Source organism: Rhinolophus hipposideros (genome assembly GCF_964194185.1).
Source record: "Rhinolophus hipposideros genome assembly, chromosome: X".
Lineage (NCBI taxonomy): Eukaryota > Metazoa > Chordata > Mammalia > Chiroptera > Rhinolophidae > Rhinolophus > Rhinolophus hipposideros.
Genome location: NC_138046.1, coordinates 82,441,134 through 82,585,312, shown reverse-complemented (window position 1 = coordinate 82,585,312; position 144,179 = coordinate 82,441,134). Strand labels below are relative to the sequence as shown.

At 37.4% G+C, this 144,179-nt stretch overlaps 2 protein-coding genes across 3 annotated transcripts; one reads left to right on the top strand and one right to left on the bottom strand.

The window, feature by feature from the left end:
- Positions 1 to 20,114: 20,114 nt before the first annotated feature.
- LOC308494932 (BTB/POZ domain-containing protein KCTD12-like) lies at positions 20,115 to 28,831 on the bottom strand. The gene is made up of 4 exons (XM_081042914.1): positions 28,693 to 28,831; positions 28,206 to 28,257; positions 26,985 to 27,164; positions 20,115 to 23,256 (listed from the first exon to the last, which is right to left on the bottom strand). Exon 4 carries the CDS (start codon positions 23,248 to 23,250, stop codon positions 22,372 to 22,374), a length of 879 nt encoding a protein of 292 aa, XP_080899040.1. The 5' UTR covers positions 23,251 to 23,256; positions 26,985 to 27,164; positions 28,206 to 28,257; positions 28,693 to 28,831; the 3' UTR covers positions 20,115 to 22,371.
- A 16,334-nt stretch (positions 28,832 to 45,165) lies between these two features.
- On the top strand, positions 45,166 to 104,361 carry NBDY (negative regulator of P-body association). Of its 2 annotated transcripts, none has more exons than XM_081042918.1 (3): positions 45,166 to 45,506; positions 47,902 to 48,038; positions 102,271 to 104,361. In XM_081042918.1, exon 1 carries the CDS (start codon positions 45,271 to 45,273, stop codon positions 45,475 to 45,477), a length of 207 nt encoding a protein of 68 aa, XP_080899044.1. In that variant the 5' UTR covers positions 45,166 to 45,270; the 3' UTR covers positions 45,478 to 45,506; positions 47,902 to 48,038; positions 102,271 to 104,361. The 2 variants fall into 2 exon arrangements, with proteins under 2 accessions (XP_080899044.1, XP_080899045.1); XM_081042919.1 differs by having other exon boundaries at positions 45,166 to 45,686; positions 102,271 to 104,342.
- The last annotated feature ends 39,818 nt before the right edge of the window (positions 104,362 to 144,179 follow it).

The window sequence follows — 144,179 nt, the reverse complement described above, 5'->3', positions numbered from 1 at the left end:
ATCTTTGTCGTTGATTTTAGACAGCTTCAATACAATGTGCCTTGGAGAAGGCCTGTGGGATTGAGGTAATTAGGTGTTCTATTTGCTTCTTGGATTCGAGGATCCAGTTCTGTCCACAAATTTGGGAAGTTCTCATCAACAATTTCTTTGAATATATTCTCTGTTCCCTTCTCTGTTTCTTCTCCTTCTGGTATGCCCATTATTTTTATATTGCTCTTTCTGATGGAGTCAGAAAGTTCTTGTAGAGTTCTTTCATTTCTTTTAAGTCTCAAGTCTCTTTCCTCTTTTATCTGTGTAATTTCCAGGTTTCTATCTTCGATGTCACTGATTCTTTCCTCCATCTGGTCAACTCTACTACCTAAGCTGGTTATTTCATTCTTAATTTTTTCTATTGAGTTCTTAATATCCAGAAATTCCATTTGGTTCTTTTTTAAAATTTCAATCTCTTTGGGAAAATGTTCATGTTTTTCTTTGATTGCATTTCTGAGTTCATTAAATTGCCTTTCTGTGTTTCCTTGCATCTTGTTCAGTTTTTCAGAACTGCAATCTTGAATTCTCTGTCATTTTAGTCACATATTTCGATATCTTTAAGTTCCTTTTCTGGAGACTTTTCACTTTCTTTCTGAGCTATCTTGTTGCCTTGGTTATTCATGGCAATTACTGATTTATTGTTTCTCTTCCTAGACATCTACAGTAGTGGCTTCTGCAACAGGTTGATAGGAAGAGGTCTTTCTTTTGTTTTGCAATACTTTTGGTAGAATGTTTTATTTTCTCTTTGACTGCACCCTTTTTTTCTCTCTCTCACACGATAGTGCTATGTTTTCTCTGCACTATTTCAGCTTCTCACACAATGGGGGGATTCCCTGGGAGACAGGCTTCTCTTCTGTTAACAGTTCGCCTTCGTCATAGGGCGTCTCGTCCCTGTGGGGATGTGGAGAGCTTTTGAAGTTCCAAAGCTCTTTCTGCACCAGATTTGGAGCTCGTACGTTTCAACAGTTCTGTTTACTCCTGCAGGGATCCGCCCAGATAGGTGTGGCCAGCGGCAGGGTGATTTGTGAGAGGTGGCCCAGACCAACGGGGGCGATCACCACGACAGCCTGTCCCGCTTCCACAACTCCCCCCCACTGCGGGAACCAGCTTGGCTGCGAATCCGTGTCTGCGGTCCACAGTTCTCAGAACAGCAAATTTTCTGTTCTTTTGATCAACCCTGTTACTGTTCCACTTCCAGCCGGGGCAGGTGGGGGCGGGGCGAACTCTGGGAGGGTAGGGAGGGGGCGTCTAGTCTCAGTGCCTAATGCTTCCGCGCTCTGCTGGGCAATGAGGGCTTAAACCACCGCTTTCAGCCTTCCTCCCTCAGTTCCCTCTCCGAGGTCTCCGCCATGAGCGCTGGGTTCAGCTGTGTTATATGCTGTCCCCTCATCCCTGTGGGCCGTGAGCGGAGCCCTAGCTGTCTGAGTTCTTCCCTCTCCCGCAGCTGCAGTTGTTCCGGGATGCAGCGAGCTCGGAGCACTGAGCCTGGTCTGCGTCCTGGGGTCGCGTGGTTCTGTCTCTGCACGTCTCCCTTCCCTCCTCCCCCGCTAGCGTGATTCGCCCATCTGGAGGTGAATTCAGTAGTGGGTCTCTTTGTCTTGCCTGTCTGCTGTGCTGGGAGTCCCTTGGGGAGCTATTGTTGTTCGACTAGCTGCAAATCCAGGGAAGCCTTACAGAGGCTCACCTCATGCCGTCGTTTTGATGATGTCCTCCTTTTCTTCTTTCTTGAGATAGGACTATCATGGTATAAATTTACCTCTTAATACTGCTTTTGCTGCATCTGAAAAATTTTGATAGTATGTATTTTCATTCTCATTTTTGCTATGTATATTTTGATCTCTCCTCTTATTTCTTCTTTGTCTCAGTCATTCTTCAAAAGGATGATTTTTAATCTCCACATATCCGTGGTTCTTTCTGTTTTTTGTTTTTTTTTTCAGTTCATATCCAATTTCTTAGCCCTGTGAGCAGAGAATATGCTTGGTTTGATTTCAATCTTCTTAAGTTTTCTTAGCCTGGTTTTATGTCTCAATGTATGGTCTATCCTTGAGAATGTTCCATGTATACTAGAAAAGGATGTATAGTCTGATGTTGTAGTAAGAAGTGTTCTATCAATGTCAATTATGTCCATTTGGTCTGATGTGTCATTTAGGGCTGATATTTCTTTATTTATTTTCTATTTGGATGATCTATTCATAGCTGACAATAATGCATTTAGTTCCCCTACTATAATTGTGTTTTGGTCAATTTCTCCCTTTTGTTCTTTTAGTAGCTGCTTTGCATATTTTGGTGTTCCTTGATTGGGTACATACATATTGATGAGTGTTATGTCTTCTTGTATAGTCCCCTTTATCATTATGAAATATCCATCTTTGTCTCTTGTTACCTTTTTTATCCTGAAGTCTGTTTTATCTGTGATATAAATATTGTACACCTGCTTTTCTCTGGCTGCCATTTGCTTGGAGTTTCAATTTCCACCCTTTCACTTTGAGTCTACATTTGTCCTTGTAGCTGAGATGTGTCTCTTGGAGATAGCATATGGTTGAGTTTAGTTTTTTGATCAAATCTGCTACTCTGTGCCTTTGTATTGGTGAATTCAGTCCATTTACGTTTAGGGTGATTATTGATATATGAGGATTTCCTATCATTCTATCTTTTATTTGCCGGTGGCTCAGTGTCTCCATTGTTTCTTTGTCTTTTTGCTGCTGTCTGTTATTTCAGTATGGTAGTATTCTATGATTTTCCTCTCCGTTTTTTTTTTCTTTTTTTATGTAATATGTCTGGTTTGGATTTTTTTTTTTTTTGATTGGTTACCATTAAGTAAAAGAAAGTTTTATTCATGCAGTATTCCTTTTTCTTCAGCCTGCTTCAAATCTCCATTCCCCTTTGCAGGGGAATTTACTTTACTTCTTTTTCCTTTACTTTCTCCTTTTTTTATGATGAGTTGATTTCTGAATTGCATTAAGAAGTTGTCTTTTTCTTCTTTTTTCTTTTTTAAAATGTTTTTTAAATCTTTATCCTTTATGTTATGTTTAAGTGTATAGTGCCCTATTTTGTGTAGGGTTGTTATTTTCTGCTTTGTTTGTCTGTTTTTAATACTGCTCATGGTTTTGTGTTCTTTTGATTTTTTTGTTTCAGGTCCAGTAGCCTCCTTGAGTATTTCTTGTAATGCAGGTTGTGTGTTAGAGAATTGCCTCAGCTTCTGTATGTTGTAAAGATCTTTATTCCTCCTTCATATCTAAAGGATATCTTTGGTGGATATATTATTCTTGGCTCATAATTTCTCTTTTTCAATCGTTTGAATATTTGACTCCATTCCCTTCTGGCTTATAGAGTTTCTGCTGAAAAATCTGATGATCATCTAATGGGCTTTCCTTTGTAGGTTATCGCCTTCTTTTCCCTGCCTACCTTGATGATGCTTTCTTTTTGTTAATTTTTTACAGCTTTAATACAATGTGCCTTAGAGAAGGCCTGTTGGGATTGAGGCAATTAGGTGTTCTATTTGCTTCTTGCATTCGAGGATCCAGTTCTTTCCACAAGTTTGGGATGTTCTCATCAACTATTTGTTTGAATATACTCTCCATTCCCTTCTCCCTTTTTTCTCCTGATATGTCCATTATTCTTATATTGCTCTTTCTGATGGAGTCAGAAATTTTTTGTAGATTTCTTTATTTTTTTTCAACTCTCAGGTTTCTCTCTTCTTCCATCTGTGTCATTGCCAGATTTTTATATTTGATATCACTAATTCTTTCCTCCGTATCATCAGCTGTATTACCTGAACTGACTATTTCATTTTTCGTTTATTTTATTGTGTTCTTCATAAAATTTCTATTTGGTTCTTTTTTTAAATTTCAATCTCTTTGGTATAATGTTTATTTTTTCATTGTTTTGTTTATAAATTCATTAAACTTCCTATCTGAGTTTTCTTGCATCTCATTGAGTTTTTTTCAGAATTTCAGAATTTTTCAGAATTAAATTCTCTGTCCTTTAAACCACATATTTCCATGTCTTTAAGTTCATTTTCTGTACAGTTTTTATTTTCTTTCTGTGCTTCCTTGTTACTGTGGTTATCATGGCAATTAATGAATTATTATTTATCTATCTTGGCATCTACAGTAGTAGATTCTGAAACCGGTTGATATAAAGAGGTCTTTCTTTTGCTTTCCAGTAGGCGTTGCTGGAATATTTTATTTTCTTTCCCGCTGTTGCCTTTTGTTTACTCTCCTGCTGTCGTGTTTCATTTTCTCTTGCACTGTTCTGGCTTCTCACATGATGAGGGGTTTCCTGGAAGGTGGACTTCTACTCTATTTACAGGTTTCCTGGGTCTTAGAGCACTGCCTCCATTGGGGGATGTGGTGGGCTATAGTGTTCTGAGCTTCTGAGACTCCAATGCTGCCCCTGTAGCCTGATGTATAACCTGTGTGTCTCAGCAATTCTGGTTGTCCCCGCAGGGATCTGATCAGGAAGGTTGGGGCAAGTTGGGCTGGGAGAGGCAGCTGGTTCATTTGTGGTTCTGAGCAATGGCGACTTCCAGCGCACAGCTGTCTCACCCCTGTAGCTCCTTCTCTGTCACTGGAAATAGCCACTGCAGGACTATCCAGTTCTGAGGGCTGTATATATTCTGTTCTTTGATCTGTTACTGCTACCATTTCTTCTGGAGCCCACCTCTAGCGCTAGGGTGGGGGTGGGGGCAAGCTCTGGGATGGTAGGTTAGGGAGTTGGCCAGGCCCTGTGTGTTTGTTTTCTGTTTTCTGCCTGGCAGTGAGGGCTGAAACTACACTTCTCACCCTTCTGTATCCAGCCTTTGCTCTGAGATCTCTCCCCAGATGCTGGGTTCAGCCGTATTATATGCCTATCCCTCAGGCAAAACTGTAAGCCACAGAAAGTTCACCTGCAGCTTGAATCCTTCCTTCTCCTGAGACTGCAGTGAGCTCTAGCCTGCATCTTGTGGCATGCAGCCTGCCTCTCTGCACTTCCTCCTTCCCTTCTCCCTTGCTCACCTGTTTTGCCCACCTTCATATGCGTTGATGCACAGATCTCTCAGATGTTGCTTAGGTCATCCTTTGTTGAATTATAGCTGTTCAATTTGTTGTAACTTCCAGGGGAGATTTCCAGAAGCGTTCGTCACACTGCCATGTTTGTTACATCTTTTCTTTGTTGTTAACTATACAATGGGATCACTCGCTTGTTAAACTTGTATTATTTGTTCCTAAAATCCACAAAGATGATTTTTTCCTGTAATTATGAGTGATTTTCTGGCATAAGGATAGACTGCCACTCTCCCTGTCCCTCTTCTGTTTCAGAAGCCTCTTATTTACCAACTTAGATGTCTTGCCTTCCAGGAGCTCTACAAATAATCCATCTGGAATACAAAATATGTTAGCCTTTAGTTGACATAGTAGATCCTTTCTGTACAGTTTAACAGGAGCATCAGAAAACAAGAGAAAGTGATGCTGCTCAAACAGAAGACTTAGTTCCATGGGAAACTCAGAGGAGAATGAGCAGATAGGAAGTTGTCTGAAGGTACTCACAACTTGGATGTTTTTCTGAGTTGGTCATGAGAAAAGTCAGTAGAAATTGGAGAATATGTGATTGTTGTATCCACAAGCAAAGGGCAGGGAGAAAACAAGGCAAAGACAAAAGACACATAATGCTCTTACCCTCCTGGCTTCTTCCCCCATTATGTCAATTTTGTACCATTTGCTAGTGATTTCCTGGGTGGTGACCTTCAGCATTAGATTTCATCCCATGCGTCTACCTCAGTTTTTGCTGGCATTCCTTTATCCAATATCCTGACTTTTTACAAAAGTGATATATTGGCTTTCTATTAGGAGGTTCCTCCTTATTTGTTGTTGTCCTCAGAAAGAGTGAGTTTCCTTATCTAGGAAGTTAACGTTACAGTCTTAAGTTTATTTTTGTCTTTTTTATGTTTCTCCACATTTTCCCAAAACTAGTTGCTCCTGCCAATACCTGAGAAACTGTTCTTGCCATCCACCTACATTTTTCCTTGCTTGTGCTTGAATTACAAAGGGAAAAAGCTGCTACAAATTGGAGAGGACCAATGGACTATTTTGATCCGCCTCTGGATTCATCATAAATGTAGAATATGCCTCAGTGAACTACTGATGAAAAGCAACAGGGGCCTCACCTAGCATCTAAGTGCAACAATGTGGCTTCTCCCAGATCTCCTTCTGCAGAAAGGCTATAAGGACTGCCATGAGCAGTCCCTCATATTGGGTACCTATTGCAAGAAGTACAGTCAGTGGAGGGAAAGCGTCAACTACCTGGCACCATGGCACTGCCTGATGAATGGGAGATGGTTATCATTTTCTGTTCCATTGGTTAAGCAAAGTCAGCTGGAGACAACACTCCATGTAGGAGTCAATGTATATCTTCATCTATATGGCTGTAGACTGAAAACATGCTAAAGAGTACCCCAGGAATTTTTTGTGGATCTTCCTGGAGCATTGGAAAAGAACTTTCAAGATAGGTAATATCAGCTAAGGGGATGACATATGGACTCTTACTATTCTGGTCCTCCCAGCAATCCTAGATAACTTTTTAAAGGCATTTTAGTCCTCACTCGAGCTCCAAAGAGATAGGGCTGGTTTTCTTCATATTGAGATGGAAAATAAGTTGTATTATATGACACTTTAGTTTGAATTCCTGCTTTGCCATATAGTAGCCTGACTTCCTTTTCCCCCCCTTTGCTTCCAAGTTACCAAGGCAACCATCAGCCAGCCTGACACTTTCATTATAGAACACAGTCTCTTATCCACATTTTCAGTAGTTCTTTGTACTAGTTTCCTAGTGCAGCTGTAATAAATAACCACAAACTAAGTGGCTTTAAACAGCACAGATTTATTATCTCAGAGTTCTAAAGGTGAGAAGTAAAACCATGGATTTTTAATAGGCTAAAATCAAGGTTTGGCAGGGCTGCATTACTTCCGGAGGCTCTAGGGTAAAATCCATTTCTTTGGCATTTCCAGTTTCTATAGGCCCCTTACATCCCTTGGCTTATGGACCCTCTCTCCAATTTCAAAGTCAAGAGCATAGCATTTTCAAATGTCTCTTTGACTCTTCTGCTTCCTTTTCCCACCAATAAGGACTCTGCAATTACACTAGGCCCACCCAGATAATCTAGTATATTAATTTCCCCATCTCAAGGTCCCCATCTGATTAGAAATCTTAACTCTATCCGCAATCTTGTTTCCCTTTTGCCATGTAATATATTTACAGTCCCAGGGATCAAGATGTGGACATCTGGGATAGCCAGTTGGCTCAGTTGGTTAGAGCACAGTGCTCAAAACACCAGTGTCGCAGGTTCAATTCCCACATGGGCCAGTGAGCTGTGCCCTCCACAACTAGAATGAAAACAATGGCTAGACTTGGAGCTGAGCTGCCAGTGGGTGGCTGGTTGGCTCAGTTGGTTAGAGTACAGTGCTCATAACACCCAGCTCGCTGGTTCAATTCCCACATGGGCCAGTGAGCTGCACCCTCCACAATTAGATTGAAAACAACGACTTGAGTTGGAACTGATGGGTCCTAGGAAAGCACACTCTTTCCCAATATTCCTCAATTTAAAAAAAAATTAAAAGATGTGACATCTTTGAGGAGCCATTATTTTGCCTACTATACACCGTGTTCTTACTTCTTAATAATTTCTGATTCCCTAACCATGTTTTACATGGTTGATCTAGGGGAAGGGGGATCATGACTTGGGTGCCGCATATCAGGACTTTCTAAAAAGGCTAGCAATTCTCTCTCCTTCAAAGGGAAGTCATCCCCTAATCCCATATCCATTGATAACTATCCATCTAAAATGGTCATTTATCCCCTCCTCCCAGGTTCCAGATTGAGGAAAAGAGAGTAAAGGAAAGCATAGAAAGCTGCAGCAGAGACAGTTAAGAAAATGGATAAAAAGAAAGAGTTTAGTTTCTTAATCATTTTCTCTAGTATTTTAATTAATTCTTTATGGATTTCCAATTCACTCTTTTATTAATTCCCTTATTAATATTTATCCCAGAAATACTAATAATATTTTTTAGGTGCTCTAAAAATCCCTGAAATTTCAGAATGTTTCCACATTTTAAAAGCTTTCCTATGACAAGTGCAAAGCAGAGCTTTTTTTATTTTCAAGTTTTACTGAGATACAATTGTCATATATTTCTGCAAATTTAAGGTATACAGCACAATGGTTTGGGTTACATACAGTGTTAAATGATTACCACAGTAAGTTTAGCTAGCATCCATCATCTCATATGATACAATAAACAAGAGAAAGCAAAAAAATAAAACCCACAAAATTTCTTTGTGAAGAGAGCTCTTAAGACTAACTCACTTTAAAGGGAGGAGGGGGGTGGTAGATGAGGGTAAAGGGGATCAAATATATGGTGATGGAAGCAGAACTGACTCTGGGTGGTGAACACACAATGAGATTTATAGACGATGTAATACAGAATTGTACACCTGAAATCTATGTAAATTTACTAACAATTGTCACCCCAATAAATTTAATTTTAAAAAAAAGAAGATATTTGCAAAGAACACCTCCAATAAGGGGTTAACATCCAAAATATATAAAGAACTCTTACAACTCAACAACAACAACAATCTAATTAAAAAGTGGGCAGGAAACCTGAATAGACACTTCTCCCAAGAAGACAGAAAAATGGCCAGAAATGCTCAACTTCACTAAGTATTAGGGAAATGCAAATCAAAACCACAATGAAATACCACCTCACACCAGTTAAAATGGCTATTATAAACAAGACTAGTAATAAGAAGTGTTGGACAGCTTGTGGACTAGAAGGAACCCTCATACACTGTTAGTGGGAATCTATGTGTAAATTGGCACAGCCACTACAGAAAACAGTATGGAGGCTCCTCAAAAAATTAAGAATAGAATTACCATACAACCCAGCAATCCCTCTTCTGGGTATCTACACCCAAAATTTGAAAATATTTATCCATAATGATATATGTATCCCTATGTTCATTGCAAAATTATTCACAGTGACCAAGACATGGAAACAACCAAAGTGTCTTTCGATAGATGATTGGATAAATAAGATGTTGTACATATATACAATGGAATATTTCTCAGCCTTAAGAAAAAATGAAATATTGCTATTTGCAACAATATAGATGGATCTTGAGATTATCATGCTAAGTAAAATAAGTCAAATAGAAAAAGTAGAGAACCATATGATTTTACTCATGTGAGATATAAAACTGAAAGCAACAAATGAACAAGACAAACAAAAACTCATAGACACAGACGACAGTTTAGTGGTTACAAGAGGGTAAGGGAGAAGAGATCTGGTAGAAGAGGGTAAAGGAAGTCAAATATATGGTGATGGAAGGAGAACTGACTCTGGGCAGTGAATACACAATGCAACATATAAATGATGTATTATAGAAATGTACACTATATAATTTTACTAACCAATGTGACCTCAGTAAATTTAATAAAAACAAATTTTTAAAAAGTACACAAAACTGATGTAGGTGATAAATAGAATTAGAAAACTGGGGTTGCAGATCAAAATGGCGGCGTGAGGTGAGCCGCTGTAAAGTGTCCCTGGAATTTACAACGAATCGGACAACAATAACTCCACAAAGGTCTCCCTGCACAGCAGACAGGCAAGACGAAGAGGCCCACTACTAAATTCACCTCCAGGTGGGCGAATTGCGCAAGCGGGGGAGGAGGGAAGGGAGAAGTGCGGGGACGGAGACGCGTAGGCACAGGACGCAGACCTAGCTCAGTGCTCCGAGCTCGCTGCATCCAGGAACTACCGCAGCTGTGGGAGAGGGAAGAACTCGGACTGCTAGGGCTCCGCTTACGGCCCACAGTGCTGAGGAGGCAGCATATAATACGGCTGAACCCAATGCTCACGGCAGAGACCTCGGAGCAAAGACTGAGGGAAGAAGGCTGAAAACAGGTTTACGCCCTCACTGTCGAGCGGAGAACGGAAGCCTTAGGCATTGAGACTAGCCGCCCCCTCCCTACCCTCCCAGAGCTCGCCCCACCCCCAACTGCCCGGTGCTAGAAGCGATAAAGTACCAGTGTCGGATCAAAAGGACAGGATATTTGCTGTTCTGAGAACTGTGGACCGCCGACACAGATTCACAGCCTAACTAGTTCCAGCAAAGGGGAGGGAGCTGTGGAAGCAGGACAAGCTGTGGTGATGGTCGCCATTATTACTCTGGGCCACCTCTCACAACTCAGCCTGCCCTAGGCCCCACCAATCTGGGCAGATCCCTGCAGGACTAAACAGAACTGCTGAAACATACGGGCTCTGAATCAGGTGCAGAAAGAGCTTTGGAACTTCAAAAGCTCTCCGCACCCCCACAGGGAGGTGGAGCCCTATGACCCAGGTGAACTGTTAACAGAGGAGACGCCCGTCTCCCAGGGAATCCCCCCATTGTGTGAGAAGCTAAAATAGTGCAGAGAAAACATAGTACTACTGTATCAGAGGGGAAGAAAAACGCTGCAGTCGAGAGAAAATACAACATTCTACCAACAAGTATTGGAAAACGAAAGAAAGACCTCTTCCTATCAAACTGTTGCAGAAGCTACTCCTGCAGACATCTAGGAAGAGAAATAATAAATCAGTAATTGCCATGAATAACCAAGGCAACACTTTCTCAGAAAGAAAGTGAAAAGTCTCCAGAAAAGGAACTTAAAGATATGGAAATATGTGACTCTAATGACAGAGAATTCAAGATTGCAGTTCTGAAAAAACTGAACGAGATGCAAGAAAACACAGAAAGGCAATTTAGTGAACTCAGAAACGAAATCAAAGAAAAACATGAGCATTTTGCGAAAGAGATTGAAACTTTAAAAATGAACCAAATGGAATTTCTGGATATTAAGAACTCAATAGAAGAAATTAAGAATGAAATAACCAGCTTAGGTACTAGAGTTGACCAGATGGAGGAAAGAATCACTGACATCGAAGATAGAAACCTGGAAATTACACAGATTGAAGAAGAAAGACTTGAGACTTAAAAGAAATGAAAGAACTCTACAAGAACTTTGTGACTCTATCAGAAAGAACAATATAAGAATAACGGGCATACCAGAAGGAGAAGAAAGAGGGAAGGGAACAGAGAATATATTCAAACAAATTGTTGATGAGAACTTCGCAAATTTGTGGACAGAACTGGATCCTCAAATCCAAGAAGCAAATAGAACTCCTAATTACCTCAATCGCAACAGGCCTTCTCCAAAGCACATTGTATTGAAGCTGTCTAAAATCAACAACAAAGAAAGAATCCTGAAGGGAGCCACGGAAAAGAAGACAGTAACCTACAAAGGAAAAGCCCATTAGATTATCATCAGATTTTTCAGAAGAAACTCTACAAGCCAGGAGGGAGTGGAACCAAATATTCAAACTACTGAAAGAGAGAAATCATGAGCCAAGAATAATATATCCAGCAAAGATATCCTTTAGATATGAAGGAGGATTAAAGACCGTTCCAGACATACAGACGCTAAGGGAATTTTCTAATACACGACCTGCACTACAAGAAATACTAAAGGAGGCTATTCGACCACCCTCAACAGGGACAATTTGTGGCAACCGAAACATAAAAAGGAGGAGAACAAAGGCCTGATCCGGAATATGGGAATGGAGAAAGTAAGTGTGCTGAAGAAAATGGAATACTCTAAACATCAAATTTATTTTAAATAATCTTAAGGGTAACCACTCAAAAAAATCCAGAACTGAAATATATACTGCAATAAAAGAAGAAACAGAGGGAAACGTCATAGAATACCACCACACAGAAATAATAGACATCAACAAAAAGGCAAAGAAACAATGGAGACATAGCCTTACCAGAAAACTAAAGATAGAATGAGAGGAAATCCTCACGTATAAATCTCACCCTAAATGTAAATGGACTGAACTCGCCAATAAAAAGGCACAGAGTAGCAGATTGGCTCAAAAAACTAAACCCAACCATGTGCTGTCTCCAAAAGACACATCTCAGCTATAAGGACAAGCATAGACTCAAAGTGAAAGGGTGGAAATTGACACTCCAAGCAAATGTTACCCAGAGAAAATCAGGTGTAGCCATAATGATTTCCGATGAAACAGACTTCAGGGTGAAAAAGATAACAAGAGACTAAGATGGACATTTCATAATGATAAAGGGGACTATACAACAAGAAGACATAACAGTCATCAATATTTATGCCCCCAATCAGGGAGCACTGAAATATATCAAGCAACTGCTAACAGAACTAAAGGGAGAATAGACCAAACCAGAATTATAATAGGGGACTTAAATACATCATTGACAGCTATGGATAGATCATCCAAACAGTAAATAAATAACGAAATAGCAGCCCTAAATGACACATTAGATGAAATGGACATCATTGACATATATAGAGGACTTCATCCTAAAACATCAGACTATATATTCTTTTCGAGTGTACATGAAACATTCTCAAGGATAGACCATATATTGGGACACAAAAGCAGCCTCAGCAAATTTAAGAAGATTGAAATCATACCAAGCATATTCTCTGATCACAAGGCTTTGAAATTGGATATCAACTGCAAAAAGAAAGCAGGAAAAAACACAAATACATGGAGATTAAAGAACATAGTTTTAAAACGACTGAGTCAAAGAAGAAATTAGTGGAGAGATCAAAAGATACATAGAAACAAATGGCAATGAAAATATATCCTACCAAAATTTTTGGGATGCAGCAAAAGCAGTTTTAAGAGGGAAATTAATATCAATACAGGCCTATCTCAAGAAAAAAGAAGAATCCCAAATAAATAACCTCATGTTACACCTTAAAGAACTAGAAAAAGAAGAACAAGTGAAACCCAAGGTCAAAAGAAGAAAGGAAATAACAAATGTCAGAGCAGAACTAAATGAAATAGAGAACAAAAAGACAATAGAAAAAATTAATGTGACAAAGAGCTGGTTCTTTGAAAAAATTAATAAAATCGACAAACTCTTGGCTAGACTCACTAAGATAAAAAGAGAGAAGACACTAATTAACCAAATCAGAAATGAACAAGGGGAAGTTATCACAGACACCACAGAAATACAAAGGATCATGCAAGAATACTATGAAGGACTATATGCCACCAAATTCTGTAACCTAGAAGAAATGGACAAGTTCTTAGAAATATATATCCTTCCAAGGCTGAACCATGAAGAACTGGAAAATATAAACAGACGGATCACCAGTAACGAAATTGAATCAGTCATCCAAAACCTTCCCAAAATCAAAAGTCCTGGACCAGATGGCTTCACCAGTGAATTCTACCAAACCTTCAAAGAGGATCTAATACCAATCCTGCTCAAACTCTTCCAAAAAATTGAAGAAGAGTCAGTACTCCCTAACTCAGTTTATGAGGCCAACATTACCCTGATAGCACAGTCTGGTAAGTACAACACACACACAAAAAAACAAACTACAGACCAGTATCTCTGATGAATACTGATGCAAAAATCCTAAACAAAATTTTAGCAAATTGAACACAACAATGCATTAAAAAGATTATTCATCATGACCAAGTGGGGTCCATCCCTGGGGCACAAGAATGGTTCAACATCCGCAAATCCATCAATGTGATACATCACCTAAACAAAATAAAAGACAGAAATCATATGATTATATCAATTGATGCAGAAAAAGCATTTGACAAGATACAACATCCATTTATGATTAAAACACTTAATAAAATAGGTATAGAAGGAAAATACCTTAACATAATAGAGGCCATTTATGACAAGTCCTCAGCTAATCTCATAATTAACGGTGGAAAACTGAAGCTCTTTGCTCTGTGTTCAGGAACACGACAGGGCTGTCCCCTATCACCTCTGATTTTCAACATAGTGTTGGAAGTCTTTGCCAGAGCAATCAGGCAAGGGAAAGAAAAAAAAAGGCATCCAAATTGGGAATGAAGAAGTTAAAATATCACTCTTTGCAGATGACATGATGCTATATATAGAAAACCCTAAAGACTACACCAAAAAGCTGTTAGAAACAATCAACGAATACAGTAAAGTTGCTGGCTACAAAATCAACGTTCAAAACTTTTTTGTATTCCTATATACTAACAATGAAATCTCAGAAAAACGAATACAAAAAACAATTCCCTTTGCAATTGCAGCAAAAAGAATAAAATACCTAGGAATAAACTTAACCAAGGATGTGAAGGATTTATCTGCTGAAAACTATAAGACATTTTTGAAAGAAATTGAAGAAGACACAAACAAATGGAAAGACATTCCATGGTCATGGATTGTAAGAATCAACATAGTTAAAATGGCCAAATTACCCAAAGCAATATACAGATTTAATGCAATCCCCATCAAAATCCCAATGGTATTTTTTAAAGAAATAGAACAAAAAATCATCAGATTTGTTTGGAACCACAAAAGAACCCGAATAGCCAAAGCAATCTTAAGAAAAAAGAACAATGCTGGAGGTATCACACTGCCTGACTTTAACTTGTACTACAGGGCTACAATAATCAAAACAGCATTGTATTGGCAGAAAAACAGAACATAGACCAATGGAATAGAAGTGAGAACCCAGAAATAAAACCACATAAATATGGACAGGTAATTTTTGACAAAGAAGCTAAAAACATACAATGGAGGAAAGGCAGCCTCTTCAATAAATGGTGCTGAGAGAATTGGATAGCCACGTGCAAGAGAATGAAACTGGACTGCTATCTGTCACCATGTACCAAAATTAATTCAAAATGGATCAAAGACTTAAGCCTAAGACCTGACACAATAAACTGCATAGAAGAAAATATAGGTACTAACCTTATGGACCTTGGGTTCAAAGAGCATTTTATGAATTCGACTCCAAAGGCAATGAATGTAAAAGCTGAAATATACAAATGGGACTATATGAAACTTAAAAGTTTCTGCACAGCAAAAGAAACCATCGACAAAATAAAGAGTCAACCGTCTGAATGGCAGAAGAGTTTTGCAAATAGTCCTCCGATAAGGGTCTAATATCCAAAATATACAAGGAACTGATGAACCTCAACAACAAAAAAACAAACAACCCAATTGAAAAATGGGCAGAGGACCTGAAGAGACATTTCTCCAAAGAGGACTTACAAATGGCAAATAGACATATGAAAAAATGCTCAACATCACTAATCATCAGAGAAATGGAAATAAAAACCACAATGAGATATCACCTCACTCCAGTCAGAATGGCTATCATCAACAAGACAAATAGTAACAAGTGTTGGAGAGGCTGTGGAGAAAAAGGAACATTCATACACTGTTGGTGGTAATGCAGACTGGTGCAGCCGCTATGGAAGGCAGTGTGGAGTTTCCTCAAAAAATTACAAATAGAATTATCCTAGGACCCAGGAATCCCTCTCCTGGGTGTTTACCCAAAGAATTTGAAATCATTTCTACATAAAGACACGTGTGCTCCAATGTTCATTGCAGCTTTGTTTACGGTGGCCAAGACATGGAAACAACCAAAATGTTCTTCGATAGATGAATGGATAAAGTTGTGGTATATATACACAATGGAATGCTATTCGGCGATAAGGAAAGATGATATAGGAACACTTGTGACAACATGGATGGATCTTGAGAGTATAATGCTAAGCGAAATAAGTCAGACAGAAAAAGCAGAGAACCCTATGATTTCACTGATATGTGGTATATAAACCAAAAACAACAAAAGAACAAGACAAACAAATGAGAAACAAAGACTCATAGACACAGACAATAGTTTAGTGGTTACCAGAGGGTAAGGGGGTGTGGGGAGGGAGATGAGGGTAAGGGGGATCAAATATATGGTGGTGGAAGGAGAACTGACTCTGGGTGGTGAACACACAATGGGATTTATAGATGATGTAATACAGAATTGTACACCTGAAATTATGTAATTTCATTAACAATTATTACCCCAATAAATAAATTTTAAAAAAATGTGGTAAGCATTAGAAGAACTACATCCTCCAAAAATAAATTTTTTTAATGAAAGAAAGGAGGGAGGGAGGGAGGGAGTGATAGAGAGAGAGAGAGGGAGAGAGAGAGAGATAAAGAGGAAGGAAGGAAGGAAGGAAGGAAGGAAGGAAGGAAGGAAGGAAGGAAGGAAGGAAGGAAGGAAGAAAGAAAGAAAGAAAGAAAGAAAGAAAGAAAGAAAGAAAGAAAGAAAGAAACAAAGAAAGAAACAAAGAAAGAAAGAGAGAGAAAAAGAAGATGCCTGCAAGCTTTATCAAGCCAGAGGGACAGCACAAAAATGGTGCCAAATAGCACCTCCGTCTCTGGAGAGATCCGCAGCCTTCTGTCCCACCTGGATGGCCAGGATCCTCACTACTTTTCAGAGCCAGGTGTTGTGGGGGCTCCTCTTCCCACTGGTACTCGGGGCTGAGGAGCCATATGTGGTCTGGGGTCCCTCGCTCCAATCCTCTGTGTCCGAGATATCCCTCCCCATTCTCAACCACCACACAGAAGTGTGAGGCCTCTCTTTCTGCATCTCCGCCACTACTACAAGTCTTAAGGTGACTTTTATATCCTTGGTTATAAAACTTCTTTTCCACGAGACTTCAGATGGTTCTCCAGGTTGATTTTTCTATAATTTAGTTTTAATTTTAATGTGGTCATGGAAGAAAGCAAGCAGAACATTTATCTGTTATGCTCTCTTGGATCCTCTATCCATTTGAATTGTGTACATTTTAAATTCTCTGATTTCTCTCTTAAAGTAATAAGGATGATATGTATTTAATTTTCATTATTAAATAGTATTGGTTGCTAAATATATCTGTTGTGTTGCTGCCATAAAAGAATTACTACAAATTCAAGTTAAGACACAAATACGCATTTATTATCTCATTGTTCCTTAGATCAGAAGTCTGTGTACTGAATGAGTAAGCTGGAATCCTCTGCTTAACGTCTCATAAGGCTGAAATTAGGCGGAATCATTTCTGGAGTCTCTGGAGATGAATGTGCTTCCAAACTCAGGTTGATGGCTAAATTCAGTTCCTTGCAGTTGTAGGGCTGAGGTCTTCATTTCTTTGCCTGCTATGAGCTAGCTCTCAGATCCTAGAGGCTGACTGCATTCCTTCTCGTGCTTTCCATGTCCCCCCCACCAACAGCAACGATGGGCTAAGTGTCTTTCATGCTTTGAACCTCTCCAATTTCCCCTTTTGCCACATGTCTCTTACTTCTTCAACCATGTCTGTCCTGCCTCCAGACTAGGAAAATTCCCTATTTTTATGGACCCACATGAACATACTGAACTCCCTGGAATAATCCATAGTAATCTCCCTATTTTAAGGCCTGTAACCTTAAATACACCTACAAAAGTCCCATTTGCCATGTAAGGTAAAACATTTACCTGGGGATTAGGGCAGGGACATCTTTGAGAGCCCTGCCACACTAAATAATGGGATTTATTCCATTTTTTAAATTTGAATATACAAATAATGGATATCTCTGGGTTTTGTAGTCTTCCTGATTTTGTTATCCTTGCTTGGTGTGGTATAGATTGACACTTGGAAAAGTGGAGGGGTGTACACTCAGAGGATGCTTAGACCGTAGAATGATCTGTTGGTCTCTACTTCAAGTACTACAAAATTCTGAATTAAATTTTAAATAATTCTCTCTCTCTCTCTCTCTCTCTCTCTCCGTGTGTGTGTGTGTGTGTGTGTGTGTGTGTGTATAGTCAGACAATGAAGTTCACGAACTCGTGCTAGAAAAAGTGCTACATACCTCATTGCTGAATATCGCTATAGTCACCTTCGAAGTATTCCCCTTGGGAAGCTATGCACCAATGTCAATGCCCAGTCCACCCTTCAAAGCAATTTTGGAACTCTTTACTGGAATGGCCATTAGAGCTGTCATCATATTACCCTTGATGTACTGAATGTCATCAAGAAGTCTTCCTTTCAATATTTCCTTTATCTTCGGGTAAAGAAAGAAGTCATTAGTGGCCAGATCACGTGAGTAGGGAGGGTGTTCCAATACCGTTACGGGTTTACTGGCTAAAAACTCCTTCACAGACAGTGCCATGTGAGATGGTTTCATACTTTGAACCTCTCCAATGTTGTGATGCAAGAGCCATGAATTGTCAGGAAAAGTTCAGGTCGTCTAACTTTTTCATGCAGCCTTTTTGGCACTTCCACATGGTAAACTCAGTTAACTGTTTGTCCAGTTGGTATAAATTCATAATGAATAATTCCTCTGATGTCACAAAAGGTTAGCAACATTGTTGCAACAAGTTCGGGAACTTAATTGTCAGACCTCTTACACACACACAGAGGGTATATACAAAAAATGTAAACACATTTTAAGAAAGAAAAAAAACTTAAAATTATGCTGATGGTAACCACTTTGAGCACCGCTTGTAACTGCAGAAGTCAAATGTGACTTGTATTCATCTTTTGTTATTGGTATGTATTGAGTATTACAATTTTAATAGTTTTTTCCTTTCTTGAACTGTGTATACATTTTTTGGTACTATATATACATATATATACATATATATGACCTGGTTGCCAAAAAAAAAAAAAATATATATATATATATATATATATATATATATACATGTATATATATATACACACATATATATAATGCTTTATATTGATAATATGGCAGGACTGTACTTATAACTGCTTGAATGTTATTTACTCTATATGTAAATTTGACCAGGTAACCTAATCTCTTAGTGCTTCAATTTCCTCACTTATCTAATTAAACACATAATGGTAAACCTAACCTAATAGGGTTGTTGCTAGTTAAAAGAATTAGCAATTTATGTAAAGCACTTATAACAGTACCCAGAACATGGCGCATGCTAAATAAACATTTTGTTGTTAGATGTGAATCCAGTTTTATCAGACTTTGAAAATATTTTTATTTTTACTGACATTAAAAGTAATACATATAAAAATTCAAACAACTAGCAAAATGGATAGTAAAGATTATCCAAAATCTAGTGTGACTCACAGATATCTGTTATATATATATATATATATATATATATATATATATATATATATATATACATATATATATATATATAAAATGTTCTTTTAAAAAGAGATTTTACAACTTTAATTGTTCATTTTGGCATAGCTACATGAAAATATTCTAGTTTAAGCCAATCTAAGATTATATGGCATGATTTAAATAAGGTCTGTGACATGCAGTTACTTCGGTTGTATTCCCCTCTAATTATACAGAAGTCCTATTGGTATAATGGTAAGGTGTGGAGGGAGAGAGGAAACATTCTACCGTCCTATGTTTAGGTCTCAATCTTTTAGTGAGCTAGTGCCCCCAAGCTATGACCTTTCCAAGTGCTTTGCAGTTTTGTTATTTTTTCCTCTTAGGTGAGGCAGGAAGGTTGGAGGGGGCTGGAGTTGGGTATGTCTTTTCCAAGTTTGATAGGTTACGGTAAATATTTTTTCCTGAGCACAGGCCTTTTTAAGAACAGAACCCTCTGGGCATATTACAAAATGGCTATACCCCCACCTCTGCTGGAAGCAAGAGAAATTATTCTCAGAACTTCACTGTAAGAATCTGGTAGGGATCCTTGAGATAAAACACAAAATTGTAGGAGCCCTTGTAAGACTGGGATTTACTGGAGTTTTAACTCAAACTTGTTCACATTGAGCATTCAGCAATTCACTAATTACAGTTTAGGTTTTCCTATCTAGGTATTGGTTCCTGTGGAGGTATTTGGTCTGATAAGTTGTGATTCCCTGTATCTGCCTGCCTGTCCCCCCAATTTTAGAGGCAATAGTTTCCCCTATGCCCTCAATTTTCTGATGGATATAAGATTTGTTTATTTTCAGGTCAGCACTTTTTTTGTGCATGTGAGCGTGGGAGTGATGACTTCTAAGTCCTTTACACACCGGACTGGAAACTAGAAGTCTCTGGTGTGATTTTTAACAGAACAAAAATCAAGTAGGCCTTGTGAGTTTCTCCATCAATGCTCAAAGTTCAGGAAACAAGGTCAGAAAAGGACAATGATAGGGAAAGAAGGGTGATAACTAAAGGAACTAGGTTGAAGTGAAAAGATATGTCCCATTGATTCAGATAGACCCATATTTAAAACATATATGCTTCATTTATTCCTTTTGTGACTTTGAATATTTCACTTTCTCATCTACATACATAGTAATATTTACCTTGTGGGCATTTTTGAGAATTAAACAAGATAAAACATATAAACCATCTGGTATATGAGATAGATAACCAATAAATAATAATTAGGAATTTTTAACACATGGAAATGACCAGTAATAAGATGGAAGGACAGGCTAAATGGGTGGGTTAAGGGACTAAAATGAGTGAGAAGCAAAAATGCAAGTACACGTTTGTAGTTAGAGGGAGAAAAAAAGAATTTCCAAGTTAAGATCTCTAAGATTGGGACATTGAGATGAGTTTTTCAATGAAACAAATTAAATCTCCAATTTACCCATGGGTAGTAGCATCTAAAACTTAATTTAAAAACCAACAAGAAGAGGACTTTGTTTCATCAAAATGTCATATGTCTTAAAAATAACATTAGTATCTATTACTAAAAATTTCCTAGAAATTTGATAGAGGTTTTCAAATAATTTTCTAGTCCTCTGGGAAAATAGCCATATGGCCTTTGGTTGACTTACTTAACCCACTGCCCGGTAAAATACTTTAAAAACAGCTAAAACTCAAAGGATGTTTATTGAATTGAAAAGATCTTCTAGGCAATGGTAATTTTATCTATAAATGGACATAATATTTTTTGCCTGCTTGAGGCTAGAGGCTAAGAGAGTGATTTCCTGAGAACCTTCCCAGATCTTGAATCTGAGTTTCTAGCATTCTGTTTTACTTTTCATTGGCTTTCTACTCTATTTTTAGTTCCACTGGTTTTTGACTCCAGGAAGTGCCACTCCAACACATAATAATAGGGCCTGACCTTTATCCTTCCTTAGGTCTCTGAAGCCAACCTAAACCATTTAAAACATATGAGGAAGGAGAAGATAACAATAAACTATATTTTAAAAAAGACTTACTCATGATACCAAAAACAGAAGCAGCTAAATGAAAAAATATAGATAAATTGGAGTTCATAAAAATTAAGAACATTTGTGCATCAAAGGACACTATTAAGAAGGAAAAAAGATAACCTACTGAATGTGAGAAAAACATTTGCAAATTATGTATCTGATAAGGGATTAATATCCAGAATATATAAAAACTACAACTCAACAGCAAAAAATAATGATAAAAACTAACAACCCAATTTAAAAATGAACAAAGGACTTAAATAGACATTTCTCTAAAGAAAATATTCAAATGTCCAATAACCACATGAAATGATGCTGTACATCATTAATCATTAGGGAAAAGCAAATCAAAACTATAATGAAATACCACTTCATGCCCACTAAGATGGTAATAATAATTTCAGGAAAATAACAAAACAGAAAATAACATGTGTGGGGGAAAATTTGGAAATTGGAACCTTTGTACATTGCTGGTGGGGACGTAAAATATTGCAGCCACTGTGGAAAACAACTTGGCCAGTTTCTCAAAAGGTGAAACAAAGAACTAGCATACGAGTATGACCCAGGAATTCTACTACAAGATATATGTCTAAAACAATTGAAAGTAGGGACTCAAAAAGATGTCTGTACGTCAATGTTGATAGCAGCATCATTTACAATAGCCAATAGATAGAAACAACCCAACTGTCCATCAACAGATTAATGGATAAACAAAATGTGGCATATACCTTCAATGGAATATTATTCAGCCATAAAAACTGATCTTTCTATGGACCTCATGGAGGACGCCTATCACCTTCTTCTACTCCATGTGGATAGAAAGAATAGCAGTAAGTTTGCAAAGCATATTCACATTTACAGTAGGGGTCTGTAGTTCAGGGTAAGTACACACAGGGCTTTCCTTAGGTGAGTACAAATAGCAAGTCCAAGTTCTTGTGCTGAGAGCTAGTTTGGAAAACAGGGCTTAGCATTTCTCAACTAACCAAATCTTGTGGCTTTATCTAACTGCATTACTCAATAAATACATCTCTGCTATCTATAGTGATGTGCATGTACATATGCCTACATATTGAATACTGTTCCTGAAGTGACATCGAACTCCAGAATCCAAGGCAGGTTGGAAGCCAGATAGAATGGAATGATGTGTAAGAAGGAAGTTACCACAAAGTTTCGACTGGTTATGGTGACGGGAGTGGTGTTGTCCAGAATTAGATAGATCCCAAATTAATGCTTATTTCTAAAAGAGATAGTTGGCACAGGACCAGAGAAAGGAGGAAGACTTGGCTTTTTGGTTTGTATTTTCTGGGTGATATTTTTAAAAGTATCACTCACGGCAGAAAACATATTCAGTGTAAGAGGTCCAGATCTTGTCATCTGTCTGGTCATGGGTGACAGTGCAGGTGCCAGTGGAGTTGCATGCTACCATGTAAAAGCCAGCATCAGCTAGTTTGTCAAAGGCTTGTTCCAGAAAAGTGAATTTGAGATAATATCGAGAAGTATACCGCTCAGGTGGACGGTCAGGGTCTCTGCTCTCATTTAGAGTATCTCCAAATACTTCTTTGGCCAATGAGATCTTACCACACACCATGATTCGGGCCACACGGCGGAATTTGGCATCTGTGTGGCTATCCCTACTCAGAGTATAGGAGCCTCGATAGCCAATAGTGATGAAACCTGCCTTCTTGAGGTCAGAACTACTACCTGCTGTTAGAGTTGGGGGATTATCAGGGCCACTAACTTGGATGTTATTACTTGAAGAGAAATTACATATGGTGTCAGTGTTGGTGGACAGCTCTTCTAGATCACTTTGGCATGGATCATTGCCAACTGAGTTGAGCTTGTTGATTTTAGGAGCCAACATCTTCACTAGTTCTGGTAACTTGAAGTATTCTGCTTCTCTCTGGAGCCGACCACGCTCTGGAAAGTGGTCAGGAAGCACTAGTCTTCGGTCTCTCATGTAGTCTAGTACATAGCGAAAGAGGAAACCATCTCGGTCTACAAAGAATCTCCCTTTGTTGTCCTGAATTAAGGAACAAGGATTGTTTTTACTGAACATTTCCCAGAGAAGAGAGCCGGGAACACTGACCAAAGTAGGATAGCGAGTGATGTATACCTGACCACCTACATTGAGTTCAATAATCTCAGGAAAATGATGGAAATTCTCACTTGGTTTAGCACAACTTGATTTCTCTGGCATGGCCATATTGATCTGCAGAAGCAAAAAACATTGTTTCTAAGTAAAGGTTTACAGTATGGGGATTCTGTTTATAAACGTTAATTTTCTGTGCTCTTTCATACTACATACCAAGAAAATCAAGCAAATGGTAACCTTTTGCAAATTAACTATTTTTAACGAGACTGGCAGCATAGAAAAATTGTACATGATTTGGCTTTGCAATGATTTTTTAATGTCCTTCTGAACGTTGGGTATATCTCACAATCCTTAATTCATAGCATGTTGTCACAGTCCATTCAGGGCCCCCTTTTTCGTGTTTGTTTTGGTTATTCTATTTTACTCTCACAGTCCATTTCCATTCCTGTCCCCGTTTGCATCATAGCCAACCATTCTGGTAAGTTTACTGTGTATCTTTCTGTGTATACATATTCTTGAAAAAATGGGTTTTGTGGTTTTAAATAGATGTGCATGTTATTGTATTATATATTTCAGTCTTCATTTATATATTTTTTTCACTCTCAGCACTATGTTACTCAAATCGCTTCATGTTGCTATGTGTATCCCCTGCGTCCAATTGTGGCATAATATGTGGTGTGCATCCACCATGTTTTACTATCCACTCTCCCAGTGACTAACACCCAGATTGCCTGTAACTCCCTGCTACAATGTGTACACCTGTACATGTTTCCTATGGACCTGTGAGAGAACGTCTTTATGCTATATATTTAGCAGTGGTATTTCTGAGTCACACTGTATGTATATACTTAATTTGACTAAGTAGTGACATATTGCTCTCCTAAAGGTCCCTTGTCTGCATTTGTGCTTAATCCTCACATCTGCATCCCGACTTGACTTATCCAGATTTCTAAATTTTTGCCACTCTGCTGGCTGTAAAGTGATACCTCATTGAGTATTAGAAAATTAATTATAAAACAAAGACCATAATTTAGTACCTCCTCACTGTCCATTATTTCCTTACCTTTTACAACTCCTGCCCCTACCACTGTTTCCAACAGAAAATATGTTGTGCTCATCACCTTTCTTTATCCCCCATTCTTCTTTATCTCTGCAGCATTCAACATTATTGTCCATATTCTCCTTTATAAAACTCTTCCCTCCCTCAGACATGGTAAACGTAGACTTTCCCTCTCTTTCTACCTCATGGTCCGTTCCAATTTTATCTCTGTCACTGGCTTCTCTTGCTTCTCAAACCATCCTAAACCGTGACCATGGAAGCCTCAGAACTGTGTGTTTTGTTCTCTAATCTCTCCCTCAGAGCTTTTCAAACACTTACCTTTACATATATGATTCCCAAATCCCAACCTTTCTCCTAAACTTCAGTTTCATACTGGCAACTACTTGCTAAATGCCGCAACAGCACCTTGAATTCAGCATGTTCAAAAACACACTCATATGTGAAAATATTTTGTAAAATCTAAGCTATTATAATTATTTTTGTCTTTATTTTTCCAGCCTAAAAAGGTCACATTTTATGACTTTTTTTTGTCCATGGTATCACAATTTTCTCAGTCATTCAACCTGGAGATTTAGAAACTTCAGAATCATCTTATTGACCTATTCATCTTTCTCATGCATATTCCTCACTAACCTAGAAATTATTACTTTATGATATCTCCTGCGTACACAACCACTGCCATGTCCTGTTCTTCACTCTGCACTAACTGATCTGAACATCCAAATTGACCTGTCCATCTCTAGTTGAGATCCATCCACATCTGCCTTTCAGCCCCCACCCTCCAAAAATATATCCTACATGCTATTACTAGATTGGTTGTTATCACATCAAATTCTCTGTTTAAAAACTGTCAGTGACTCCACTTTGCCTAAAGATCAAATTGAAAGCCTTTACCCTGGAATTCAAAGCTTTCTATAAGCTAGTTCTTTTCTCTCTTTAATGATAAGAATACTTAACACTACATAGGACTTACTATGTGTCAGGCATTGTTCTTAGCCAATGAAGTAGGTACAATTATTATCCTCATTTTGCCAATGAGGAAACTGGTAAATAACTTGCCCAACATAAAACTAATAAGTATCTGAGGTGATATTCAAACTCAAGCAGGAGTACTCCAGTGTCCATGTTCTTAACTATTCTTTTGATTGTGTCTGCTAAGATTTCTTTACATATACAAAAAATGGTGTACTCGTTATTGCCTGGTCATTATTTGTTCATTTTTGTTGCCTTTGCCCATACCTTTTCCCCTTCTGAAAAGCATTATCCCACTTCCTTGACTTTAAGGACCAATTCAAGTCCCAACTAAGATTAACCTTCTCCTCATATTTCTATATTAAACTTGAGAATTTCAGTTCATTTTTTACTCATTTGGTTTCCTACTCTTTTACATAATATAATAACAGTAGCAGTAGTAACATAAATAATAACAATAGCTAACGTGAAACTCTTATTATATGCCAGTGTTTTTCTGATCCTTTTTAATGTGATGACTCAATTAATGTTTCTAACAATCCAATAAGGTAAATACTACTGCAATCCCTATTTCTCAGAGGAATAAACAGATGCACAGTTTATTATAATTCTTCATACAAACTACTGTTTTTAGTCTCCACTTCCTAATCTACCCTGCACACTACAAGTAGAATTATCTTTCATAAATGCAAAACTAATTATGGACTTCCTTGCTTAAACATTGTCAAAGTTTCTCAAAATCTAGAGAATGAAGTTCAAACATATTAAATACAGCATGTGAAAAGTTCCGCACCAGTTGTTGCCTTGTTCTTGGGCTTTGATTCCAACTATCTTTCCCTTTCATACCACCAAAACGACTCTAAACTTTAGCCACACTGAATCTAAACCCAGTCCACCAGACTCATCCACTTGTTCATGTCCACATGCCTTAAACTTATGATTCCTTCAGCCTGAAATGGCTTCTTTTCCTCTACCTACCCCAACATCCCTGTCCCTTCTTGAGAAATAATATAGTGGCTTTGGAAAGATCTGATTTTGAATCCCACCTCTGCTATTACTAGCTGGGTAACTTTGGGCATATTACTTATTCTCTCTGAGCCTCAGTTTTCTTACCCAGAAAATTGATATAACAAAAGATTCATAAGATGAGGAAATTACATATATCTTATATAAAGTACTTAATACAATGTCTGTCATATACTAAGTGCTTAATGAATGGTTGGTTACATTGGCTCCTTTAGCTTATCTTGGGACAAGCAGTGAAAGATTGCTATCCACCAGTTGATTATGGCACTAGCCTTACAGTGCTGAAATGGAACATTCTCTCTAACTGCCCACCCCATCCCTTCACATTTTCTATTATTGCTTCAGATTAGAAATATCTCTTAGAGAACTCATTACAGTACACCGTAATTATTTATATGTTTGTCTGTTCCAAATAACCTCTAAAATACATGGTAATCTTGATTTAAAAATCTCTGGGTCCCCAGCACTGTGAGCCTGGCAAGTAGTAAGCTTATAACAAGCAATTATTCAGTGATGAATAAACTACCAACAAACAACTGTGATATCAATCTCATTACTTTCATAATCCCACAGTACACAAGTGGAAATGAATTTCTAGTAATTCATTTTGAATACATGTGTGAGTATATGAACAAGAAATGTACATACACTAGATTTTGCAGATTTCTGTTGTATATTCCCCCCCAAAAAAAACAAGGAAAGTATAAGATAGTTGTTTTCCATTGTACAAAAAGATAATTTTATAATACAATTAAACAGGTGAAAAATAGTAGTGTAAAGTTGATACCTTCTTATTTCAGGTTTTTCTTTCTTGAGGCTTTAGAGTTACTTCTGCTCAAGTCAACTGATGATTTAAAATCCTGAGTCAGAGTCACATTCAGTTTGAGGAGCCAGAGTGGGTAGTCTATTTTGCCTCTCACATTAGAACACAATTTTTAGCTAAGTCCTGAGGGCAGAACTGTGAGTTCTGTAGGAATGAGTCAGAAGGGCAAATGTTAGGACTAGAACTGTAAGGAATGCTCAACCGCCACCCCTCTGCGGCACAACCACAACCATATTTTAAAACAGAAATAGAAATTTTACTTTGAAAGTTATTTGCAAGACAAGTCCTAATAAACAGGAATCTCAATTTATTTTAAAGAAAGAAAAATGGATGCAGTTCCCCCAATAATAAAAAATTTCCAATTTAAAAGATCCCCTGGTATGTTATAACATGAAGTAAAGAAGGACATATTTCCCAAACAGGAAGATTTTTATCTGTTTTGCATGTATTTGTAATATAAAAATCTTTTTTGCCCATATAAAAATCTTTAGCTATGCCCCATTCTCCCCTTCCCCACCCCAGTGTTTCCTGTTCAGCTGGCTTTTGTCCAAGAGGAAGTAAAATAAAATGCTTATTCAATCTAACCATTCTTCAGTTTTTGAAATGCTTATTTGGGATATAGTCCTATAATGTCTCTCTCTTTTTTTCTTTTCTGCACATAAACCTCAGGCTGATAAGGTTTTGTGGTTAGCTGCCCTCAGTAAATCAAAGAAATAAAGGTCTCTGCAAAGAGGATGTTAAAGGAGACCATATGAAATACAAACAGTTTAAATCAGAGGCTGAAATGTTCAACCCAGCTGTATGCTGCAAGCCTGAAGAGCTGAGCTTTATGTTTCAATGTATCAAAGGTACTGAAGAAAGTGGCTAGTGCATCACTTGCTTTCTGTAGTCGAAGAATCCTACAATAAAGATCCAATGTTTTTAATAGAAAAAAGTAAGGTATATCAACACTCCTGATTTCTACCTGAAAATGTGAAGGAAGTATTTTCTCAGGAAATCAGATAGTTTATAAATGGACAATTTCCAATTTTATTTAACCTGAAATATTTGTATTCTAATATCTACTCTCTTCTCTCTCCCTCTTCCTATCTGTCTCACTCTCTCCTCTTTTGACCAGTCTGTCTTAAAAATACACTCACTTATAAGAATGAATACATCAATTTAAATTTGAAATGTGGTTCCCACCTTTTATGTTGTCCCAGTTCAAAGAGATCCAAGACAGCAAAGTAGGTAACAGCTGAACAGGAAGTGTAAGCAAAAGGGGAAAAAACAAACAAACAACATTAAGAATTGAGAAATAGCTTTTTTTTTAACTGAAGGAGAAAATCCTCAGCAGCATTCCCACATCCTTCAAGTAGCTTGGATCTATGGCTTTTTGTCTGTTTATAAAACGAAATGCTAGTACACAAATGCTTTAAAAATTCAAAATAAAATTTAAAAAATTACCAAATGATGAAAGGCAATCCGAATTTTCAGAATTCCCTTTCAGGAAGCTTTGCCTGCTTTTGAATCTCTAGGTTGCTTGCCCATCAGCAGGTTCCACATGCAGTCCTCTCAATACACAAAAAGAACACACAGAGACATGCGCAACCCCAGCTCAAATGCAGAAGCTCCTGAATTCCAGAAGCAGTGGACTGCAAAGGAAAGGCAAGGGGATCAATAGAGTAGTTACCTTGAATCTCCAGCCACTCGAATACTGCCAAGCACAACCTAAGCCTCTCTCTGCCTCGCTGCACGCTACGCTCTCAGCTTGTGAACTGCCTTCCTGCTCTCCTCTCTCTCCCTTGCTGTACTTTGGTGGTTGGTCTGGGTTTTCCCTTTTAATGCAAGGAAGCCTGTAGATCCTCCTCCCCTGCTATGACTTACTTGGCTTCCTCCCCAGCCAGCCTCCCAGATGGAAACGGCAAGCTGCAGTTTGGGGAGGAGCAAACTTGAGAAAGGTGATGGTAATGTTAATAGAAGAGTATCATTTGGGGTAAGAGAAAATTTTTTTCTGATCTTTTGATCTCTGAAACACAACAAATAAACATTGAGCAGCTGCAAATTAATTAAACGTATTTTTAACTAAAGAGTTGATTGAATTCTCAACATGGATGCATCAAATCTGTTTACTTGAATAATTTTATTGCGATAAACACTCATATGACCTCTATAGTTCAAACAAATTATTTACTAAGCATTTCTTATGTTTCAATGTACTGTGCTAAATGCTGAGGATAAAGAAATAATTAGTCACAGGAGTATTACAGTTTATTCCAGGAGAAAGATTTGTGAACAAATAAATTCAGTATGAGTTAGTAAGTATTATGGAAGTGGTATGCACGCAGTGCTGTAAGAACACATAGAACATACCCCCTAGCCTGTATAGGGGTTCCCAAAGACTTCCTGAGATGTCTGAACTAACTTTTATCAGATGAATAAGAAGTAGCTGGAAAAAGATAAGTAAGAAAAGTATTCCAGGCAGAAAGAACAGTGTTAGCAAAATCAAATAGGTGTGAAAGAGTATGTCATTATTAGGTCCATAATTGATATTTATCTGTCTATCTATCTATCTATCTATCTATCTATCTATCTATCTATCTATCTATCTACCTATCATCTATTTATTTAGAGGACTTAAAATGCTTTAATTCCCATTACTCATTTTTGGCTCATATGGTATTATTTTCTTTTTTTTCAATTTTTAATAAATTTATCAGGCTGACATTGACTGGTTAAATTATGTAGGTTTCAAGTTTATATTTCTATAATACATCATCTATATACTGCATTGTGTGTTCACCACCCAGAGTCAGTTCTCCTTCCATCACAATATTTGAAACCCTTTTGCGTCTTCCACCATCCTCCTCCCCCCTTACCCTCTGGTAACCACTAAACTGTTGTCTGTGTCTATGAGTTTTTGTTTGTTTGTTTGTCTTGTTCCTTTGTTGCTTTCAGTTTTATATCCCACATGAGTGAAGTCATATGGTTCTCGACTTTTTCTATCTGACTTATTTCGCTTAGCATGATAATCTCAAGATCCATCCATGTTGTTGCAAATGGCAGTATTTCGTCTTTTCTTAAGGCCGAGTAATATTCCATTGTACACATGTTTCACATCTTCTTTATCCAATCATTTATCAAAGGACACTTTGATTGTTTCCATGTCTTGGCCACTGTGACTAATGCTTCAATGAACATAGGGATACATATATCTTTACAAATAAATGTTTTCAGATTTTTTTTTGGTAGATACCAAGAAGAGGATTGCTGGGTTGTATGGTAATTCTATTCTTAATTTTTTTTGAAATTTAGTTTTTTGTTTTTTTTATAAATTAAAGTTTATTGGGGTGACAATTGTTAGTAAAGTTACACAGATTTCAGATGTACAATTCTGTATTACATCATCTATAAATCTCATTGTGTGTTCACCACCCAGAGTCAGTTCTCCTTCCATCACCATATATTTGATCCTCTTTACCCTCATCTACCACCCTCCTCCCCCTTACTCTCTGATTATTCTTAAGTTTTGGAGGAACCTCCATACGGTTTTCCATAGTGGCTGTACCAATTCAGATTCCCACCAATAGTGTATGAGGGTTTCTTTGTTTCCACAACCTCTCCAACACTTGTTATTACTTGTCTTATGATAATATCCATTCTAACAGGTGTGAGGTGGTATCTTACTGTGGATTTGATTTGCATATCTCTAATAGCTAGTGAAGCTGAACATTTTTTCCATCTCTGTTGGCCCTTTGTATGTCTTCTTGTGAGAAGTGTCTGTTCAGGTCCTCTGCCCATTTTTTAATTGAATATTTTTTTTCTTTTGAGTTGCATGAGTTCTTTATATATTTTGGATATTAGCCCCTTATTGAAGGTGTTTTTTTGCAAATATCTTCTCCTATTTGGTTGGTTGCCTCCTTGTTTTATTGATGGTTACTTTGGTTGTGCAGAAGCTTTATAGTTTGATATAGTCCCATTCATTTATTTTCGCTATTACTTCTCTTGCCTTTGCGGTCAAATTCATAAAATCCTCTTTGAACCCAAGGTCCATAAATTTAGTACCTATGCTTTCTTCTACGCAATTCATTGTTTCAGGTCTTATGTTTAAGTTTTTGATCCATTTTGAGTTAATATTGGTATATTGTGACAGATAGCAGTCTAGTTTCATTCTTTTGCATGTGGTTTTCCAATTTCCCCAGGATCATTTATTGAAGACACTTTCTTTTTTCCATTGTATGTTTTTGGCTCATTTGTCAAAAATTATCTGCCCATATATGTATATGTGGATTTATTTCTGGGTTCTCAATTCTATTCCTTTATTCTCTGTGTTTTTCTGCCAATACCATGCTGTTTGATATTGTCACTTTGTAGTATAAATTCAAGTCAGGGAGTGTGATACCTGCAGCCTTGTTCTTTTTTCTTAGGATTGCTTTGGCTATTTGGAGTTTTTTGTGATTCCATATAAATCAGATGGATTTTTTGTTCTGTTTCTTGAAAAAAATGCCATTGGGATTTTGATAGAGATTGCATTAAATCTGTATATTGCTTTGGGTAATATAAGCATTTTAGTTATGTTGATCCTTCCAACCCATGAACATGGAATATCTTTCCATTTATTTGTGTCTTTTTCCATTTCTCTTAATAATGTCTTATAATTTTCAGTGCATAGGTCCATCACATCCTTTGTTAAGTTTGTTCCTAGGTATTTTATTCTTTCAGTTGCAGTTGCAAAAGGAGTTGTTGTTTTTTTAAAATTTCATTGTTAGTATATAGGAACACACTGGATTTTTGTACATTGATTTTGTATCCTGCAACTTTACTGTATATTTTTATTGTTTCTAATAGTTTTTTTGGCGGAGTCTTTAGGGTTTTCTATGGAAAGAATAATGTCATCTGCAAAAGGTGACAATTTGACTACGTCATTTCCAATTTGGATGCCTTTTATTTTTTTCTCTTGCCTGACTGCTCTGGCTAGGACTTCCAGAACAATGTTTAAGAACAGTGGTGAGAGGGGGCATCCCTGTCTTTTTCCTGATCGTAGAGGAAAAGCTTTCAGTTTTTCACCATTAAATTTGATATTAACTGAGGGTTTTTCATATACAGCCTATATTATGTTGAGGTACTTTTCTTCTATACCCATTTTATTAAGTGTTTTAATCATCAACACATGTTGTATCTTATCAAATGCTTTTTCTGCATCAATTGATATGATGATCATATGATTTTTTTATTAGTTTCAGGTGCACAAGACAAAGTAATACTTAGACGTTTATCATTTATATCCCTCACACTGTGTGAACACCCCTCCCCCCATCCACTATCCCTCTGACATCGTACAGAGCCATTATATTTCCATTGTCTCTATTCCTAATGCTGTACTCCGCTTCTTGTAAGTATATACATACATATATATACATATATATGTAAAATTATAGTTGGCATTCATTATTGTTCAGCTTCAGGTGTACAGTGCAGTTGATCATATGATTTTTATCTTTTATTTTGTTTATATGGTGTATCACATTGATCAATTTGCATATGTTGAACCATCTTGTACCCCTTGAATGAACCCCACTTGATTGTGATATACAGTATTTTCAATGTATTGTTGTATTCAATTTGCTAGTATTTTCTTTAGTATTTTTGCATTTGTATTCATGAGAAATATTGGTCTGTAGTTTTCTTTCAATAGGGCCACTATTTTTTAATGTCGAAGTAAGGAGAGGCAAGCTTTTACAATCCCAAAATCTAAACCAATTTTCTTCAGATTATCTAATACAAGTAGCTCTAACTTAATGATTTCACATCACATGCAATTTCTCTCTTTCACCTCAAGTTGAATCACTGAATTGAAATGTGGATTTTTCAAATAGGAAATGTGAACGTTGCCATGGACTTGTCTCTCTGAACCTGTACCTCTTCTCCTCCAGTCAAACAGCCAAAAAGGTTCACGAGAAATAATGTTAGATATGGTGCAGTTTGGGGTGATGTTATCTTTGCCTATAAGGAACAGAAAGCCAGACTCAACAATAAGGGGTATGTATTTCCTCACACACTGAATTTTTAGCTAGGCCAATTACACTATTAGTTATTTCAGTAACTGAATGACTTCATTAAGGACATCTTCCGTTATTATGTTCAACTGTCTTTGGAATGTAAGCAACATCCTTTTTAGTCACCAAATGGCTTTAGCAGCTCCAAATATTGTAATGCTATACAATACTCTCTAAAAATCCAGAAGTGAAGAAAAGGGCTGTTCCTTCCAAAACAGCTTCTTCCACTCTCCATTTTAGAAGTACTAAACAATCCCCCCAAAAAGAGGATGTGTGCAGTGTTATCAAATAGTACTTATAAACTAAATCATTTGGACTCTAATTACAAGATCTCATTACCTATACACCTTCAAATTATTTCTTTTTAAGGTAGGAAAATCCTTCCCAAAAGCACTACCTGTGTCCCCAGTAGATGTTCCCACAGATCACAATGGCCCTGATTGGGTCATATGCCCTCCCCTGAACCAGTCATTGGCAAGGGGATTTAGATCACCATCATAGGCTTAAATCAATCTTAATTCACACCCTAGCCTGGGAAGAAAGTCAACTTTTTCTAAAGCACATTACTGCCAAAATCTGAAACAAACAAAACAAAACTTGGATTCCGTTAGCAAGTCAGAAACTGGACAGTGGCTGCTGGATAGACAAATAGTAGTATTCACCATAAGTTGTTCTTTGTTGATATTAGGCCAAGGGACCCAAATCCTGACTTGGCACAAATACATTGCTTCCCATTATTGGAATCTGAACAGTTATATTTAGGAACATAAAATCAAAATTCCCAACTCTATGATTTCTCCAAGGCTACCCTTAGTTTAAAATATTTTCATTGTGATGAACTATATACTGGGTGCCAAAACAATGTATACAAATGGACACTTTGGTCAATGTTGGTAATCAGAAATGTCTGGATACTGATAGTAACCACTTTGAGCACTTCTTGCAATTGCAGAAGTTAAACGTGACTTGTATTCATCTTCTGTTATTGGTATATAGTGAGTATTACAATTTCAATAGATTTTTCCTTTCTTAAAATGTGCATACATTTTTTGGAACCCTCTGTGTATATAGATAGATAGATAGATAGATAGATAGATAGATATAGATATAGATATAGATATATGTACACACACATACACACACATATATATATACATATATATATATCTCCATAAAAAATGAAATACTGCCATTTGTAATAACATGGATGGATTTGCATGCATTATGGTAAGTGAAGTAAGTCAGAGAAAAACAAATACCATCTGATCTGTTATATGTGGAATTTAAAACAAAACAAGCTTATAGATACAGAGAATAGATTGGTAGTTACCAGAGTCAGGGGGTGTAGGGGTGGACAAAATGGGTGAAGGAATTCAAAAGGTACAAATTTATAAAATAAATAAGTCATGGGGATGTAATATACAACATGGTAACTACAGTTAATAATACTGTATTGCATATCTGAAAGTTGCTAAGAGAGTAAATCTTAAAAGTTCTCATCACAAGAAAAACATTCTGTAGCTATGTATGGTGATGGATGGTAAGTAGACTTATTGTGATGGTCATTTCATAATATATACAAACATCAAGTAATATCGTATACATGATAATAACATAATATTGTATGTCAGTTATACCGAATTTTTTAAAAAAGACTGTGAATAAACAGCAAATAAATGATGACTACTATAAAAAAACACCCCAAAACAAAAATATAGCAATTATTGGTGAGGATGTGGAGATATTGGAACACTTATGATCTGTTGGTGGCAATATAAAATGATGCAGCCACTATGGAAAAACTTTGTGACATTTCCTCAAAAATTAAACACGAAATTTCCCCATGACCCAGCAATTCCACTTCAATTAAAAATGGGCAGAGGACCTGAATAGACACTTCCTCCAAGAAGATATACAAATGGCCAAGTTATATGAAAAGATGCTCAACTTCAGTAGGTATTAAGGAAATGTAAGTCAAAACCACAATGAGGTACCACCGCACACCGGTTACAAATGGCTATTACCAACAAGATAAGGAATAACAAATGTTGGAGAGGTTGTGAAGAAAAAGGAACCCTCATAGAAGGTTGGACAATTAAGTTTGTGACCTTGTTGTAACGATGTTGCTAACCTTTTTTGATATCAGAGGGATTATTCATTATGAATTTGTACCAACTGGACAAACAGTTAACCAAGTTTACTATTTGGAAGTGCTGAAAAGGCTTCATGAAAAAGTTAGATGACCTAAACTTTTTGCCAACAATTAATGGCTCTTGCATCACGAGAATGCACCAGTTCACAAGGCACTGTATGTGAGGGAGTTTTTAGCCAGGAAAAAAATAACTGTATTGAATACCCGCCCTACTCACCTGATCTGGCCCCAAATGACTTCTTTCATTACCTGAAGATAAAGGAAACATTGAAAGGAAGACATTTTGATGACATGCATGACATCAAGGGTAATACAATGACAGCTCTGATGGACATTCCAGGAAGAGTTCCAAAATTGCTTTGAAGCGTCGACTAGGTGCTGGCTTCAGTGCATAGCTTCCCAAGTGGAGTACTTCAAAGGTGACTACAGTGATATTTAGCAATGAGGTATGTAGCACTTTTTCTAGGATGAGTTCACAAACTTAATTGTCAGGCCTCGTATGCTGCTCTTGGGAATGTAAATTGGTACAGCCACTGTGGAAAACCACCTGGAGTTTCCTCAAAAAATTAAGAATAGAGATACCATATGACCCAGCAATCCCTCTTCTGGGTATCTACCCTAAAATTTTGAAATTATCTATTCATAAAGATATATGTACCCCTATGTTCACTGCAGCATTATTCATGGTAGCCAAGACATGGTATATGGTTTCTTTTTGGAGTGATGAAAATGTTCTGTAATTAGATAGTGTTGATGGATGCACAATTTTGTGAATATACTTAAAAATACTGAGTTTTATACAATAAAAAGATGAATATTATGGTATTTGGATTCATTTTCTTTTTTTTTTAATTTATTGGGGTGACAACTGTTAGTGAAATTACATAGATTTCAGGTGTACAATTCTGTATTACATCATCTATAAATCCCATTGTGTGTTCACCACCCAGAGTCAGTTCTCCTTCAATCACCATATATTTGATCCCCCTTACCCTCATCTCCCAAACCCCACCCCCTTACCCTCTGGTCACCACTAAACTATTGTCTGTGTCTATGAGTTTGGACTCATTTTCATTAGAAAACAACAACAGCAGCAACAAAACCTGGAAACAACCAAAGTGTCCCCAGACATCTATCCATAGAGAATTAGTTAAAGAAAATATTATGGTAAGTCCATACAATGGAATTGTGTACAGCCATTAAAAAGACATTTTAGAATGAGAAGAAAGAACGTATTATGTGAAAACTCACCAAGGTATATGGTTATGGTGAAAACAAAACAAAACAAAAAACTACATACAAAAACTGAATACTTAATAGAATTCTAAAAAATTTCTAGTTAAATAGTACATTAAAACCTAAAAATAAAACAAAAAAATGTGTATTCTCCCTCCAAATCATTCTCATTTTTCATTTTATGAGAATGTTACAGAAACTCCAGTGTTCTTGTCCCTAGATACGTACTTGAAAAACAACAGAGGAGTCTGTTATATTTGTACGTGGAAGAGAAAAATTCTTGGCCTTGAGATGAAAGCTCACTTCCAAAATAAATCACAATGAATCAATCAACTTCTCAATAACAAACAAACAAACAAACAAATCTAAATGAAAACAGATTACTATCACCCAGAGGGGGGGTTCAGTTTTGTTCTTTGTTTTTGTTCTCTCTTTAAGCACTTTAAATTATTAAAGAAACTTGGATCTATAGCACTTCTCAAATCTGTTCTTCAACCTAACAGTGCTTTCTTCTGGTTCCATGACTCACATTAAGCTAGTTTATCAATGTTGAGGGGGAAAAAACCCTGAAAAAAACACAAAATTTAACTTGGAAAAGATAATGAGGAAAAATCATTTTGAAACCTAGAAGTAAAGGGATTTAGTTTCTATTCTAGTATAACAAAAATAAACAAACAAAGTCCAGTTGCAAGTATGATGGTGGTTACCAAAGGCTGGGGAGAGGGGCAAATGGGAAGTTGTTTAATGTGTATGAAAATTTTCTGGAGATTGTTTGTACAACATTGTGAATATACATAACACTGCTGAACTGTGCACTTAAAAATGGTTAAGATCGTACGTTTTATGGTACATGCATTTTTCTACAACAAAAAATAAAAGTTAATAAATCCAGTTGAAGTATAAATAGTCCAGGTTGATAGCAGCGATTCTGAGTTGGGACTGTTTTCACCTCCATCAGATGTTTACCATAAATCAAACCCACCTGGATTAGATATAACTTTTAATTCCTGTCATTTCACTAAAATAGGCACATATTTCTTTTTAATTTACTCAAACTATCGATATAAAACAACGTCATTTCAACTTTTACTCTTAAAGTCTTGAGTCGCACAAACTTAGGGACCCATGTAAAAAGATTGTAAAGACCTGTTCAGAGGAGGCGAGCTGGGCGTGCTTCAGGCACATGGAGCGCTGCCAGTCGGGCCAGGGAACCAGGCGCACCCTAGTGTGGGATGAATCGACAGTCGGGGTTCTGTTGAGTTGCATCTGTCTTCTGGTGGCCTGTAGTGCGATGGGAAGCTTCGCTGCGGAAACTGATGGGAAAGGCCCAGCTTAAGAGGAACAAGATTCAATATATCCAGAAGCCAACTCCAGACCAAATCAGAGTACTACCGGGTTTGACCTGCAAGTCACACCCCCAGAGGGAATTCTCTGCAGACACAAGAGCCCATAGAGGCCAAACCTCATTCAAGTGGTCAACCCTCACCCAGCAGAACACACTGCGGTGGGCAGAGCCAAGTCTCACAGCTAGTCAGCCTAGGAGTTAAACCCACCTACTCACAAGCAAAAAGCAATTAAAGTTCTTCTTGAACAGGACAATATACACAACACAAGAGTCACCTTTGGAGCACATGCAGAGGAGAAGAACGAAGTAGTCCAAGTTGAATATAAAGGACACATACTTCATAAGATAACCCAGCAAGAACTAAGAACTCTAGGGGATCTACCTAATACATCAAAGCAAACACAGAGAGTCAGTCAGAATGGGGAGACAAAGAAACATGTCCCAAATAAAAGAACAGAAGAAACCTGCACAACTGGAACCAAATGAAGCAGAGGTAACCAACCTATCAGAGACAGACTTCAGAACACTGGTGATACGAATGTTTAAGGAGCTTAGAGAAGACATAAAGAAGGATGTAGAAATCATAACGAACAACCAGTTAGAATTAAAGAACACAATTACCGAAATTAAGAACTCACTTGAAGGAATGACCAGCAGGTTAGATGAAGGAGAGAATCGAATCAGCGACTTAGAAGACAAGTTAGCAGACATCACCCAAACAGAACAGCAGAAAGAAAAAACAATAAAAAAATGAAGATGGTTTAAGATACTTCTAGGATAAAATCAAGCGCAACAACATGCACATCAGAGGAATACCAGAAGGTGAAGAGAGTCAGCAAGGGATTGAGAATATATTTGAAGTAATAATGTCCAAAAACATTCCCTAACGTGATGAAAGAAACCAACATACAACCCAGGAAGTGCAGAGAGTTCGAACCAGGATAAACCCAAACAGGTTCACACGAAGACACATTATATTTAAAATGGCAAAGCATAAAGACAAAGAGAGAATCCTAAAAGCAGCAAGAGAAAGACAGAGGGTTACATACAAGGGAACTCCCATAAGACTATCAAATGACTTCTCTACAGAAACATTGAGGCCAGGAGGGAGTGGCAGGAGATACACAAAGTGATGGATCACAAAGGCCTACAACCTAGATTGCTTTATCCAGCAAGGCTATCATTTAAAGTTGATGGAGAGATAAAGAGCTTCCCAGAAAATAATAAACTGAAGGAATTTATTAGCACCAATCCAGCATTGCAAGAAGTACTAAAAGGACTTCTGTAAATAGAAGAAAGATTAAAACAATCTAACTGCAAATTTGAAAAATGGCAATAACTATGTACCTATCAATAATCACTTTAAATGTAAACAGATTAAGTGCTCCAATCAAGAGACATAGGGTGGCTGAGTGGATAAGGAAGCAAGACCCTTGTATATGCTGTATACAAGAGACTCACCTCAGATCAATAGACACACACAGGCTGAAAGTGAAGGGTTGGAATAAGATATTTCATGCAAATGGAAGCGAGAAAAAAGCTGGAGTTGCAATACTTATATCTGACAAAATAGACTTTAAAATGAAGAACATATTAAAAGACAAAGATGGGCACTATATAATAATAAAGGGATCAATCCAACAAGAGGACATAACCCTAGTAAACATCTATGCACCTAACATAGGAGCACCTAAATTTATAAAACAGGTACTGATGCACATAAAGACAGAGATCAACAGTAACACTATCATAGTACGGGACTTCAACACACCTCCGACAACAAAGGACAGGTCCTCCAGACAGAAAATCAACATGGAAACAACAGCCTGAAATGATACATTGGACCACTTGGATTTAATAGATATTTTCAGAGCATTTCACCCCAATGCTGCAGAATACACGTTCTTCTCATGCGCACATGGAACATTTTCCAAGATAGATCATATGTTAGGCCACAAAACAAGTGTTGATAAATTTAAGAAAATTGAAATCATACCAATTGTCTTCTCTGACCACAGTGCTATGAAATTAGAAATGAACTACAGGGAAAAAAAGCCAGGAAGACACACCGATTCATGGAAGCTGAATAACATGTTACTAAATAATGAATGGGTCAAGCAGCAGATCAAAGAAGAAATCAAAAGATATCTCGAGACAAATGAGAATGAGAACACGGCGACCCAAAATCTATGGGATGCTGCGAAAGCAGTCCTATGAGGGAAGTTCATAGCACTGCAGGCCTACTTAAAGAAACAAGAAACATCACTAATTGACAGTTTATCTTCACACTTAAGGGATCTGGAAAAAGAACAGCAAAATAAGCCCGAAGGGAGCACAAGGAAGGAGATAATAAAGATCAGAGCAGAAATAAATGAAATAGAAACCAGAAAAACAATACAGAAGATCAATGAATCCAAGAGTTGGTTCTTAGAGAAGATAAACAAAATTGAGAAACCTTTAGCCAGACTCATTAAAAAAAGGAGAGGACCCAATTTAATAAAATCAGAAATGAAAGAGGAGAAGTGACAACAGATACCGCAGAAATACAAAAAAAATTAATAAACTACTATGAGCAACTATATGCCAACAAATTTGACAATCTGGAAGAAATGGACAATTTTCTAGAGGCATAGAACCTTCCAAGGCTAACTCAAGAAGAAACAGAAAACCTGAATGGACTGATTACCATCAGGGAAATTGAATCAGTAATCAACAATCTCCCAACAAAGAAAAGCCCTGGACCAGATGGCTTTACAGGTGAATTTTACAAAACGTTCAAAAAAGAATTATCACCTATTCTCCTCAAGCTCTTCCAAAAAATCCAGAAGGAGGGAAGACTCCCAAACACTTTTTACGAAGCCACTATCACCCTGATCCCCAAATCAGAAAAAGACACCACAAAAAAAGAAAACTACAGGCTTATATCTCTAATGAACATAGATGCAAAAATCCTCAAGAAAATATTAACGAACAGAATTCAGCAGTACATTAAAAAGATCATTCACCATGATCAAGTGGGAGTCATCCCTGGAATGCAAGTGTGGTTCAACATCCGCAAATCAATTACTGTGATACACCACATTAACAAAATGAAAAATAAAAATCACATGATCATATCGATAGATGCAGAAAGAGCATTTGATAAAATCCAGCAACCATTTATGATAAAAACCCTTAAGAAAGTGGGAATAGAGGGATCATATCTCAACATAATAAAGGCCATATATAACAAACACACAGCTAACATCATACTCAATGGGGAAAAGCTAAAACCATTCCTCCTAAGATCAGGAACAAGGCAAGGTTGCCCTCTATCCCGACTTCTATTCAACATAGTGCTGGAAGTTCTAGTCACAGCAATCAGACAAGAAAAAGAAATAAAAGGCATCCAAATTGGTAAGGAGGAAGTAAAATTATCATTATATGCAGATGATATGATACTATATAGAGAGAACCCTAAAGACTCCACCAAGGAACTATTAGAGGTGATAGATGAATTTAGTAAAGTAGCAGGATACAAACTTAATATTCAGAAATCAGTTGCATTTGTATATACCAATGATAAAACATCAGAAGGAGAAATTTAAAAAAAATTCCATTTACAATTGCTTCAAAGACTATAAAATACCTGGAAATAAATTTAACCAAAGAAGTAAAAGATCTGTACTCAGAAAATTATAAGACACTGAAGAAAGAAATGAAAGAAGCCATAAATAGATGGAAACACATTCCATGTTCATGGATAAGAAGAATTACTATAGTTAAAATGTCCATACTGCCTAAGGCAATATACATATTCAATGCAATTCCTATCAAACTACCTACGGCGTTTTTCACAGAAGTAGAACATATAATCCTAAAATTTATATGGGACCATAAAAGACCCCGGATATCCTCAGCAGTCTTGAGAAATAAGAAGAAAGTGGGAAATATGATACCTGATTTCAAATTATACTACAAGGCTACAGTATTCAAAACAGCATGGTACTGGCATAAAAATAGACACATAGATCAATGGAACAGAATAGAGAGTCGAGAAATAAATCCATGCCTATATGCCCATGTAATCTACGACAATGGAAGCAAGAATGTACGATGGAGTAAAGGCAGTCTGTTCAATAAATGGTGCTGGGAAAGCTGGACAGACACATGCAAGGAAATGAAGCCGGACCACTCCCTTACACCATATACAAAAATAAATTCAAAATGGCTTAAAGATTTAAATGTAAGATCTGAAACCATAAAATGTCTAGAAGAAAATATAGGAAGAAACTTCACAGACATTACCCGGAGTAAGATTTTTCCTGATATATCCCCTCGCGCAAGGGAAGTAAGAGAAAAAATAAACACGTGGGATTACATCAAACTAAAGAGTTTTTTAATAGCAAAGGAAACCATGAATAAAACAAAAAGGGATCCTTCTGAATGGGAAAAGATATTTGCCAATGATATATCTGATAAAGGATTAATATCACAAATTTATAAAAAAACTCACTGAACTCAACTCCAAAGAAACAAACAACCCAATTAAAAAATGGGCAGAACATGAAGAGACATTTTTCTAAAAAGGACATACAGATGGCAAACATACATATGAAGAAATGCTCAACCTCAGTAACCGTCAGAGAAATGCAAGTAAAAAGCACAATGAGATACCACCTCACCCCAGTCAAAAAGGCTATCATCAATAAATCAACAAACAACAAGTGCTGGCGTGGATGTGGAGAAAAGTGAACACTTGTGCACTGTTGGTGGGATTGCAGATTGGTGCAGCTTCCATGGAAAACAGTATGGAGGTATCTCAGAAATCTGAAAATGGAACTACCCTATGATCCAGTAATTCCACTCCTAGGCATCTATCCGGAGAAATCCAAAACTCCAATTCAAAAATCTGTATGCACTCCTATGTTTATTGCAGCACTATACACAATAGCCAAGACATGGAAAAAACTGAAATGCCCTTCGATAGATGACTGGATTAAGAAGCTGTGGTACATTTATACAATGGAGTATTACGCAGCCATAAGAAAAAGAAATCTTAGCATTTGCAACAAAATGGATGGATCTAGAGAACATTATGTTAAGCGAAATAAGTCAGAAAGAGAAAGACAAGTACCATATGATCTCACTTATATGTGGAATCTAAAGAAAAGAATAAGTGAATGAACTAATCCGAAACCGTTTTGGGGACAAAGAGGAAAAACTGAGGGTTGTTAGATGGGCGGGGGCGTGAGGATAAGGGGAAAGGTGAGGGGTTAGAAAACAGTCGGTAACCACACAATGGCCTCAAGGTTTTTGAAAAATAATTTGGGGAATGTAATCAATAATGTTGTAAAGATTTTGTAGGGTATCTGATGGACACGTGTCCCATTTAGGAGAGCACCTCAGGGAAGATGTAGATGCTTTGTCAATATACCGTACACCTGAAGCTGAATAATAATGAATGCCAACTATAATTTTATATATATAATGTGATCGCTCGGTGCGATGTCGGAGGGATAGTGGATAGGGGGATGGGGGAGGGGGGTCCACAGTGTGAGGAATATATATGATGAACGTCCAAGTATTACCTTGTCTTGTGCACGTGAAACTAATAAAAATTTTAAAAAAAGATTGTAAAAATGTTTCTGCATTTACTTTGGGAAATAATAAAATACTTTGGAATATCAAAAAATAAAGACTCCAAGATTTGAGTTCTACTGGGTCAAAGGCATGAAGTTCACTGATGAAGAACACTAGGAACAAGTTTGGAGAATTAGGGATAGAGAGACCAGTGGTTCTCAGCAAGGATGATTTTGCCCCCAGGGGACTTTTGGCAGTGTCTGGAGATATTTTTGGTTATCACAACTGGGGGTGTTGGGGGGTGCTACTGGCATGGGTTGGGATACTGGTAAACATTTTGCAATGCACAGGATAGCCTTCTCCCAACCCCCACACCACTGCAAAGAATGATCTGTCTTCAAATGTCAACAGTGCCAAGAGAGATCTCTCCTTTGACTTTGGCAATCTTTCTTAGCCATTGTAGCAGGCTTCTCTTCCTCTGTCTCTAATTACTCACTGTTCTGTCTTTACCCCACTTCTCTTTTCTCTACATTTTCTCTTGGGGGATATCATCAATTCCCATGACGTCAACTACCACATCTATGTTATTGACTTACACATACTTATATCTAGTCACAACTATTCTAGCTCTAGAGCCTTAGTTCTCTTGATTTCCCATCACGTATTTTCATTACCCTACTGCTACATTTCTTGTCTTTATTAGTAGTTCTGATAGAAAACCACAGGGTCATTTATATTCCAAACATTTTCCGAGTGTCTAGTTTGCATAAAGGGCTGCTCTGGTACTTGAAGGAAGGTAGAGATGATGGAGATGAGAGGCAATCCTGGTTAATAAGTGTTTTAATTGCATTACCCCTGATTATGGCAAGGAAGAAATTATCTCCTGGCAACAAAAGCTCAAAGTGTTTAATCAACTACTTAAATATCACACGTTTGCAAATAGCTTTTATAAGTCAGATCTATTTTGATATTAAAGATTGAACTATCTCCATTATTTAAAAAAAATAAAATAAAATGAGGACAGTGCTGGAAAAGTGTGGTCTAGTTTGTCCATAGCCAACGGGTGATGGATGTGAATGGTGAGGGCCTAAGTAGTTCCAGTAGCCTTTTCTTCTAAGCCACATTGCACCCCCTTCTGGTTAATTACCGTATATCATAGAATAAATACACGTGATGGTAAGATAAATCATTTTTTATAACTCTAGGAAAAAAAAAAAACATCGCTAATTAGAGTATGACATACTATCAATTGTCAGACATTTCCCTAGATGTTTAAGCATTAAAAAAGGCAAGCTTTTAGAGATTTCTAATTTGTTAAAATACGAAGAAAAAAGTGATCTTAGATTCTGACATACGGTGAATTTATTTTCCACATTCAACTTTCAAGGTCAGTGCTAGTGTGCTATTCTGCACTTTCCTCGACTAATACCTTTGTATACTGTTTGTCAAATGATCGTAGGTAGTTTCGTGGCTTTGTGTTGTACATCTGCAACTCGATCTTAGCGCTTCAATCATTTCTTTGTTTCCCCCGCCCCGCCTCTCACACTCCGCGCGGTTCCACAATCTGCGGAGTTTACTACTTAGGTATAGATGTGAATTTCTTCTAATCATAAAATTGCATAGGTTTTATAAGTCTGTTCATAGATTTAATTACACTAGGGGGAGGGATGATGGAAAAGCATTATATTATATATACAGGCACCATTTTTTTAAAGACCAATTCTCGTAGAAACGTTAAAATGGGGTGGGGTAGGGAGCTGGGGCGGAGGCAGAGAGGGGATATACGTATCAGGATACCGGAAATGCAGTGAGAGAAACCCGGAGGAAGCTCTGTGCTTGGAGGGGACCCGCCGCCATCTCAGGTCTCTTGGCCTCGCCGGGGTCCACCAGAGAGAGCTGACGCCAGGTCCTATAATCCTTATGGAGGACCAACCTTGTACCTCCGGGAGATCCACGCTCCCACCTGAAAACACGCGGGAAACCAAGCCTCCAAAAAAGCGCTGTCTCCTAGCTCCGCGGTGGGATTATCCGGAAGGAACCCCGAACGGAGGTAGTACTTCGCTCCCCTCGGCACCTCCTCCTGCAACACCCGGCCTAACGTCGCACCCTTCTCCTCCGGAGAAGTAGTAAAATATACTTCTCCCACCCTAAACCAGGTTAGATTCTTTCTCATCTGGGACATCCTCGCTCCCTGAAACTTAATTATGCATTTCCCAGATCGCCTTCCGTTTTCCCTGTTCTCGCCACGATTTTAAAATGGAAGAAAATATACATGCGTTAAATAACTCTTTCACAAAATATGCTTGGATAAAATTATGCATATTTAATGACATTAAGTAAGTATTTTTAATATATTAGTTGTGATAATTGTGGGTGTTAGTTTTTAAGAAATAGACTTAAGTCTTTGATATGCATGAAAGTAATTTCGTGGATTTGAGGTGGGGGCTACAAACAAGATTCATGAGTTGATAATTATTATAACTAGGTGATGTATATGTGGCAATTCATTATACTGTTCTCGTTACTTTTGTGTCGATATGGAATTTTTCAATTTAAAAAATGCCTTGTTGTGTGTATGACTTGGATAGAAAAATATTTTCTCTTTTAGCAACTCTTCTTCCAAATAACCCCAGCCTGTTCTATATCTCCTTCACTGTGTCCCCTCGATATTTATGGACTCATTTCCCTTGGAATTGTTTAGCACATGCTGCTCTGTGATAATTCTTGTCTCGTAAGCCAGAAGCTCCCCAGCACTGGGACCTTCTGCCTTGTTAGCGAGGCTTTCCCCAGGAAAGGAACTGATTCTCTCCCATCCAGCCTTGGACACTGATGGGGCAGAAGCACGCTCTGCACCTCAGACTTCTTTGAGAGGGGGCTGTTGTTAGCTTACTGACCTCAGGTTGCCAACCTTCATCCACATGGTTGCAACAAGGCCACAGGCAAATAAGCCTTTTCTTCACAGTGAAAATTCAGACATGGCCAAAGCTAATTCACAGACCATGGAGTCCACCGAGAATTTTCAGGTGGCTCACCCACTGAATATGCTCCTTCTCTCTGTTCTGTCAGGTGCTCTGTCCCTATCCTTTTCTCTAATGCTTATTTTCTGCAAACTAGTTGGAAATCCTTCAGTGTGGGAGAAAATCTTCTACATTTGCCTTGTACATGTTGCACAAGCTAAAATAAAACAAAAACAAAAAGTAAAATATACTGCAAAAAATGCTTTGTTCAAGATCAATAACAGTGTATTGAATGCCTAATTCCTATGCCTAGCAGTGTCCTAACAGAAGGTATTACAAGGTGAGCTGCAGAAGTGTATGATTGTTTTTCTGTACATGGTGGGAGAATTTAATAAGTAAAAAAAAAAAAGTTACAATATGGTAAATCAAACTCACATGACATAATGTTTGCTTGTTTGAGGTATTCAGGAAGCAACCTAGGATGGACCAAGTCATTCTGCCTGGTAGTAGTAATCATGAGCTATCAGAGGAAGGGGGAAATTTGGGTGACCCTTAAAGGGTTAGTGACATCAGCCATGTGGAGGGGAAGAGAATGTTTTTCAGGCCTAGTGCTTCCAGAACAAAAGATCCAAGACAGGCTTGTTCTGGGAAAAGCTTGGCTATAACTGAATCTATGAGAAGGACTTGGAAGTGAGATAGAGTGTTGCAGCACCTTGAATGTTATACTAAGGACTATGCAGTTTAATCCATAAGCAGTGGCAAGCATTGAAGATTTTCAAGCAAGTGATATATTTTAGTAGTCCAGTTTTTACCATCAGAAACAATCTTGTATTTATATGACCTTATATAATTAAAAAATAAAACCAAATCTGATCTAAGCCTCACAGATCCTTGTAATCCAAAGGACACAGGGCATCCTTTCTTCATTCATGCAGTAAACCTCTATGGATCCATTGCAATGGACTCGCCATTGTGCTGGAAGCTGGAAGGGATGGATGACCAAGGCGTAGTGCCTGGTACATAGTAGGAGTGAAACATATATTTGAATAATGAAGTCATTGAATGATAGGGTAACAGTGACAGCTAACGGAGTTCTGGATTTAGGGCTGGGTGGTAGTGCAAGAAAACGAATGAGCTCTATTTTACTTGAAAGCATCACCAGGTCATTCCTTACAGCCTCACTTTCCCCAACTTTACCTCTGTCCAAGAGTGTAGTGGTGGTGGGCAGGAGGGATAGTAATGCTCAGATAGAAAACAAAGGAGGTTGTATAGGGCAAGAAGTGCAAGAGCTGCATAATGTCCTCCAGTGATTCAAATCAATGAAAATTTTAATAATAGTAAATATTTACTGAACACTTTTTACGTGCCAGATACTGTTCTAATTGGCTTCTGTAGTCTCTGGCTGTTATTGTTTATTATTAATATTTGTTATTGCTATGCAATAGTCCCTTTCAACCTATCTATATGACTGTTTTATAAGAATAACATATAATTGAAATGGGGGCATGGTGGAGCATAAGGAACTGAGGAGGCCAGGGGAAAGAGATAAACAGTAACAGCAAAAATGGTTTTACTTTATTTTACTATTTTTCAGTCTTTGAAGGATTCCAGTATGACTCCTTTTCCTTCGTGCATTTGTAAAATAGTTTATCCAGTGAAGACAATGAAGATTATTGACAATTCTACCCTGCTTTTTCTGTTGTCCTGCGCTGGGAAGTTGTGATTTTTAAGGTAATATTACCAAAAACTTATTAATGGGAGAAGAAAAATAAGAGTTGACTGTGACACTAAATTAATTGATTATGACATTAAAAATAACTAGCCAAACAAAAACCAAAAAGCTATCTACAAATGATAAAATTGAAACCATTTCTACAGTATATGAAACCATGTATACCATATAGTAATAATGTAATCTCTAAGCTGTTTTGTTCGATTCCCTCCTAATTACTTTATAGTTTCTGTTACTGTGAAGTCTGTTTTTTAAACCACAGTTTTCAGATTATGGATGATAAATAAGAACATGATTGATATTTTCACATACTGATTTTAAATGCTTCAGCTTTTCTGAATTGTACTTGTTTTGATAATTTATGGATTCTCTGTTAATTATATTGGGAATAATGGCAGTTTCTTCTTTTCCAATATTTTTTAGCATTTTTTCAGCTTGTTTTACTATGCTGGCTGGGATCTTCAGTACAAGGAGAAATAGTAGCAGTGATAGAGAATTTCCTTGTCTTGCTACTGAATTTACAAGGGAATTCTACAAATGTTTGACCATTTTTAGTAGATTTTCTTTTCAGGTGAAGAAAGTTCCTTTCATTCTTAGTTTGCGGAGAGTTATTATTATGAATGAGTATGGAGTTTCTTCTCCAGATACTTTGTCTGTATTTACTACTATGATTATATGGGTTCCCCCCCCATTAATATGACAGTGTGACAAGTTACAGTAATCAGTTTTCTAATATATATCTTGCTTTTGGTTTCATCAGACCCTCACCATTGAATATTTTTTGCTATTTTAATAATTTTTTATTAAATTTATTGGGGTGACAATGGTTAGTAAAATTACATAGGTTTCAAGTGAACGTTTCTATAATGCATCATTTATGTAACATATTGTAGACTCACCACCCAGAGAGTTCTCCGTCCATCACCCCTTACCCTCTTCTACCATCTTCCCTCCTCCGTTACTCTCTGGTAACTACTAAATTGTTGCCTATATCTATGAGGTTTTGATTCTTTCTCTTGTACCTTTGTTGCTTTCACTTTTATATCTTACATATAAGTGAAGTCATATGGTCCTTTTCCTGTTTGACTTATTTCGCTTAGCATAATAATCTCAAGATCTATCCATGTCCCAAGTGACAGTATTTCATCTTTTCTTATGGCAGAGTAGTCTTCCATTGTGTATATATACCACATCTGCTTTGTCCAGTCATCTATCAAAGGACACTGGTAGTTTCCATGTCTTGGCCACTGTAAATAATACTGCAGTGAACATCAGGGTACATATATCTTTACGGATAAATGTTTTCAGATTTTTTGGGTAGATACCCAGGGGAAGTACTACTGGGTCATATGGTAATTCTATTCTTAATTTTCTGAGGAACCTCCATACTGTTTTCCATAGTGGCTGTACCAATTTACATTCCCACCAGGAGTATATGAGGGTTTCTTTTTCTCCACAGCCTCTCCAACACGTGTTATTACTTAATGTTATTAATAATAGCCATTGTAAGAGGTGTGAGGTGATATCTCATTGTGGTTTTGATTTGCCTTTCCCTAATAGCTAGTGAAGTTGAGCATTTTTTCATATAGGAGGTCCGACAATTAAGTCTGGAATGGGTTATTTTGCTGCAGAAGTGTTTTACTTTGATATAGTCCCATTCATTTAATTTTGCTTTTACTTCTCTTGCCTTTGAGGTCAAATTCATAAACTCCTCTCTAAGACCAACATCGTTAAGTTTAGTACCTATGTTTTCTTCTTTGTATTTTATTGTTTTAGGTTTTATAGTTAGGCCTTCGATCCATTTTGAGTTAATTTTTGTGTATGGTGACAAAAACCAGTCTAGTTTCATTCTTTTGCATGTGGCTTTCCAATTTTCCCAGCAGGAATTATTGAAGAGGCTTTCTTTTCTCCATTGTATGTTTTTGGCTCCTTTGTTGAAAATTATTTGCCCATATATATATATATATGGCTTTATTTCTGGGCTCCCAATTCTGTTCGATTGGTGTATGTGTCTGTTTTTCTGCCCATCCCAGGCTGTTTTGGTGATTGTAGCTTTGTAGTATAATTTGAAGTCAGATAGTGTAATACCTCTGGCTTTGCTCTTTTTTTTTTTCAGGATTGCTGTGGTTATCTGGGGTCTTTTGGGATTCTGTACAAGTCTGATGATTTTTTGTTCTATTTATTTAAAAAATGCCAATGGGATTTTGATGGGGATTGCATTAAATCTATATTACTTTGGGCAACATGGCCATTTTAACTGTATTGATTCTTCCAATCCATGAACACAGAATATCTTTTCATTTCTTTGTGTTTTCTTCAGTTTCCGCTAATACCATGCTGTTTTCTTGAATTTCTTTTAATATTGCTTTGTAATTTTCAGTACGTAGGTCCTCCATATCCTTTGTTAAGTTTATTTCTAGGTATTTTATCTACTCATATGTCAATAGACACATACCGTTTCTATATCTTGTCTATTGTAAAAATGCTGCAGTGACCATAGGGATACATATATATTTTTGTATTAGTGTTTCCATATTCTTTGGATAAATACCCAGAAGTGAGATAGCTCGATCATATGACAGTTATTGTGTTAATTTTTTGAGGATTATCCCTACAGTTTTTCTAGTTTATAGTGGTTGTACTAGTGTACAATCCCACCAACAGTATATGACGATTTGTTTTTTCTGCATCCTCTCCAACACTTGTTGTTTCTTGTCTTTTAGATGATATCCATTCTAACAGGTGAGGTGATAATCTCATTGAGGTTTGGATATGCATTTCCTTAATGGTGATGTTGAACATCTTTTCATGAGCCCATTGGCCATCTATACGTGTTTATGTCTTCTTTAGAAAAATCTCTATACAGATCATCTGCCCATTTTCTAATAGAGTTCTGTTTTTTTGTTGTTGAAATTTATGAGTTCTTTACATATTTTAGATATAAACCCTTTATTGGATGATTAATTTGCAAATACCTTTTTCTGTTTGGTAGGTTGCCTTTTCTTTTCGTTGATGGTTTCCTTTTCTGGACAGGAGATTTTTTGTTTGATATAGTCCTATTACTTTATTTTTGCTTTTTCCCCCATGCCTTTGGAGTTGAATCCACAGGAACACCAACATCAAGGGGCTTACTGCCTGTGTTTTCATCTATGTATTTTATGGCTTCAGGTCTTGTGTTCAAGACTTGAATCCCTTTTGAGTTAATTTTTGTGTATGGTGACAAAAAACAGTCCAGTGTCATTCTTTTGCCTGTGGCTGTCCAGTTCCCAATACCATTTATTGAAGAGACTTCCTGTTGTCTATTGTATGTTCTGTGCTACTTTGTCAAAAATTAGTTGTCCACATATGTGTAAGTTTATTTTTGAGCGCTGGATTTTGATGCATTGTTCTGTGTGTCTGTCTTGCTGCTATACCATGCTGTTCTGATTGCTCTATCTTTGTAATGTGGTTTGAAATCAGGGAATGTGATACCTCAGACTTTGTTTTTTTTCTCAGTATTGATTTGGCTATTCGGGTTTTTGTTTTTTGTAGTTCTGTTAAAATATAAATATATTTTGTTTTATTTCTGTGAAAAATTCCATTGGGATTTTCATAGGGATTACTTTGAATCTGTAGATTGCTTTAGGTAATAGGGACATTTTAACAATATTAATTATTCTTTTTTTAATTTATTGGGGTGACATTTGTTAGTAAAATTATATAGATTTCAGGTGTACAATTCTGTATTACATCATCTATAAATCCCATTGTGTGTTCACCACCCAGAATCAGTTCTGCTTCCATCACCATATATTTGATCCCCCTTACTCTCATTTCCAACCCCCCACCCCCCCTTACCCTCTGGTGACCACTAAACTATGGTTGACATACAACACTATATTAGTTTCAGGTATACAACATAGTAGCCAGACATCTATATCACTCACAAAGTGATCACCTTAACAAATCCAGTACCTATCTGACACCACACATTATCATTACACCATTAACTATATTCTCCACATTATACCCCACATCCCCATGACCATTATGTAACTACCAATTTGTACCTCTCAGTCCCTTCCCTCCTTTTAGCCATCCTCCCATGTTCTCAGTTTGTTTCTGTTTTGTTTATTTTGTTTTTCAGATTCCACATATAAATGAAATCATATGGTGTTTGTCTTTCTCTGTCTGACTTATTTCATTAGCATAATACCCTCTAGGTCCATACGTGTTATTGCAGATGGCAGGATTTCATTCTTTTTTATGGTTGAGTAATGTTCCATTGTATATGTTTACTTCTTTTTTTATCCATTCATCTATTGATGGACACTTAGGTTGCTTCCATATCTTGGCTATTGTAAATAATGCTGCAAAGATATATGGAATGGATGGATATATATTTTCAAATTAGGGTTTTGGGTTTTCTCCAGATGAATAACCCAGCAGTGGGATTGCTGTGTCCCTTCTTTGTCTCTTGCTATATATAGCCTTTCTTTAAAGTCTATTTTCTCTGGGATAATTATTGCTACTTTGGCTTTTTTAGTTTGTTTGTTTCCCTTTTCATAATATATCTTTTTCTATCCCTTTACTTTCAGTATGTGTGTTTCTTTGAATCTGAACTGACTCTCTTCTATGCACCATATGTAAGGGTATTGTATTCTTAATCATTCAGCCACCCTATCATTTTATTGGAGCATTTAAACCAGTTACATTTAAAGTAATTGTTAATATGTAGTTATTGCCATATTATTTGTATTTTTTATGTTTTTTTTTTTTTTAAAGAAGTTCCTTTAACATTTGCTATAATACTGGTTTGGTGATGATGAACTCCTTTAGCTTTTTCTTGTCTGGGAAGCTCATTATCTCTTTTTTTATTCTAAATGACAGTTTTGCTGGGTAGAGTAATCTTGGTTGTAGGTCCTTGCTTTTCATGATTTCGACCATTATGTGCCAATCCCTTCTGGCCTGCATTTTCTTTTCTTCTTTGTTAGTTTCAGGTGCACAAGACAAAGTAATACTTAGACGTTTATCATTTATATCCCTCACACTGTTTGAACCCCCTACCCCCATCCACTATCCCTCTGACATCGCACAGAGCCATTACATTTCCACTGTCTCTATTTCTAATGCTGTACTCTGCTTCTTTTAAATATATACATATATTTATACATATATATATGTAAAACTATAGTTGGCATTCATTATTGTTTAGCTTCAGGTGTACAGTGCAGTGATTAGGCATCTACATCATCCCTGAGGGGGTCTCCCAAATGGGACACATGTCCATCGGATACCTTACAAAATCTTTACAACATTATTGATTACATTCCCCAAATTGTCAAAACCCCATGGCCACCTTGTGGTTACCGACTGTTTTCTAATCCCCTCACCTTCCCCCTCATCCCCATCCCCCACCCATCTAGCAACCCTCAGTTTTTCCTCTTTGTCTCCAAAACTTTCTGATTAGTTCATTCACTTATTCTTTTCTTTAGATTCCATACATATGTGAAATCATATGGTATTTGTCTTTCTCTATCTGACTTATTTCACTTACCATAATGTTCTCTAGGTCCATCCATGTTGTTGCAAATGGTAAGATTTCTTTCTTCGTTATGGCGGCGTAATACTCCATTGTATAAATGTACCACAGTTTCTTAATCCAGTCATCTACCGATGGGCATTTCAGTTGTTTCCATGTCTTGGCTATTGTGTATAGTGCTGCAATAAACATGGGAGTGCATAAGAATCTTTGAATTGGAGTTTTGGATTTCTCTGGATAGATACCTAGGAGTGGAATTGCTGGATCATAAGGTAGTTCCATTTAGAGATTTTTGAGATACCTCCATACTGTTTTCCATAGTACCTGCACCAGTCTGCAATACTACCAACAGTGCACAAGTGTTCCCTTTTCTCCACATGCTCGCCAGCACTTGTTGTTTGTTGATTTATTGATGATAGCTATTTTGAATAGGGTGAGGTGGTATCTCATTGTGGTTTTTATTTGCATTTCTCTGATGGTTATTGAGGTTGAGCATTTCTTCATAGGTCTGTTTGCCATCTGTATGTCCTTCTTAGAAAAATGTCTCTTCATCTCCTCTGCCCATTATTTAATTGGGTTGTTTGTTTTTCTGCAGTTGAGTTCAGTGAGTTTTTTATAAATTTGTGATATTAACCCTTTATCAGATATATCATTGGCAAGTATCTTTTCCCATTCAGTAGGATCCCTTTTTTTAAAAAAAAAAATTATTGGGGTGACATTTGTTAGTAAAATTACATAGATTTCAGGTGTAAAATTCTGTATTACATTCTGTATAAATCCAATTTTGTGTTCAACACCCAGAATCAGTTCTCCTTCCATCACCATATATTTGATACCCCTCAACCTCATCTCCCTCCCCCCACAACCCCTTACCCTGCTGTAACCACTAAACTATTGTCTGTGTCTCAGAGTTTTGGTTTCTCATTTGTTTGTCTTGTTCTTTTGTTGTTTTTGGTTTATATACCACATATCAGTGAAATCATATGGTTCTCTGCTTTTACTGTCTGACTTATTTCACTTAGCATTATACTCTCAAGATCCATCCTTGTTGTCACAAATGTTCCTATGTCATCTTTTCTTACTGCCGAATAGTATTCCATTGTGTATATATACCAAAACTTCTTTATCCATCCATCAGTCGAAGGACATTTTGGTTGTTTCCATGTCTTGGCCACCGTAAACAAAACTACAATGAACATTGGAGTACACGTGTCTATGGATAAATGTTTTCAGATTTTTTTGGGTAGACAACCAAGAGAGGGATTGCTGGGTCATATGGTAATTCTATTCGTAATTTTTTGAGGAAACTCCACACTGCCTTCCATAACAGCTGCACCAGTCTGCATTCGCACCAACAGTGTATGAGGGTTCCTTTTTCTCCACAGCCTCTCCAACACATGTTATTATTTCTCTTGTGATGATAGCAATTCTGACTGGGGTGAGGTGATATCTCATTGTGGTTTTTATTTGCATTTCTGTGATGATTAGTGATGTTGAGCATTTTTTCATATGTCTATGTGCCATTTGTATTTCCTCTTTGGAGAAATGTCTCTTCAGGTCCTCTGCCCATTTTTCAATTGTGTTTATTGATTTTTGTTGTTCAGTTTCATGAGTTCCTTGTATATTTTGAATATTAGACCCTTATCGGAAGAACTGTTTGCAAAAATCTTCTCCCATTCAGTCGGTTGCCTCTTTATTTTGTTGATGGTTTCTTTTACTGTGCAGAAGCTTTTAAGTTTGATATAGTTCCATTTGTTTATTTTAGCTTTTACTTCCATTGCCTTTGGAGTCAAATTCATAAAATGCTCTTTGAAACCAAGGTCCATAATTTTAGTACCTATGTTTTCTTCTATGAAGTTTATTATGTCAGGTTTTATGCTTAAGTCTTTGGTCCATTTTGAATTAATTTTGGTACATGGTGACAGATAACAGTCCAGTTTTATTCTTTTTACGTGGCTATCAAGTTCTCCAGGCACCATTTATTGAAGAGGCTGTCTTTCCACCATTGTATGTTTTTAGCTTCTTTGTCAAAAATTATCTGTCCATATTTATGTGGTGTCATTTCTGGGTTCTCAATTTTATTCCATTGGTCTATGTGTCTGTTTTTCTGCCAATACCATGCTGTTTTGATTATTGTAGCCTGTATTACAAGCTAAAGTCAGGGAGTGTAATATTTCCAGTATTGTTCTTTAATCTTAAGATTGCATTGGCTATTTGGGGTCTTTGGTGATTCCAAACAAATCTGATGATTTTTTGTTCTATTTCTTTAAAAAATGCCATTGGGATTTTGATGGGGATTCCATTAAATCTGTATATTGCTTTGGGTAATATGGCCATTTTAACTATGTTGATTCTTCTAATCCATGAGCATGGAATGTCTTTCCATTTCTTTGTGTCTTCGTCAGTTTCTTTCAAAAATGTCTTATAGTTTTCAGCATATAGGTCCTTCACATCCTTGTTTAAGTTTATTCCTGGGTATTTTATTCTTTTTGCTATAATTGCAAAGGGAATTCTTTTTTGTGTTTCTTTTTCTTAGATTTCATTGTTAGTATATAGGAATGCAATGGACTTTTGTACGTTGATTTTGTAGCCAGCAATTTTACTGTATTCATCGACTGTTTCTAACAGCTTTTTGGTGGAGTCTTTAGGGTTTTCTATATATAGCATCATGTCATCTGAAAAGAGTGATAATTAACTTCTTCATTCCCAATTTGGATGCCTTTTATTTCTTTCTCTTGCCTGATTGCTCTGGCAAGGACTTTCAACACTATGTTGAAAAGCAGAGGTGATAGGGGACAACCTTGTCGTGTTCCTGAATGTAGAGCAAAGGGATTCAGTTTTTCACCATGAATTGAGATCAGCTGAGGGCTTGTCATATATGGCCTTTATTATGTTAAGGTATTTTCCTTCCATACCTATTTATTAAGTGTTTTAATCATAAATGGATGTTGTAACTTGTCAAATGCTTTTTTGCATTAATTAATTTAATCATATGATGTTTGTCCTGTATTTTATTTGTGTGATGTATCATTTACATTGATGGATTTGCGGATGTTGAACCATCCTTGTGCCCCAGGGATGAACCCCAACTGGTCATGGTGGATAATCTTTTTAATGCATTGTTGTATTCAATTTGCTAGAATTTTGTTTAGGATTTTTGCATCTGTATTTATCAGAGATATTGGTCTGTAGTTTTCTTTTTTTGTGTTGTCCTTACCAGGTTTTGGTATCAGGGTAATGTTGGCCTCATAAAATGAGTTAGGGAGTACTGTCTCTTCAATTTTTTAGGAAAGTTTTAGCAGGATGGGTATTAGATCCTCTTTGAAGGCTTGGTAGAATTCACTAGTGAAGCTATCTGGTTTCGGACTTTTGCTTTTGGGAATGTTTTGGAAGATTGATTCTACTTCGTTACTGGTAATGGGTCTGTTTAGATTTTCCAGTTCTTCATGTTTCAGCCTTGGAAGGCTATACGTTTCTAAGAAGTTGTCCATTTCTTCTAGGTTATTGAATTTGGTGGCATATAGTCCTTCATAGTATTCTTGGATGATCCTTTGTATTTCTGTGTTGTCCGTGATAACTTACCCCTTTTCATTTCTGATTTTGTTAATTAGTGTCTTCTTTCTTCTAATCTTAGTGAGTCTAGCCAGGGATTTGTCAATTTTGTTAATCTTTTCAAGGAACTAGCTCTTCGTCACATTAATTTTTTGTATTGCCTTTTTGTTCTCTATTTCATTTAGTTCTGGTTTGATATTTGTTAGTTCTTTTGTTCTGCTGACCTTGGGTTTCACTTGTTCTTTTTCTAGTTCTTTAAGGTGTAACATGAGGTTGTTTATTTGGGATTTTTCTTGTTTCTTGAGATAGGACTGTAATGATATATTTCCCTGTTAAAACTGTTTTCGCTCCATCGCAAAAGTTTTGGTAAGGTGTAATTTCATTGTCATTTGTTTCTATGTATCTTTTGATCACTCCTCTAATTTCTTCTTTGACCCAGTCGTTCTTTAAAACTATGTTGTTTAATCTCCATGTATTTGTGTATTCCCCTGCTTTCTTTTTGCAGTTGATATCCAATTTCAAAGCCTTGTGATCAGAGAATATGCTTGTTATGATTTCACTCTTCTTAAATTTGCTGAGGCTGATTTTATGTCCCAATATATGGTCTATCCTTTAGAATGTTCCATGTACACTCGAAAAGAATGTACAGTCTGATGTTTTAGGATGAAGTGCTCTATATATGTGAACGATGTCTATTTCTAATGTGGCAACGATGTCATCTAATGTGTCATTTAGGTCTGCAATTTCGTTGTTTTCTGTATGGATGATCTATCCATAGCTGTCAGTGATGTATTGAGTCCCCTCATATGATGTATTGAGTCCCCTCATATGATTGTGTTTTGGTCAATTTCTCCCTTTAGTTCTGTTAGTAGTTTCTTGGTGTATTTTTGTGCTCCCTCAATAGGGGCATAAATATTGATGACTGTTATGTCTTCTTGTTGTATAGTCCCCCTTACCTTTATGAAATGTCCATCTTTGTCTCTTGTTATCTTTTTCACCCTGAAGTCTGTTTCATCTGATATCATTATGGCTACACCTGATTTTCTCTGGGTACCATTTGCTTGGAGTGTCAATTTCCACCCTTTCACTTTCAATCTATGCTTGTCCTTATAGCTGAGATGTGTCTCTTGGAGACAGCATATGGTTGGGTTTAGTTTTTTGACCAATCTGCTACTCTGTGCATTTTTATTGGTGACTTCAGTCCATTTATAGTTAGTGTGATTATTGATACGTGAGGATTTCCTCTCATTCTATCTTTAGTTTTCTGGTAAGGCTGTGTCTCCATTGTTTCTTTGCCTTTTTATTCTTGTCTATTATTTCTGTATGGTGGTATTCTATGATGTTTTTGTCTGTTTCTTGTTTTATTGCAGTATGTATTTCAGTTCTGGATTTTTTTTTTGAGTGGTTACCCTTAAGTTTATGTCAAAGAAAGTTTGATATTTAGAGTATTCCATTGTCTTCAGCACGCTTACTTTCTCCATTCCCGTATTGCGGTTCGGGCATTTACTCTCCCCCTTTTTATGTTCCCACAAGTTGTCCCTGTTGATGGTGGTCGAATAGCCTCCTTTCGTATTTCTTGTAGTGCAGGTCGTGTATTAGAAAATTCCCTCAGCTTCTGTATGTCTGGAAAGGTCTTTATTCCTCCTTCATATCTACAGGATATCTTTGCTGGATATATTATTCATGCCTCTTAATTTCTCTCTTTCAATAGTTTGAATATTTGGTTCCACTTTCTCCTGGCTTGTAGAGTTTCTGCTGAAAAATCTGATGATAATCTAATGGGCTTTCCTTTGTAGGTTACCGTCCTCTTTTCCCTGGCTGCCTTGAGGATTCTTTCTTTGTCATTGATTTTAGACCGCTTCAATACAATGTGCCTTGGCGAAGGCCAGTTGGGATTGAAGTAATTAGGTGTTGTATTTGCTTCTTGGATTCGTGGATCCAGTTCTGTCCAGATGTTTGGGAAGTTCTCGTCAACAATTTTTTTGAATATATTCTCTGTTCTGTTTTCTCTTTCTTCTCCTCCTGGTATGCCCATTATTCTTATATTGCTCTTTCTGATAGAGTCAGAAAGTTCTTGTAGAATTCTTTCATTTCTTTTAAGTCTCAAGTCTCTTTCTTCTTCCATCTGTGTAATTGCAGGTTTCTATCTTCGATGTCACAGATTCTTTCCTCTATCTGGTCAACTCTACTACCTAAGCTGGTTATTTGTTTCTTAATTTCTTCTATTGAGTTCTTAATCTCCAGTAATTCCATTTGGTTCTTTTTTAAAGTTTCAATCTCTTTCGTAAAAGGCTCATGTTGTTCTTTGATTGTGTTTCAGAGTTCATTAAACTGCCTTTCTGTGTTTTCTTGCATCTCGTTGAGTTTTTACAGAACTGCAGTCTTGAATTCTGTGTCATTTAAGTCACATATTTCCATATCTTTAAGTTCTTTTTCTGGAGACTTTTTACTTTCTTTGTTAGCTGTCTTGTTGCCTTGGTTATTCATGGCAATTACTCATTTATTGTTTCTCTTCCTAGACATCTACAGGATTGGCTTCTGCAACAGGTTGATAGAAAGAGGTCTTACTTTTGTTTTCCAGTATTTGTTGGTAGAATGTTTTGTTTTCTGTCCAACTGCAGCCTTTTTTTTTCTCTCACACAGTAGTGCAATGTTTTCTGTGCATTATTCCAGCTTCTTACACAAAGGCGGGATTCCCTGGGAGATGGTATTCTCCTCTGTTAACAGTTTGCCTGGGTGATAGGGCACCACGTTTCTGTGGGGATGCAGAGAGCTTTTGAATTTCCAAAGCTCTTTCTGCACCAGATTCAGAGCCCGTATGTTTCAGCAGTTCTGTGTACTCCTACAGGGATTTGCCCAGATAGGTGGGGCCAGGGGCGGGCTAAGTTGAGAGAGGTGGCCCAGAGCAATGGCGGCGACCACCACCACAGCCGGTCTCGCTTCCACATCTCCCTCCCCTTTGCCGAACTAGTTGGGCTGCGAAGCTGTGTCTGCGGTCCACAGTTCTTGTAACAGCCAATAGTCTGTTCTTTTTATCTGACACTGCTACTGTCTGCTTCTAGCACCAGGCATGTAGGGTCGAGGCGAGCTCTGGGAGGGTACGGAGGGGGCGGCTAGTCGCAGTGCCTAAGGCTTCTGTTCTCTGCACAGCAATGAAGGCTTAAACCACCATTTTCCAAGAACTCATAGACACAGACAATAGTTTAGTGGTTACCAGAGGGTAAGGGGGGTGGGGGGAGGGAGATGAGGGTAAGGGGGATCAAATATATGGTGATGGAAGGAGAACTGACTCTGGGTGGTGAACACACAGTGGGATTTATTGATGATGTAATATGGAATTGTACACCTGAAATTATGTAATTTCATTAACAATTGTCACCCCAATAAATAAATTAAAAAAAATTATAAACCACTCTTTTCAGTCTTCTTCACTGAATCTTTTCTCCGTGGTGTCTGCCGTGAGTGGTGGGATCAGCTGTGTTACGTTCTGCCCCTCAGCCCTGTGGCCATAAGCAGAGCCCTAGCAGTCTGAGTTCTTTTTTCTCCCACAGCTGCGGCAGTTCTGGGATGCAGCGAACTAGGAGCACTGAGGTTTCTGTGCCTCCTGCCTCTGTGAGTCTCCGTCGCCGCACTTATCCCTTCCCACCTCCCCCTCTCACGCAATTCTGCCACCTTTAGGTGAATTCAGTAGTGGGCCTCTTCGTCTTGCCTGTCTGATATGCAGGGAGTCATTTGTGCAGTTATTGTTGATTGATTAGTTGTAAATTCCAGGGGAGCTTTACAGAGGTTCACCTCATGCTGCCATTTTTTCCATTTTTGTTTTATTGATGGTTTCCTTTGCTGTGAAAAACTTTTTTAGTTTGATGTAATTCCACATGTTTATTTTTTGTCTTACTTCCCTCGTACAAGGGGATATATCAGTGAAAATCTTACTCCGGGTAATATCTGTGAAGTTTCTTCCTATCTTTTCTTCTAGTTATTTTATGGTTTCAGATCTTACATTTAAGTCTTTAAGCTATTTAGAATTTATTTTTTATATGTTGTGAGGAGGTGGTCCAGCTTCATTTTTTGCGTGTGTCTGTCCAGGTTTTCCAGCACCATTTATTGAATAGACTGTCTTTACCCCACTGTGCATTCTTGCTTCCATTGTTGTAGATTAAATGGCCATATAGGCATGCATTTATTTCTAGGCTCTCTACTCTGTTCCGTTGATCTATGTATCTATTTTTATGCCAGTGCCATGCTGTTTTGATTACTATATCATTGTAGTATAATTTGATGTCAGGTACTTTGTTCTTATTTCTCAAGATTGTTGAGGCTATTTGGGGTCTTTTATGGTTCCATATAAATTTTAGGATTATCTGTTCTATTCCTGTGAAAAACGTCGTTGGTATTTTGATAGGAATTGCATTGAATATGTATATTGTGTTAGGCAGTATGGACATTTTAACTATACTAATTCTTCCTATCCATGAACACGGTATGTGTTTCCATCTATTTGTATCTTCTTTCATTTCTTTTTTCAGTTTCTTATTATTTTCTGAGTACAGATCTTTTACGTCTTTTGTTAAATGTATTCCCAGGTATTTTATAGTCTTTGGAGCAATTGTAAATCGAATTGTTTTTTTAATTCCTCCTTTTGATGATTTATTATTGGTATATACAAGTGCAATTGATTTCTGAATGTTAATTTTGTATCCTGCTACTTTACTAAATTCATCTATCCCCTCTAATAGTTTCTTGGTGGAGTTTTTAGGGTTCTTTATATATAGTATCATGTCATCTGCATATAATGACAGTTTTACTTTCTCCTTACCATTTGGATGCCTTCTATTTCTTTTTCTTGTCTGATTGCTGTGGTACAACTTCCAGAATTATGTTGAATAGAAGTGGAGAAAGTGGGCAAACTTGCCTTGTTCCTGATCTTAAGGGGAATGGTTTTAGCTTTTCCCCATTGAGTATGATGTTACCTGTGTTTGTATCATATATCGCGTTTATTATGTTGAGATATGATCCCTCTATTCCCACTTTCTTAACAGTTTTTATCATAAATGGCTGCTGGATTTTATCAAATGCTTTTTCTGCATCTATTGATATGATTATGTGATTTTTATTTTTCATTCTGTTAATGTGCTGTATCACATTAATTGATTTGCAGATGTTGAACCACCCTTGCATACCAGGGATGAATAACACTTAATCATGGTGTTTGATCTCTTTAATGTATTGCTGAATTCTGTTCGCTACTATTTTGTTGAGGATTTTTGCATCTATGTTCATTAGAGATATCGGCTTGTAGTTTTCTTTTTTTAGTGGTGTCTTTGTCTGATTTTGGGATCAGGGTGACAGTGGCTTCGTATAAAGCGTTTAGGAGCCTTCCCTTCTTCTGGGTTTTTTGGTACAGCTTGAGTTGAATAGGTGATAATTCTTTTTTGAATGTTTTGTAAAATTCACCTGTAACGCCATCTGGTCCAGGGCTTTTGTTTGTTCGGAGATTGTTGATTACTGATTCAATTTCCCTGATGGTAATCAGTCTATTCAGGTTTTCTGTTTCTTCTTGAGTTAGCCTTGGAAGGTTGTATGCCTCTAGAAAATTGTCCATTTCTTCCAGATTGTCAAATTTGTTGGCATATAGTTGCTCATAGCAGTTTATTAAATTTTTTTGTATTTCTGTGGTGTCTGATGTCAATTCTTTTTCATTTCTGATTTTATTAATTTGGGTCCTGTCGTTTTTTTAATGAGTCTGGCTAAAGGTTTGTCAATTTTATTTATCTTCTCTAAGAACCAGCTCTTGGATTCATTGGTCTTTTGTATTGTTTTTCTGGTTTCTATTTCATTTATTTCTGCTCGATCTTTATCATATCCTTCCTTGTACTTCCTTTGGGCTTATTTTGCTGTTCTTTTTCCTGATCACTTAAGTGTGAAGATAAACTGTTGATGAGTGATGATTCTTGTTTCTTTAGGTAGGCCTGCAATGCTATGAATTTCCCTCTTAGGACTGCTTTCGTGCCATCCCATAGATTTTGGGTCGTTGTGTTTTCATTTTCGTTTGTCTGGAGATACCTTTCGATTTCTTTCTTGATCTCCTGCTTGACCCATTCATTATTTAGTAATAAGTATTCAGTCTCCATGAATTAGTGTTTCTTCCAGTTTTTTTCCTGTAGTTCATTTCTAATTTCATAGCACTGTGATCAGAGAAGACAATTGGTATGATTTCAGTTTTCTTAAATTTATCAACACTTGTTTTGTGGCCTAACATATGGTCTATCTTGGAAAATGTTCCTTGTGTGCTTGAGAAGAACGTGTATTCTGCAGCTTTGGGGTTAAATGCTCTGAAAATATCTATTAAATCCAAGTGGTCCAATGTGTCATTTAAGGCCATTGTTTCCAGATTGATTTTCTCTCTGGAAGACCTGTCCCTTGTTGTCATAGATGTGAAGTCCCCTACTATGATAGTGTTGCTGTTGATTTCTGTATTTATATCAGTCAACATCTGCTTTATATATTTAGGTGCTCCTATGTTGGGTGCATAGATTTTTACTAGGGTTATGTCCTGTTGTCGGATCGATCCCTTTATTATTACATAGTACCCATCTTTGGCTTTTAATATGTTCTTTATTGTAAAGTCTATTTTGTCAGATATAAGTATTGCAACTCCAGCTTTTTTCTCATTTCCATCTGCAGGAAGTACCTTACTCCAACCCTTCACTTTCTGCCTGTGTGTGTCTTTTGACCTGAGGTGAATCTCTTGTATACAGCATATACAAGGGTCTTGGTTTCTTATCTACTCAGCCACCCTATGTCTCTTGATTGGAGCATTTAACCGTTTACATTTAAAGTTGTGATTGATTGGTACATAGTTATTGCCATTTTTAAATTTGTAGTTTGTTTTCATTTTTCTTCTGTTTACAGAAGTCCTTTTAGTATTTCTTGGAATGCCAGCTTGGTGGTAATAAATTCCTTTAGCTTATTTTTTTCCGGGAAGTTCTTTATCTCTCTCCATCAACTTTAAATGATAGCCTTGGTGGATAAAGGAATCCAGGTTGTAGGCCTTTGTTTTCCATCACTTTGAGTATGTCCTGCCACTCCGTCCTGGCCTTCAACGTTTCTGTAAAAAAGTCATTTGATAGTCTTATGGGAGTTCCCTTGTATGTAACCCTCTGTCTTTCTCTTGCTTCTTTTAAGATTCTCTCTTTGTCTTTAAGCTTTACTATTTTAACTATAATGTGTCTTGGTGTGGAGCTGTTTCGGTTTATCCTGGTTGGAACTCTCTGGACTTCCTGGGGTTTTATGTTGGTTTCCTTCATCAGGTTAGGGAAATTTTCGGACATCATTACTTCAAATATGTTCTCAATCTCTTGCTTCCTCTCTTTACTTTTTGGTATTCGTATGATGCACATGTTGTTGTACTTGATGTTATCCCAGAGGTCTCTTAAACCATCTTCATTGTATTTTATTATTTTTTCTTTCTGTTGTTCTGTTTGGGTGATGTCTGCTAACTTGTCTTCTAAGTCGCTGATTGGATCCTCTGCTTCATCTAACCTGTTGTAATTCCTTCAAGTGAGTTCTTAATTTCGGTAATTGTGTCCTTTAGTTCTTGCTGGTTGTTCATTATGATTTCCCTATCCTTTATGTCATCTCTAAGCTCCTTAAAGATTCTTATTACCAGTGTTCTGAACTCTGTCTACGATAGGGTAGTTTCCTCTGTTTCATTTGGTTCCATTTCTGGAGGTTTCATCTGTTCTTTTATTTGGGACATGTTTCTTTGTTTCCCCATTCTGGCTGACTCTCTGTGTTTGCTTCGATATATTAGGTAGATCCCCTAGAGTTCTTAGTTCTTGCTGAGTTATCTTATGTATTATGTGTCCTTTATATTTGACTTGCACTACTTCATTCTCCTCTGCATGTGCTCCAAACGTGATTCTTGTGTTGTGCATATCGTCCTGTTAAAGAAGATGTTTAATTGATTTTTGCTTTTGATAAAGTGGGGTTAACTCCTAGGCTGACTAGTTGTGAGACTTGGCTCTCCCCACCGCAGGGTGTTCTGCTGCGTGAGGGTTCACCCCTTAAATGTGGTTTGGCCTCTATGGGCTCTTGTGCCTGTAGAGAGTTCCCTCTGGGTGTGTGACTTGTATTCAAACCTGGTATTACTGTAGTTTGGTCTGGATTTGGCCTCTGGGTGTGTTGAATCTTGTGCCTCTTAAGCTGGTCCCTCGTAGGGCAATTTGACAACAAAGCAAATTACTGAGCACGACAACAACAAAGAAATAATCAAATCCATTAACACGTTAAAACAACCGACAAACGCCATTCAAGACAAGCAAAGATATCAAAGATACAAAGACAAAACAAAAGCAGTGCCAGTCTTGGCTTAAGCCCACCAAGTAATTTCCAGGTTGTCCTCTGCTGTACAAAAGAGTCCTCTGTGTATTGTGCAGGTAGAGTCGGTCACCTGGTGCCCAGATTGACATTGGGACTGCAGATTTAGATGCGTGGGGTTGAGGGGTCTTGATGGTAGTTTCTACAAAGTCAGTGCAGTTTCTGCCCTTGCCTGTACATATGCACACTGAGAGTAGCACCACCATCCCTGTGTCCTGTTCTCCTGAGTCTTAGGGCACTTCTTTGTGTGTGTGTGTGTGTGTGTGTGTGTGTGTGTGGTGGGTGGGATATTTCTTAGCTGCTGAAAGCCCATAGCTGCATCTGCCGCCTAGTGCTGATTCCTGAAAGTGCCTTTGTAGTTGTAATTTCCCTGCCCTAGGCAGGCCAGAGAGGGTGGGGGCTGGGGATGGAGAGGTCTTCTCTCTCCCAGCCCAGCCGTGTCACACTCTTCCCGCAGGCCAGAAAAGGTGGTGGCTGGGGGTGGAGGAGTCTCTTCTCTCCTAGATCAGCAAAAATCACTCTCTTACCATTCTCTTCCCTGAGTCAGAGCTGCACGCCAGTCTTCCCAGAGCCTGAGCACTAAGGCTCCTCTGTAATCTGACACTACTCCTCAGTTCAGGGGCCTGTTTAAGTCTCTGGAAGGGTGAGTGTAGGATTGGAAGAGTTGGGGGAGGGGTCTTGGTATGGAGTTTGTGTCCTTTTTCCGGCCTAGAGCCCAACTGGAGGTCTCAGCTGAGGTTATTGCCTCAAATGCTGGTTATGCTGCCCCCTTGGCAGGAGAGATCAGCTGTGGGTCACAGGGAAAGAGCCCACCTCCTGGCTTTTGTGTTCTCTGTTCCGTCCTGGGATCCCCTGCGTCTCTGCAGCTGCGGATGCTGGCCGCGTTTCCACCACTGCAGATGCGTAATGCGTTTCCACTCCGTTCCCTTCCCTTTTCCCCTGCTTACCCAATTTGCCCACCTTCAAGTAATCCTCGCACGAGTCTCTTAGCTGTTCTGCGTGATGAGCAGAGAGTCCTTTGATGGGAGATAGATATCTAGTTTGTTGTAAGATTCAGAGGAGAACTCAAAAAGTGTGCACCGCTGCCTCCATTCCTATGACCTGGACCTGTAATTGTCTTTTTTTAAATTAAAGTGTATTCGGGTGACAATGGTTGGTAAAGTTACATAAGTTTCAAGTTTACAATTCTGTAATACATCATCTATATATCACAATGTGTTCACCACCCAGAATCAGTTATCCTTCTGTAATTTTCTGATTTTATGTTGTCTTGTTTAGTTTTCTATTGGGATAATGTTGGACTTGTGGAATGAATTAGGAATCTGTCGTTCCTCTTCAACTTTTAGATGAGTTTGGAAAGGATAGATACTAAATCTTTGAATGTTTGGTAGATTTCACCAGTGAAGCCATCTGATCCTGGCCTTTTTTTTCTTTTTTTCTTTTTAATGCATTTCCCTCAGTAGGTTTTTGGGCAGCCTACTTTTTTTTTTCTTTTTTTGAATTTCACACATCTCCCCATCCCTCTCCTCCTTGGCAACTCTCAGCTTGTTCTGTATATGTATTGTTCTGTGTCTGTTTCATTTAAATTTTTTTAGATTCCACCTGTAAGTGAAATCAAGGTATTTGTCTTGCTCTGTCTGATTTACTTAACTTACCATAATACCCTCGGGTCCATCCCATGTTGTTGCAAATGGCAAGATTTTATTCTTTTTTATTGCTTGATATAATATTATTCCATTTGTGTGTGTGTGTGTGTGTGTGTGTGTGTGTGAGAGAGAGAGAGAGAGAGAGAGAGAGAGAGAGATCTTTATTCATCTATCAATGGGCACCTAGGTTGCTTCCATATCTTGTCTATTGTAAATAATGCTGCAATGAACATAGAACTGGATATGTCTTTTTGAATTAATGTTCTTTTCTTCTTTGGATAAATACCCAGAAGTGTAATTGCTGGGTCTTATGGCAGATCTATATTTTTTGAGGAATCTCTATACTGTTTTCCATTGTGACTACACCAATTTATAGTCCCACCAACAGTTGTATAAGGGTTCTCTTCTCTCCACATACTCTCAGCACTGGCGATTTGTTGAATTATTTTGTTTAGCCATTCTGACATATGTGAGGTGATATGCCATTGCGGTTTTGATTTGCATTTCTTTGATGTTTAATGATGTCAAGCATCTTTTGATAGGTCTTTTCCTATCTGTATGTCTTATTTGGAGAAATGTCTATTCAGGTCTTCTGCCCATTTTTTATTTTATTTTATTTTTTTTGATGTTGTCTGAATTGCTTATATATTTTGGATATTATCCCCCTATTGGATGTGTCGTTTGCAAATACCGTCTCATTCAGTAGGTTCTCTTTTCGTTTTGTTGATGGTTTTATTCCTTTGCTGTTCAAAGCTTCTTACTTTAATGTAGTCCCATTTATTTTTTTTTCTTATTTTGCCCTTGCTTTAGGAGACATGTCCAAAAAGATATTGCTAATAGAAATGCACTGTTTACTGCTTATGTTTCCTTCTAGGAATATTATGGTTTCAGGTCTTATGTTTAAGTCTTTAATTCATTTTTAGTTTATTTTTCTACGTGGTGTAAGTAAGTGGTTCAATATCAGTTATTCTTGCATGTATGTATACAGTTTGCCAGCACCACTTATCGAAGAGACTGTCTTTACTCCATTGTATACCCTTGCCTCCTTTTGTGGGGAGGTTTTTGATTACTGTTTCAGTTTCCTTACTAGTGATTGGTCTGGTGAGGTTTTCTATTTCTTCATGATTAAATCTTGGAAGGTTGTATGATTTTAAGAATTAATCCATTTCCTCTATATTTTCTAGTTGGTTGGCATTTAGCCATTTTGTAGCAGCCTCTTATGATCCTTTGTATATCTGTGGTATCCGTTGTAACATTGCTTTTGTTTCTGATTTTACTTATTTGAGTCTTCTCTATTTTTTCTTAGTGAGCATAGCTAAAGGTGTGTCAATTTTATCTTTTCAAAGATCCACCTCTTAGTTTCATTGATATTTTGTGTTGTCTTTTTAGTTTATATTTTATTTATTTATGCTTTGATTTTTATTATTTCCTTTCTTCTGCTGACTTTGGGCATTCTTCTAGTGATTTTGGGCGTTGTTTATTCTACTTTTTCTAGTTCCTATTAGTGTAAAGTTAGATTGTTTGAGATTTTTTTGTTTCTTGAGGTAAGGCCATATTGCTGAAAACTTCCCCCTTCATACTGCGTTGCTGTACTCTATAGATTTGGTATACCGTAATTTCATTTTCATTTGTCTCCATGTATTTTTTAATTTCTTCTTTGATTTCCTCATTGGCTCAGTAGCTGTTCTGTAGTATGTTGGTTAATCTCCACATATTTGTGAGTTTTTTAGTTTTCTTCTTCTAGTTGATTTCTAGTTTTGTACCATTGCAGTCACAAAAGATGTTTGATATGAGTTCAGTCTCCTTATATTTATTGAAACTTGTTTTGTGTCTCAATAAAAGGTCTGTCTTTAAGAATGGTCCATGTGCACTTCAAAAGAATTTATTCTGTTACTTTTGGATGGAGCATCCCGTATAAAGTCCACCCGGTCTAATGTGTAATTTAAGGCTGCTGTTTTCTTGTTGAATTTCTGTTTTGATTATCTGTTGATTGATGTAAGTGGAGTGCTAAAGTCTCCTATTGTTATGTTGCTGTCAGTTTCTTTAGGTCTTTTAATAGTTGCTTTTTTATATTTTGCTGCTCGTATGTTGAGTGCATATGCATTGATAAATGTTATGTCTTCTTGATGGATTGCCCCTCTTTTCAAATTAATACAATGTCCATCTCTTTCTCTTGTTGCCTCTTTTGGCTTGAAGTCTGTTTTGTCTGATATAAACATTGGTACACCACTTTCTGTTGGCTACCATTTGGTTGAAGTGTCATCTTCAACCCCTTTACTTTGAGCCTGTGTTTGTAGAGCTGAGATGAGTTTCCTGGAGACTACATGTCTCTGCTCTAGATTTTTGTTTTGTGGTTACCATGTGCTTTGTATAAAATACCTCATAGATAAAATTGCCCTTTTTCTGCTGATAGTGTCTCATCTCCATTTCCTATATAGGTTCCATCTACCCCCCCACACACAGACACACATCTCCTTCTGTGTTTTTGGTTGTCAGAAATTATTCCTTTCTATGAGTTCATTACCAAATTGAAATAATTATAGTTATATTTAATGTTTTATTCCCTCTAACCTTTATGATAAACTTACTAGTCTGAAATAGTTTTCAGTTTTCTGATTCTATCACATTACTCAAAGTTTTTATACTGTTCCTTTTTATTTCAGGTAGAAGAGCTCCTTTGATCATTTCTGGTAAGGCAGGTCTAGTGGTAGTGAACTCCTTCAGCTTTTGTTTGTCATGGAAAGCCTCTATTCCTCCTTCGTATGTAAAGGACAACTTTGTCAGATGTAGTAGTCCTGGCTGGTAGTTTCAATATTTTGATATTTTGAACTTGTCATTTTGCTCTCTCATGGCTTGTAAAGTTTCTGTTGAGAAGTCTGCTAATAGCTTTCCAAGTTTGGCACTACAGCATTGCAAAACAGACCTCTCTGGACAAGGTTCAGCCCTTTGCCTAAGTGGCTTAGACTTTGCCTTGGCTAATTGATGGCTGTTCCCCTAGGATGCCACAGGAAGCCACTGCTAGTTCTACCTGTCCACGTTGGGACATGACGCATTTTAGATCACATTCATTATTTTCCTCCACTACAACTCTTTCTTTGCTTTCATTTTGTTCTCCACTTTCAGCACCTTATTTTCACTTCTTTACTTTCACTTCTTTCTCTGTGGATGTCCCTCTGTTCGGGAAGGCAAGGTCGGGTGGGAGCTAGGAATGATCATTCCAGAGGATAAACTTTACTTTTCCTATGGAAGTTAAAATGACCTGTGAGGATTAGGGGAGTAATGGATGCCCCCTTGCAATGATCCCTTTTATTATCATTTGAGGTCATCTCATCCCTTCATGACCCTTACTTCCCCCTTCTAACCTACAGTTCCTGGGGTCCTACTAATCCTGTCTTTGCCCTGCATGCATAAACCAGGCACTTTGTCCCTTTGGAGTATGCCCTTTACATACTCAGGGTGTGTCTCAGCCTCTACTTTTGCCCTCTGTATGCCCTGCAGGCCTACTACCAGATCAGAACTCTTGATGGAACTTAAAAGGAATCCCATTGACAAGAGGCTACTTGGCTGTCTGTCCTTTCATTATGATTCAGCTTGTGTCTCCTTATCACTGCTTGTGTATGTTACCACCCAGTGAAGCTCCCCTCAACTAGATCCAGGATAACATTGGCAGTAACATGGTGGATGGTAGGTACGTTGTGTTTCTCTCTTTTCCTTTCTCTTTGTATTCTAAGCAGACCCAGTGTTCTGAGGATCCCGTTTCCAATCTTTAGTCATGGGAGAGGCACAGGTGTAGAAGAAGGCAGTAGTGAGGTTCTACTCTTTCCCTTCATTGACCAGTGGAAGAGATCACTCTCATACTGCAAAAAATGATCCAGATGTTAATTTTCAATGACACAATATTGTGAACTCAAGTCTTGCACAATATCTCATGACTTTCCATTCCTTTCAGTTATTCTCCTTATTGAAATACTTGAGGTCCAAAATGAGCCAGTCAGAACCTCTTCAAAGTTGTGCCCTGCTTCCTGTTGTTCTCATTTCAATTGTGTGAGTGGTGCAATATAGATTTCAGTGTGTACATACAAGCTGTTTCCACTTCCACATACCCAGACAGGCTCACACTGGTGGGTGCTCATAGGACCGAGTACTCGAGCACCTCCCCCACCACACATACACATACATGTCGATACACAAGGCCACACACATAGGCAGTCAATAACCAGACACACTCACATTCACAGATACCACACTCACCATGACACACTTTCTCACATGTGCTGTCATACACACACACACACACACACACACACACACAGAGTGTGTGATAGACACATCAGGGAATGTGTCTGTCAGTGTCTAAATGTGTCTATCGTTGTCTACTGATAGACCAATTCCCTGATGGCCTCTCAAAAGGGGACACACACAGCCATTCTTGTGTTTCGTGAGCTAGTTGGTCATTTGTTAACAAGTCACCCCAAGCAGCCAGTGTGAATCTGGAGTTTCCCTTGTATACCCAGATAAATGGGAACTCCAAAATGGAGGAGAGTCCATGCCAGTCTTCCATAGACTCATGGCCCTGTGTGGGGCTCTGTGACTCACTGATGATTGGATGTCTTGCCCAGGCTCCTGTGTGAGAGCAAGGCAAGCTTGCCCAGAATAAGTGCTCGTGTGAGTGCTTGGTACCTATCCCTTATATGAGAACCTCCTGAATGTAGCCCTGTGGCTGCTGGTTGGGCCAGCCATTTCTGGCTGCTTTGGGGGGCCAGCCCAAGGTGGTGACTTCAATCTGAAGTTCTAGGCCTTGGGAGGATGTGCAGTCCTGTAAAAAAAAATGTGCTTGCAAGCCAGCCTGGTGGCCATTACCACATCCAGGAGGGGTGCTATGATTTAAACCCTCACTCAGTGTCACCAAGGCAGATTTTTATGTCCTTAGCCTTTTACTTCTTCAAGAACTATAGCCAGGAAAAATGTGTTTAGAGGAAAGGAGGCAAAGGCCTCTGGGATGTCCAGCCTCCTGGTCTTGGTCATTTTGTCCTGCATATTGTTGGTGGACATGGATCCTGGTGGTGGTTGCTTTCTTTCTTTTTCTCTTGTCTTCATTCAATGATTTCATACTTCCTCTTTTTTTTTTAACTTGGAAAGGACAGTACCAAGGCCTGAGGGGGAGTAGGGGGTAACAGTTTAATTGGCATTTGTGAAGTCATATTGTTACAAGCGGAAATTATTTTTGTCAAAGGGAATTACCAGGGCTCAAGTGCAGGGGAACACCCAGGAGAAGGAGGGGTGGTATGTGGATAGTACTGAGGGTGCACCTGGACAACTGGCTCCTGGCTGTCGCATCACCTGTGGGCTCAATCCAAGATTGGACCCTGGCTCTACAGCTAGGGAAGGTACTCAGAAACTCCAGGGGCAGCCTGACATGGCGGCTGCTGGGAGTTGTCTGGGTCTGCCAAGTGTACATGGCCCCACCTCTGGAACCTCTAAGTGCCTCAGCTTCCAGTGAGGAAAGGGGTCTCCTGTCCCCAGTGTGGCCCCAGACAGGGTACCCTGGTACTCCTCTCAAAGGACACCAGAGGAAATGTTCCTTGTCTCTACAGTCAGTGGTGTGTGGCATTTACTGAGCCCACCCCAAAATAGCTGGCAGGGAAAGCTGCATCCCCTGGGATGTTTGGTTGTGGAGCTGCATACTAGATCCCTGGGTCTCTGGAGCTCCTGCTGCCACACTGTGTCCCCAATGGCAGACACACTTCCCTCTAGGCCTCTGACCCTGGAAACCCTGGCTTCAGCAGAGCCCAGACAGTCCAACACATCCTTGCTGACCCCTGTGCCTAGCAGAAGGCTGTTTCTGCCTGGGGTTTTCAGATACAGTTGCCACTGGGGGCACTGTTACTCCAGAAATGGCAGTCACCCTTTTCCCTTTCCCCACGAAGCCTTCCTTTCTCTTTTGCTGTCAGACACAGAGATGGGGGTGCAGAGTGGGGAAATACCATCTTCATCGTCTCATCCACAGAGCACCTATCTCCCATTCAACTGGGTTCCTTACCACCTTAGCGACATTGGGGAAAACCTGAAAGAGCACCTAGACTTTTCTTGACTCTGTTCATGCTATAGTTCACTGTGAACATAGATAACCCTCAAGAAATCCCACCACTGAGCTTGCAGATTCTTCTTTAAATCCTCTAGTCTCCTCCTGACCTCTCGCTTGTCTGCACTGCACTTGTTCCTAGGCAGCAAACTCTCTTCTGAAGTAGCATTCTTCAGTGGTCCAAAGATTGCGTCAGGGGCAGCGAGGTCCCACAGGGGTCCATAAGTTGTTCACACATCCTGCAGAATGGGGTCATACCAAGTGTCATAGGCTCTGGATGCCACCAGCTACCTTCCCTCCATGGAAACCTAGGGACTCATTGTTTGCCCATGAGTGGGCCTTTTCCAGAATGGGATGGGATAAACAGGTGGGTCTCCAGGAAGGCCAGTTGGCATCTCATATGCAGATTGGACTCTGTCTCCACAGCTGTTTAGATTACTCAGAATCCCTAGGGGCAGCCTGATGTGGCCTGAGACTGAGGAATTCAGATGTCCCCATTTTCTGAACTTCTAAAACGTTTGCTTCCAATGACAATAGGAGCCCCTGACTACAGTGTTGCTTCAGGCAGGGCTTGAAAGAAAAGGTATAAAAACCATTCTGTGCTTTGTGAATTGGTTATTTGTTAACAGGTGTGCCCAAACGTCAGGTGTGAACCTATATTATTCTTTGGTAAATCTGATAAATAAGTACTGAAAATGTACTGGATTGATCATAGAAAGCCATCCTTGCATACCGTTCCACATCAGTAGTGTGTTGTTATGTCTTCCTCAATATATCTCTGTTTCCTGTGAATTTATACTTAGTGACATTTTATTTTATAAGCTAGTTTGTTACATTGATATTGATCTGTTTGCTTCTTAAGCTACATATGTAGATTTAGAATGTTCACCTTTGAAAACTTAGGATCTGAACAGTGACTTTAGCAATATGTGGAACTTCAAAGTTCTAATGGCTGTCTCATTCACAAAACAAAAACAGTAAATATAAAACACAAACCAATAAAGATAGGTCTGTTAAAGTTCTGGTCTGCAATGACAAAGCCATAGACACTCTGGAGCTAAATGGCCATGTAGAAAAGTATAGAAATCATTTTACGTAAGTCACTTCATCCCCCAGTCCAGAGCTTTTTGGAACCAAGAAGGATCACTTCAGGTATTTCTCCTCTTGTGGAAAATGGAAACAGGATGATCTCAGCAAAGCTAGTCACCAATGTATGATTCTATAGCCTGTGCTACCTAGTATACCCCCATAGCCTTCACCAAAACCGATTCCAACTAAAGGAGCTACCTAGAGTCCTCGCTGCTTCTGTACTTCTTAGGCCGTGGTTCTGTCACTATGGTGAAACTTGCCTTCAGGAGGTCTGAATCACTGCTGGTTGCTATTTTTCAGGATGAGCATACCCACAGTGCCTTGCCATCTACCAGGAGTGGAGGTGCTACTGTGCTGTGCTCTGTACTCTGGGTCCTAAGTCTTGCCTTTGACTTGTCTACACCAGGCTTGTCTGGAGCTGCTCTGTGCCTTACCCTCTGTGTCCTTTGCCGCGTCTTTGATTCATCTTAACTGGGCTCATCTGCTGCTACTCTGTGCCCTGCCCCATGTGTCTTAAGTTGTGGTTTTGATTCTTGGTCACTGGTCACACTACTGCTGCTCTTTGCCCCTTTCCATAGGTCCTAAGTTGTTGCTTTGACCTGCCATTACTAGCTGTTGCTCTGTTGCATGCTGCTCCTTAGGTAGAGTTGTAGATATGACTCACCATCACTAGGGCCATGCTGCTGCTGTCCTGTGTCTCACTCCTGGCTCCCAAGTCAGGACTTTGAGCCCTTATCACCAAGTCCTACCACTACCGCTGGTTCTCTGCATCCTGCACCTTTGTTTCAGATATGGTACTTTGAGTTGCCCTCTCCAGGACATCCTGCCACTGTACCCCATTCCCTGGGTCCAGGTCACTGCTGTGCTCTGTCATCCCTAATCCCTCAATGCTGCTGTATCCTGATTCCCTTCCTGACAGGGCACAGGACACTGTGCTGAGCCTCAGAAAGTCAGACCCAGTTCTGTGGGTGATCTACACATATCCTCAAATCAGCAGCACTGCAAAAGCAATTGCTCCTGTACCTTAGACTTCAGACACCATAGTAGTTCCACATGCCTCTGAGCCCCCAGACCCAGTTCTGTTGTCACTCTGAGTGCCAACACAGCAGACCTAGCACCATGATGGATTCCCTCACCGGTTCAGAAGGAGAATAGAAAGACCCCAGTAGCCTTTGTCACTGAAGAATCCAATTGCTTTACCCACCACTCAACACAGACACAGCCAGGAGCCCCACAAACTTGGACACTCAGGACAACAAAGTCTCTCTTGATGTTGACCTCAACTGATGGAAATGCATGGAGAATACACTGCTGCATCCAGATTCAGACATGTTGCAGCCCACTTGATTTACATCATGTAGCCACCTTCAGGTGAAATCTATCCCCAGAAGGAAGATTGAAAGAGATAGAAGAGGTGACTGCTCCCTGAAATGTGCAGACATTAATAAAAAGGCACCAGAAATACGTGATTGGTAGATAGATAGGCAGAAAATTAAGTTAAACATGGCACTACCAAAAACTACAACAATCTTGGAGTAACTGACCCCCCGAAAGTGGATATCTGTGCATTCCCTGTAAAATAATTCAAAATAATTACTATAAGTAAGCTCAGTGATTCAAGAGAACATGGATAGACGACTCAGTGAACTCACAAAAACAATGCATAAACAAAATGAAAAGTTCACAATAGATAGACGTTCTAAAAAAAAAAAAAAAAGGAACCAATCAGAAATTTTGGATCTGGAATATACAATGAACAAAAAGAAATGGATAGAGAGCTTCAGTAGCAGCCTTGGCCAACCAGAAGAAAGAGTCTGTAAACTTTTAGGCATATCTTTTTTTTATTATTTTAATTTATTATTTTCAGGTGTACAAGACGAGGTAATACTTAGACGTTCATCATTTATATCCTCACACTGTGAACCCCCCTCCCCCCATCCACTACCCCTCCGACCTCACACCGAGCCATCACATTATATATATAAAATTATAGTTGGCATTCATTATTGTTTAGCTTCTGGTGTACAGTGCCATGATCAGGCATCCATAGTATCCCTGAGGTGGTCTCCCAAATAGGACACATGTCCATTAGATACCCAACAAAATCTTTAAAACATTATTGAATACGTTCCCCAAATTAATTTTCAAAAACCCTGAAGCCGTCTTGTGGTTACCAGCTGCTTCCTTAATCCCTTCACCTTTCCCCTTATTCCCACCCGCCCCCGCCCATCTAACAACTCTCGTTTTTTTCCTTTTTATTCCCAAAACTTTTTCTGATTAGTTCATTCACTTATTCTTTTCTTTAGATTCCGCATACAAGTGAGATCATATGGTACTTGTCTTTTGACATTGTCCAGTCAGAGGAGGGGAAAAAGAAAAAGAATGGGAGTCCCAGTCCAAAGGTTCAAGGAATAAAATTAGCAATTGCGGTTCCTCTGGAATGGCTTCTCCATAACCATTTTAAAATGGCTCAATTCTTGTAATTTTCCACATTTTTGTCTTCTGTTTAAAATGTTTCTTTGAAAGAATCTCTGATCAACTATTGGAAAGCAGTGCTGGTCATTTACTAAAATTGATCATTCATTGCCATGAATGCTCATTCCTGGTATGCACTGTCTACCTCCATCAACAGGAAGGGTAATTCCTAGTATGTCATGTCCCATGTAGGAGGGAAAGTGGTTTCCTTGGGACTTTTAGGGCACAGTTGAGCAAAAAGAAGATCAAAACAAAGAAAGGCTTGTTGTCAAATATAATGAAATAAAGTTTACTGAAGTTCAGCATAGCTATTCAAATTATTTTCTGTCTTGCCTTTTAATTGGACATTGGAGGTCTTAAAAGTATTAGAGATCAATTCAAAGAATTGGGCTACTGGTATTCATGTGGAGTTCTTGTAGCACGGAAAAAAGCAGTAGACGCAGAGTTTTTAATAACAATTATTCTTAAAATTATAAACAGGATGCTAATTCCAAATTGTAGTATAGTTCTAAAGCATGTGGCTATACCTGAAGATAACCAGCTACACAGGTCAAAAGAAAATAATAGTCAGTAAGTTCCTTGACATTGGACTTCATGATGATTTTTCGGATTTGACATAAAAAAAAAGACAATAGCAAAAATAAACAAGTGGGACTACATCGAACTAAAAAAGCTTCTGCACAGCAAAGGAAACCAGCAAAATGAAAGACAACATACTGAATGGGAGAAAATACTTCAAATCATATATGTGATAAGGGGATAATATCCAAAATATATGAAGAACTCATGCAACTCAATAGCAAAACAAACCAAAAACCCGATTGAAAATGGGCAGAGGATCTGAATAGACATTTATTTTCAAAGAAGACATACTATAAGCCAACAGGTATAAAAGGTGATTAATGTCACTAATTATTAGGGAAATACAAATCAAAACCACAATGAGGTATCACCTTCGAAGATTGAATCATAAGGAAATATAAAATTTGAAAAAAGCAATTAACTACAGAGGATATTAAATTAGTAATCAAAAGCCTCCCCACAAACAAAAGTCCAGGACCAGATATCTTCATTGGTAAATTCTAAACATGAAAAAATGAATTAATACGAATCCTTCCTAAAATTTTCCATAAAATGTAAGAAAATGGAAGACTTCCAACTCATTTTATGAGGCTAGGATCTTCCTGATACCAAAACTGTAAAAGGGAACCACAAGAAAATAAAATTGTAGGTCAATATCCCTGATGAATATAATGCAAAAATCCCAAAGAAATATTAGCAATCTGAATTAAACAATATATTAAAAAGGATCATAAACCATGATCAAGTGAAATTGATTCTAGGAAGCAAAAATGGTTCAAAATTCACAAATCAATCAATGTGATAAAACATGAAACAAGTGAATGATAAAAACAATATGATCATCTCAGGGAATGCAGAAAAGCATTTGACAGAATTCAGCATTTTTTTCATGAGGAAAACGCTCAACAAAATGGGTATAGAGGGAATGTACCGCAACATAATTAAAGCCATACATGACAAGTCTACAGCTGACAATCGTACTCAATAATGAGAAGATGGAAACTTTTAAGATCAGTAACAAGACAAGGATGACGGGGGAGATACGTCATCAAAATGGGGGCGTAAGGTGAGCCTCTGTAAAGCTCCCCTGGAATTTACAACTAATCGGACAATAATAACTCAACAAAGGACTCCCTGCACAGCAAACAGCAAGATGAAGAGGCCCACTACTGAATTCACCACCAGGTGGGCGAATCGCGCGAGCAGGGAGGAGAGAAGGGAGAAGTGCGGGGACGGAGCTGTGCGGGCGCAGGACGCAGACCTAGCTCAGTGCTCCGAGCTCGCTGCATCCTGGAACCAATGCAGCTGCGGGAGAGGGAAGAACTCGGACTGCTAGGGCTCCACTTACGGCCCACAGGGCAGATGGGGCAGCATATAACATGGCTGAACCCAACGCTCTCGGCAGAGACCTCGGAGAAAAGACTGAGGGAAGAAGGCTGAAAACGGTGGTTTAAGCCCTCACTGCCAAGCGGAGAACGGAAGCATTAGGCACTGAGACTAGCCGCCCCCTCCCTACCCTCCCAGGGCTCGCCCCACCCCCAACTGCCCAGCGCTAGAAGTGGTAAAGTAGCAGGGTCAGATCAAAAGGACAGGATATTTGCTGTTCTGAGAACTGTGGACTGCAGACGCAGATTCGCAGACCAACTAGTTCCTACAAAGGGGAGGGAGCTGTGGAAGCAGGACCAGCTGTGGTAGTGGTCACCAACATTGCTCTGGGCCACCTCTCACACATCCCGCCCCTGGCCCCCCTATCTGGGCGGATCTCTGCAGGAGTAAACAGAACTGCTGAAACATACGGGCTCTGAATAGGGTGCAGAAAGACTTTTGGAACTTCAAAAGCTGTCCGCACCCCCACGGGGACGTGGCGCCCTATGACCCAGGCGAACTGTTAACAGAGGAGAGGCCCGTCTCCCAGGGAATCCCCCAATTGTGTCAGAAGCTGGAATAGTGCAGAGAAAACATAGCACTACTGTCTCAGAGAGAAAAAAAAGTCCACAGTCGGAGAGAAAATAAAAGATTCTACCAAGAAGTATTGGAAAACAAACGAAAGACCTCTTCCTATCAACCTGTTGCAGAAGCCACTCCTGTAGATGTCTAGGAAGAGAAATAATAAATCAGTACTTGCCATGAATAACCAAGGCAACAAGACAGCTCACAAATAAAGTGAAAAATCTCCAGAAAAGGAACTTAAAGATATGGAAATATGTGACTTAAATGACAGAGAATTCAATTTTGCAGTTCTGAAAAACCTCAAAGAGATGATGCAAGAAAACACAGAAAGGCAATTTAATGAACTCAGAAATGCAATCAAAGAACAACCTGAGCATTTTACGAAAGAGATTGAAATTTTAAAAAGAACCAAATGGAATTTCTGGAGATTAAGAACTCAATAGAAAAAATTAAGAATGAAACAACCCGTTTAAGTAGTAGAGTTGACCACATGGAGGAAAGACTCAGTGACATCGAAGATAGAAAACTGGAAATTACACAGATGGAAGAAGAAAGAAACTTGAGACTTAAAAGAAATGAAAGAACTCTACAAGAACTTTCTTACTATCAGAAAGACCAATATGAGAATAATGGTCATATCAGAAGGAGAAGAAAGAGAGAAGGGAACAGAGAATATATTCACTCAAAAAACATCCAAATCTGAAATACATACTGTAATAAAAGAAGAAACAGAGGGAAACATCATAGAATACCACCACACAGAAATAACAGACAACAACAAAAAGGCAAAGAAACAATGGAGACACAGCCTTACCAGAAAACTAAAGACCGAATGACAGGAATACCTCACATATCAATAATCACCCTAAATGTAAATGGACTTAACTCACCAATAAAGAGACACAGAGTAGCAGATTGGATCAAAAAACTAAACCCAACCATATGCTGCCTACAAGAGACACATCTCAGCTACAAGGACAAGCATAGACTCAAAGAGAAAGGGTGGAAATTTACACTCCAAGCAAATGGTACCCAGAGAAAATCAGGTGTAGCCATAATGATACCAGATGAAACAGACTTCAGGGTGAAAAAGATAAGAGAAACACATGGACATTTCATAATGGCAAAGTGTACTATACAACAAGAAGACATTACAGTCATCAATATTTATGCCCCCAATCAGGGAGCACCAAAATATACCAAGCAACTACTAACAGAACTAAAGGTAGAAATTGACCAAAACACAATTATACTGCGGGACTTAAATACATCATTGACAGCTATGGTTAGATCATCCAAAAAGTAAATAGATAACGAAATTGCAGAACTAAAGGACACATTAGATCAAATAGACATCTTTGACATATATAGACCATTTCATCCTAAAACATCAGAGTATACATTCTTTTCGAGTGTACGTGGAGCAGTCTCAAGGATAGACCATATATTGGGGCATAAAAGCAGCCTCGTCAAATTTAAGAAGATTGAAATCATACCAAGCATATTCTCTGATCACAAGGGTTTGAAATTGGATATCAACTACGTAAAGAAAGCAGGGAAAATCACAAATACATGGAGATTAAACAACATAGTTTTAAAGAATGACTGGATCAAAAAAGAAATTAGAGGAGAGATCAAAAGATACATAGAAACAAATGACAATGAAAAGACATCCTGCCAAAATTTTTGGGATGCCGTGAAAGCAGTTTTAAGAGGGAAATTTATATTATTAAAAGGCCTATCTCAAGAAACAAGAAAAATCCCAATAAATAGCATCATGTTACTACAAAAAGAACAAATGAAACCCAAGGTCAACAGTTGAAAGGAAATAACAAAAATCAGAGCAGAGCTGAATGAAATAGATAACAAAAAGACAATAGAAAAAATTAATCTGACAAAGAGTTGGTTCTTTGAAAAAATTAATAAAATCGACAAACCCTTGGTTAGACTCACTAAGATAAAAAGAGGGAAGATACTTATTAACAAAATCAGAAATGAAAAAGTGGGAAGTTATCACGGACACCACAGAAATACAAAGGATCATTCAAAATACTATGAAGGACTATATGCCACCTAATTCAATATCCTAGAAGAAATAGACAAATTCTTAGAAACATGTGTTTCCAAGCATGAACCATGAAGAACTGGAAAATCTAAACAGACCGATCACCAGTAAGGAAATTGAATCAGTCATCCAAAACCTTCCCAAAAGCAAAAGTCCGGGACCACATGGCTTCTCTAGTGAATTCTACCAAACCTTCAAACAGAATCTACTACCAGTCCTGCTCAAACAAAAAATTGTAGAGTCAGTACTCCCTAACTCATTTTATGAAGCCAACATTACCCTGATACCAAAACCTAGTAAGGACAACACAAAAAGAAAACTAGAGACCTATGTCTCTGATGAATACTGATGCAAAAATCCTAAACAAAATTTTAGCAAATCGAATACAACAATGCATTAAAAAGATTATTCATCATGACCAAGTGGGGTTCATCTCTGGGCTACAAGGATGGTTCAACATCTGCAAATCCATCAATGTGATACATCAGATAAACAAAATAAAGGACAAAAGTCATATGATTCTATCAATTGATTCAGAAAAAGCATTTGATAAGATACAACATCCATTTATGATAAAAACACTTAATAAAATAGGTTTAGAAGGAGAATACCTTAACATAATAAAGGCCATCTATGACAAGCCGTTAGCTAATCTCATAATTAATGGTGAAAAACTGAAGTTCTTTGCTCTACGCTCAGGAACATGACATGGCTGTCCCCTATCACCTCTGCTTTTCAACATAGTGTTGGAAGTCCTTGCCAGAGCCATCAGGCAAGAGAAAGAAATAAAAGGCATCCAAATTGGGAATGAAGAAGTTAAAATATCACTCTTTGCAGATGACATGATGCTATATATAGAAAACCCTAAAGACTACACCAAAAAGCTGTTAGAAACAATCAATGAATACAGTAAAGTTGCTGGCTACAAAATCAACGTACCAAAGACCATTGCATTCCTATATACTAACAATGAAATCTCAGAGAAAGAAATACAAAAAACAATTCCCTTTGCAGTTGCAGCAAAAAGAATAAAATACCTAGGAATAAACTTAACGAAGGTTGTGAAGGACCTATATGCTGAAAACTATAAGACATTTTTGAAGGAAATTGAAGAAGACACAAAGAAATGGAAAGACATTCTGTGCTCATGGATTGGAAGAGTCACCATAGTTAAAATGGCAATATTTCCCAAAGCAATATACAGATTTAATGCAATCCCCATCAAAATCCCAATGGCTTTTTTTCAAGAAATAGAACAAAAAATCATCAGATTTGTTTGGAAACACAAAAGACCCCGAATAGCCAAAGCAATCTTAAGAAAAAAGAACAATACTGGAGGTATGACACTCCATGACTTTAGCTTGTATTACAGGGCTACAATAATCAAAACAGCATTGTATTGGCAGAAAAAGCGACACATAGACGAATGCAATAGAATTGAGAACCCAGAAATAAAACCACATAAATATGGACAGACGATTTTTGACAAAGAAGCTAAAAACATACAATGGAGGAAACACAGCCTCTTCAATAAATGGTGCTGGGAGAATTGGATAGCCACGTGCAAAAGAATGAAACTAAACTGTTATCTGTCACCATGTACCAAAATTTAATTCAAAATGGATCAAAAACTTAAGCATAAGACCTGACACAATAATCTGCATAGAAGAAAACATAGGTGGACCTTGGTTTCAAAGAGCATTTTATGAATTTGATTCCAAAGGCAATGGAAGTAAAAGCTAAAATAAACAAATGGGACTATATGAAACTTAAAAGTTTCTGCACAGCAAGAGACACGATCGACAAAAAAAGAGGCAACCGACTGAATGGGAGAAGATTTTTGCAAACAGTTCCTACCATAACGGTCTAATATCCAAAATACACAAGGAACTCATGAAACTCAACAAAAAAAAACCACAAACAACCCAATTGAAAAATGGGCAGAGGACCTGAAGGGACATTTCTCCAAAGAGGACTTACAAATGGCAAATAGACATATGAAAAAATGCTCAACATCACTAATCATCAGAAAAATGCAAATAAAAAGCACAATGAGGTATCACCTCACCCCAGTCAGAATGGCTATCATCAACAAGACAAATAGCAACAAGTTTTGGAGAGGCTGTGGAGCAAAAGGAACCCTCATACACTGTTGGTGGGAATGCAGACTGGTGCAGCCACTATGGATGGCAGTGTAGAGGTTCCTCAAAAAATTACAAATAGAATTACCATATGACCCAGCAATCCCTCTCCTGGGTATCTACCCAAACAATCTGAAAATATTTACCCATAAAGGCATGTATGCTCCAATGTTCATTGCAGCTTTGTTTACGGTGGCCAAGACATGGAAACAACCAAAATGTTTTTCGATAGATGAATGGATAAAGAAGTTGTGGTATATATACACACAAGGGAATACTATTCAGCAGTAAGGAAAGATGATGTAGGAACATTTGTGACAACGTGGATGGATCTTGCGAGTATAATGCTAAGCGAAATAAGTCAGAAAAAGCAGAGAACCCTATGGCTTCACTGATATGTGGTATATAAAGCAAAAACAACAAAAGAACAAGACAAACAAATGAGAAACAAAAACTCATAGATACAGATAATAGTTTAGTGGTTACCAGAGGGTAAGGGGTGTGGGGGGAGGGAGATGAGTGTAAGGGGGTTTAAATATATGGTGTTGGAAGGAGAACTGTCTCTGGGTGGTGAACACACAATGGGATTTACAGATGATGTTATACAGAATTGTACACCTGAAATTATGTAATTTCATTAACAATTGTCACCCCAGTAAATTAAAAAAAAAAGGCAAGGATGTCCACTGTTCATCAATTTTATTCCAGATAATGGATGTTCTAACCAGAGTAATTAGATAAGAAAAAAGAATTCATCTAAGTTGAAAAGAAGTAGAACTGTCACTAGCTGCAGATGACATTATATTACATATAGAAAACAATACAGCACACAAAAAACACCTTAAAAGTAATATATGTATTCAGTAAAGTTGCATGATACCAAATCAATATACAAAATAGCTGTTGCCATTCTATACACTGATAATGAAGGATCAGAAAGAGAAATTAAGAAAGCAGTCCATTTGCCTGATCATGGCATTGTGCACCAGAAGCTAAACATTAATGAATGCCAACTATAATTTTATATATATAATGTGATGGCTGGGTGCGAGGTCGGATGGATAATGGATGGGGGGAGGGGTTCACAGTGTGAGGGATATAAATGATGAACGTCTAAGTATTACCTTGTCTTGTACACCTGAAAGTAATAATAAAAAAATTAAAAAGTTAAAAAAAGAAAGTAGTCCATTTACAATTTAATGAAGTAGGTGAAACACTTTTGCATTGTAAACTTTAAGATATTGATGAACAAAATAAAGAAGACACTAATAAATGGAAAGATATTCCATGCTCCTGGACTGCAAGAATTGATATTGTTAAAAAGTCCATACTACCCAAAATGATCTACAGATTCAATACAATTCTTATCAATATTCCAGTGGCATTTTTCACAGGAATAGTAAAAAGAAGGCTAAAATTTGTATGCAATCATAAAGACCCAGAATAGCCAAAGCAGACTTGAGAAAAAAGAACAAAATTTGGAGGCATTATGCCTCCTGATTTCAAACTATCTGTATTGGTATAGTAATCAAAACAATTTTATTGGCATAAAAACAGACACATAGATAAATGCAACAGAATAGAGACTTCCTAGAATAAGTCGACACGTGTATAGTCAATTAATCTATGACAAAGGAGCCAAGAATTTAAAATGGAGAAAGAAAATTCTCTTGAATAAATGGTATTTGGAAAACTGGACAGCCACGTGCAAAAAAATAAAATTGCACCACTTATATCATACACAAAAAATAATGAAACATAGGTTAAACACTTGTGTATGTGACTGAAACCATAAAAATCCTAAAAGAAAATATAGGAGGTAAGGTTCTTGACATTGGTCTTGGCAATTATTTGTTTTTTGGATCCAACTCCAAAGACAAAGGCAACAAAAACAAAAATGAACAAGTAAGATTACATCACACAAAGCTTCACAGCAAGGAAAACATCAATAAAATGAAAGGCAAACTAATGGGACAAAATATTTGCAAATCAGTTACCTGATAAGGGATTAATATTCACAATATATCAAGAACTCATACACCTCATTAGCAAATAAACAGTGTCTTTAAAAAAGTGGCCTAGGAACTATTAATAGACATTTTACCAAAAACACATACAGATGGCCATGAGATGCATGAAACAAAGCTTAACATCACTAATCATCAGGGATATGCAAATTAAAACCACAATGAGATATTACCTTACATTTGTTAGAATGGCTATTATAAAAAAGATAAGAAACAAGTGTTGTGTAAATGTGCAGAGTTGGGAACCATGGTGCACTGTTGCTGGGAACACAGATTGGTGCTGCCACTATGGAAAATAATATAGAGGTTCCTCAGAGAATTAAAATTAGAACTACCATATAATACATCAGTTCACTTCTGAGTATTGTAGAAAACAAAAACTCAAAGTGATATTTGCAGTCCTGTGTTTACTGCAGCATTATTTAAAATAGCCAAGATAGGGAAACAACCTAAGTGTCCATTGCTAGTTAAATGGATAAAACAGATATTTATTTGAAGCACACACACAATGGAATAATATTCAACTGTAAAAAAGAATGAAATTTTGCTATTTGCAATAACATTGATGAACTTTGAGGGCATTATGCTATGTGAAGTAAGACAGAAAGACAAATATCTTATAATCTCCCTTATATGTGGAGTCTGAATATAAAAAAACAATGCAAATCAAAAGTAGAACTGATTGGTGGTTGCCAGAGGTATGGCATGGTCGGTGTAAAATGAGTGAAGGATATCCAAAGACATAAACTTACAAATATAATACTAATAAGCCATGCCATATAATGTACAACATGGTGAATTTAGTTAGTAATACTTTATTGCATATTTGAATATTGCTATGAGTTTAGATCTTAAAAATGTTTATCACCAGGAAAAAAAGAAACATCATAACTATCCTGTTTCCCTGAAAATAAGACCTAACCAGTCAGCTCTAATGCATCTTTTGGAGCAGAAATTAATATGACACCTGGTCTTATATTACATAAGACCCGGGTCTTATAGTAACATAAGACCAGGTCTTAATATAAGAACCGGTCTTGCAGTAAAATAAGACCAGGTCTTATATTAATTTTTGCTCCAAAAGACACATTAGAGCTGATTGTCTGGCTAGGTCTTATCTTGGGGAAACACAGTATGTGTGGTGATGAATGTTAAGTAGACTTTTGTGTCATTCATTTTCCCATATACCACTATCAAATCATGTTGTATACCTGAAATTAAGTTAATATTATATGTTGATTATATCTCAATTTAAAAAATGAAACAAAAATTCAATATAAATTGTGATAACATAAAATGTTGGGTGGGGGCAAGGAAATGTGGAGACATTCTATATACACTTGGGGTTAAGTGGTTATTAGCTTGTCATAGACTGTTATAAGGTATAGTATAAAAGCCTTACAGTAACCAGAAAGTTAAAAACTATAGTAGATTAAAAGACAAAGAGAAAAGAATAAAACAATACTCTTACAAAAATCATCAATTCACAAAGGAGACAGTAACAGATATAAAAAAGAACAAAGGAACTACAAAAGAAATTTTTAAAATGACAATTAAGTCCTTAGGTATCGTTAATTACTCTAAATGTACAGTTTAAATTCTTTAATTAAGGCATTGCATGGCTGAATAGGTAAAAAAAAGAAAAGTGACACTCAATTACATGCTGCTTACAAGAGACTCCCTTAAGATTTAAGGAAACACATAGACTGATAGTGAAGGTATAGGAATGTAATTCCATGGAAATGGACACCAACGGAGAGCAGGGGTAGCTATACATACGAGGTCGGACAGTTAAGTTTGCGAACTCATCCTAGAAAAAGTGCTACATACCTCATTGCTGAATATCATTACGGTCACCTTCGAAGTACTCCCTTTGGGAAGCTATGCATTGATGCCAGTGCCCAGTCCACCCTTCAAATCAATTTTGGAATTTCCTGGAATGGCCATCAGATCTGTCATCGTATTACCCTTGATGTCCTGAATGTCATCAAAATGTCTTCCTTTCAATTCAATATTTTCTTTATCTTCGGGCAAAGAAAGAAATCATTATGGGCCAGATCTAGGGAGTAGGGAGGGTGTTCAATACAGTTATTTGTTTACTGGCTAAAAACTTCCTCATAGACAGTGCCCTGTGAGCTGGTGCGTTGTCGTATGCAAGAGCCATGAAGTGTTGGTGAAAAGTTCATGTCATCTAACTTTTCCACGCAGCCTTTTTTCAGCACTTCCAAATAGTAAGCTTGGTTAACTGTCCAGTTTTTACAAATTTATAAAAAATAATCCCTCTGATAGCAAAGAAAAGGTTAGCACCATCATTGCAACAAGTTTGTGAACTTAATTGACTGACCTCGTATATCAGACAAAGTGCAATTTAAGTCAAAAGCTGTGAAAACAGACAAATGTCAATATATTATAAAGGATCATTTCATCAAGAGGTTATAACGATTGTAACTACATATTAACTATGGGTAGCACCTAAATATATTAAGCAATTATTAACAGATTAGAAGGCAGAAATGGACAGCAGTGCAATAATTGTACAGTACTTTAGTACCATATTTTAAAAAATGGATAGATCATCCAGGCAGAAAATAAATACAAAAAATAACGGACTTGGAATACACGTTAGATTAAATGGACCTAACGGACACATAGAAAACATTCCATCAAACAGCAGTAGTATGCACATTCTTAACCACACATGGAACTTTCTTCAGGATAGATCAAATTAAGTTTTAACAAATTTTAAAAGACTGAAATCATACCAGGTATCTTTTTTTACTGTAATATTATGAAATTAGTAAACAAGGAAAGGAAGAAAGCAGGAAAATTTAACAATATGTGGAAATTAACACACTCTTGAAAAAACACAATGGGTAAAAGAACAAATCAAAAGGGGAATAGGAGACATCATCAAAATGGTGGCGTGAGGTGAGCCTCTGTAAAGCTCCCCTGGAATTTACAACTAATCGAACAACAATAACTCCACAAAGGACTCCCTGCACAGCAGACAGGCAAGACGAACAGGCCCAACACTGAATTCACCTAAGGGTGGGAGAATCGCGCGAGTGGGGTAGGAGGGAAGGGAGAAGTGCGGAGACAGAGCTACAGGGGCGCAGGACGCAGACCTACCTCTGTGCTCCCAGCTCGCTGCATCCCGGAACTACCACAGCTGCGGGAGAGGGAAGAACTTGGACTGCTAGGGCTCCGCTTACGGCCCACAGGGCTGAGGGTGCACATTATAACACAGCTGAACCCAACGCTCACGACAGAGACCTCGAAGAAAAGACTGAGGGAAGAAGGCTGAAAACGGTGGTTTAAGCTCTCACTGCCAAGCAGAGAACGGAAGCCTTAGGCAATGAAACTAGCCGCCGCCTCCCTACCCTCCCAGAGCTTGCCCTGCCCCTACCTGCCTAGTGCTAGAAGCGTAATAGTAGCAGTGTCAGATCAAAATAATAGAAAATTTGCTGTTCTGAGAACTGTGGACCGCAGACACAGATTCGCAGTCCAACTAGTTCTGGCAAAGAGGAGAGAGCTGTGGAAGCAGGACCGGCTGTGGTGGTGGTCGCCGCTATTGCTCTGGGCCTCCACTCACAACTCACCCAGCCCCTGGCCCCACCTATCTGGGTGGATCACAGCAGGAGTAAACAGAACTGCTGAAACATACGGGCTCTGAATCTGGTGCAGGAAAAGCTTTGGATCTTCAAAAGCTCTCCGCATCCCCACAGGGACGTGGCGCCCTATGAACCATGCGAACTGTTATCAGAGGAGAAGCCCGTTTCCCAGGGAATCCCCCCATTGAGTGAGAAGCTGGAATAGTGCACAGAAAACATTGCAGTACTGTGTGAGGAAGGAAACAATAGGATGCAGTCGGAGAGAAAATAATATTCTACAAACAAGTATTGGAAAACAAAGGAAAGACCTCTTCCTATCAACCTGCTGCAGAAGCCACTCCTGTAGATGCCTAGGAAGAGAAATAATAAATCAGTAATTGCCATGAATAACCAAGGCAAAGAGACAGCTCAGAAAGAAAGTGAAAAGTCTTCAGAAAAGGAACTTAAAGATATGGAAATATATGACTTAAATGACAGAGAATTCAATTTTGCAGTTCTGAAAAACCTCAACGAGATGCAAGAAAACACAGAAAGGCAATTTAATGAACTCAGAAACGCAATCAAAGAACAACATGAGCATTTTACGAAAGAGATTGAAATTTCAAAAAAGAACCAAATGGAATTTCTACAGATTAAGAACTCAATAGAAGAAATTCAGATTGAACTGACCAGCTTAGGTAGTAGAGTTGACCAGATGGAGGAAAGAATCAGTGACATTGAAGATAGAAACCTGGAAATTACACAGATGGAAGAAGAAAGAAACTTGAGACTTAAAAGAAATGAAATATGAATGCCAACTATAATTTTATATATATAATGTGATGGTTCAGTGTGAGGTCGGAGGGATAGTGGATGGGGGGAGGGGGGTTCACAGTATGAGGGATATAAATGATGAACGTCTAAGTATTACCTTGTTTTGTACACCTGAAACTAATAAATAAATTAATTAAAAAAAAAAAAAAGAAATGAAATAACTCTACAAGAACTTTCTTACTATCACAAAGACCAATATAAGAATAATGGGCATATCAGAAGGAGAAGAAAGAGAGAAGGGAACAGAGACTATAGTCAAACAAATTGTTCATGAGAACTTCCCAACTTGAGGATTGAACTGGATCCTGAAATCCAAGAAGCAAATAAACCACCTAATTACCTCAATCCCAACAGGCCTTCTCCAAGGCACATTGTATTGAAGCTGTCTAAAATCAAAGACATAGAAACAATCCTCAAGGCAGCCAGGCAAAAGAAGACGGTAACCTACAAAGGAAAGCCCATTAGATTATAATCACATTTTGCAGCAGAAGCTCTACAAGCCAGGAGGTAGTGGAAACAAATATTCAAACTATTGAAAGAGAGAAATTATGAGCCAAGAATAATATATCCAGCAAAGATATTCTTTAGATATGAAGAAGGAATAAAAACCTTTCCAGACATACAGAAGCTAAAAAAATTTTCTAATACATGACCTGCACTACAAGAAATACTAAAGGAGGCTATTCGACCACCATCAACAGGGACAATTTGTGGCAACAGAAACATAAAAAGGGAGAGTAAAGGCCTGAATCGGAATGTGGGAATTGAGACAGTAAGCGTGCTAAAGAAAATGGAATACTGTAAATATCAAACTTTCTTTTACATAAACTTAAGGGTAACCACTCAAAAAAAATCCAGAACTGAAATATGTACTGCAATAAAAGAAGAAACAGAGGGAAACATCATAGAATACCACCACACAGAAATAATAGACAACAAAAAGTCAAAGAAACAATGGAGACACAGCCTTACCAGAAAACTAAAGATAGAATGACAGGAAATACTCACCTATCAATTATCACCTTTAATGTAAATGGACTGAACTTACCAATCAAAAGGCACAGAGTAGCAGATTGCATTAAAAAACTAAACCCAACCATATGCTGTTTCCAAGAGACGCATCTCAGGTACAAGGACAAGCATAGACTAAAAGTGGAGGGTGGAAATTGACACTCCAAGCAAATGGTACCCAGAGAAAATCAAGTGTAGCCACAATGATATCAGATGAAACAGACTTCAGGGTGAAAAAGGTAACAAGAGACAAAGATGGACATTTCGTAATGGTAAAGGGGACTATACAACAAGACGATGTAACAGTCATCAATATTTATGCCCCCAATCCGGGAGCACCAAAATATACCAAGCAACTACTAACAGAACTCGAGGTAGAAATTGACCAAAACACAATTATACTAGGGACTTAAATACATCATTGACAGCTATGGATAGATCATCCAAATAGAAAATAAATAACGAAATAACAGCCCTAAGTGACACATTAGATGAAATGGACATAATTGACATATATAGAGCACTTCATCCTAAAACATCAGAATGTACATTCTTTTCGAGTGTACATGGAACATTCTCAAGGATAGACCATATATTGGGACATAAAATCAGCCTCAGCAAATTTAAGAAGATTGAAATCATACCAAGCATATTCTCTGATAACAAGGCTTTTAAATTGGATATCAACTGTGAAAAGAACGCAAGAAAAAAACCGAATACATAGAGATTAAACAACATACTTTTATAGTTCGACTGGGTCAAAGAAGAAATTAGAGGAGAGATCAAAAGATACATAGAAACAAATGACAGTGAAAATACATCCTACTAAAATGTTTGGGATGCAGCGAAAAGAGTTTTAAGAGGGAAATTTATTTCATTGCAGGCGTATCTCAAGAAAGAAGAAAAATCCCAAGTAAATAACCTCATTTTACACCTCAAAGAACTAGAAAAAGAATAACAAGTGAAACCCAAGTTCAGCAGAAGTAAGGTAATAAGAAAAATCAGAGGAGAACTAAATGAAATAGAGAACAAAAACACAATAGAAAAAATTAATGTAACAAAGAACTGGTTGTTTGAAAAGATTAACAAAATTTACAAACCCTTGGCTATACTCACTGAGATAAAAAGAGAGAAGACACTAATTAACAAAATCAGAAATGAAAAAGGAGAAGTTATCACGGACACCACAGAAATACAAAGATTCATGGAAGAATACTATGAAGGACTATATGCCACCTAATTCAATAACCTAGAAAAAATGGACAAGCTGTAAGAAACATATATCCTTCCAAGGCTGAACCATGAAGAACTGGAAAATCGAAACAGACCAATCACCAGTAACGAAATTGAATCAGTCATCCAAACCCTTCTCAAAAGCAAAAGTCCTGGACCAGATGGCTTTACTAGTGAATTCTACCAAACCTTCAAAGAGGATCTAATACCAATCCTGCTCAAAGTCTTCCAAAAAATTGAAGAAGAGACAGTTCTGCCTAACTCATTTTATGAGGCCAGCATTACCCTAATATCAAAACCTGGTAATGACAACACAAAAAAAAGAAAACTACAGACCAATATCTCTGATGAATACAGATGCAAAAATCCTAAACAAAATTGTAGCAAATCGAGTACAACAATGCATTAAAAAGATTATTCATCACGAGCAAGTGGGGTTCATCCCCGAGGCACAAATATGGTTCAACATCCGCAAATCCATCAATCTGATACATCACATAAACAAAATAAATGACAAAAGTCATATGATTATATCAATTGATGCAGAAAAATCATTTGACAAGATACAACATCCATTTATTATTAAAACACTTAGTAAAATAGCTATAGAAGGAAAATACCTTAACATAGTAAAGGCCATATATGACAAGCCCTCAGCTAATCTCATAATTAATATTGAAAAACTGAAGACTTTTGCTCTACGTTCAGGAACACGACAGGGCTGTCCCATAACACCTCTGCTTTTCAACATAGTGCTGAAAGTCCTTGCCAGAGCAATCAGGCAAGAGAAAGAAATAAAAGGCATCCAAATTGGGAATGAAGAACTTAAATTATCACTCTTTGCAGATGACATGATGCTATATATAGAAAACCCTAAAGAGGCCATCCGAAAGCTGATAGAAACAATCAACGAATACAGTAAAGTTGCTGGCTACAAAATCAACGTACAAAAGTCCATTGCGTTCCTATATACTAACAATGAAATCTCAGAAAAAGTAAAACGAAAAACAATTCCCTTTGCAATTGCAGTAAAAAGAATAAAATACCTAGGAATAAACTTAACCAAGGATGTGAAGGACCTATATGCTGACAACTATAAGACATTTTTGAAGGAAATTGAAGAAGACACAAAGAAATGGAAAGAAGTTTTGTGCTCAAGGATTGGAAGAGTCAACGTAGTTAAAATGGCCATTTTTCCCAAAGCAATATACAGATTTAATGCAAGCCCCATCAAACTCCCAATGGCATTTTTTAAGGAAAGAGAACAAAAAATCATCAGGTTTGTTTGGAACCACAAAAGACCCCGAATAGCCAAAGCAATCTTAAGAAAAAAGAACAGTACTGGAGGTATCGCACTCCCTGACTTTAGCTTGTACTACAGGTCTACAACAATCAAAACAGCATGTTATCGGCGGAAAAACAGACACATAGACCAACGGAAAAGAATTGAGAACGCAGAAATAAAACCACATAAATATGGACAGATAATTTTTGACAAAGAAGCTAAAAACATACAATGGAGGAAAGACTGCCTCTTCAATAAATGGTGCTGGGATAATTGGATAACCACGTGCAAAAGAATGAATCTGGAATGCTATCTGTCACCATGTGCCAAAATTAATTCAAAATGGATCAAAGACTTAAGCATAAGATCTGACATAATAAAGTGCATAGAAGAAAACATAGGTACTAAATTTATGGACCTTGGTTTCAAAGAGCATTTTATGAATTTGACTCCAAAGGCAATGGAAGTTAAAGGTAAAATAAACGAATGGGACTTTATGAAACTTAAAAGCTTCTGCATTGCAAAAGAAACGATCGACAAAATAAAGAGGCAACCGACTGAATGGGAGAAGATTTTTGCAAACAGTGCCTGCAATAAAGGGCTGATATCCAAAATATGCAAGGAACTCATGAAGCTCAACAACAAAAAAACAAAGAACCCAATTGAAAAATGGGCAGATGACCTGAAGAGACATTTCTTCAAAGGACATACAAATGGCAAATAGACATGAAAAAATGCTCAACATCACTAATTATCAGAGAAATGGCAAATAAAAACTACAATGAGATATCACCTCACCCCAGTCAGAATGCCTATCATCAACAAAACAAATAGTAACAAGTGTTGTAGAGGCTGTGGAGGAAAAAGAACCCTCATACACTGTTGGTGGGAATGCAGACTGGTATAGCCGTTAAGGAAGGCAGTGTGGAGGTTCCTCAAAAAAATTACGAATAGAATTACCATATGTCCCAGCAATCCCTCTCCTGGGTATCTACTCATAAAATTTGAAGTCATTTATACATAAAGACACGTGTGCTCCAATGTTCATTGCAGCTTTTTTATGGTGGCCAAGAAATGGAAACAAGCAAAATGTTCTTTGATAGATGATGGATAAAGAAGTTGTGGTATATATACTCAATGGAATGCTATTTGGCATTAAGGAAACATGATATAGGAACATTTGTGACAACATGGATGGATCGTGAGAGTATAATGCTAAGCGAAATAAGTCAGACAGAAAAAGCAGAGAACCCTATGATTTCACTGATATTTGGTATATAAACCAAAAACAGCAAAAGAACAAGATAAACAAATGAGAAAGAAAAACTCATGGACACAGACTATAGTTTAGTGGTTACCAGAGGGTTAGGCGGGTGGGGGGAGGGAGATGGGTAAGGGGGATCAAATATATGGTGATGGAAGGAGAACTGACTCTGGGTGGTGAACACACAATGGGATTTATAGATGATGTAACACAGAATTGTACACCTGAAATCTATGTAATTTCACTAACAATTGTCATCCCAGTAAATTAAAAAGAAAATCCTGCGAAGGTCCACTGCTAAATAAAAAAAAGGGGAAATAAAAAAAAGTTTTGAGATCCCCTCCCCCTAAATGGAATCACAACATACTAAAACTTATAGGATGCACCAATAGCAGTTCTGAGAGGAACATTTATAGTGATAAAAATCTACATAAAGAAAAAAGATTTCAAGCACTTTAACCTTTCATCTTAAGGGAAAAGCAAAAGAATAACTAAGGCCCAAATAAGATACATTTGAGCCAAATAGATGAATTATAGAATGGAAATTTAGCAGAAAAGATTTACTAACATAAGAGCTGTTTTTATTGAAAGATGAAATTGATATTTAGCTAGACTAAGACAAAAAGAGAATAGCCAAATAAAATTATAAATGAAATTGGAGGCATTACAGCTGTTAAAATTGAAAGGGAGAGAATCATAAGAGACTGGTGTGAACAGTAATATGCCAACTAATTTGATAACGTTATAAATGGATGAATCAGTAGAAACATACAACTTACCAAGAATGAATCCTTAAAGGAAATATGAACAGACCGATAATGAATAAGATGGAATCAAAATATAAACCTCTCAACAAGTAAAACCCCAGGACCTGATACCTCAATAGTAATTTCTACCAAACTTTTAAAAAGTATTAATGCCAGTACTTATGAAACTCAACCAGAAAATTAAAGAGGCCCAAACACTTCCAAAGTCACTTTATGAGTTTACTGTTATCCTAATACTAAAGCCATTACAAGGAACTACAGGAAATGAAAGTATGGGCAAATATTCCAGAATAACGTAGATACGAAAGTCCTCAACATAATACTAACAAAATTAATTCAGTAATACATGAAAAGGATCATACACCATGCTTAAGTGGGATTTATCCCTAAGATGGAAGGATACTACAACATAAAAAGATAGCAAATGTAATGCAGCACATTAACAGAATGAAAGATAAAAATCATGATGATCTCAGTAGATGCAGAAAAAAGCATTTTAAAAATGCAACATCCTTTAATCATAAAAATTCTCAACAAATTCCAAATAGGAGTGTACCTCAACATAATAAACACATATGACAAGCTGAGAACTAATATCACTCTTAATGGTCCAAAGTCTTTACATTCAAGAACAAGAGAAGGATGATCACTATCACCAGATCTGTTTAACATAGTATTAGAATTCGTAGCCACAATAATTAGGTAATAGAAATCAAAGTAATCCAAATCAGAAAGGAGGAAGTAAAATTTTCTTTGTTAGGAGATGACATAGTCTTACATATAGGAAATCCAACAGATTCCACAAAAAATACTCTTAGAACTAATAAACAAATTTAGTAATGTTGCAGGGCACAAAATCAAATTGAAACTAATTATCAATAGGTAAGGATTTATTGTCATTTAAAACATTGTTTTATGACTGTTTTGAGTTCCTTCTGTTACGCTGTCTTCACTTGTGGTTTGACGATTTTTTGTAGGGTATGTTTTTATTTTTTGTCTCTTTTTTAATCTAAAAGTTTTTTTGTTGTTACGGGGTTTAACTAAAATATCTTACAACATTCTATTTTAAGGTGATAAATTCAACTGTATATAAAAAGTACAATTTAAATTCTCCACCCACATTTTGTTATTAATGTCACAATTTACATCTTTTATATATGCTGTATGTAGTAACACCTTATTGTAGCTGCAGTTATTTTATTAAGATTTGTATTAAAATAGTTACCATACCTATGAGTTTTTGTTTCTTTATTTGTTTGCCTTTTGCCTTTATTGCTTTCAGTTTTATATCCCACATTATCAGTGAAATCATAGCAATAATTTAGTGGTTACCAGCAGGTAGGGGAGGAGGGCAGTGGTAGATGAAGGTAAATGGGATCAAATATATGGTGATGGAAGTAGAATTGACTGGGTAGTGAACACACAATGCCGTATATAGATGATGTATTACAGACTTGTACACTTGAAACCTATGTAATTTTATTTACCATTGTCACCCCAATAAACTTTAATTTAAAAATATAGCTACCATACAATATTATTAGTTTCAGGTGTACGCCATAGTTATTTAACATTTATATACCTAAAGAAGTGATCATGATAAGTCCAGCAACCATGTGACACTGTACCACACTATCACAGTATTACTGACTTTATTCCCTATGCTGTACATTACATCCCTATGACTTACTTGTTTTATAACTGGAAATTTGAACCTCTTATTCCCCTTCCCCTTATCTTCCTCCCCTTTTTAAATTTTTCAATTACAGTTGACATTCAGTATTATTTTATATTAATTTCACATGTATACAGCATAGTGGTTAGAAATTTATATAGGAAGTGATCCTTCTGACTAGTCTAGTACCTACCTGGCACTATACATAGTTATTAACGTATTACTGACTATATTCTCTATGTAACTACCAATTTGTACTTAATCCCTACACCTTTTTCACCGTGATCCCCAACCCCACTCCAATATATCACCCTAATAAACCTAGCACCCATCTGACACCATACATAGTTAGTACAGTATTACTGACTATATTCCTTATGCTATACTCTACATCTCCATGGTTACTGTGTAACATCCAATTTGTACTACTTAATCCCTTCACTTTCTTCATCCACACCCGAACCCCCCTCTCACTTGGCAACCATCAAAATGTTCTCTGTATCTATGAGTTTGTTTTTGTTTTGTTTATTTTGTTCTTTAGATTCCACATAGAAACAAAATCACATTGCATTTGTCTTTCCTCTGCCTGACATACTCCACTCAGCACAATACCCTCGAGGTCCATCCATGTCGACACAGATGGAAGAACCCATTCCCTTCTATGACCGAGTACTATTTCATTGTGTGTATGTACCACATCCTCTTTATCCTTTCATCCATTGACAGACACCCAGGCTGCCTCCACATCTTGGCCACTGTAAATAATGCTGCAGTGAATGTATGGAAGTACACATTCCCTCAAAGTAGCATTTTGGATTTCTTCGGATAAATACCCAGAATTGGTATTACTGGGTACTCCTTTGTTTCTTGTCTATTTGTCTGGTATAAGTATTGCTACTCAGCTTTTTTTTTCCCATTTACATTTTCATGAAATATTGTTTTCCCATTCCTTTCAGTGTGTGTGCTTCTTTTGATCTGAAATGAGTCTCTTGTAGGCAGCATATGTAAGGGTCTTGTTGGCTTACCCATTCAGCCACCCTATATATAATTGTATGTTACACTTCTGTGTGACTGGCACCACAGATTTGTTTACACTAGCATCACCACAACCACATAATGTGTTGCACTGCGATGTTACTATGCAATAGGAATTTTTCAATTCTATTAGAATCTTACAGGATCACTATCATACATCGTTTATAGTTGATTAGAAAGTCATTATGTGGCACATGACTGTATTCCTACCTTTACAGTGAGTTTTATAGTTTTATTTGTTGACATGTCATTAGCATCTTTTCATTTCAACTTAGTTCCCTTTAGCATTTCGTATGAAGCAAATTTAGTGGTAATGAACTCCCACAGCTTTGGGAACATATTTATCTGTCCTTCATTTCTTTTTTTTCTTTTTTTAATTTTAATTTATTAGTTTCAGGTATACAAGACAAGGTAATACTTAGACGTTCATCATTTATATCCCTCACACTGTGAACCCCCCTCCCCCCATCCACTATCCCTCCGACCTCACACCGAGCCATCACATTATATAGATAAAATTATAGTTGGCATTCATTAATGTTTAGCTTCTGGTGTACAATGCCATGATCAGGCATCCACAGGACAGTTTTGCCAGGTACAGTATTCTTGGTTGTCAGGTTTATATTGTTTTTCTTTCAGCACTTTGAATATATTATTCCACTCTCTGCTGGCCTGTAAGGTTTCTGCTGAAAAATCCGCTGATAGCCTTGCAGTGGTTCCCTTGTATGTGAGGAATTTTTTTCTGTTGCTGCTTTAAAAATTCTTTCTCTTTGATTTTTAGACAGTTTTATTATAATGTGTCTTGGAGATAATCTATTTGAGTTAAAACTTCTGGGGATTCTACAAGCTTTATGAACTTGAACTTGGGTGTACAAATCTCCAGATTTGGGAAGTTCTTAGCCATAATGTCATTAAATAAACATTCTTCTTCATTCTCCCTCTAGGACTCAAATAATAAGTCGATTGTTCCTTTTCATAGTATCCTATAATTAATAGGCTTTCTTCACTTATTTTCATTCTTCTTTTTCTCTCACTGGATAATTTCAAATATATTTGAATTAAGTGATTCTTTTGCTTCATTGAGTTTGAAATTGAAGCTGTCTGTTGAATTTTTTTCTTCAGTCATTATGTTTTTTCTTTCTTTTTTTGTGCTATACACCTGAAGTTGAATAATAATGAATATCAACTGTAATTTTACATATATATGGTAATACATGAACATAATGACTTCTTGTGACCATATATATATATGGAGTGGGGATATATATATATCGTCACAAGAAGTCATATTCTTGAACACTAGGATTCCTGCTGTTTTAATGGTTTCAGTGTCTTTGTTGAACTTCTCATTTTGTTCATGTATTATTTTCCTAATTTTGTTTAGTTTTCTGTGTTTTTCTTGTAGTTCGCTGAGTTTAAGTGATAAAAGGATTTTTCTTGAGTTCTCTGTCATGATCTCCATTTCTTTAGAGTCACTTATTGGGGCTTTATTAGTTCCCTTTGGCTGTTTCATGTTTCCTTAATTATTTGTGATTCATGTGCCTTGTGTTGGTGTCTACAAAGGTGGACCTGGAATCTGTGTCCCTGGGGGAGGAACTGGTGCTTGGGTGTGAGGGGTGGGCATGCTGCCAGAGACCATAGTGATGGGCTTGGGCCCTGTGTCTCTGGTTGTTAGCTGGGATCTCTGGTCCACAGCAGCCAACCTGAAGGCTGGATCCGTGGTGTTTGGTTTAGCACTGGAGTGTGCCATGAGCCTGGGCCGGTGGGAACTGGCCTGGAGCTTTAGTATGCTGGGATCAGTCTGGTGCTGGGGTTACCCTGGAGCCACAAGGTCAACTAGGAGGCCAGGGCCACAGGGTGCCAGTTTGAAAGTTTGGTCTGCAGGGGACTTGTTCTGCAAGGAACAGCCTGGTACTGGGGTTGGCCAGGAACCAGTGTTCTCAAAATTTGGTCTGGAGGCTGGGTCTACTGGGTCCTTGTATTATGGAGGGCTGTGGGTCACAGTCCAGAAGAGCCACTCAGGAGGCTGGTTCCTTGGGGGCACCTTGGCTATGGGGCAGGTTTTAGGCTGAATTTCTCGGGTCTAATTTGGCTCTGGGGACAGTCCGGTGCCTAGTTCCATGGGAGCCTATCTAGTGCTATGGAAAGCCTGGAATGTACTCTTGCAGGAGCTGGTCTGGAGGCTGGGTCCACCAGGCCAGGAGCTTATCTGGTACCTGTGGCTTCTGGGTCCAGTTTGTTACTGCAGTGGGTTACGTACTTGGGTCGTTAGGAGCATGCCTGGAGACTGGGTCTCTGGGGGCTGGTGTGGCACTGTTTTGAGCCCTGTGCTAGGATCCATGATGAAGTCGAATATTGACTTAGCTCTCTTCACCCACTGGAAGAGTGTCACTTTCTGTGTTGTACTTCCAGGACTTGGGGGATGGGTGACAGGTAATGTGAAACTCTGTGACCATTTTCAGCACATCTTTTCTTATTTCTGTGATCCACCCGACCTGCAATCATTAGCTCTTAGGAAGGTATTTTTGTTCATGGGTAGTTATTCAAATTGATGTTTCTGTTAGGGGGGAGCACTGGAAACCCCTGTGTACTACCATCTTGCTTATGTCATTACCACCTCAGGCTGTTAACATCTGTTAACCTCTGGTGATTAGGAATGGAGATTATTAATTTTGTCTATATACATGTTACATCGTTTCCTTTGTTTTAGTGTGTATTACCTTTGCAGATAAAATACTTGTATATAAAACATTCAATCTTTATGATGAAAGACATCATAACAAACTTAAAAGAATTTATGTACAGTGTGACAAGATTTAAAATACATATAATGGATAAATTATCAGTTTCTAGAACATGTAAAACGCTCTTAAGTAATAATACAAAAAACACTATCCTGATAGAAAAATGTTTGGAAAGCAGACAGTTCTTACAAGATATAATATAAATGGCCAATAATAACAAATTAAGTTGACTTCATTATTAATCATGGAAACATAATTCAATATGAGATACCATTTTAGCCCATCATATTTGCAACAGTTAAAAGTCTCCATAATCCTCAATTTTAGCAAGGATGTGGTAAAATATACACTGTCTATGAAACTAAAATTTTTACAGTATTTTGTCAGTATCAAAACTTTAAAGTGTGTACTATGTATATTTTAATTATGGAACCTATGGAGATACTCCCACATACAAACGAATATGCTTCATTGTTGGTAATTTTTAAAAAGTTGCAAAGATAATAAATGCTTTTTAACAAAGTAATGACTAAATAAAATATTGCTATACAATATACTATCATGTGGCAGTTGAAATATTGGTATAGATCTATTTTGATATAGAAAAAATATTCAAGATATTATTAAATGGATTAAAACTAATTGCAGAGAATGACATATGGTATGATCTATTTTATATTCAAAATCTCTTATCTAAAACTATATTACTGTACTTTCTTTGTGTACATTTCAATACATAGAAATAGGTCTGGAAAGAATTTATAATTGTGTTTTCTTCTGGAGATAGGATGACTGAAGAAAGGCAGAGGTTTGGTGGCAAGAGTAATTTAGTCTATGTTTGGATTATATGCAGTTAAGTTATATTCATGTATTGTGTAAATAAATACAGATTTTCTAAAGAATATAAGAATTTGTTGAGGGGTAATAGGGGCAGAATGGGACCAGTCAACCAATTATGGAAGCCTAGAAAAACAAGAAACCCAGAGGTAGACATCTCAGCATTTTTCTTGGGGAGAAATGCCAAGTGTGATGGAAACACCTGGTCTGTGTGACAGATAAATCTTCATTGCGTAGACAAATATATCAAGTATAAAGCACAGTCAGTTATCAGCATCCTATGACTTTGATTTAATGTTTATGAAGAAATGCTGTAATAATTTTGCTTCTAATGTAATCTAGCGAGAAGAGAAATCGGAGTGTCATCTTCTTAACAGACATATCTCATCTGTATGATAATTGTGTTTCTCAATATAATTAATATTGTACTCATTTTATATCTTTCAGTTTTGTGATATAGTCAGCGTAACTCCATATCCTTATTTGGATGAATCCTGGGACATGATCAAAATCGGACTGTAGACCTCTAAGATTGAAGTTCATGGCCAAGATCATGGTGAACTCACAAAGCAAATAACACCTGTGAGATGATCCTGCAGCAGCCAATCCATGTTCTCTTTTGGTGACACACAGTCCTTACTGTATAATTTTGAATTCCTATAAATCCATTAAGGTCCTAACGAATTTTGTCTCTCATTGCTGTATTAGCTCTGTATGACTACTATTTAGTAAATTGTGAATTTTCAGTAAATGTTTCATAACAATTCCAAATATAAAATATTACTAAAATTAGTGTCAAATATGACCTTCTTCTACAAATGGCCATCCACTCATTCTTTCATTCTTTGTTGTAATGTGAAAATATTAGGACAGTGTATGTGGGGTTAAGTGGTAAAATATGAAAAAGGTTTAAGTTTGCAAAATATTTTCTTCACTTAACTGTGAAATTTTCTATGGTATTTATCTATGTATTCTATGATATCCCATATTCTACATCTTAAATGTTTTCCTGGTCAAGATGGTTGTTATGCTTGTTATATGTAATTTTTCATTTTACTTCTAAAATATTCATATTAAGTAAATAGGGTATCTTAGTTAAAAGCATTAATAAAAATTATGGTGAAAAATACAAGGAGAATGGGAGAACCTCAGTCAGCAACTGGCAGTATTTCATGTAGTCCATAAATTGTTCATAAATTAGATGAAAAAAATTAAAGTTAATTTTGTGGAGATCTTTATGTACATTAAATAATGTGGTAAAGATACAATAATTAAAATAATGTATTACTGGCATAAAAATATGTACACAAATCAGAGTAACAGTATATAAAATCCAGAAACAGATACAAGCTTATCTAAGAATTTAAAGGTGGCATTTCAAATTAGTGGGGAAGGGCAGAATACTTCATTAAAGTGTGTTAAGAAATCCAGCTGACCATATGGGAGAAAAATTAGATCTTCCCCTTTATGCCATAAATTTAACCCGTGATGAGATTCCCTTCCTCTTTTAATTTTTTAATTTTGTTTAAAGAATTCTTAGAGCAGTTATAGGTTCACAGAAAAATTGAGAGTAAAGTACAGAGTTCCCATATACCTCCTGCCCCCACATGCGTAAGCTCCCCCATTATCAATATCACCTAACAGAGTGGTAATGTGTTACAATTGATAAACCTACATTGATCGATTTTAATCACCCAAATTTCACAGTTTACGTTGGGATTCACTGTTGGTATTTTATAGTAGATGGGTTTGAACAAATATATGACATATGTACATGATTATAGTATTATACAGAATATTTTCACTGCTCTAAAAATCTGTGCTCCGCCCATTTTTCCCTCCCCTCACTACCCCTAACTTCTGGCAACCTCTGATCTTTTTAGTGTCTCCATAGTTTTGCCTTTTCCTGAATATAATGTAGTTGGAATCATACAATATGTAGCCTATTCATATTGGCTTATTTTACTTAGTAATACGCATTTAAATTTCCTCTGTGTCTTTCCATGGCTTGATATCTCATTTATTTTTAGTGCTGAATAATACTCCATTGTATGGAAGTACCACAGTTATAAATCCATTCACCTACTGAAGGACAACCTGTTTGTTTCTAATTATGAATAAAGCTTCTATAAATATCTGTGTGCAGATTTTTGTGTGGATATGTTTTCAGTTTTGGGGAAAATACTAAAGAGCACAATTGCTGGACTGTAGGGTAAGAGATGGTTACATTTTGTAAGAAATCAACTGTTTTCCAAAGTGGTTGTACCATTTTGCATTTCGACCAGCAATGAGTGCGAGGTCCTGCTTCTCTATATTCTAGCCAGCCTTAGCTCTTGTCAGTGTTCTGGATTTTGGTCATTGTAGCAGGTGACATATGATGTGGAGTATTTTTAAATGTATTTATTTACTGTGTATATCATCTTGGTGATGGGTCTGTTAAGATCTTGTTCGTTTTTTAATCAAGTTGTTTTCTTGTTGAGCTTTAAGAATCATTTGTATATTTTTGAATAACAATCTTTTTATGAATATTTTCTCCCCAGTCTGTGGCTTTTCTTTTCATTCTCTTGAAATTATCTTTTGCAGAGCAGATGTTTTAATTTTAATGAAGTACAGCTTATCAGTTATTTCTTTCATGGATCATCCCTTTGGTGGTGTATATGAAAAGTCATCATCAGACCCAAATTCATCTAGGGTTTCTCCTAGATCTAGGAATTCTACCATTTTGCTTTTCACATTTAGGTCTGTGATCTATTCTGGGTTCATTTTTGTGAAGGGTGTAAATTTTATGTCTAGAATCATTTTCTTGCATATGGATGTCCAGTTTTTCTGACACCATTTGTGAAGAGACTTTCTTGTTTCATTGTATTGTCTTTGCTTTTTCAAAAATCACTTGCCTGTATGTATGAGGTGTGACAGGTAAGTTCATGAACTTGCCACCGTGTGCTACATTGGCAGTACTGTACAAACAGCTTGGTAAGGTTTCATAACCTTGGTATGTGAGTGCCTCACAGCTGTGTTTGTGTAGGCATGTGGTGGTGTCTTGCTGAGTGGTGTTCATTATTGTGTGTTTTTGTGTGCCATTGCAAGAATGTCTGAGCTTGAATTAGAGCAAGAGACAAACAAATTTCTTGTTAAACTTGGCATGAGTGGAAGTGAAATCAGGGACATGTTAGTCTAAGTTTATGGGGATAATGCCATGAAGAAAACGGCAGTGTACAAATGGATTAAACATTTTTCTGATAATGCATCACTGATGAAGAGGTCAGCACAAGCCAGTAATGAGCAGAACTGATGAAAACATTGCAAAAATTCATCGAATTGTGCATCAAAATTTTCGGCTGACTGTGAGAAGCATAGCAGACCAAATAAACATCAGTAGAGAAATAGGAAAATCTTCACTGAAAATCTTGGCATGAGAAAGGTGTGTGCAAAAATGGCCCCATAGGAGCTCACAAATGAACAAAAGCAAAGGACAAAGTTTTCCAAGACCTTTTAGAGAAGGAAGACAATGTTTTGGGCCATGTTATCACTGGTGATGAGACATAGGTGAAACAATGTGAGCCTGAAACAAAGTGCAAAAGTGCACAATGGAAGTCAGTTAATTCTCCACAATCAAAAAAGTTCCATGAGTCCAAATCAAGAGTCAAAACAATGTAGCTAACCATTTTTGATATCACAGGGATTCTTCATTATGAATTTGTACCAACTGGACAGTTAACTAAGTTTACTATTTGGAAGTGCTGAAAAGGCTGCATGAAAAAGTTAAATGACCTGAGCTTTTTGACAACAATTCTTGGCTCTTGCACCCCGACAATGCACCAGCTCACACAGCACTGTCTGTGACGGAGTTTTTGGCCAATAAACAAATAACTTGGAACACCCTCCCTACTCATCTGATCTGGCCCCCAGTGACTTCTTTACCTGAAGATAAAGGAAATATTGAAAGGAAATATTGACATTAGGGTAAGGCGACAGATCTGAGAGCCATTCCAGGAAAATAGTTCCAAAATTGCATAGCTTCCCAAGGGGAGTACTTTGAAGGTACTTTGAAGGTGACCATAGTGATATTCAGCTATGAGGAATGTAGCACTTTTTCTAGAATGAGTTCACGAACGTAATTGTCGGACCTGGAAAGTGGGTCTCTTTCTTGGCTCTCTATTCTGTTCCATTGATTTGTCTATTTGTCTATTGCCAGTGTCATGTTGTCTTGATTATTGTGGCTTTTTAGTAAGTTTTAAGTCAAGTAGCATCAAACTTTCAGCTTTGATTTTTGGTTTTCTTCAACATTGTGTTGGCTATTGTGGGTATTTTGATTCTCCTTATGATCTTTAGAATCAGTTTGTTGTTATCGATAAAATAACTACCTGGGATTTTGATTGAGATTGCATTGAATCTATAGATCAATTTAGGTGGAACTGACATCTTGACAATATTGAATCTGCTTATCCACAAGCATGGAATATCTCTCCATTTAGTTAGTTATTTGGTTTTGTTTATCAGAGCTTTGTAGTTTATCTCATATTGATCTTGTACATATTTTGTTAGACTTTTAGCTAAGTATTTCTTTTTTTGCTGCTGTGTAAATGGCATTGTTCTTAATTTAAAATTCCTCATGTTCATTGCTGGTACATAGGAAAGCAATTGACTTATACATTAACCTTGTAATCTACAACCTTGTTATATTCCTTTATTAATTCCACGTGTTTGGTGTTTTTTGGTCACTTCTCTCAGATTTTCTGCTGTTTGGTGTTTTTTGGTCACTTCTCTCAGATTTTCTGCATAGACTATTATGTCATCTGCAAAGAAAGACAATTTTGTGATATATATATATATACATATATATGTACATATATATGTATACAAATGTATACATACTTTTTATTTCATTTTCTTTTTGCATTAGCTAGTACTTTCAGTACAGTATTGACAAGGTGTGGTGATAGAGGACATCCCTTGCCTTGTTCCTTATACTAGTGGGAAAGCTTTGTGTTTCTCACCATTAAGTATGATGTTAGCTGTCTGTTTGTTTTAATTCAATATCAAGTTGAGGAAATTCCCTTTTATTCCTAGTTTATTGAGAATGTCATTCTCAATGGGTGTTGGATTTTGATACAATGCTTTATTTGTGCATTTATTGATAGGAGTATGTGCATTTTCTATAGTCTATTGATGTAATGGATTGATTACATTAACTGATTTTAGAATGTTGAACCAATATGCATATTTGGGATAATTCCAACTGATTTTGGTGTACGATTTTTTTCGTATGTTGTTGAATTTAATTTGCTAACATTTTTAAAAATTTATTCGGGTGACAATTGTTAGTGAAATTACGTAGATTTCAGGTGTACAATTCTGTATTACATTATCTATAAATCCCATTCTGTGTTCACCACCCAGAGTCAGTTCTCCTTCCATCACCATATATTTGATCCCCCTTACCCTCATCTCCCTCCCCCCAAACCCCTTACCCTCTGGTAACCATTAAACTATTGTCTGTGTCTATGAGTTTTTCTTTCTCATTTGTTTGTCTTGTTCTTTTGTTGTTTTTGGTTTATATACCACATATCAGTGAAATCATAGGGTTCTCTGCTTTTTCTGTCTGACTTATTTCGCTTAGCATTATATTCTCATGATCCATCCATGTTGTCACAAATGTTCCTATATCATCTTTCCTTAACGCCGAATAATATTCCATTGTGTATATATACCACAACTTCTTTATCCATTCATCTATCGAAGGACATTTTGGTTGTTTCCATGTCTTGGCCACCGTAGACAAAGCTGCAATGAACATTGGCGCACACTAAGTTTTTTGCATGTATGTTTAGAAAAGGTGTTGGTCTGTAGTTTTCTGATAATGTCACTTTCTGCTTTTTGTATTAGGTTAACGCTGACCTCATGAGTGAGTTGGGAAGAATTCTTCTATTCTCTGAAAGAGGTTAGAGATAAATGGTATAATTTCGTCCTTAAACAGTTACACAGACTTCACCAGTAAACCAGTAACCCAAACAGTGGGCCTGGTGCTCTCTCTCGGAAGGTTATTAATTATTGTTTAAATGTCTTTAATGGATATAGGCCAATTCATATTGTCTGTTTTGTGTGTGTGTGAGTTTTGGCAAATAGTATCTTTCAAGCAGTTGGTCAATTTAATTTAGGTTATGAAATTTGTGAGTGTAGAGTTTTTCATAGTATACCTTTATTATCCTGTTAGTATCTGTGGGATCTGTAGTCATTTCCCCTCTTTTGTTTCAAATATTATTTTTTGTGTCCTCTTTTTTCTTTATTAGCCTGGCTAGAGGCTTATCAGTCTTATTGATATCTTCAAAGGAACAGCTTTTTAAAAATCTTTTTAGGTTTTCTTCCAGCTTTATTGAAGTAAACTGACAAATATTGTATATACAGAGGGTACCAAAAAAATGTATACACATTTTAAGGAAGGAAAACTATTAAAATTGTAATACTCAATATATACCAATAATAAAAGATGAGTACAATTCTCATTTAACTTCTGCAATTTCCACAGGTGCTCAAAGTGGTTACTATCAGCGTCCAGACCTTTCTGATTACAGCGAACTACTGCTTGAGCAACGTTGACCAAAGTGTCCACTTGTATACATTTTTTTGGCATCCCCGGTATTTATGGTAGGCAATGTGATGATTTAGTGTATATATATGTATACATTGTGATATGATTATGACAACCTAATTAACAGCCATTGTTTCACATAGTTACATTTTTGTTATTGTGGTAAATTCCTCATCACATAGAACTTACTATGTTAACCATATTTAAGTGTACAGTTAAATTATATTAAATATATCGTGCAATCATCACCATCATCCATCTGCAGAACACTTTTCATCTTGCAAAACTGAAACTCTGTATTCAGTATATTCATGCTAGACTCTGGCAACCACTATTCTAAATTCTTAGCCTTCCCTTTGCTCCCACAGCTCAGCTTCAATTAATCAGTATTCTCTGTTACTATAAGTTTTGTTACGCGTGCACACACACACACACTCTTCTTCTCCACATGAGTGAAATCATGTAATATTTGTCTTTGTGTGTCTCGCTTCTATCATTTGGCATAATGTCATCCAGGTTCTTCTATGTTGTTACAAATGGCAGGATTTTGTTATTTCTCATGGATGAATTACACACACACACACACACACACACACACATAGTGCCAAAAAATGTAAACACATTTCAAGAAAGGAAAAAAACTTAAAATTTGTAATACTGAATATATACCAATAACAAAAGATGAATGCAAGTCACGTTTGACTTCTGCAATTATAAGAGGTGCTCAAAGTGGTTACCCTCAGTGTCCAGATACTTCTGATTATGGCGAACTACTGCTTGAGTAACGTTGATCAAGGTGTACACTTGTATACATTTTTTCACACATCTGGTATGTATGTGTGTGTATGTATGTATCCATTGTATGTATATATATATACACGTATATACATATACATATATATATGTGATCACATTCATCAATGGATATTTAGGTTGTTTCCATATTTTTTCTAATATAAATAGTACTGTAATGATGGAGATGGGAATACAGATATCACTTCTCAATAGTAATTTTTATTTATTTATTTATTTATTTATTTATTTATTTATTTATTTATTTATTTATTTATTTAGGATGTATACCCAGAAGTGGTATTGCTGGATCAAAGGGTGTTTTGTGGTTTTTTTTTTTAATTTTTAAAGAAAACGCATACCATTTTCCAAAATGTCTACTGTGTTTCCCCGAAAATAAGACCTAGCTGGACAATCAGCTCTAATGATTCTTTTGGAGCAAAAATTAATATTATTTTACTATAGGACCAGGTCTTTATAATATTATATAATACCAGGTCTTATATTAATATTTGCTCCAAAAGATGCATTACAGATGCTTGTCTGGCTAGGTCTTATTTTCAGGGAAATGGTATCTGTGTATTTCCATCAACAGTGTATAAGGGTTCCCTTTTCTCCATAATCTTACCAACACTTGTTAAATTTGTCTTTTTGTTAATGGCCATCCTGTCAGTATGACGTGATGTTTCATTATGCTTTTGATTTGAAGTTCCCTGATGATTTTTTTAAAAGGATATAGAATAAGAAGCTTTCTAAGATATTTTAAATTTCCTAAGCTAAGTGCCATAAACTTCAATGAACTTTTATTTTCTTTTGGTATCTTCTATGTATGATGTTGAACATCTTTTCATATACATGTTGGTCATTTGTATGTCTTTGGGAAAATGTCTATTCAGATCCTTTGCCAATTTTTAAGTTGGATTATTATCGTGCTGTAGAATTTTAAGAGTTTCTTATATATTGTGAATATTAATTTCTTATATATATGGTTTTTCTTATATTTTCTCCCATTCCATTGGCTATGTTTTGATTTTGTTGATTGTTTCCCTTGCTGTGCAGACACGTTTTAGTTTGGTGTAGTCCCACTTGTTTTTTTGTTTGTTTGTTTTTTGCTTTTGTTGCCTGTGCTTTTGGTATCTTATTTTTTTCTTTTTTAATTACATTTATTGGGGTGACAATTGTTAGTAAATTTACATAGATTTCAGGTGTACAATTCTGAATTACATCGTCTATAAATCCCATTGTGTGTTCACCACCCAGAGTCAGTTCTCCTTCCATCACCATATATTTGATCCCCTTTACCCTCACCACCCACCCGCCACCCCCTTACCCTCTGGTAACCACTAAATTATTGTCTGTGTCTATGAGTTTTTGTTTCTCATTTGTTTGTCTTGTTCTTTTTGGTTTATATACCACATATCAGTGAAATCATAGGGTTCTCTGCTTTTTCTGTCTGACTTGTTTCACTTAGCATTATTCTCTCGAGATCCATCCATGTTGTCACAAATGTTCCTATATCATCTTTCCTTAACGCCGAATAGTATTCCATTGTGTATATGTACCACAACTTCTTTATCCATTCATCTATCGAAGGACATTTTGGTTGTTTCCATGTCTTGGCCACCGTAAACAAAGCTGCAATGAACATTGGCGTACACGTGTCTCTATAGAGAAATGCTTTTATATTTTTGGGGTAGATACCCAGGAGAGCCATTGCTGGGTCATATGGTAATTCTATTCGTAATTTCTTGAGGAACCTCCACACTGCCTTCCATAGCGGCTGCACCAGTCTGCATTCCCACCAACAGTGTATGAGAGTTCCTTTTTCTCCACAGCCTCTCCAACACTTGTTACTATTTGTTTTGTTGATGAAAGCCATTCTGACTGGGGTGAGGTGATATCTGATTGTGGTTTTCATTTGCATTTCTCTGATGATTAGCGATGTTGAGCATTTTTTCATATGTCTATTTGCCATTTGTATATCCTCTTTGGAGAAATGTCTCTTCAGGTCCTCTGTCCATTTTTCAATTGGGTTGTTTGTTTTTTTGTTGTTGAGTTTCATGAGTTCCTTGTATATTTTGGATATTAGCCCCTTATCAGAGGAACTGTTTGCGAAAATCTTCTCCCATTCAGTTGGTTGCCTCATTATTTTGTCAATAGTTTCTTTTGCTGTGCAGAAGCTTTTCAGTTTCATATAATCCCATTTGTTTATTTTAGTTTTTACTTCCATTGCCTTTGGAGTCAAATTCATAAAATGCTCTTTGAACCCAAGGTCCATAAGTTTAGTACCTATGTTTTCTTCAATGCAGTTTATTGTGTCAGGTCTTATGCTTAAGTCTTTGATCCATTTTGAATTAATTTTGGTACATGGTGACAGATAGCAGTCCAGTTTCATTCTTTTGCACGTAGCTATCCAATTCTGCCAGCACCATTTATTGAAGAGGCTGTCTTTCCTCCATTGTATGTTTTTAGCTTCTTTGTCAAAAATTATCTGTCCATATTTATCTGGTTTTATTTCTGGGTTCTCAATTCTATTCCATTGGACTATGAGTCTGTTTTTCCGCCAATACCAAGCTGTTTCGATTATTGTAGCCCTGTAGTACAAGGAAAAATCAGGGAGTGTGATACCTCCAGTATTGTTCTTTTTTTTAAATATTGCTTTGGCTATTCAGGGTCTTTTGTGGTTCCAAACAAAACTGATGATTTTTTGTTCTATTTCTTTAAAAAATGCCATTGGGATTTTAATGGGGATTGCATTAAATCTGTATATGGCTTTGGGTAATATGGCCATTTTAACTATGTTGATTCTTCCAATCCATGAGCACGGAATGTCTTTCCATTTCTTTGTGTCTTCTTCAATTTCTTTCAAAAATGTATTATAGTTTTCAGCATATAAATCCTTCACATCCTTGGTTAAGTTTATTCCTAGGTATTTTATTCTTTTTGCTGCAATTGCAAAAGGAATTGTTTTTTCTATCTCTTTTTCTGAGATTTCATTGTTGGTATATAGGAAAGCAATGGACTTTTGTACGTTGATTTTGTAGCCAGCAACTTTACTGTATTCATTGATTGTTTCTAATAGCTTTTTGGTGGAGTCTTTAGGGTTTTCTATATATAGGATCATGTCATCTGCAAAGAGTGACAATTTAACTTCTTCATTCCCAATTTGGATGCCTTTTATTTCTTTCTCTTGCCTGATAGCTCTGGCGAGGACTTCCAACACTATGTTGAAAAGTAGAGGTGATAGGGGACAACCTTGTCGTGTTCCTGAACGTAGAGCAAAGGGCTTCAGCTTTTCACCATTACTTATGAGATTAGCTGAGGGCTTGTCGTATATGGCCTTTATTATGTTGAGGTATTTTCCTTCTATACCAATTTTATTAAGTGTTTTAATCATAAATGGATGTTGTATCTTATCAAATGCTTTTTCTGCATCAATTGATAGAATCATATGATTTTTGTCATTTATTTTGTTTATGTGATGTATCACATTGATGGATTTGCGAATGTTGAATCATCCTTGTGCCCCGGGGATGAACCCCACTTGGTCGTGATGAATAATCTTTTTAATGCATTGTTGTATTCGATTTGCTAGAATTTTGTTTAGGATTTTAGCATCTGTATTCATCAGAGATATAGGTCTGTAGTTTTCATTTTTTGTGTTGTCCTTACCAGGTTTTGGTATCAGGGTAATGTTGGCCTCATAAAATGAGTTAGGGAGTACTGACTCTTCTTCAATTTTTTGGAAGAGTTTGAGCAGGATTGGTATTAGATCCTCTTTGAAGGTTTGGTAGAATTCATTGGTGAAGCCATCTGGTCCAGGACTTTTGATTTTGGGAAGGTTTTTGATGACTGATTCAATTTCGTTACTGTTGATCGGCCTGTTAAGATTTTCCAGTTCTTCATGATTCAGCCTTGGTATGCTATATGTTTCTAAGAACTTGTCCATTTCTTCTAAGTTATTAAATTTGGTGGCATATAGTCCTTCATAGTATTCTTGGATAATCCTTTGTATTTCTGTGGTGTCCGTGATAACTTCCCCTTTTTCATTTCTGATTTTGTTAATTAGTGTCTTCTCTCTTTTTATCTTAGTGAGTCTAGCCAAGGGTTTGTCGATTTTGTTAATCTTTTCAAAGAACCAGCTTTTTGTCACATTAATTTTTTCTATTGTCTTTTTGTTCTCTATTTCATTTAATTCTGCTCTGATTTTTGTTATTTCCTTTCTCCTGCTGACCTTGGGTTTCGCTTGTTCTTCTTTTTCTAGTTTTTTAAGGTGCATCATGAGGTTATTTATTTGGGAATTTTCTTGTTTCTTGAGATAGGCCTGTAATAATATAAAGTTCCCTCTTAAAACTGCTTTCGCGGCATCCCAAAAATTTTGGTAGGATGTATTTTCATTGTCATTTGTTTCTATGTATCTTTTGAGCTCTCCTCTAATTTCTTCTTTGACCCAGTCGTTCTTTAAAAGTATGTTGTTTAGTCTCCATGTATTTGTGTTTTTTTCTGCTTTCTTTTTGCAGTTGATATCCAATTTTAAAGCTTTGTGATCAGAGAATATGCTTGGTATGATTTCAATCTTCTTAAATTTGCTGAGGCTGATTTTGTGTCCCAATATATGGTCTATCCTTGAGAATGTTCCATGTACACTAGAAAAGAATGTATAGTCTGATGTTTTAGGATGAAGTGCTCTATATATGTCAATTATGTCCAATTCATGTAATGTGTCATTTAGGGCTGCGATTTCGTTATTTATCTTCTGTTTGGATGATCTATCCATAGCTGTCAATGATGTATTTAAGTCCCCTAGTATAATTGTGTTTTGGTCAATTTCTCCCTTTAGTTCTGTTAGTAGTTGCTTGGTATATTTCGGTGCTCCCTGATTGGGGGCATAAATATTGATGACTGTTATGTCTTCTTGTTGTATAGTCCCCTTTACCATTATGAAAGGTCCATCTTTGTCTCTTGTTATCTTTTTCACCCTGAAGTCTGTTTCATCGGAAATCATTATGGCTACACCTGATTTTCTCTGGGTACCATTTGCTTGGAGTGTCAATTTCCACCCTTTCTGTTTGAGTCTATGCTTGTCCTTGTAGCTGAGATGTGTCTCTTGTAGGCAGCATATGGTTGGGTTTAGTTTTTTGATCCAATCTGCTACTCTGTGTCTCTTTATTGGTGAGTTAAGTCCATTTACATTTAGGGTGATTATTGATATGTGAGGATTTCCTGTCATTCTGTCTTTAGTTTTCTGGTAAGGCTGTGTCACCATTGTTTCTTTGCCTTTTTGTTGTTGTCTGTTATTTCTGTGTGGTGGTATTCTATGATGTTTCCCTCTGTTTCTTCTTTTATTACAGTATGTATTTCAGATTTGGATGTTTTTTGAGTGGTTGCCCTTGAGTTTATGTAAAAGAAAGTTTGATATTTAGAGTATTCCAGTTTCTTCAGTACGCTTACTTTCTCTATTCCCATATTCCAGTTCAGGCCTTTACGCTCCCCCTTTTTATGTTTCGGTTGCCACAAGTTGTCCCTGTTGATGGTGGTCTAATAGCCTCCTTTAGTATTCCTTGTAGTGCAGGTCGTGTATTAGAAAATTCCCTCAGCTTCTGGATGTCTGGAACGGTCTTTATTCCTCCTTCATATCTAAAGGAGATCTTTGCTGGATATATTATTTTTGGCTCATGATTTCTCTCTTTCAATAGTTTGAATATTTGGTTCCATTCCCTCCTAGCTTGTAGAGTTTCTGCTGAAAAATCTGATGATAATCTAATGGGCTTTCCTTTGTAAGTTACCGTCTTCTTTTCCCTGGCTGCCTTGAGGATTCTTTCTTTGTCATTGATTTTAGACAGCTTCAATACAATGTGCCTTGGTGAAGGCCTTTTGGGATTGAGGTAATTAGGTGTTCTGTTTGCTTCTTGGATTCGAGGATCCAGTTATTTCCACAAGTTTGGGAAGTTCTCATCGACGATTTGTTTGAATATATTCTCTGTTCCCTTCCCTCTTTCTTCTCCTTCTGGTATGTCCATTATTCTTATATTGCTCTTTCTGATGGAGTCAGAAAGTTCTTGTAGAGTTCTTTCATTTCTTTTAAGTCTCAAGTCACTTTCTTCTTCCCTCTGTGTAAATTCCAGGTTCCTATCTTCGATGTCACTGATTCTTTCCTCCATCTGGTCAACTCTACCTAAGCTGGATATTTTATTGTTAATTTCTTCTATTGAGTTCTTCATCTCCAGAAATTCTATTTGGTTCTTTTTTCAAAATTTCATTCTCTTTTGTAAAATGCTCATGGTGTTCTTTGATTGTGTTTCTGAGTTCATTAAACTGCCTTTCTGTGTTTTCTTGCATCTCGTTCAGTTGTTTTCAGAATTGGAATCTTGAATTCTCTGTCATTTAAATCACAAATGTCCATATCTCTAAGTTCCTTTTCTGGAGACTTTTCACTTTCTTTCTGAGCTATCTTGTTGCCTTGGTTATTCATGGTAAATCACTTAGTAAATCACTGATTTACTATTTCTCTTCCTAGACATCTACAGGAGTGGCTTCTGCAACAGGTTGATAGGTATGCGAAGAGCTTTTGGAGTTCCAAAGCTCTTTCTGCACCAGATTCAGAGCCTGTATGTTTCAGCAGTGCTGTTTACTCTTGCAGGGATCCGCCCAGATAGGTGGGGCCAGGGGCGGGGTGAGTTGTGAGAGGTGGCCCAGAGCAATGGCGGTGACCACCACCACAGCCAGTCCTGCTTCCACAGTTCCCTCCCCTTTGCCGGAACTAGTTGAGCTGCGAATCTGTGTCTGCGGTCCACAGTTCTCAGAGCAGCAAATATTCTGTCCTTTGATCCGACACTGCTACTTTATCGCTTGTAGCACCGGGCAGGTGGGGGCGGGGCGAGCTCTGGAGGGTAGGGAGGGGCGGCTAGTCTCTGTGCCTAAGGCTTCCGTTCTCCGCTCAGCAGTGAGCGCTTAAACCACTGATTTCAGCCCTCTTCCCTCAGTCTTTGCTCCCAGGTCTGCCGTGAGCGAGCGTTGGGTTCAGCTGTGGTATATGCTGCCCCCTCAGCCCTGTGGGCCGTAAGCGGAGCCCTAGCAGTCCGAGTCCTTCCCTTTCCCGCTGCTGCGGAAGATCCGGGAGCAGCGGGCTGCGAGTACTGAGCCAGGTGTGCGTCCTGTGCCCGGGCGGCTCCGTCTCCGCACTTCTCCTCTCCCTCCTCCCCTGCTCGCGCGATTCACCCACCTGGAGGTGAATTCAGTAGTGGGCCTCTTCGTTTTTGCCTGTCTGCTGTGCAAGGAGTCCTTTGTGGAGTTATTGTTGTCCGATTCGTTGTGAATTCCAGGGGAGCGTTACAGAGGCTCACCTCACGCCGCCATTTTTTTCCGAAAACTGGTGTCTTATTTTTAAAAATTGTCAGAAATGATGTCATTTAGCTATTAAATTGTGTGCCAGAATAATGTGCCATCTAGTGTCATATGGGCAACTGCTCTCATGTCTTTGAGGTACCTTATGCCTTAGATTGTCTAAGATCATCTAACATTCTACTATTGGTACTACAGGTGAGGAAACATACTAAACTTCACATGAGTTAAAAGTGGTGTCAACAAAATGGCATTTATCTCTAATTAATAGAGTTTTCATCTTTCATGCTTTTTACAAGTAAATTCTACCTGTAGCTTCATCTTTAACATGACACTGTTTGAATCTGCTGACAAACATTCTCTTTTACCATACACTATTCAGGCTCTTTTGAACTCTCTTCTCAACTAGGCCCTGACTCTTTCATATTTGTCTCTGCTTTGTCAAAGATAGCAAGAATCCTGGGAAGTAAGTTCAGCCAGAATCCCTCATGCTTGATATCTGATCACCCTCAATACCTAATCGGGTTCTTTATCCTGCACCATCCCCTGAATGAAGGCACCATCCTGGCCTGCCTTCAGCAAGAATCCTTTTAGGTCAGTTTAGCCAGAATTCTCTCTTTTTATCTCTGATATTTCCTCAGTAATTTTCTATCTACTGACCCCACCACCACCACCCTGCTCCTTGCTAAAAATTTCCATTTCCATGTGTATTCAGAGTTGAGCCTTACCTGTTTCCCCCACTGTAAGACCGCTTTGCAGTGCTCCCTATATTTACCATGATAGTCGTGCCTTGAGTGAAGTTTTTCTTATCTCTAGGGTAATGAATGCTGTTTTTCTTTTAACATTTATGGTGCTATGGCACAGTTAGTATCTGATTCATCGTTGAACTCCCTGGCCTCTCACCCAGGACCCTACATGTGTACTTTTGAAGCCTTTGTCTTCACTTTTAACTGGTTAGGTGTCCTTTGGTAGGTCCAACTCCTGAACCACTGTTCTGGACAAATGATTGTTCAGGTATCCATTGGTAGGTACAACTCCTGAACTACTGTTCTGGACAAATGTCTGTTGAAGCTGGTAAGGACAAATTTTTATTTTTAAGATTTTTGAATATAATATAGAAGTTGGGTTAGAGTCCCAGGCAAACAGAGGCTGCATTAGAGTCCTAGGTTCTCTCTAAGAATCTGGATTAGCATCCCAGGTAAGTAGAAGCTGGATTTGAGCCCCTTCATTTCAAAGATACCTGCTAGGCTAGAAGTCATCCTGGCTCTCTGTCTTGAATGGGGGATTAATCATTCGCCCTCTGGGCCAGAAGTTCTTTTGACACCTTGTTCTGATTGGAGCTCATGTCTAATTCCTGGACTGGAAGTCTTTCTCTTAGCTCCTTGTTTTGAGTGGAGTTTGATCCTTCCTTCCTGGGATAAGTATTTTTATTCCTGGTTCTTTGTGGAACCTCTCTTCTCTCTATTTGATCCTGCTTCTCCAATGGGAATTTATCAGTTGATTGAAATGCCCTTCTTGACCCCGAGCTGACTATATGTTCTGCCAGTTCTGTCTATCTCATTGGCATGATTTTTCTGAGGATAGTTTAGAATTTTTTGGCCTCCTTGAGAGTAATCCAATCTCCCCAAACTGGCTCCTTTAAGAACTCTCCATTTTCATTGCTTCTACTCCTCCCTTCCTGGTTTAACACCTCTGATAATCCCTTCAATCTCTTGAATCATTTAACATATTTTCCTTCAAATCACTACTTCCTCCATCCTTCTGCCCATCCCTGCCAGATTTAACCTTCCCTCTTCAGCTTGTGAGGTCCTGTAGTCTCTTGAACTTTAGCCCCATGCCCCTATTGGGACCTCTCAAGGGACTCAGGTTTAGCAACAGCAAGTGCCTGAGGCTGAAAAGGAAAAGAGCTAAATGGAAACAGAGTGAATTGTTTATCCACTCAGATAATTTTGGAGACCTCCAGATAGCCATTAGATATCTCTTCACCCGAAGATATAATGTAATCCAGAAGATTACATATCTAGATAAAATTTTAAAAGTCCTACAAATATGGATAAAAGGCATTATCCCTCATATTTAACAGGTAATCTTAACTTGTCCCATTTTGGCCAGAAACAATTCACATATACAGTGGAGTAAAATGAAAGCTATTTTTTATAAACCAGTGAGTTTTGTATTAGTATGTTGCCTGATTCTTGGTTAAAATTTTATAATGAAATGTATCCTATCTCTGTTTGCATCTGTCTATATGTATGTTTGTATGTATTAATGTCATGTGTATGTACCATGTTTTTCTACCACCAGGTATTACCAAAGTAATTTATAAAATATATTTTGACTCCTATTTAAATTGACTTGGAGATAAACGAGACCTTATATAAACTCATTATACCTAAAACTAACAAAAATATACAAACCCAAAGGCTTTTCAAGTTAACATGAGTTATGAAAATCTTTGGTAAATCAGATTAATGTAATATTGTTAGCTTAATGAAAGCATCTGTGTCTTCTCAGTTAACAGCATTAAATATAATGCCAGCATACATTTTTATTCTACCTGGGTTTCCTAGCAAAATAAGGTTTAAAGTAGATGACAGATACATAACTTGAAACGATGTCTAGCTTTGATTGGTGTCATAGTATGTGTGCCTAAAAGCAGTTTCCAAAATTTGTTTTGATCATTTTTAACCATAATTATGCTAAGTTAAGTAATAGATATTTATTAAGTGTCTGGGCTATTTATAAGTAATATAAGCAACTAAAACAATAATTACTGAACCTAATATTAAGTTTAGATACTTTGGTCATCTTGTTTTTATATGGTATAGTGAAGTTAAATATATTTGAGACTGTGAATAAACATGAAAAAATGTACTATACATAGGATGTCACCAAGATTGTAGTGTAGGAGACCCCAGCCTTTATCACTTCACAAAGATAAACAATTTGACAGTTCTCCATGAATAAAACCAGCTCTAGAAGAGCCCTGGAGTACATTTAAGAAAATTCAATGTAGTGGAACAAAATATCTGAGAATAACTACACAAAAAGAACAGGTTAATTTTGCCTGCATCATTCCATCCCCCAAACCAGCATTGCTCATCACCAAGAGGGAACTCCCCACCTAGAAAGAGTTCCCCTAATAGGAAAAGTGAAAATGAAGTAAATGAACAGCTTCCCAAGCCTTTAGGGGCATTGCAAGAAGAAGCAAGTTTGGTTTCACCCCACCCAGAGACTGACAAAGCTGAGACACAAAGAGATGGCTAGGGGGGCCGGCCCCGTGGCTCAGGCGGTTGGAGCTGCGTGCTCCTAACTCCAAAGGCTGCCGATTCGATTCCCACATCGGCCAGTGGGCTCTCAACCACAAGGTTACCAGTTCGATTCCTCCACTCCCGCGAGGGATGGTGGGCTCCGCCCCCTGCAGCTAGCAACTGGACATGGAGCTGAGCTGCGCCCTCCACAACTAAGACTGAAAGGACAATAACTTGAAGCTGAACGGCACCCTCCACAATTAAGATTGAAAGGAGAACAATTTGACTTGGAAAAAAAGTTCTGGAAGTACACACTGTTCCCCAATAAAGCCCTGTTCCCCTTCCCCAATAAAATCTTAAAAAAAAAAAAAAGAGAGAGAGAGATGGCTAGGGAAAAAAAAGAAAATTAGAGGCCACAAGTTTCAGCCATGCATTAAGAATGACCGTGGTTCTCTGTGACCATCTCTGCAGTAAACCCACTCAGCTGCTTTCACCACTGAAGAAACCAGTGGCCAGTACAGACCCCCTGCAAATTTCACCCCACAGGTGTTCATGTTTGTCAGCCACATGAGTCCCACCCAACTTTCTCCCCACCCATTCCAGAGCCTTCGACCTGCACCAGCAGACACTCCAAGCCTGTGCTGATGCATAACTACACAATGCCAGCCTAGACTTCCACAACTGACTCGTACCATCATGGGCATGCTTGGTGCTAGCCCCTCCAGTTGTGCACCTTCACTCTAACAGCCAGACATACATCATCATTCTCCATTGCTGGAGGATCATGGTATCATCCTTTAGCAATGGAAGTGCACACTAACAACCAAAGCCATCACAACTCCTTATGGATGCAGAATCCGTTCTGTCTCCTGTCATTGGTCGGCACTACTGGACTCACCTGTAGCTAGCTCCACCAGCTGTGCACCTGCATACCCCTGGTCTGACTGCTGATGTTGGCCTCTACTGCCATGCACCTATAACAAGGCTCAGCAGCTACAGTACTGCATGCCAACAGCCAAGGCTCCAACAACTGCAAGTGTACCTGCAGTTTGCCCCACACCTTGTTGCTTGCCCTGGTCCAAAGTACTAAAAGTGTTTCTGTATCAGCTCCTTCCACCACATAAGCAACTTTAGCTGGTTCCTGCAGCTGAATGTGTGTACCCCACTGGATCTTGCTACCACAGATGCCTACCTGGGTCCCTAGCAACTGGACTTGGAGTCACTGCTGAGGGCCCCAACAGCCTTTGAAGCTTCTGAGGACACTCCATAGTGGTTGAGAAGGAAGAGGTCATTGTCAATTCTGTGGAACCCTGCAGCTGGAACTAACAAAACACTACCATCTGGACCCACAGCTGCCACACTTCCCTATACGTGGGACACTGCACCACTAGAACAGAGGTCATAGCATGCTACAAGCTTCAGTGTACCTTCAATTGTAGATAAAGATCTTTCCTTATCAAAGTCAGTCCATAAATTGTGGAAGAGGTACCTGCTTTCTCAAATGTGCAGACACCTACAGAAGGCTACATGGATCACAAAAAATCAGGGAAACATGGCACCACCAAAGGACACAGTAAATTTCCAGTAACTAACCTCAAAGAAATGGACATAGAGTAACTGCCAAAAAGGAATTAAAAATACTTCTTCTAAAGATGTTCAGATAGCTACAAAACAACACAGATGAACAATGTAACAAAATTACAAAAAAAAAAAATCAAAAAAAAAAACCAAAAACGAGAAGTTCAACAAAAACATAGGAAAAATAAAAGAAAATCAAACAGAAAATTTGGGATGAAAAACAGAATGACTGAACTGAAAGATTTAATAGACAGCTTCAACAGCACACTGTAAAAGCAGAAGAAATATTCAGTGATACTCCTTCAGTGGCTGGCAGCCTGCGTTGACCCATGTTGCAGTCTTTCTTGGACAATGCTTGGTCTATGGGCCCCAGGTGGGTGGTGGCAGCCCTCAGTGTGCCCTGAGCTTACTGCTGAATGACCCAGGGTTAGCACTGATGCCAATATGAATCTGCATTAATCTGGTGAATACCTCTCTTCCCACCCTGATGAATCCCTAAGACCCCACCTCACCCAATTTCCATACCGCCCAAGGCTTCTTCAGTGGCTGAGCCTTAGGGGGTAGGCGTCAGGGAGCAGCAGGCCTCAGGATACCCTGGAGTTTTTTGCTGAGCTACCCCAGCCCTGGTACTGGTGGCATCTGGCCTCAGTTTGCAGAATGGCGTCTCCTATGTTACTCCAGGTCCAGCACAGGCAGCAAACAACTGCAGATCACTTTGTAGCTCTTACTAGGTAGCCCCAGGCTGGTCTCATATAGCAGCTGACATTGGCTTGCACAGGAGTCCCTCCCAAGAGGCCCCAGAATCAATACGCCCAGACACCACCTTCAGACCAAAACAGAATACCACCTGATTAGCTCCACAAGTGGCACACCCAGAGGGGGATCTTGGCAGGCACCAGAGCTTGCTAGGGAAATTCCTGCTCTGTACAGTCAGCCCACACACAGAAGCTCATATTCTGTGATCATGGCCAAACCTCACAGTCAGCCTGAGGGTGAATCCCACTCCTGATGTGCCAACAGGAATCAAGGCTCAACAACAATAGGAGGACACACACAAAACACACAAAGGACAGTCCTAGAGAACCTGACTGAGTTACACAAGGAAATAGCCACTGGGAACCACAAGATATACACTACATAAGGGCACCCTGCAAAGACTGGGAGAAAGCAAACCTACCTGATACATAGAAACAAATACTGGGAGTCAGCCAAAATGGGAAGGCAAGGAAATATGAATTAAATGAAAGAACAGAACAAAGCTCCAGGAAAAGAACTAAACAAAATGGACACAAGCACTCTACCAGATGCAGCGTTCAAAACACTGGTTATAAGGATGCTCAATGATCTCAGTGAGAACTTCAACAAAGAGATATGAAACAGAGATATGAAACATAAAAATGGAGATAGAAAATTTAAAGAGAACCAGTCAGAAGTGAAGCACACAATAACTGAAATGAAGAATACACTGGAAGGAATCAATAGCAGATTTGAAGCAGAGGATCAAATCAGCAATTTGGAAGACAAAGTAGCAGAAAATAATTGGCACAGCCACAAGAAAAAAGAAACAGAAAAGGAGAATAGTTTAAGGGACCTCTAGGACAATATCAAGGATAACAGGGCTTGATTCGCATCATAAGGTTACCAGAAGGAGAAAAAAGAGAGCAAGGGATTGAGAATCTAGTTGAAGAAATAATGACTGAAAACTTCACTAACCTGTTGAAAGAAATAGACATACAAGTCCAGGAAGCTCAGAAAGTCCCAATCAAGATGCATCCAAAGAGGCCATACTAAAACACATAATAATTACAATGTCAAAGTTTAAAGACAGATAATCCTAAAAGCAGCAAGAGAAAGGCAGTTAGTTACTTGCAAAGGAGCTCCCATGGCTGTCAGTTGATTTCTTAACAGAAACTTTGCAGACCAGAAGAGATTGGCATGAAATATTAAAAGTGATGAAAAGTAGGAACCTACAATCAAGACAACTCTACCCAGAAAGGCTATCATTTAAAATTGAAGGAGAGATAAAGAGGTTCCCAGACAAGAAAAAGATAAAGGAGTTCATCACCACTAAATAAGTATTACAAGAAATGCTAGACAGACTTCTTTAAGAAGAAGAAGAAGGGGGAAATAAAGAACATAAATATGAATAACAAAATGGCAATAACTATGCATTTATCAATAATCAATTTATATTGAAATGTATTAAATCCTCCTATCAAAAGATACAGGGCATATGAATAGATAAGAAAATAAGACCCATACATATGCTGTCTACCGGAAACTCAATTCAGATAAAAAAACACACACACTTGGTGATGTCATAAAAATGGAGGCTTGACGTGATCCTATTGAAATCTCCCCTGGAATTTACAACAAATAAAACAATTATAACTCCACACAGGACTCCCTGCACAGCTGACAGGCAAGACTAAGAGGCACACTACTGAAATCATCTAAAGGTGGGCAAGTTGTGCGAACATGGGATGAGGGAAGAGAGAATTGTGGAGACGGGGAAGCGTGGGTGAAGGACACAGATGTAGCTCAATGCTCTGAGGTCACTGCATTCCGGAAGTAACCCCACCAGTGAGAGAGGGAAGTACTCGGACTGCTAGGGCTCCGCTAATGGCCGACAGCGCTGAGGGGACAGCATATAACACTGCTGAACCCAATGCTCAGGGCAGAGACCTCAGAGCAAAGCCTGAGGGAAGAAGGCTGAAAACGGTGGTTTAAGCTCTCACTTCTGAGCAGAGAACAGAAGCCTTAGGCACTGAGCCTAGTCAAACATACCTACCCTCCCAGATTCGCTGTGCCCGACATGCACAGTGCTAGAAGCAGAACAGTAGCAGTGTCAGATCAAAAGAACAACATGTGCAGTTCTGAGAACTGTGGTCCACAGACATGGACTCTCAGCCCAACTAGTTTCGACAAAGGGGAGGGAGCTACGGAAGTAGTACTGGCTGTGCTGGTGATAATTGCCATAGCTCTGGGCCACCTCTCACAACCCAACATGCCCGTCTCCACCTATCCAAGCAGATCCCTGAAGGAATAAACATAGCTTCTGAAACAAACAGGCTCTGAATCTGGTGCAAAAAGAGCTTTGCAACTTCAGAAACTCTCCACACCCCCCACCCATGGAGGCAGCGCCCTGTGACCCAGGTGAGCTATTCTCAGGAGAAGCCTGCCTTCCAGGGAATACCCCATTGTGCGAGGAGCCGGAATAGTGCAGAGAAAATATAACACTACAGTATGAGAGAATAAAAGGCTGCAGTCAGAGAGAAAATATAACATTCTACCAACACATACTAGAAAACAAAAGAAAGACCTCTTTCTATCAACCTGTTGCAGAACCCACTCCTGTAGAAGTCTAGGAAGAGAAATAATAAATCAATAATAGCCATGAATAACCAAGATAACAAAATACCTCAGAAAGAAGATGAAAAGTCTCCAGAAAATGAACTTAAAGACATGGAAATATGTGACTTAAATGACAGAGAATTCAAGATTGCAGTTCTTAAAAAACCCAAGGAGATGCAAGAAAACGTAGACAGGCAGTTTAATGAACTCAGACACAAACAAAGAACAAAATGAACATTTTACCAAAGAGATTGAAATTTTTAAAACAAACCAAAGAAATTTCTGGAAATTAAGAATTCAGCAAAATAAATTAAGAATGAAACAGCCAGCTTGGATAGTAGAGTAGACGAGATGGAGGAAAGAATCACTGACATTGAAGACAGTAATCTGGAAATGACACGAATGGAAGAAAAAAGAGACTTGAGATTTAAAAGACATGAAAGAACTCTACAAGAACTTTCTGACTCCATCAGAAAGGACAATAAAAGAAAAATGGGCATACCAGAAGGAGAAGAAAGAGACAAGCAACAGAGAGTGTATTCAAGCAAATAGTCAATGACAAATTCCCAAAGTTGTGGAAAGAAATGGATCCTCGAATCCAAGAAACAAATAGAACACCTAATTACCTCAATCCCAACAGGCCTTCTCCAAGGCACATTGTATTGAAGCTGTGAAAAATTAATGACAAATAAAGAATCCTTAAAGCAGCCAGGGAAAAGAAGATGGTGACCTACAAATGAAAGCCCATTAGTTTATTATCACATTTTTCAGCAGACACTCTATAAGCCAGGAGGGAGTGGAATCAAATATTCATACTATTGAAAGAGAAATTATGAGCCAAGAATAATATAGCCACCAAAGATATCCTTTAAATATGAAGGAGGAATAAAGAACTTTCAAGATATACAGAAACTGAGGGAAATTTTCAACACACGATCTGCACTACAAGAAATACTGAAGGAGGCTATTCGACCAGCATAATTAGAGATGATTTGTGACAACCAAAGCATAAAAAGGGGGAGAGTAAAGCTCTGAAATGGAATATGGGAATGGAGAAAGTAAGCATTTTAAAGAAAATGGAGTAATCTAAATCTGAAATATTCTTTTACATAAACTTAATGGTAACCACTCAAAAAAAAAAAATCCAGAAGTGAAATATATAATAGAGTAAAAGAAGGAAACAGAGGGAAACATCATAGAATACCACCACACAGAAGTAATAGACAACAACAAAAACCAAAGAAAAAATGGAGACCCAGTCTTATCAGAATACTAAAGTAGAATGATAGGAAATCCTCACATGTCAAGAATCGCCCTAAATGTAAATGGCCCGAACTCACCAACAAAAAGGCACAGTGTAGCAGATTGGATCAAAAAACTGAACTCAAGCATATGCTGCCTCCAAGAGACACATCTCAGCTACAAGGAAAAACATAGACTCAAAGTGAAAGCGTGGAAATTGACACTCCAACAAATGGTATCCATAAAAAATCAGGTGTAAACATACTGATATCACATGAAACAGACTTCAGGATAAACAATGTAACAAGAGACAAAGATGGACAATTCATAATGGTAAAGGGGACTATACAACAAGAAGACATAACAGCCATCAATATTTATGCCCTCAATCAGGGATCACCGAAATATACCAAGCAACTACTAACAGAACTAAAGAAAGAAATTGACCAAAACACAATTATAGTAGGGGACTTAAATGGATCATTGACAGCTACGGATAGATCATCCAAATAGAAAATAAATAAACAAATAGCAGCCCTACATGATACATTAGATGAAATGGACATAATTGACATTTATAGAGCACTTTATCCAAGAACATCAAATTACACATTTTTTTTTTTAGTGTACATGGAACATTCTCAAGGATAGACCTTATATTAGGATATAAAACGAGCCTTAGCAAATTTAAGAAGATTGAAATCATATCAAGCATATTCTCTGATCACAAGGCTTTGAAATTGGATATCAACTGCAGTAAGAAAGCAGGAAAAACCACAAATATGTGGAGATTAAACAACATACTTTTAAAGAATGACTGGGTCAAAGAAGAAATTAGAGGAGAGATCAAAAGATACATACAAACAAATTAGAATGAAAATTAATCTTACCAAAATTTTTGGGATGCAGCGAAACAAGTTTTAAGAGGGAAATTTATGTCATTACAGGTCTATCTCAAGAAACAAGAAAAATCCCAGATACATAACCTCACATTATGTCTTAAAGAACTAGAAAAAGAAGAACAAATGAAACCCAAGGTCAGCAGAAGAAACAAAATAAAACTCAGAGAAGAACTAAATGAAACAGAGACTAAAAATACAATAGAAAAAATTAATATGACAAAGATCTGGTTCTTTAAAAAGGTTAATAAAATTGACAAAGTCTTGGCTACCTCACTAAGATAAAAAGAAAAGACGCTAATAAACAAAATCAGAAATGAAAGATGGGAAGTTACCACAGGTGTCACAGAAAAACAAAGTATCATCCAATAACATTGTGAAGGACTATATGCCACCAAATTCAATAACCTAAAAGAAATGGACGAATTCTTAAAAACATCTGGCCTTCCTAGGCTGAATCATGAGGAATTGGAAAATCTAAATATACCGATCACCAGTAAGGAAATTGAGTCAGTCATCTGAACCTTCCCAAAGGAAAATTCTGAGACCAGATGGCTCCACTAGTGAATTCTACCAGTTTCAAAGAGGATTATATACCTGTCCTACTCAAACTCTTCCAAAAAATTTAAGAAGAGACAGTACTCCACAACTCATTTTATGAGGCCAACAGTACCCTGATACCAAAACCAGGTAAGGATAACATGAAAAAAGAAAATTACAGACCAATACCTGTGATGAACACAGATGCAAAAATCCTAAACAAAATTCTAGCAAATGAAATGCAACATGCACTAAAAAGATTATTCATCACGACCAAGTGGGATTCATTTCAGGGGCACAAGGATGATTCACCGTATGTAAATCTATCAATGTAATACATCACATAAAATAAAGGACACAAATCATATGATTATACCCATTGATGCAGAAAAAGCATTGACAAGATACAACATCCATTTATGAGTAAAACATTTAATAAAATCGGAATACAAGGAAAATACCTTAACATAGTAAAGGACATATATGACAAACACTCAGGTAATATCATAAGAATTGGTGAAAAATTGATGCCCTTTGGTCTATGTTCAGTAACATGACAGGGCTCTTCCCATCACTTCTGCTTGTCAACATACTTACTGTTGGAGTCCTCACCATAGCAACTAGGCGAAAGACAGTAATAAAAGGCATCCAAATTGGAAATGAAGAAGTCAAATTGTAACCCTTTGCAGATGATGTGACGCTATATATAGAAAACCCTAAGGACTCCACTAAAAAGATGTTAGGTGTGAGGTGAGCCTCTGTAAAGTTCCCCTGGAATTTACAACTAATCAAACAATAATCAAACAACGATAACTCCACCAAGGACTCCCTGCACAGCAGACAGGCAAGATGAAGAAGCCCACTACTGAATTCACCTAAAAGTGGGCGAATTGCGTGAGCCGTGGAGAGGGAGGAAGAAATGCGGAGACGGAGACGCGTAGGCGCAGGACGCAGACCTAGCTCAGTGCTCCGAGCTTGCTGCATACTGGAACTACTGCAGCTGCAGGAGATGGAAGAACTCGGACAGCTATGGATCCGCTTATGGCCCACAGGGCTGAGGGGGCAGCATATAACACGGCTGAACCCAACACTCATGTCAGAGACCTCAGTGAAAAGACTGAGGGAAGAAGGCTGAAAACGGTGGTTTAAGCCCTCACTGCCGAGCGGATAGCAGAAGCCTTAGGCACTGAGACTAGCTGGCCCCTCCATACCCTCCCAGAGTTCGACCCGCCCCCCGCTGCCCAGTGCTAGAAGCAGAACAGTAGCAGTGTCAGATAAAAGAACAGAATACTTGCTTTTCTGAGAACTGTGGATTGCAGACACAGATTCGCAGTCCAACTAGTTCTGGTAAAGGAGAGGGAGATGTGGAAGCAGGACCAGCTGTGGTGATGGTCACCGCCATTGCTCTGGACCACCTCTCACAACTCACCCCGCCCCTGCCTCCACTTATCTGGGTGGATCCCTGCAGGAGCAAACAGAACTGCTGAAACATACCGGCTCTGAATCTGGTGAAGAAAGAGCTTTGGAACTTCAAAAGCTCTCTGCATACCCACAGGGATGTGGTTCCATAAGACTGAAGTAAACTGTTAACAGAGGAGAAGCCTGTTTCCCAGGGAATCCCCCCATTGTGTGAGAAGCTGGAATAGTGCAGAGAAAACATAGCACTACTGTGTGAGAGAGGAAAAAAAAGGCGGCAGTCGGAGAGAAAATAAAACATTCTACCAACAAGTACTGGAAAACAAAAGAAGGACTTCTTCCTATCAACCTGTTGCAGTAGCCACTCCTGTAGATGGCGAGGAAGATAAATAATAAATCAGTACTTGCCATGAATAACCAAGGCAACAAGACAGCTCAGAAAGAAAGTGAAAAGTCTCCAGAAAATGAACACAAAGATATGGAAATATGTGAGTTAAATGACAGAGAATTCAAGATTGCAGGCGATTTAATGAACTGAAAAACGCAATCAAAGAACAATATGAGCATTTTACGAAAGAGATTCAAATTTTAAAAAAGAACCAGAGAATGTATGGAGATTAAGAATTCCATAGAAGAAATTAAGAATGAAATAGCAAGCTTAGGTAGTAGAGTTGACCATATGGAGGAAAGTATCAGTGAAATCGAATATAGAAACCTGGAAATTACACAGATGGAAGAAGAAAGAGACTTGAGACTTAAAAGAAATGAAAGAACTCTACGAGAAATTTCGGACTCTATGAGAAAGAGCAATGTAAGAATAATGGCCATACCAGAAGGAAAAGAAAGAGGGAAGGGAACAGAGAATATATTCAAAAAATTGTTGATGAGAACTTCCAAAACTTCTGGATAGAACTGGATCCTCGAATCCAAGAAGCAAATAGAACACCTAATTACCTCAATCCCAACAGGAATTCTCCAAGGCACATTGTATTGAAGCTGTCTAAAATGAACGACATAGAAACAATCCTCAAGGCAGCCAGGCAAAAGAAGAGGGTAACCTACGAGGAAAGCCCATTAGATTATAATCAAATTTTTCAACAGAAGCTCTACAAGCCAGGAGGGCGTGGAACCAAATATTCAAACTATAGAAAGAGAGAAATTATGAGCCAGCAATAATATATCCAGCAAAGATATACTTTAGATATGAAGGAGGAATAAAGATTTCCAGACATACAGAAGCTGAGGGAATTTTCTAATACACAATCTGCACTACAAGAAATACTAAAGGAGGCTATTCGACCACCATCAACAGGGACAATTTGTGGCAACATCAAAAGGGGGAGAGTAAAGGCCTGAAACGGAATATGGGAATGGAGAAAGTAAGCGTGCTGAAGAAAATGGAATACTGTAAATATCAAACTTTCTTTTACATAAACGTAAGGATAACCACTCAAAAAAATCCAAATCTGAAATATATACTGTAATAAAAGAAGAAACAGGGAAACATCATAGAATACCAAGACACAGAAATAATAGACAACAACAAAAAGGCAAAGAAACAATGGAGACACAGCCTTACCAGAAAACTAAAGATACAAAGACAGGAAATCCTCACATATCAATAATCACCCTAAATATAAATGGAGTGAACAAACCAATAAAAAGGCACAGAGTAGCAGATTAGATAAAAAAAAAAAATAAAACCTAATCATATGCTGTCTCCAAGAGACACATCTCAGCTACAAGGACAAGTATAAACTCAAAGTGAAAGGGTGGAAATTGGCACTCCAAGCAAATGGTACCCAGAGAAAATAAGGTGTAGCTATAATGATATCAGATGACACGGACTTCAGAATGAAAAAGATAACAAGAGACAAAGATGGAAATTTCATAATGGTAAAGGGGACTATAGAACAAGAAAACATAACAGTCATCACTATTTATGCCCCCAATCAGGGAGCACCAAAATATACCATGGCACTAATAACAGGACTAAAGGGAGAAGTTGTCCAAAACACAATTATACTAGAGGACTTAAATACATCATTGACAGCTATGGATAAATAATCGAAACAGAAAATAAAAAATGAAATAGCAGCCCTGAATGAAACATTAGATGAAATGGACATGATTGACATATATAGAGCACTTCATCCTAAAACATCAGACTATACATTCTTTTTGAGTGTACATGGAACATTCTCAAGGATAGACCATATATTAGGACATAAAAGCAGCCTCAGCAAATTTAAAGAGATTGAAATCATACCAAGCATATACTCTGATCACAAGGCATTGAAATTGGATAACAACTGCGAAAAGAAAGCAGAAAAAAGCACAAATACATGGAGATTAAACAACATGCTTTCAAAGAACGAGGGGTCAAAGAAGAAATTAGAGGAGAGATCAAAAGATACATAGAAACAAATGACAAGGAAAATACATCCTACCAAAATTTTTGGGATGGAGCGAAAGCAGTTTTAAGAGGGAAATTTATATCATTACAGGCCTATCTCAAGAAACCAGAAAATCCCAAATAAATAACCTCATGTTACACCTTAAAGAACTAGAAAATGAAGAACAAGTGAAGCCCAAGGTCATCAGAAGAAAGGAAATAACAAAAATCAGAGCAGAACTCAATGAAATAGAGAACAAAAAGACAATAGAAAAAATTAATGTGACAAAAAGCTGGTTCTTTGAAAAAATTAATAAAATCGACAGACCCTTGGCTAGACTCCTTAAGATAAAAAGAGAGAAGACACTAATTAACAAAATCAGAAATGAAACACTGGAAGTTATCACGGACACCACAGAAATACAAAGGATCATGCAAGAATACTATGAAGGACTATATGCTACCAAATTCAATAATCTAGAAGAAATGGACAAGTTCTTAGAAACATAGCCTTCCAAGGCTGAACCATGAAGAACTGGAAAATCTATACAGACCGATCACCACTAAAAAATTGAATCAGTCATCCAAAACCTTCCCAAAAGCAAAAGTCCGGGACTAGAAGGCTTCACTAGTGACTTCTACCAAACCTTCAAACAGGATCTACTACCGATCTTGCTCAAACTCTTGCAAAAAATTGAAGAAGAGTCAGTACTCCCTAACTCATTTTGGGCAAAATTACCCTGATATGAAAACCTGGTAAGGACAACACAAAAAAAGAAAACTACAGACCTATATCTCTGATGAATACTGATGCAAAAATCCTGAACAAAATTTTAGCAAATCGAATACAACAATGCATTAAAAAGATTATTCATCATGACCAAGTGGGGTTCATCCCTGGGGCACAAAGATGGTTCAACATCCGCAAATCCATCAATGTGATACATCACATAAACAAAATAAAGGAGAGAAATCATATGATTATATGAATTGATGCAGAAAAAGCATTTGACAAGATGCAACATTCATTTATGATTAAAACACTTAATAAAATAGGTATAGAAGGAAAATACCTTAACATAATAAAGGCCATATATGACAACCCCTCAGCTAATCTCAGAATTAATGATGAAAAACTGTAGCCCTTTGCTCTATGTTAAGGAACACGAGAGGGCTTTCCCCTATCACCTCTGCTTTTCAACATAGTGTTGGAAGTCCTTGCCAGAGCCATCAGGCAAGAGAAAGAAATAAAAGGCATCCAAATTGGGAATGAAGAAGTTAAAACATCACTCTTTGCAGATGACATGATGCTCTATATAGAAAACCCTAAAGACTCCACCAAAAAGCTGTTAGAAACAATGAATGAATACGTAAAGTTGCTGGCTACAAATTCAATGTAAAAAAGTCCATTGCATTCCTATATACTCACAATGAAATCTCAGAAAAAGAAATACAAAAAACAATTCCCTTTGCAATTGCAGCAAAAAGAATAAAATACCTAGGAATGAACTTAACCAAGGAAGTGAAGGATTTATGTGATGAAAACTACAACACATTTTTGAAAGAAATTGAAGAAGACACATAGCAATGGAAATACATTCCATGCTCAAGGAATGGAAGAATCAACATTGTTATAATTGCCATGTTACCCAAAGCAATACACAGATGTAATGCAATCCCCATCAAACTCCCAATGGCATTTTTTAAAGAAATAGAACAAAAAAATCATCAGATTTGTTTGGAACCACAAAAGACCGCGAATACCCAAAGCAATCTTAAGAAAAAAGTACAATGCTGGAGGTATCACACTGCCTGACTTTCGCTTGTACAACAGGGCTACAATAATCAAAACAGCACAGTATTGGCAGAAAAACAGACACATACACCAATGGAATAGAATTGTGAACCCAGAAATAAAACCACATAAATATGGACAGATAATTTTTGACAAAGAAGCTAAAAATATAGAATAAATGCCTCTTCAATAAATGGTGCTTGTAGAATTGGATAGCCACGTGCATAAGAATGAAACTGGACTGCTATCTGTCACTATGTACCAAAATTAATTCAAGATGGATCAACGGCTTAAGCATAAGACCTGACACAATAAACTGCATAGAAGAAAACATAGGTACTAAACTTATGTACCTTGGGTTCAAGGAGCATTTTATGAATTTGACTCCAAAGGCAATGGAAGTGAAAGCTAAAACAAACAAATGGGACTATGTGAAACTTAAATGTTTCTGCACAGCAAAAGAAACCATCAACAAAATAAAGAGTCAACCGACTGAATGGGAGAAGATTTTTGCAAACAGTGCCTCTGATAAGGGTCTTATATCAAAATTATACAAGGAACTCATGAAACTCAACAACAAAAAAACAAACAACCCAATTGAAAAAAGGCTAGAGGACCTGAAGAGACATTTCTCCAAAGAGGACCTACAAATGGCTAATAGACATATGAAAAAATGTTCAACATCACGAATCATCAGAGAAATGCAAATAAAAACAACAATGAGATATCACCTCACCCCAGTTAGAATGGCTATCATCAACAAGACAAATAGTAACAAGTGTTGGAGAGGCTGTGGAGGAAAAGGAACCCTCATACACTGTTGGTGGGAATGCAGACTGGTGCAGCCGCTATGGAAGGCAGTGTGGAGGTTCCTCAAAAAATTACGAATAGAATTACCATATGTCCCCGTAATCCCTCTCCTGGGTATCTACCCACAAAATTTGAAGTCATTTATACAAAAAGACACGTGTGCTCCAATGTTCATTGCAGCTTTTTTACGGTGGCCAAGAAATGGAAACAACCAAAATGTTCTTTGATAGATGATGGATAAAGAAGTTGTGGTATACATACTCAATGGAATACTATTCGGCATTAAGGAAAGATGATATAGGAGCATTTGTGACAACATGGATGGATCTTGAGAGTATAATGCTAAGTGAAATAAGTCAGACAGAAAAAGCAGAGAACCCTATGATTTCACTGATATGAGGTATATAAACCAAAAGCAACAAAAGAACAAGACAAACAAATGAGATACAAAAAACTCATAGACACAGACAATAATTTAGTGGTTACCAGAGGGTAAGGGGGTGTGGGGAGAGAGATTAGGGTAAGGGGGATCAAATATATGGTGATAGAAGGAGAACTGACTCTGGGTGGTGAACACACAGTGGGATTTATAGATGATGTAATACAGAATTGTACACCTGAAATCTATGTAAATTTACTAACAATTGTCACCCCAATAAATTAAAAAACAAACAAACAAACAAACAAAAAGATGCCAGAAACAATGAATGAATACAGTAAAGTTGCCGGGTAAAAATCAACGTGTAAATACCCATTGCATTCCTATATAGTACCAATGAAATCTCAAAAAAAAAAAAACAAATGAAAAAAACACCAGTTCCTTTTGCAATTGCAACAAAAAGAGTAAAATACCTAAGGATAAACTTAACCAAGGATGTGAAAGACCTATATGGTTAAAAGTATAAGACCTTTTTTAAAGAAATTGAAGAAGACACAAAGCAATGGAAAGACATTTCGTGCTCCTGGATTGGAAGAATGAACATAGTTAAAATGACTGTTTTACTCAAAGCAATATACAGATATAATGGAACCCACATTAAAATCCCAATGACATTTGTTAAAAGAAATAAAACAAAAAATCATCAGATTTGCATGGAACCACAAAAGACTGCTAACAGCCAAAGCAATCCTAACACAAAGAATATTGTTGGAGGTATCACACTTCCCGAGTTTAGTTTGTAGTATAGGGGAACAGTAATCAAAACTGCATTGTATTGGCAGAAAAACAGACACACAGACCAATGGAGTAGAATTGAGAACCCAGAAATAAACCCACATAAATATGGACAGATACTTTTTGTCAAAGAAGCCAAAAACATACAATGGAGAGAAGAAAGCCTTTTCAACAAATGGGATAATTGGAAAGCCACATGCAAAAGAATGAAACTGGAGTGCTATCTGTCACCATATACCAAAACTAATTCAAAATGGATCAAAGACTTAAGCATAAGACCTGAAATAATAAACTACATAGAAGAAAACATGGGTACTAAACTTATGGACCTTGGGTTCAAAGAGGATTTTATGAATTTGACCTCAAAGGCAAGGGAAGAAAATCTAAAATAAATGAATGGAAGTATATGAAATTAAAAAGCTTCTGCACAGCAAAAGAAACTGTTGACAAAATAAAGATGCAACTAACTGAAAAAGCAAACAACTCAATTGAAAAATGGGCGGAGGATCTGAAGTCATTTCTTCAAGGAGGATGTACAAATGCCAAATAGACATATGAAAAAATGCTCAACATCACAAATCATCAGAGAAATGCAAATAAAAACCACAGTGAGATATCACCTCACCCCAGTCAGAATGGCTGTCATCAACAAGACAAATAGTAATAAGCGTTGCAGAGGCTGTGGAGAAAAAGGAACGCTCATACACTGTTGGTGGGAATGCAGACGGGTGCAGCTGCTATGGAAGGCAGTGTGGCGGTTCCTCAAAGAATTACAAATAGAATTACCATATGACCCAGCAATTTCTCTCCTGCATTTATACCCAAAAAATGTGAAAACATTTATCCATAAATACACGTGTGCTCCAATATTCATTGCAGTATTATTTACGATGGTTAAGTCATGGAAAGAATAAAAATGTCCTTCAAGATATGAATGGATAAAGAATTTGTGGTATTTGTACACTATGGAATACTATTCGGCAGTAAGATAAGATGAAATAGTACCATTTGTGACAATATGGAGGGATCTTGAGATTATAATGTTAAGCGAAATAAGTCACACAGAAAAAGTAGAGAACTATATGATTTCAGTGATATGTGGTATATAAAACTAAAAACAACAAAAGAACAAGACAAGCAAATGAAGAAACTAAAACTCATAAACATAGGCAATAGTTTAGGGGTTTCCAGAAGGTAAGGGAGGGCTCTAGAAGAGGGTAAATGGAGTCTAATATATGGTGGTGAACACACAATATGAGATGTAGATAATGTATTAAAGAATTGTATACCTGAAATCTATGTAACTTTACTAACAATTGTCATCCCAATAACCTTTCATTAAAAAAAGACACACACACTGAATGTAAAGAGTTAGAAAAAGATATCTCATGCAAATCAAAGTGAAAACAAAAGCTGGGGTAGCAATACTTAGACAAAATAGACTATAATTCAAATGCTCTTATATGAGGCAAAGAAGAAGCTTTCATGATGATAAAAGTATCAATCCATCAGGAGGTTGTAACACTTGTAAATTTTTATGCCCTCAACATAGGAGCACCTAATATATAAAACAAATATTAACTGACTCTGTAAAGGGAGAGATTGATAGTAGTACAGTCACAGTAAGGGATTTAGCACCCAACTGACATCAAGACATATATCTTACAGACAGGAAATCAATGAAAGGTCAGCCTTAAATGACACTTTACATCAGATAGATTTAATGAATATTTTTAGAGTATTTCACCCTAAAGCAGCACAATTTACATTATTTTCAATGCACATGAAACATTTTCTAAGATAGACCACATGTTAGGCCACAAACAAGTCTCAGTACTTTTAAGAAGATTCAAGTCATATCAAACATGTTTTCTGACCAAATGGTATTAATCCAGAAATCATTTACATGAAAAAAATCTAAAAAAACACTCAAAACATAGAGGCTAAATAATATGCTACAAACAGTCAAGAAAGAAATTAAAAGATGCCTTGAGACAAATGAAAATGAATACACAATGATTCAAAATCTATGGGACGTAATGAAAACAGTCCTAAGAGGGAAATTCATAGCAATACAGTCTTACCTCAAGAAACATGAAAACCCAAATAAACAATTGAAACTTAGACTTAAAGGAATTAGAAAAAGAAGAGCAAATAAAGGTTAAAGTGAGTACAAGAAAGGAAATGATAAATAGTACACCAAACATAAAACAGAATCGGAAAAATACAAAAGATCAATGAAATCAAAAGCAGGTTCTTTGTAAAGACAAACAAAATTGATAAATCTTGAACCATACTCATCAAGGAAAAAAAAGAGAAAGGACCCAAATAAAAAAAAATCAGAAATGAGAGAAGTGACAACTGACACCACAGAAATAGAAAGGGTTATGAGGAAATATGGTGAACATTTATATACCAACAAATCGGACAATCTGGAAGAAGTGGATAAAGTCCTAGACGCCTAAAATCATCCATCCAAGACTGATCCAAGAAGAAACAGAATCTGAACAGACCTATTACTACTAACAAAATCTAATCAATAATTTGAAAAAACTGATTACTTCATAAAAATGGTGGCATGAGGTGAGCCTCTTGAAATCTCCCCTGGAAATTACAACAAATTGAACAAGTATAATTCCAAAAAGGACTCCCAGCGCAGCAGAGAGGGAAGACTAAGATGCATGCAACTGAAATCACGTAATGGTGGGGAAATTGGGCAAGTAGGGGAGTAGTATGAAGAGGCCAGCCACACGGCACAGGAGCAGACCAGAGCTCAGGGTTCTGATCTCCCTGCATTCTGGAGCTACTATAATTGTGAGAGAGGGAAGAATTCAGACTGTTAGTACTCCTCTTATGGCTCACTGTCCCACCTGAGGGATCAGCATATAAGATGGCTGAACCGAATGTTCACGGTAGAGACCTTGGAGCAAAGACTGAGGGAAGAAGGTTGAAAATGGTGGTTTTAGCCCTCACTACTGAGCAGAGGACAGAAGGCATAGGCATGAAGACTAGCTGCCCACTCCTCACCCTCCCAGAGCTCGCCTCACCCCCTCCCTCTCAGTGCTAGAATTGGAAAGGTAGCAGTGTCAGATCAAAAGAACAGAATATTTGCAGTTCTGAGAACTGCAGCGTGCAGTAATGGACTTGTAACCAAACTACCCTGTTTCCCTGAAAGTAAGACAAAGCCAGACAATCAGCTCTAATGAATATTTTGGAGGAAAAATTAATATAAGACCTGGTATTTTTATATTTATATTTATATTTACATTTACATTTACATTTATATTATATTATTAGACCTGGTCTTATAATAAAAAAAGAGTGGATCTTATATTAAGTTTTGCTCCAAAAGACGCACTAGAGATGATTGTCTGGCTAGGTCTAATATTCAGGGAACCAGGGTAGTTTCTACAATGTGGCGGGAGCCTTGGGTGCAGGACTGGCTGTGCTGGTGGTTGCTGCCATTGCTCTGGGCCATCTCTCACAACCCACCCTACCCCTGCCCCCACCTATCTGGGTACATCCCTGCAGGGGTAAAGAGAGCTGCTGAAACACTCAGGCTCTGAAACTGGTGCAGAAAGAGCTTTGGAACTTCAGAAACTCACCACATCGCCCCACGTAGTTGGTGCCCTTTGACCCAGGCAACCTGCTCACAGAGGAGAAGCCTGCCTTCTAGGGAATCCACCATTCTGTGACACGCTGGAACAGTGCAGAGAAAATATAACACTACAATATGAGAGAGAATAAAAGGCTGTGGTCAGAGAGAAATAAAACATTCTACCAACACCTACTGGAAAACAAATGAAAGACCTCTTCCTATGAACCTGTTGCAGAACCCATTTCTGTAGATCCCTAGGAAGAGAAATAATAATTCATTAATCACCATGAATAATCAAGTAACAAGATAGCTCAAAAAGAAAGTGAAAAGTCTCCAGAAAATGAATTTAAAGCCGTGGAAATATATGACTGAAATGACAGATAATTCAAGGTTACAGTTCTTAAAAAAAACTCAATGAGATGCAAGAAAACACAGACAAGCAGTTTAATAAACTCAGAAACACAATCAAAGAACAAGATGAACATTTTACCAAAGAGATAGAAATTTTTAAAAAGAGCCAAATAGAATTTCTGGAGATTAGGAACTCAATAATAGAAATGAGGAATAAAATAGCCAGCTTAGGTAATACAGCTGACCAGATAGAGGAAAGAATTAGTGACATTGAAGACAGAAATCTGGAAATGACACAGGTGGCAGAAAAGAGAGATTTGAGAGTTAAAATAAATGAAAGATCTCTAGAAGAACTTTCTGACTATATCAGAAATAGCACTATAAGAATAATGCTCATACCAGAAGGAGAAAAAAGAGAGAAGGGTACAGAGAGTATATTCAAATAAACAGTTGACGAGAATTTCCCAAACTTGTGGAAAGAACTGAATAGTTGAATCCAACAAGCAAATACAACACCTAATTACCTCAATCCCAACAGGACTTCTCCAAGGCACATTGCATTAAAGCTGTCAAAAATTAACAACAAAGAAGGAATCTTCAAGGCAGCCATGGTAAAGAAGATGGTAACTTACAAAGGAAAGCCCATTAGATTATCATCAGATTTTTCAGCAGAAACTCTATAAGCCAGGAGGGAGTGGAACCAAATATTCAAACTATTGAAAGAAAGAAATTATGAGCTAAGAAGAGTATATCCAGCAAAAAAATATCCTTTAGATACAAAGGAGGAACAAAGACCTTTCCAGACATACAGAAGCTGAGGCAATATTCTAATACATGACCTGCACTTCAAGAAATACTGGGGAGATGAGTTTAAGGGGGATCAAATATATGGTGATGGAAGGAGAACTGACTCTGGGTGGTGAACACACAATGGGATTTATAGATGATATAATACAGAATTGTACACCTGAAATCTTTGTAATTTCACTAACAATTGTCACCCCAATATATTTTTTAAAAAAAGAAATACTGAAGGAGGGTATTCAACCTGAAACAAAACAATCAAAAGAACACAAAACCATGTGTAGTATTATGAACAGGGAGAAACAGGATATGGTAACCCTACACCAAATAGGACATTATACACTTAAACATAACATACAGGGAGAAGAAGAGGAAGAAGTGGAAGAAGAGCAAGAAGAAGTAGAAGAAGAAGAAGAAGAAGAAGAGGAAGAGGAAGAGGAAGAGGAAGAGGAAGACACTTAAAGAAAAAGAGGAAAAAGACAACTTGCTACTGCAGAAAAAATCAACTCACAGCATAAATAGGGTTAATTTGTGGCAACAGAAACATAAAAGAGGAGAGAGTAAAGGTCTGACTGGCACAAGGGAACAGAGAAAGTAAGGATACTGAAGAAATGTAATACTCTAAATATGAAACTTTCTTTTCAATAAGTTAACAGTAACCATTCCAAAAAAAAAACTGAAATATATAAATAAAAAAAGAAGAAATGTAGGGAAAAATCATAGTGTTTGTACCACACTGAAACACTAGACAGCAACATAAAGGCAAAGAAACAAGGGAGACATCATCCTTCCAGAAAACTAGAGATAGAATGATAGGAAATTTTCATATATTAATAATCACCCAAAATGCACGTGGACTGAGCTCACCAATAAGAAGACACAAAGTAGCAGATTGGATCAAAACACTAAACCCAACTATGGCTAGATCTTCCAAACAGTAAATAAATAAATAAATAAATAAATAAATAAATATCAGCTCTAAATGACACATTAGATGAAATGAACATAATTAACATTCATAGAGTACTTCATCCTACAACATCAGACTATACATTCTTTTCTAGTGTACATGGAACATTCTCAATGATAGACCATATATTGTGACATAAAATTAGCCTCAGAAATTTAAGAAGACTGAAATCATCTAAAGCATATAAATAATCTCTAATCAAAAGTTTTGAAATTGGATATCAACTGCATAAAAGAAAGCAGGAAAAACCACAAATATGTGGAGAGTAAACATCATACTGTGGTTCCTGAAAAGTAAGATCTCTAATGTGTCTTTTGAAACAAAAAATATAAGACCTGTTCTTATGTTATATAAGACCCGGTGTTATATTTTATTTTGTATATAAGATATATATTATATTTTATTTTAATGTAATGTAAACCTGGGTCTTCTATTAATTTTTTCTCCAAAAGATGAATTAGAAATGATGGTCCAGCTAGGTCTTATTTTCGGGGAAACACAGTCCTTTTTTTATTTTTTTAAATTTTATTTATTAGTTTCAGATGTACAAGACAAGGTAATACTTAGACATTCATCATTTATATCCCTCACACTGTGAATCCCCCACCCCCCATCCACTAACCCTCCGACCTCACATCAAGCCATCACATTATATATATAAAATTATAGTTGGCATTCATTAATGTTTAGCTTCTGGGGAAACACAGTACTTTTAAAGAACGCCTGGATCAAAGGAGAAGTAAGAGAAGAGATCAAAAGATACATAGAAACAAATGACAATGAAAATACATCCTACCAAAATTTTTGAGATGCAGCGAAAGCAGTCTGGAGAGTGAAATTTATATCATTACAGGCCTATCTCAAGAAACAAGAAAAATCCCAGATAAACAATCTCACGTTACACCTTACAGAACTAGAAAAAGAAGAACAAATGAAATCCAATGTCAGCAAAGGAGAGGAAATAATAAAAATATGAGCAGAACTAAATGAAATAGAGAATAAAAAGAGAACAGAAAAAATGAATGTGACAAACAGCTGGTTATATGAGATAATGAAATTAACCCTTGGCTAGATTCACCAAGCTTAAAAGGGAAAAGATGCAAATAAACAAAATCAGAAACGAAAGAGGGGAAGTTACCATGGATGCCACAGAAATACAAAGGATCATTCAAGAATACTAGGAAGGATTATGCACCACCAAATTCAATAACCTGGAAGAAATAGACATGTTCTTAGAAATATGTAGCCTTTGTAGGCTGAATAAGAAAGAACTGGAAAATCTAAATAGACCGATTACCAGTAAGGAAATTGAATCAGTCATTGGAAACCTTCCCAAAAGCAAATGTCTGGGACCAGATAGCTTCACTAGTGAATTCTACCAAACCTTCAAAAAGGATCTAATACCTGTCCTATTCAAACTCTTCCAGAAAATTGAAGAGACAATACTCCCTAACTCATTTTATGAGGCCAACACCCTGATACCAAAACCTGGTAAGAATAACACACACCAAACGAAAATCAAAGACCATATCACCAATGAATACACATGCAAGAATCCTAAACAAAATTATAGCAAATCAAAATCAACAGTACATTAAAAAGATTATTCTTCACGACCAAGTGTGGTTCATCCCAGGGGCACAAGGATGTTTCCATATATCCAAATTGGTTAATGTGTTACACCTCATAAACAAAATACAGGGCAAAAAATCATATGATTGTATCAATAGATGCAGAAAAACCATTTGACAAGATACAACATCCATTTGTGATTAAAACACTAAATTAAATGTGTATAGAAGCTGAATACCTCAAAATGTAAGAAAGACCATGTGTGACAAACCCTCAGCTAAAATCATAATTTATGGTGAAAAACCAGCCCTTTTCTCTATGTTCCAAACATGACATGGCTGTACCCTTTCACCTCTGCTTTTCACGGTGGTATTGGAAGTCCCTGCCAGAGTAATCAGGCAAGACAAAGAAATAAAAAGCACCTAAATTGGGAATGAAGAAGTTAAATCATCACTCTTTGTAGATGACATGATACTATATATATAGAAAGCCCTAAGATTTCACCAAAAAAGCTATAGGCAAAAATAAATAAACACAGGAAAGTTGTAGGCTACAAACTCAATGGACAAATGTCCATTTTATTCATAGGAATACAAACAATGAAATCTCACAAAAAATTAATAAACAAGAAGAAATCCTTTTACAATTGCAACAACAAGAATAAAATACGTAGGCAAAAACTTAACCAAGAATGTGAACAATTTATATACTGAAATGTTTAAGACAGTTTTAAATGAAATTGAAGAAGACACAAATAAATGGAAATACATTCTGTGTTCATGGATTGGAAGAATCAACATAGCTGAAATGGCCATATTACCCAAAGCAATATACAGATTTAATGCAATCCTCAACAAAATCCCATTAGCATTTTTTTAAAAAGTAGAACAAAAAATCATCACATTTGTATGGAATCACAAAAGACCCTGAATAGCCAAAGCAATCGTAAGAAAAAAGAACAATGCTGGAGGTACCACACTAATAATTAAAACAGTATGGTATTCGCAGAAAAAGAGACACACAGACCAATGCAATAGAATTGAGAACCCAGAAATAAACCCACATAAATATGGACAGATTATTTTTGACAAAGAAACCACAAACATACAATGGAGAAAAGACAACCTCTTTAATACACGGCGCTGGGAGAATTGGAAAGCCACATGCAAATGAATGAAATTAGACTGCTATGTGTCACTGTGTACCAAAATTAACTCAAAATGAATCAAAGATCTAAACATAAGACTGGAAACAACAAAATGCATAGAAGAAAACATAGGTACTAAACTTATGGACCTTGGGTTCAAGAGCATTTTATGAACTTGACCCCAAAGGCAAGGGGAGTAAATAAAAAAAAAATGAATAAGACTATATGAAACTAAAAAGCTTCTGCACAGCAAAAGAAACCATCAACAAAATAAAGTGGCAACCCACCGAATGGGAGAAGATTTTTGCAAACAACGCCTGTGATACGGGGCTAATATCTAAAATATATAAGAAACTCATACAACTCAACAACAAGAACAACAAGAAAACACAATACAATTTAAGAAATGGCAGAGAACCTGAATAGACATTTCTCCAAAGACGACATATAAATTGCCAATAGACATGAAAAAAAAATGTTCATAATCACTAATCATCAGAGAAATACAAATAAAAACAGCAATGAGATATCACCTCACCCGCTAGAAGGGCTATCATCAACAAGAAAAATAATAACAAGTGTTGTAGAGGCTGTGGAGAAATAGGAACCCTCATACACTTTTGGTGACAATGCAGATTGGTGCAGCTGCTATGGACGTCAGTATGGAGGTTTCCTCAAAAAATTAAGAATCAAATTACCATATAACCCAGCAACACCTCTCCTGGGCATCTTCGCAAA

Coding starts and splice junctions, on each gene's coding strand:
- LOC308494932 (XM_081042914.1), bottom strand. CDS start 23,250: ATGGCCATGCCAGAGAAATCAAGTTGTGCTAAACCAAGTGAGAATTTC.
- NBDY (XM_081042918.1), top strand. CDS start 45,271: ATGGAGGACCAACCTTGTACCTCCGGGAGATCCACGCTCCCACCTGAA.